Raw genomic sequence first — 144,179 nt, forward strand, 5'->3', positions numbered from 1 at the left:
ATGCTTAGATGGATACTTTGTACTTGCTATATGTATGTGTTTTTATGAGATGATTCCTATATGCATGTTTTTATGATGATTTATTCTTACATGATGTCTATATGCATCTTTGTGTATGAATGAGAGGCTAACATGTGGATGCAGGTTGATATATGTGTTCATGATGTGTTGGTGATGTAATGTCTTATGTATGTAATGCCATGATGGTTATGTGTGCATAATGCAATGATGATTATGATGGTACTTTGGATTTTGATAAGACAATGAGATAATGATATGCAATGATGTTTATGATATAATGCATTAAATGAATGATTAATATATGTAAATGTATCTAGATGGTTTGTTAGATGAATGTAATATGGATAAAAAAATGTAAAGAACAAATGTTTAAATGATGATTTCTAAATAAATGCATATGGATAATGTATGAACCAATGTTAAGGCAAATGATTTTGTTGATGATTATAAATGTCGAAAAATATGATGAAGTGAAATGATAATGCAACTTATGAATAACTGCACCTTAAGGCAATTAAAAGGTAGAATGAATGCATGTTTGTAATGAATTCTAAATGAATTGAATTGAATGAGTATAAAAATATACTAAATGGATAAATGAATTCACTTAACTAATGGATAGATAAATAAATGTATGCAACGATAAATGATGATGACGATGATAAATGATGATTGGTAACTAACACTAAATGAATGCATAATAATGGCTAATATAATCAAGGACAATTTTATCATATGAATAAATCTAAATGTCATGATTATGCAATGATGAAATGATATAATGAGACTAATGTCAATAAATGATAATGAACTATATGTAGTTGTATGCAACTAAATGATATGAAATGCACTTGAGGCAAATGCAACTAAATGTAATGATGATGATATGATCATGATAGATGAATGCAAGGTTGTTTAGACTTTGCATGATGCACTAATGATGTATCAGAGTAATTTGTCGCGATTGTATCCAAGACCAACTCAATTTTCACAGAACTTAACTTCGTTCATACTTGCACACAAAACTATGCATATAAATAATGAATGAGTAGATGGATGGGCGATATGCAACGGAATGCAATGTAAACAGATGAGATGGAATGACGATCCATAGTGCTTTTATTTTCATCATTGAGCTTTTTAAAATGTTGTAAGAAAATACAAGCAACTTGACATAATGATTCAAGATGACCTGAGTATTCCTTACATGGATTTTAATATAGCAAGTTAATATAAGAAACTTAATATAAGGGATCAAGTTGACGTGAGTGTTGCTTGCGGAACAGACAAGGATTATCTCCTGTCATGAATGACTTGGAACGTCCTCCTTGATCTTTTGTCGATCATATCCTAAGACAAGTTCATACCGTAGTCAAAGATAAACCATTATCGAGTTTGGATGAGGCAGTTAGGAACCGAGGGTGGAGCATTGTACCTGTAAGAAAACAACATATATAATGAATAAAAAATATGGATCCTCGATAATGGTTCATGCTCATATGGTCGAGGTATACGTTGTAGTCATCAAGTTGTAGTGATCTATGACTATATGTTGCCTATGATCACGTAGCTTAGTGAACTTCTCAGGTAGACACCATTAGGACATGCCCTAGTACTTCATCGGAATAATTCACAGAAGATATACAAACAATGCTTAGGAACCATCCCAGCTACCCTAATCACTTGTGGATATCCCAGAGTAGCGTAGGAACCTGATATATATAAATGAATGAATAACCTAAAACTCAACCAAGTACTTGATAGCTTAAACAAAATTTTCTTGTCAAAGAAAATGTTATCATGTCTTTGTTTTGGGTAAGGAATGATGCATCCTTGTTAAGACAGTTTGCGTGTGTTGATGTTGATTGTTTGGTTGATCGGATAAGTGGTCATCGTTGGATTATTTCACAATGTTTGTTTGGTATCTGCTTTGAAAAACGTATGTACAAGGCGCTGCCATGTTTTTGATTGAATTTTGATGTTTTTTGATGTTTTTGGATTTTGTGAGATAGTTTCTCAATGTTTTTGGTATTTGGATGATTGTTTTGAATGGTTTTTTTTTTTTTGGAGTTTTGAGAGACAATTTTGAATGAAAACCCAATGAGTCACAAGTAATGCAGAATCCACTTCCATCAAATAGGTTAAGGGTATTGCCCCCAGTTTAGGCATGACTTTGAAAAAGCGGGATGCAAGACGCATGAAGTACTATCCTTGATTGCAGATCAATAACAAGTCATGGTTTGGACGGATGGATGGGTGGATGTAGTGAATGTGATTGCAACAAGTCTGAAAGACAATGGAGCCATAGCCTTTACGAGTGGCCTCTGTTTGCCAGGTTTTCACCATCGCACTTACCCAAGGTGCATGAAGTACTATCCTTGATTACAAATCAATAACAAGTCATGGTTTGGACGGATGGATGGGTGGATGTAGTGAATGTGATCGCAACAAGTCTAAAAGACAATGGAGCCATAGCCTTTACGAGTGGCGCCTGTTTGCCAGGTTTTCACCATCGCACTTACCCAAGGTGCCACCAGAGTGGTTGTTCACCATTTGGATGCATGATTTTTCTTTACCATTTTGATGTTTTTGTATTTTCTTCAGGGCATTTATCTGAATGTTTTTGGTGTTTTGTCGATATGTATGGGAGCCTAATGCTATGTGTAGCTTATGTATAAAATCGTTTGAGGTGCATGTTGTTAATTGGGTCTGCTATGGTTCTCCTTTTGAAGTAGCCAACTGATATGCCCCAGACCCAAATACAACAGTGATAACATATGGACCCAACCAATTTGATTCAAACTTTCCCTGATGTTCTCTATTTGGTTGGTTACGGGGATTCTCTCGAAGAACAAGATCACCTACCTCGAATGTACGAGGTCGAATGATTATAGCTTCTGCTCATGCGCTGCTGATAGGCCTTGAGGTGATTGTATGCAGCTTGTCGCTTCTCATCAAGTAGCTCTAAATCTTGGAGACGGGATACTCTGTATGCTTCATCATCTATGTGATTGTGTAAGGAAACCCGTAGAGATGGTATCTCAACCTCAATAGGTAAGATAGCTTCTGCACCATAGACTATTGAGTAGGGAGTTGCACCTGTAGAGGTTCGAATGCTAGTTTGCTATGCCCATAGTGTTGGATTCAATTGAACATGCCAATCATGGCCGGCATCATTGACTGTCTTCTTAAGGATTCTTAATATGTTCTTGTTTGATGCTTCGGCCTGACCATTTCCTTGTGGGTAATAGGGAGTGGAAAAGCGGTGTTGGATGTGAAACTTCTCACACAGCTCACAGACATCCTGATTTTTGAAAGGAAGACTGTTATCTGTGATGATGGACATGGGTACACCATACCGACAGATGATGTAATTAAGGATGAATGAGGTGATCTGCTTGCCGGTGACTTGGGTAAGTGGAACAACTTCGATCCACTTTGTGAAGTACTCGGTGGTGGTAATAATGAATTTGTGGTCGTTGGATGAAGATGGATGGATTTTACCTACAAGGTCCAGTCCCCATTAACAAAAAGGCCATGGTGTTGTGATTGGTTGCAATTCCTATGCTGGTGCATGTATCAGGTCTCCATGAACTTGGCATTTTTTGCAATTTCTAACAAAGTAGTAGGAGTCTTTTTCCATGGATGGCCAATAGTATCCAGTGCATAGGAGTTTCTTGGCTAGTGACAGACCGCTTGCATGAGTTCCACAAATTCCTTCATGTACCTCTTCCAAGGCCTTTGTTATCTCATCATGTTGTAGACATCGAAGAAGAGTACCATCAAGACTGCGTCAGGATAGGGTTTCAGCAATAATGGTATATCGAGCGGTTTGGCGAATGAAGGTTTTACGTTGGTTATTCGATTGGTTACGAGGAAGTGTGTGATTGTGGAGGTAGATGTAGAGCTTGTTGTACCATGGGGATTCAGAACCGATAAGGTAATATATCATCTCAGAATTGGGGATATCATAAGCGGGAATCCAAAGCTGTTCTACCAAGAACTCGTAGCATGTTAAATTTTGTGGAAGATCTAAGAGAGATGCAATGGTAGCCATAGCGTTAGCAACTCGATTCTGATCTCTGGGTATTTGTTCAAAGGTGATAGTAGTGAATGATGTTTTTAATTTGTCCACCATTTGTTTGTACGGTATGAGTTTGTCATCCTTGGTCTAATATTCATTTGTTGCTTGTCGAATGACCAGTTGGGAGTCGCCATATACTTGTAGTTCTTGTAACTTCCATTGTAGGGCTAGTCTGAGTCCTGTGATCAAGGCCTCACGTTCAGATATCTTGTTTGTACATGGAAATGTAAGCCTGTAAGACTTCGGGATGTTGTCACCTTGAGGTGTGATAAACAAAATGCTTGCCCCCGAGCCATGCCTAGTGTATGAACCATCAAAGTATAATTTCCATGGTTGTGTTGCTGTGATCATGAATATCTCTTCATCTGGAAAATTGGAAATGAGAGGATGATTGCCTATGAGTGGTGCATCGGCCAACTGATCTGCAATAACTTGTCCTTTGATAGCCTTACGGTCCACATACTCAATGTCAAACTCAGTTAGAATCATCACCCATTTGGCCAAGCGGCCTTTCAATGCTGCTTTGCTGAGTAAGTACTTGAGTGGATCAATCTTTGCAATTAGTTGTACTTTATGTGTCAACGGATAGTGCCTCAGTTTAGTAGCTACCAAGATTACTGCTAGGCAAGCTCGCTCAATAGGTGTGTAATTGAGTTCATAGCCAACCAGTGTGCGAGAGATGTAGTAAACAACACACTCTTTCCCTTCTGCATTGTTTTGTGCCAATAGTACACCCAATGTTGTACTTGTTGCTGAGATATAGAGTAATAAAGGTCTAGTTGGATTTGGTGGGATCAACAATGGTGTATTCATGAGATAGTCTTTAAGCATCTGGAATGCTTGCTGACATATGGTATCCCACTGAAAGTAGATGTTTTTGTGTGGCAAGTGTGTAAAGGGGTGACACTTATCTGCCAATTGTGCAATGAATCTTTGGATGGATTGGAGCCGCCCTTGTAATGTCCTTAGCTGACTGATATTCTTTGGAGGTGGCATGTCCATGATTGCTTTGACTTTTGTTGGGTTGACCTCAATGCCTTTGCTTGAGACAATGTATCCTTGAAGCTTCCCATAGGTTACTCCAAAGATACATTTCTTTGGGTTGAGTCGAACATGATATTGTTCCAGTCTGTCAAAGATTTCCTCTAATATGTTCAGATGGTCTTCTCTTCTGAGTGATTTTGCCAGTAAGTCATCAACATAATCTTCCATTATGGTATGCATCATGTCATGGAAGATGGTGGTCATTACTCTTTGATAGGTCACTTCTGCATTCTTTAGACCAAAAGGCATTACATTCTAGCAGTATGTTCCCCATGGACATGTGAAGGTTGTCTTATGTTCATCCTCTGGTGCAATCTTTATCTGATTGTATCCTGAAAAGCCATCCATGAGTGAAAGCATGGCATGTCCTGTTGTTAGGTCCACTATTATGTTGATGTTTGGTAGGGGGAAGTCATCTTTAGGACATGCCTTGTTCAGATCTCTGAAGTCAATACAGATACAGATGCCCCCATTTGGTTTGCCGACAGGCACAATGTTGGATATCCAATCTGCATAATCAATTGGTCGAATGAAACCAACATCCGGGAGTTTCTTAAGTTATGCTTTGACGAGTACTGCAATCTGGGGATGCATCTTACGAAGCTTCTGCTTGAAAGGCTTAGCTCCTTCCGCTACGGCGAGATGATGCATGACTAAATCAAGATCAAGACCAGCCATGTCTGCATAGGACCATGCAAAGTTGATCTGGCATTGTTTTAAGAATTTGACAAACTTAGGTTGTTCCTCTGCAGTTAGAAGAGATGCCAAATATATATGGTGAGGAGTTTTAGGAGTCCCCACGTTGTATTCTTTTGTTTCCTCAATGAGAATTGTCGATCATTCCTGTTGTGCACTAGAAGGGAGGATGTCAAACCTTTCATCCTCAGGCGCCTCAGAGAGGTTTTCACCATTGGATACACTCTTTCTTTTTACTTTTGTGGGATCAAACAGTGCCACAGTGTGGTTTTCACTGGAAGATCCATGTTTTATTGTTATATTTTTGCAGCTAAAAGGTTTGGCATCTGCCCCGAAGTATGCTACGCGGTTAAGTTCTATGGCGAATCCATCTTTGTGATCCACGCTTGGTATGTTATCCTGTAGTTCCAAAAAGTCAATGATCTCCTCATCGGTTTGGAAGTGGTCAAGGCATGGGGGATTAGGTTGGTTCCATTCGATGAGTTCAGGATGGATAATGGGCGTTACTTCATCGATTAGGTTAAGTTCGTTAGATGTATCAATGAGGGTCAAGAAGTTATGGTGAAGGTCGTTGATGGTACTCTCCTTGTCAGAATCAAGTGTAGGATGTGACATAGGGTCTGTGGAAGAAGTTTCCAACTCAGGAACCTAAGAGGTCTTTATCTGTGCTTCTTCGTAAACATGGATGTCTTTGCGAGGTGGAGGTGGTGATGTGTCTTCCTCATCTGAATTATTAAGCTGTATGAAATCAAATTCCCACTCATGTGAGTCAGTTTCTGAGTCACTTTCCAGTAACCGGTTACTGTACCATACTAGGATATCCTTTGAGTTAAACACTGCAGATGTGATCGGTTGATGTACCTTTGTAGATGAAATGATTGGTGCTGCAGGAAGGATTATGGGGATCAACGAATCCGATACGGGGAGTATGGGTAGTGTTGACTCTGCTGCTTCTGCTGGAATTGCCAGTGTTGTTGATACTGCTAGGAATTCTGATATTGTTGCCGCTGCTAAGGGTGTTTTTGATGTTATTGATGTTGTTGATGGGGTTATTGGTTTAATTGGTGGGATGATGGGTGTTGTAGATGGTTTTGCTAGGATTTTTAGCCTCAATGGGGTAGTTACTAGGGTGTTTGACGTTGCTTTTATAATCAAAGGTGACCTCTTTGTAATAGGTTGATATAGTGGTTTGTTGGGTTTTCCTTTGAATCTGAGTTTAGGAAATATCTCCTTTTGAAAGCCTAGGCCAGTGTTATCTTTGGGCTTTAATTCCGGCTGCAGCAATTCATGTTGTCCTTGTATGCAAGGTCCCAAAGCGCTTTGACCATCATAACCTATTCTTTGCATAATGAGAAGGCCTTTTCCATATTGATCTGTGGGAAGCTTAGCCTGGGGAATGTCTGTGGTGATGGGATCTTTAATGTCTATGGTGATGGGATCTTTATAGATCCATTTGGCTAAGTCCTCATCTCTGGTTTCTTCTTCTTGACTCTTTCCAAGGATGAAAGGCGTCAAAGTACATGTTGGCTTGATCAGTGGTTGTTGAAGTAACCGTTGAGGTTTACCGTGAGTTCTAGGAGAAGTAGGCATTTGTCCCACACAAAAGAGTTGGCTCAAATTGTATTCCCCAAGACCTTCCTCTGCTATTTTCATCTTGAGCTTCTCTTGCTTGGGTATAGTGGTGTTTGAACTAGAAAGAGAGGTTGGACTTACGTATGATGTGGAGGAGATGGCTTCTCTATTGTTGGGAATAGTAATCTCTGGTTGATGACTGATATTATGACAATATGCAAAGGGATTTGCATCTCCCAAGATTGTGATTTCTACACCATTATGTGGGAACTTGATACATTGATGGTAGGTGGATGGAACGACTTGCATGGCATGTATCCAAGGTCTTCCTAACAATAAATTGTATGGCAGAGGAAGGTCCAGAACTTGACAAATGATGTGTTTCACCACAGGGCCCACTCGGATTGGTAGCACAACAGCTCCTTTGGATGAACGCTTTGCATCATCATAGGCTTTGATTGTGATCTTCTTGCGGGGATCCACTAATTCAATTGCATATCCCAAAGTTGTGACTAATTGTAGTGTACAGATATTTAGGCCTGCTCCATTATCAATCAAGACTCGCTTGATCCTGTGTTGGTTGATAAACCCTTCAATGTGGAGTGAGGCGTTATGAGGTTGCTGGAAGGATGAGTTGTCACTTTCAGAGAAAGTGAGACAAGGTGATGACCTTAGATTTCCAACCATGGCTTGGAACTGATCTGTATTTATGTTTGCAAGGACTGACGCCTCTTGGAGAGCTTGATCCAAGATTATTTTATGGGATGGAGATAGGCGTAATAGCTCTAAGATAGATATTAGTGCGGGCATTTTGTCCAATTGTTCCACAAGGTTATACTACTTTGGGATAGATGGGGTGCCTTGTGGAGCTGCTTTTATGGTACTCTTGTTGCGACGTGTAACAACATTGCAAGTGGAACTGGGATTTTTTATGGTAATAGTTGCAATTTGTTCATCAGCATTGTATAGGTGAATCACAGTGTAATTATACGCGGCTTGCATATAATCAGTGGTATCTGTGTTTCTCCCTGAAGTGGAAGGACCCCTTTGATCTTGTGATGGAAGTGGATTTTTAAACATGAGATGATCATTGTTTGTTGTCTTTGGGTCATGTCCTTCGATTTTGATTTCACCTCAGTCAATAAGATCCTGAATAAGATCTTTCAATCTGTGACAATTACTTGTCTTATATCCTTTCCTTTGATGGAAATCGCAATGTTCAGTATCCCTCCACCATGAAGGTTTGACTCGAGGTTCATAATTTGATGTTTTGGGTAAGGTAACCAGATTTTGAGAAACCAACTGACGTAACACTGTTTCGATGGGTTCCCTTGAGGGAATGTATGTTCATTTTGGTTTAAAATTTTGTTGACGTTGTCTGGTTCTTCTTGTGATGTATTGTGTCCTTGATTTGGAGGAGCAACTGTAATATTCTTGGGTGGGGGGTTCTGTCCTGCAAATCGAACCACAGGTTGTGCACTTTTGATAGTTCTTGCATCCACAACCCCGTCATTAACGATGTTTTTGTTTTTGTTCCAGAAGTTAGGCTTGTCACTATTGAAGTGTGGGCGAGGGTCATCCTTTGGCTCATTATATATCTTGATAAGCCCTTTTTTTATGAGAGCCCGCTCACATTTTAAGCCTTTTGTGATCATGTCATTGAAAGAGTCCGTGTCTTTGACGTCTAGATGAAATTCCATTTCGTCATTTAAGTTGGAAATAAATATTTCCACTAGTTCTTGTTTAGGTAACTGAAGAGAATGTCTGCTAGACATTTGGCGCCATCGTTGCAAAAAGACTGAAAAATAGCTCACTTGGTTTTTGTTTAGTGTTACATAGATCAGCCATTGTGATATCACGTTCAATGTTGTGTGAGTGATGTGTCAGGAACTTCTGGACTAGCTCTTTGAAGGTCCTAATGCCACCTGGTAATCGGGAAAACCATGATGTGGTTGTTACTCCCAAGCTTTGGGGAAAAAGTCGTATTAGGTATGTATCCTCGCATGCCACTTCGAGGCAAACTTAATGGAATTCTCTAAGATGATCACGAGGATCTCCTTTTCCTCTATACTTTTCAAACTTGGGTGTTTCAAACCCTCGCAGAAAAGGCGTTATATGAAGATTCCTATCAAAGGGATAGGGACAAATGTCATTAAGTGAAAACTGATTGGTTTTTACACCACTATGAAGTTGTTGGGCGAGATTCTCAACTTGTTGCCGCAACATTTCAATTTCATTTGGAGGAGGAGGAGGTGGGGATTACCTTGATGAAGGTTGTATCTGATGTGTACTCGACCTCTTTTATCCTCATTACGACTTTGGTGTTCTGATGCTTGTCTTAGTTGTGCAACATAAAAGTCAGAGGGTAGTTTAGCCCCTTCTTGAGCAAGTCTTAAAAAGTGAGCATCAACATTGCTCCTGAGTATTTCATCAAAAAGTCTATTAAAGAGAGGGTTGTGTTGAGCCCTTTCTATTGCCGTTGGAGTATGAGTGCCTGGATTTTCATCATTTATATTTCCTCTGAGGGCCTTTTGGAACTCATTGATATTTTCTTCCTCTTCCTCTTCAATTTCTTGTCGTCTAGATCTTGATCTGGTATGAGCCATTTCGTTTATAAGTTTTTGTTGAAATTTGATAAAAATGATGATGAGTTGTTGATGGAATGAAAGATTGATGTTTGGTGAAATGCTTTGCATACGGATCCCTAGCACTAAAGGTAGATGCTACCAAAGTTCTTTCTTGAATTGCTTGTTGTATTTGATTGACAAAGTTTGATGTGATAAGGTTTAGAGAGATCTGAGATGTGTTACAGACTCAACTACCTAGTAATGAGAGGATGCACTCATAGACTAGTTTTAACCTGCGTAGAAATGCCTCTTAGGATGAGTTTATCCTAGATGTAGAGACAATCTAAAAGGGATGTGTTTGTGTTTGATTCAAGCAATATTGAAAATAGAACTTAGGACAAAAACCTCTTGATGCTTTGAGAGTGGGAATGAATTAATGATGTGTGAATATGATAATGGATGAAATGTGAACTTCAATAAAAGCTTCGTGTTACATAAGGGACAAACTCTTCTTCTTCTCTCTCGAGAGTTGGTGGTTCTTCCCGAGCTATGTTATATGTGATGCAAATGTCGGGAAAGAAATCAGGATTGATTTTGCCTCCTTTGTTCTTCTGATAACTCAAAGCTCGATATTGCATAAAAGCTCTGCAGTTCAATGACTCTTGATCAAATTCGTTTGATTTCCCTTGAAGATAAAGACGCATGTGACATGAGAAGACTCTATGAGAGACAAAGATTTTTCTATTAAGATAGAATAATTTCCTCCTTTTGATTAAAGCCTTTGAGCTCAATGGTCTTCTCTTCAAGTTGATGTGTTGATGAAGATTCTTCTTTCTCAAGATGTGAAGAATGGTCATATAGTTTGATACCTTTTGTTGTTGCTCTTTGTTTTTGATCTTTTGTGTTTTTGGAAATGTTTTGTGTTGGATGAATACTTTGTTTTGGTTTTTGGATTTATGATGTTTCTTTGACAAGAAAACAAAGCAAGCACACAAACACAAGAATGTTGCCTCAAAAGGCACAAGTAAGTATGGGTCTAAATCAACCCAATTTTTTTGAACTTTTTATGACCCTTTCCTTTAAATGTATTTTAGATGTTTTTCCAAAGCCTGAAGTCGACTCAATTTGCACTGGTCTTGACTCAAAAACACTTCAAACACTTTTTATCCCTAAGGTCAAATGGCCAGTTGTGATGATTTCAGCCCACATCTTGATATTTATTTGACTTTGGTACTACATACCTTATGAATCTCGTCGTGGCAGGTAAGGATGTGATATACTAAGTCTTGCATGAGCATAACAAATAGATGATCCCTATGATGGGGGAGTCATCACTTTCATCAAGCCACAAGTGACTTTTCAAAAAGCTATGTTTCTACTCAAGAAAATATGTATGGTGAGTATCTTGGGAGCAAAACCATCTATGCTCTTGCACTGAATTTATCACAAATATCCTCAATCAATAGAACGGGTGGGCTACTACTTAAAGGTGTTTAGTAATTTTTGATGTTTTTGGACATAAGTTCATTCTCCAGTGACTCACTTAAGAGCCTTGTAACTTGTGGTGGGGCCCATTTGTCCTTTCGGCAAGTTACACTGTAGGAACAGTTATAACCAAGGCTACAGCTTTCGCTCTCACCTAATTTCTATAGCAGCTCGAAGGATTTACCGCGCGAGCTCGTTCCCAAGAGTGATCGATCTCTTGGCAGGCCTCTCTTAAAAAGATAAAACTTGAGTGTTACTAACACTTTTCTCTTGCACCTAGGACCACGAAAGTCAAGGGAGAGGATAGTGTGTGTTAGAAGTAGGACCACTCGACCAACTCTTTTGCACAAGTGTGTCAAACACAAAATACACTTGTTCTTTTTAACTTGTCATTGCAATGATGTTCTATCTAATTGGAGATGTTGCTCCAACAACCATGATGTTGTTTTTAACTTCAAAGGCAAAATGTTGAGTAAACTAGAATTTGAAATCCTAGTCAACTTAATTAAAAACATGTTTGCATGAAGTAAAATCGTTTTTGCAAAATTGAGACAAGTTGATTGTTCTTTTTCCTTGCACAATTAGTTGAAGTGTTGATTGTGAATTTTTTTAGTTTGATGGAAGAAATAAATTTTCCCTTGTTGATTTTTAAGCACCAAAAGAAAAATGAAGCCTAACTTGCAAGAAATAAAGTTTGATTGTTAGATTTTAAAAGCACCAAAATGAAGTTTTGAATCCTAACTTGCAAGAAATAAAATTTATTTATGTTGATTTTAAAAGCACCAAAAGAAGTATTTTTTATTGTTAGTAACAAAAAAAAGGGTTAGTTCAAAACCTGCACACAAAACGAACAGTTAGAAAAATCCGAAAACATGGTGGGCTTCCACAAGCCTAAAAAATAATATTATCAGTTACAAGGCCTTTCTTTTACAACGTTTTGTTACAATAGCGCTACTCTGTGTGAAAACAAAAGCACTACTTAACACAAACGCGCTAAAGTATAGACAAAGGTGCTAAACTACAATATGTAAATAGCAATACAAGAGCGCTAAAAGTATGGACAAAAGCGCTATAATATGGGCAATAGCGCCAAATTTGAGATAATAGCGCCATTGTAAGAACAGTAGCGCTAAAATGTCAAATTGCAATAGCGCTAAAGCGTAGGCAAAAGCGCCAAAGCGCGACCTGTGTGTCAAGCTAAACAGTCAAAAAGTTAGTTTTGTAAAAATAAAAAATGTTGTTGTTTGTTGGATTCACGTCAGGTTCACCAAATGATGCTCTGCTAAATGGACAAGTGTTAGAGTAAAGCCTGTGGTCGTATAACACACAAAAACACAAGAAACCATTAGTGTTAATCAACCAAAAACTAATCTAAGCAGGCATATCAAAAGAGACACTTTATCATGTTTAATTATGGAAGTAAATACAACAAGGCATCTCCAAATGCCTTTTAACATGCTCTTAGCTCCTTCTCCTTTGTTCCTATCCTCTCTAAGTTCCAAATTAGTGTAGCTCTCAGCAACTTTTTGCACTATGGATGCTTATGGAGGTTCAAGATTGATAATGCTTATAACTTATACTATGTAAGTATGAATAAAAGATGAAATAAGAGATTTATCTAATTAACTAATTGATTTTAAACCAAAAGAGTGAATATGATGCTAAATGCTCTCTAGAAATGCCTATAGATTAAATGCATACAAGTTTTCAGGATCTGGATTATGAAGAAATGGGCTCTATTTATAGGGAAAATGGAGCAATGGATGGTTGAGATTGAGTGATCTCAACAAGGGTCAAGATTGAATGATATTCAATCCATGTGAGCACTTTCAACCCAATCCCAGGATGACAAGTGTCAATATGAGATAGGTTGAGAGAAGAGGGAATAAGCATTAAATGCTTGACATGACCTGAAGGTTAACCTGGGAGTTAAGGTCAAGGTTGGGTTGAGTGAATAAATTCTTTATTCAAAGAATAAAGCTTTTATCCAATGGATAAACTCTTGTGCAAAAGGTTAAAGGGATAACCATGGTCAAAGCAATAAATGCTTGAGGAGACACATGAGTCACATGAGAGTTGAGTTAGGGGTTAACCATAAATGGTCATGTAAGAGCCATAAGTGGTTTAGAAGACTTTAGAGGTTAAATTGTTGAACACACAAAACATTAAATGTTTTTCAAAGACTTTGAAGTCTTTGAGAAGTGACTCCAAGTTGCTTAGGAATGTGACAATAATTAGGGGATAGATTAAGTTAATTAGGAAGGGTTTAGAAGAATCTAGAAGGGGGTTGAGGAGTGCAAGTGGATTTGGTGGGTGAGGGAAAATAGGATTTTAATTAAAATAAAATTAATTTATTTCAACTTGTGGTTGCAACTTGCATTTGTAGGAAAATGCAAGTGGGGGGGGGGGATTTATGATTTTAAATAAATATCTTATTTAATTTATTTAAAAGAGGAAAGAAGATTAAATTGAATAAATATAATTTATTCATTTAATTAATTGTGAATTTGATTTAGTGAATTAATTAAAATAAATTGAATAATTTATTTAATTAATAGGAGAATGTTTGAAGATGAATTAATTAAATATTAATTTAATTAACTGATGGCTAGTGGATTTTTAATCAAATAAATACGAAATATTCATTTAATTAAAATGGACAGATTTATGTGACTACAAAGACTACCAAAAAACAAATTGGTTTACGTAATCGAGTTTATTCATTTTTGCATTTTTTAACAATTTACCTTGTTTTCTATTGGTTTAGGCCTAGAATTTTTATATCCTAGTTCAAATTAGTGACCAAAGATTTTAGCCCCCAAAACACCTTAGTGCCACTAGTTGCCAATATATCACCTTAGTGATAGGTGTTGTTAATTTGCTAGTTCAACTTAATGTCTTTATAAAAGTGTGACGCAACTTTGTACGTTTACCCATCCAGTGCCCTAAAATAATGTCTCGTACTTCTTTTTCCTCAAATTTCAATGATTTTGACAATTGATGTTGAGGTTTTTGGGCATTGTAAGAGAAAAATCAAGATTCAATTTGCTCTAAGGTGCACCATTTGAACACAATGACAAATATTTCAAAAAAAATTATAGATCTAATGGTTTGATGCCATGTTTGAATTTATACTAGTGACTAAAGATTTAGCCCCTACCTACACTTCTAAGGGCCTTTTTGGAGCAATTTTTATTAATCCTACATAACTTGGGTATTTAGTGTCCATTTTTTGCAAATGAATAGTCATCAACAAGTTGGTAACAAACTTTATGCAATCATACAATCCTTGATCTTTTTATCAAGTGCCTATTATTTCCATTAGAATTTAGGCTTTTGTTTTTGACTTAATTTTTAAAAATATAATTTTTGGAACAAGGGGGTTTATTTTCTTATATTGTGACGGGTATAATAGTGTTTCTCCTTCTATTTCTATATTTTTTGAACAAAATTCATGGATAGAAGCCACATTTCTCCTCACCTCATACAATTATTATAGGTGGAAAAAAAAAATAGAGATCAAATGAAAAAAATAGGGGTTGTACTGAATGACCATGGGTACATAACTTGAATAAACAATAGTTGCAGAAAAGAGAAAATGGTATGCCAAACATGATGAATCTTGTGGAACATTATGCAACATGACAAGTACTTGATTCTTTCCATCCTTACCAAGATTTCTCTTAATTATTCATTTTTTGTTTCTACATTCTATACTACTAGAGATGGTTTTAGTACTACATGTATGATTCCTTCACTTGATGATTTTGCTTCATCACTCACTAGGGAGTAGACTTGAACTTGGTACATATGGGTAAATTCAAGTCTTTTGAACCATAAGGTCTTATTGCAACTCAAAGCATCGAATATCTATAGGCTCCAAACAAAAAATGAAAGAAATTGGGGGTGGGGGGGGGGAATGATTTCATGTAATGAGAAAGCAAAGGAATCACATCTATACATATGATTCCTTTTCCCTTTCAGAAGGGAATCATCTAAGAATGAGAGATCAAAATGTGCATATTGTAAAAAGTAGAAACATGATTAATATCAACTACAAATGTATGAAAATGTGAGTCACAATAAGGAAATAAATGCAATGCAAGATCTAAACTTACAATCCACGCAATTACAAAATGAAGCATAATATTTATGCATAAATCAAATGATAAATAATAATACCAACATAAAGACCTTAGGAGCCTCCATTGTTGCTTGATAAATACTTGAATGCTTGATGTAGATTTTCTCTTCAGCACAACTTTGATATCATCATGCTAGTATGGAGGCTTGATGCTTGATAATAGATTCGTAAAAGCAATAATGCTAGCTCTTGATAAGATAATGCTTGATAGATACTTGATAATTTGATGATAGTGTAAGTGCTTAAAAGTGTTGGGGGGAAATGAATGAGTGAAGGTCTTATTTATGTCTCACATAACACTTGACCAATGGTGGAGATTAAATGATAGATAGATGGATGAGAAAATTTGAGAGAAGGCAAGACGTGTAATGCACATAGATTGATAAGGTGGAAGGATAAGGAAGAATGCAAAATGCATAGAGGAATTTATTTTGTTTATTTGAGGTGGGAAAATTAAATACATTGTTTGAATTTATTTAATTTTGAAAAGGGGGTGTTATTTAATTGAATAATTTTCAAATAAATTATTTATTTATGGGAGTAAAATTAATAAACTATTTAATTAGTATTAAGATTAAAATAGTAAAATTAATTAAATAAAAATATTTAATTAATTATGGATAAAAAGGCTAATGAAATAATTAAATGATTAAACTCCAGTAATTAATTTAAATGATGTCCAAGTTTTAATGAGAAGATAATAACATTGACAAGATGAAAATGCATTGTCATTTTCAAATGTCTACACTATGCCCCTCTTTAAGACAGTGTTTTTTATAGTGTTGTTTTCAAAGAAAAAGAGGATACTTGTGATGGAAGAATGCCCCCTCGAGAGATTTGCTAGAAAAAAACATTTTAGGTCAAACTCTCAAAGAGATATGTGATGTGTGTGAAAGATATGTGAAAGCAATTAGAGGCAACTATGTGCAAATTAGCCCATTGATCAATATAAGGTGAAGCACATAAATAGGTAATAAAATGAATGAGAGATGTGCAAGATGGATAGGATATGGTAGGACATGCAAAATGGATGGATATGATAGGACATGCAAGATGGATGGATAAATGCCTTCTATTTTTGTTATGCTTTATATCATCATTGACCATCCTATGAAGCAAACAACACACAAGAAAATAATGATTCAAATTAAAGGTCAAAGATCAAAATGAAAGATAAAATGATAAAAAAAAATGGTCATGCCCCATTCCTCACACTCCACAATAATATCAAAATTAAGGCTTCTACAAGCTTCCTCAAAATAGGTAAAAATAAAAAATCCAAAAAGATACGCATAAAAGTAAAGATCATACTTGATTCCTCACTCTCCACAACAATATCAAGATCGAGGCTTCTACAAGAATCTTGGTAATAGATGACAAGAAAATATCAAAGGTCAAGGATCAAGGATCAAACATTAAGATAAAAAGATCAAAGATCACATATTAAGATAAAAATATTAAGGATCAAAGATTAAGATGAAATGATTAAGGATGAACGAAAAAGATATGAAGAATCAAAGAATAAGATAAAATAATTAAAAGACAACAAGATCAAAGCTCCAAGGATCACAATAAAGTGATAAATGTAAAAGATCAAAAGATAAATCAATAAGCAAAAATACCAAATGACAAAGTAAGCCAAACAACCAGCACATCTATTGCCAAAACGATAAGTTCAATATATATAGATAGCAATTGTATAGGAAAGATAGATTTGTTGAGGCATAGATAGCTAGATAAATTTTGATATGGGAAGAATACATCCTATCAACGTAAATATAGCTAGATAAACAATGAATAGACATGTGATAGATTAGGCAAACAAGATATGCAAGAAGCAGGCTTAGATCGACATTAGTCTTTCACTCATGATTTTTCGTGAAAGCTCAAAAGTTCAAGTCTTATGAAGTGAATGTTTTTTATATTTGTTATTTATTTGGTTCAAGTCATAACTGTTTGTTTTTTATATCACTTTTCTCAAGATAAGGATGTAGATCCACTCCCATGACTAGGTCAAGAAGATGACTCCAACTAGGGATGAGGTATGGTGGGTTGGGATAGACAGTTGGAGCTTCATTGTGATATGATCAATTTTTTACTCAATCCTTGTGATTATGAGTTTTGACCTTCTTCTTAGAGCAATGGCAATAATGGTTTTGGTAGGCTTACAAATGCTAGCCAGATATAAAATCTAAGAGATAAATCAAGATCAAAGATGGGATGGGGATACCTAGGTGGATGACGATACTTAGTTACGACAAAGCATATATGATGGAGGATATGGATAGGATAATCAAGATCAAAAAAAGGAAGGTAGAATGGGAGATAGACGGTGGAGGCTTTGGCTTAAGAGTGTGTGAGGGTTTTGGATGAACAAGTTTGGATGTCAATTTAGGTTGTGTTTTGACATGTATTACTTGAATGGGTATGAATAAATCTTGTGGAGGTTTAGGATCATGAAGCCAACTAGAAGGTATGCTAGGATCTTGAGATGGAAATGGAAGGACACTTTGATCTTGACTTGTAATAGGATCATGAGGTGCAGTGTAAAGAATAATTTACTTTTGAGGTGACATGGAGGAGATACTTGGGTCTTGCGATGGAGTGGGCTTGTGAAGGTGAAGAAGGAATATATCTTGATCTTGCGATGGAACAGGTACATTGAAAATGATGCTTTGATATTGATTTAACATCTTATCTTTACATGTTGTTGACTTGTAAGGGATAATTTTATCTTGATTTGGAAGGCGATAATTGGATCTATGGAAGGTATAATTTTCTTTAGACAAGTTATGGTGTAATCGTAAGCCATGGCAGAATAATCAACATTGTTGGGGGAGCTACCCTTGCTAGAGGAATATTATTTTTCATGTTTAGGGAGTGGATCCTTAAATTTATTGAGATCATTATTTATGGTAGGGGGAGTGTCTTCAACAGTAACATCGTCTATAAGATCTTGGATAAGTTGTTTCAATTCCACACAGTTTGAAGTCACATGCCCTTTGATTCTATGATAATCTCAAAACTCATTATCTTTGTACCGTGTTGGTTTTACTATTGGTTATTGATTTTTGACTTTGGGTAATGTAATTATTTTAGCTTGGACAAGTTTTTGCAAGGCACTTTGAAAGGGTTCTCCGAGGGGAGTGAATTTTATTCTTGGAGGTTTTTTTTTTTAAAAGGGTTTATTTTTTTTGGTAAGGGTAATACCTTGAGTGTCTACTAATATATTAAATGGGGTTTGAATAGCTTTTGAGTCCACTACACCATCATTGACAACATTCTTGTTCTTAAACCAAGGGTGAGGTTTATCATTAGATGTTGAGGGATTATCATTGTTGTCCTTATAATTTTCACAAGACTTTTAGCAATATAAGAGCCTTTACAATGTTTATCCCCTTTTTAATGATCTCATCAAATGTATCAACACATTGAACTTGCAAATGAAAGTCCATTTCTTGGTTTAAGTTTTGAACAAATATGTTAACAAGTTGTGTTTCAGAAATGTGATAAGGACACTTTCTTGCTAGATTTATCCATTGTTGTAAGATGGAAGAAAATATTTCTCCATTTATTTGTTTTGTGTTGCATAAATCAATCATAGAAACCTCATGTTCAATGTTGTATGAAAAGTGTGAGAATTTTTTCTACTAACTCATGAAAGGACTTCATGCCATGATGTAAATGTGAAAACCACTCAATATTTATACCTCCCAAGCTTCTTGGAAAGAGGCACATAAGATATGGATCATTGTTAGCTACATCCATGCAAGCTAGATAAAATTCCCTTACATGCACACAAGGATCGTATTTTTCTTTATAGTTGTCAATTTTAGGAACCTCAAAATATTGGGGAAAGGTATCATGGGTATAGATCTATCAAAGGGATAAGGGCATGTATATTCAAGTGTGTAACTCTTATTTAATGTTTCCCATTTTCATATTTTCTATCTTTTGTTACAAGCTCTATATTTGGGATGTCAAGTCACTTAGGGGTATTAATGGGAATGGGTTGAGGTTATAAGTGGAAATGGGTGGCTGATTTTGTGGGATGTAAGTGGAGCCAAAAAAATTATTACGTGGAATGTAAGTGAAGCCAAGAGGTTGAGTAGGTGGAGCATAATTTTGGTAAACATAGGCATGAAATTTCATTGGTTGGGTTATTGGTAGGCATATGCATGAGATGCCATTGGTTGACTTTGTTGGTGGGTGGAAACAATGTGGGATATGACTTCTTGTGCTATGGATGAGAATGGAAGGCAGGATGCTAGTTGGCTCACTTGTGGAAGATTTTGAGGAAAGGACATGCATATGGATGGAGGAATGGAATATGTCATAGGAAAGGATGAATTAGGTGTATGTTGATCCATGATAGTGGAGGTATCAAAGGCTTTAGGTAAATTGGCACCCCTTCGAGCTAGCAACCCAAAATAGTAATTAGGATTTGAATTAAGAATCACTTCCAACACTTTCATACCCTCAGGGTCTTGTTCAAATTCTCTTAATTCTTCTAATGTTGGTTCTTGTTGATCACCTTCTTCAAAAGGAGGATTCCATGAAGTTGTATGCTCAACTTGTGAAGTTGGGATACTATGGGAGTGTTCCAAAGGAGGTGATTGCGAATCTACTTAACTTGTTTCCAAAGGAGGTGTTGTGATCTTGTGGATGTCATGCAATATCTTGAATATGATTTTATACTTTGATATAGATGAAATATTCTTGTTGCTTCAAACTAGATCTCTAAAATGATAAAGATTGAGATAAAAGTTTACTCAAGACAAATGCAATTCAAGATCCAAAATCAAAATCTATACAATCACGAAATGAAGCCTAAAATTTGTGCATAAATCAAATGATAAACAATAATACCAGCACAAAGACCTTAGGCGACTCCATTATTACTCGATAAATACTTGAATGCTTGATGTAGATTTTTTATTAGATTTTGTAGCATAACTTTGTTATCATAATGATAGTTGAAGGCTTGATACTTGATAATGGATGCTTGATAGTGATAGAGCTAGTTCTTGGTAATGATAATGCTTGATAGATACTTAATAATTTGACAATATGGAAATGTAATAGTCATTTTTAGAAGTCTACATCAACGTTATGAAAAATATATTTATAGTTGAAGAACCTTATTAAAAATAATAATATGTAGTTGCCTTCATCTATGACATCATGTGCATCCTCTTTTTCATCATCACATCACCTACATAGTCAAGGTCAACTAAAATGACAAATATAAAATAGACAAGATAAAAGGAAATGCACTTTTTGTATCTACTAGTATTTAGTCTAGATAATGACATTGATTGAAAAGCCTCATATCACATGGCTTCATCATAAGGTATGTTCTCTTCATTTGAGATTTTTACTTTATCACACATATTGATGATAAATGATAGATATATAAGGTTTTGCTAAAAAGGATTTATTAATATTGATAATGACATATTCAATGGTGTACTTTTTCCCCCCTTAATTATTGAAACCAATCTTCTTTCCATCTATCATATTACAGATAGTGGAGCATGGAGGATTGTTGAGTTCACACCAGATACAATACTTTTCAGAGACTTGAATAGTAGAGATATTGTTCTTGTTGGGATGGTTGATAATGCATCTCAACTATATGCCTTTTTAACATTTTTCTCAAGATGATCTTGTACTACCTTTGACTATTATACACTCTTATGCATCTAGAGTGGATCACATTCTTGAAGTGAACTTTGGTCTCTTGAAGTTGTGTGCACTTTCATCCACCTTGGTTCATGAGATTTGTACCAATCTTACATATCCTTCATCTTTTGCTTCTTTAGAGCTTAGTTCAATTGAGTAGGATGTTAATGGGCTTTCAATTGTAGCTTTGTAAGATATAATTTTTTGCTAACACATTGCATATTTATTTGTAGTCACACATTACAAATATTGGGTACACTATTGAGGATATTCACTTCCTCTTTGATGAAAATTACATCATAAATGTTATCACATTGTTATTGTCTTAGGAGATTACTCTTCTCGATTCTTCATAGTGTTTGAATTTGTTTCATCCAATATGGCATCTTTTGATTCAAACATGCCAAGACTTAAGCAATTTTAAAAGGCAAACATAATGATAATTTTTCTCTCCCCTCTTGAAGGATTTTTTGTACATTCCATTAGATTTATAATCTCCTCTTTTCTCTCCAAGGGGGGTCTTGATTGTACTTATGTAATGGAAGCAATAATATTGAGTCCTTCAATATTCCATCACATGTATGTGTTTATTTCTTTTTCTCTATTTTGGAGAGGATTTTTTTCCCATGAAGTTTTCTCATTTTCTTTGGGTATCAAATACATATTTTGTGTACATGGGTAACTCATTAGGACTTGTAGCAAGGACCCATCCATGCATCCATGTATGCATTCATTGTTAGTGTTTTTAGTTTTTCCCTAAGTGGCACTTAAGGGGTTGTTAAGAGTAAAAATGTAATTAGTTGATTAATTAATTATCAGGTCCCTTTTCTCACTAGCTTACTTAAGCTTACTTAAGTCATATACCTTTTTTTTCTCAAATATAAGATTAAGACACATTTCACGATTTAATTTATTCCTCTCATTTGAGATTCAATTAGGAAATGTGAGGATTCAATTAGGATTTATTTATCATTTATTAAAAGTGATTTATTGTTTATTATAATTCATTCATTCTTATTAGATCAATATAATTCTTAGGCTCTCATTACATATCAATTAATTTTTCTATCTTTTGTGATAGTGTTTTGGTTGCAAGTGATTTTCAAGAGCTATATGGTTCAAGTTTCAACTCCAACAAGGTCTCCATTAACAATAGTGACTACAAGATTAAGCTCAAGTCTCTATACATTGAATACAAATACCATTTGATCAACAATCTAACAAAAGTGGAAATTAGTTTCACCATTAATTTTTTTCTCAAATGAAGTGCACATGAGCTTCAATATGCTTTATTTTTTATGTTGATCAACGTTTATGAAAAGATAAATATAAGTTTATTCTCTATACAAAATATAAAAAATACAAATTTGCATAACATAATTGTTTTTCAGCAGATTTTTTGCATTTTTACAGCATTGAGAAGACAGTTTAAGAGAATCCAACTAATAGAAATTGCTTAAAAATCCGTTGCCATTTCAGATTTTGTATTTTTTATCAGATGTTGTTTTATAGGGAGAATAAATGACTCCTTACTAATAGCCATAGCTAATTCAATTTCATTGCTTTAACATATTCTTTAAGGAAAAGAAAAAAAATTGAAAAAGTTTGGTTGTGAAAAACTTAAAACCAGATGTTTATTAATTTAACTCCACACCAAATAATCAAATCACACTTTTTTAAGGATAATCAAATAGGCAATGCATAATTCCGATGGCGGGATATCATTTTCAAAGGATCATGCAGAGAGGCTTGACTGAAGGCGGCGTTACACATTCTGCATACTCTTCTACATATGTTCAACTATGGCAGGTCGGCATTGCAAGGAATGAGTTCTCTAAAAGAAAAGCTTATCAATATGTATGTCAAGTGCGGCGAATTGGCAGATGCTCGTAAAGTCTTTGACGACATGAAAAACCCAAACAGCTTCTCATGGAATGTGATAATTGCAGCTTACCAAATACATGGCTATCCTCACGAAGCATTAACACTATTTAACCAAATGCAAGGATCGGATGCCCAACCCAATCATTTCACCTTTGCCAGCATACTTCCAGCCTGTGCTAAAATAAGAGATTTGGAAAAGGGTATGAAAATCCATCAAAGCATAATGGAAAGGGGATGTTTGTCAGATGTTGTCGTTGCTACTGCGCTGTTAGACATGTATGCAAAATGTGGTAGCATAAACAAGGCACGCGAACTGTTTGAAAAAATGCCTCAAAGAAATATGGTTACATGGAATGCAATGATTACAGGGTACACACAAAATGGTGTTCTCGATGAGGCTTTGAAGCTTTTTAAAGAAATGTCTCAGCAAGATGTCATCTCATGGAATACGATGATTGCAGGATATATGCAAAATGGATTTGATGAAAGGGCTTTGGAGATATTTAAGCAAATGCACTTTGCAGGTCTAAAACCGAACTCCGCAACCTTTGCTAGCGTCCTTCCAGCCTGTGCCAAATTGGGAGCTTTAGAACATGGTGTAAAAATCCATCAAAGCATAATTGAAAGCGGGTCTTCACCCGATGTCGTAGTCGCAAGTGCCTTGGTTGACATGTATGCAAAATGTGGAAGCATACAGAAGGCATATGAACTGTTTGACAAAATTCCTCAACGAAACGTGGTCTCATGGAATACTATGATGACAGGATATGCACAAAATGGGTTTTTTGAAAAGGCATTAGAGACTTTTAGGAAAATGCAATCAGCAGGTTTAACGCCAGATTCCACAACCTTTGCCAGCATCCTTCCAGCCTGTGCCCAATTTGGGACTTTAGAACAGGGAAGGGGTATCCATCGAAGCATAATCGAAAGTGGATTTTTGTCAAATATCGTAGTTGCAAATGCCTTGATAGACATGTATGCAAAATGTGGAGCCGTGCACAAGGCACGTGAAGTTTTTGAAGAAATGCGTCAAAGAAATGTGGTCTCATGGACTGCAATGATTGCAGGATATGCACAAAATGGCTTTAGCAAGGATGCTCTCCAACACTTCGAACTAATGAAGAACTCTGGAACATACCCTGACCGCGTAAGCTTTGCTTGTGTTTTATTTGCATGCAGCCATGCCGGTTTGGTGGATGAGGGCTGTAAATACTTGAATGACATGAGTAACCCTTATTGCTTAACACCTACAATTGATCATTATGTGTGCATGGTCGATCTTCTTGGCCGTGCTGGCTGTCTTGAGGAAACTCTTAACTTCATCATTAAAATGCCAATTAAACCTGAGGTGGTTGTGTGGATGTGTTTGCTCGGTGCATGTAGATCACATAAGAATATAGATTTAGGAATTTTTGCAGCAACTCTACTTTTTGAGCTGGATCCTGGAAACGTCGCGCCTTATGTTCTTCTGTCAAACGTCTATTCAGAAGTGGGCAGGTGGGATGAGGCTAAAAAAATATGGAGTTTGATGAAAGATAGAGGAATAAGAAAGTCACCTGGATGCAGTTGGATCGAAGGTCATAAACTGGTGCATGCTTTTTGTGCATGAGACTTACTACACCCACAAACACCAGAGATATAGGCAAAGTTGGAGAGCTTGCCTTGGAAGATGTAGGCAGCAGGTTAGTTTGCAGATTCAAGATGTCCTGAATAATCATATGGAAGAAGAGGAAGAAGGATGATCACTCTGCCATCATAGTGATAAGTTGGCAATTGATTTTGGATTGTTACACACAATCGGCGCAACTATTGGAGTCGTCAAGAGACTCAGTATTTGAACTGCCACACAAAAACCGAGTTTATCTCCAAGAGCGTGGCAAGAAAAGATGTTGTAATAGATGCGAACAGATTTCCTCATTTCAAAAAAGGACAACGTTCCTGTAGAGATTGTTGGTGATGCTAAGAAAAGCAATCTTTTAATACAGGCTTGCATTAATAAGAAGTTCCATGTCACACCTGTGGGACAAGGTTCTACTTTCTGTTTATAAAAATTGCTTTTTCTGAGGGCTTGGACATCTAAACCGTACTGTTAGCTGCATACATTCAGATATATATATTAATACTGGCAATGTGCATCGATCCTTGTATACACCGATGGGTTTTTGTTAAAGCTCTGTTTTGTGACTACATGGAGGTTTCATGACATTGAACTGTTTTTCAGGAAAGCTGTACATATTTGGAACAAAAAGGTTGAGGAGGTGGAAAATGGGAAAAGGAAGATGCTTGAGCAGCAGGAAATGTGAGAGAAGCGCTAACAAGGAATCTAATGCTTGAAGATTATAGGAACAGCATCTCTTTATTGTTCTTCACTCCAACCTTTGTCAGTTTTAGGGTACCTTTTTGTGGATCAATTGTATTGGCTTGTGCATATTTTAGAATATTAAATCTGGCTTGCTAAACCCAATTTGAGCGACAAGTCGAAGCTGGCTCATTGGGATATTTAATATGTTGTTAAATTTCTAAACTCACATGGACAAGTTGGCCCAAGTAGAAGGGAATAATTTTCCGTCTTAAGAGGTCTATTTACCAAGGCATCTTTGCCGCCTTATTCATTCATTGAGGTTCATTGATTCTAGTGTTCTTTGGTTTCTTAAGACACCTCAAATATCTTTATTTATCTTTATTTGTTGCTCTTTGGATATTGCTTTGCTTTTCTATTTTGAATAGATGTTTTTAGATCAAATGACAAATGTTTGGTGATTGTAATAATGTGTGAGAGGTAAGGCTTTGACCTTTGGTTCAAAGGTTGCTATGTTTTGTCCAAGCTATCACAAATGAAAGATTGCATGACAAAAGAGCATCTTATGATATTGAAGACATGGTTAAAATGAGTTGTTTTAAAAGGATTAGATCGAGGAAGACTTTGAAGAAGACTAGGACAATTTTGTTGTCTAGATGAAGGGTTTAGATTGCACAAGGAGAGGAGCTTTACTAAGGAAATACACTGTAGGCGAATTAGTGTCACAAAACAGATCTTTAACAAAATCTAACAATTCTAGAGGTGGATGTTTTTCACTTGCTTTCAAAGAACTAACTACTAGCAATTAGAGTTTGGCGAATTGCCACATGTGAGCAAATTGTACGAAGAAGGGTTTGCCTACACAATCCCTAATTGGGACCAACTCTTGAACTTGGGCACAAGGGATGAAGTTTTCCTCGATGATAGAAGGTCTATGGAGAACTGTTCAATGTTCCAGCATACATCAACTTGAAGGAAAAGTGTGGGTGATGATTATAATAAATGTGGTAATTGGGCTTTGATCCTTGGTGATGACTAGGAATGTCCAAAATAAATATGCAATGTGTTGGAGAAGATCTTCAATTTATCCAATGATAGTTTGTTTGTTTTCGGTCAAAGCCTAATGATAGTTGTTTTGTTTTTTGTTTTTTTGTGTGTACTTTTGTTCGTTTTATAATTTGAATTTCAATTATAGTTTGATTGGTTTGATGTTATACTACAAATTGCTCACATTTCTTATTTAAAAATGTGTGATTATTAAATCAAGTTCTTTTTTTAATTAATGGTCAATCATAGTTGCAAAAGTCATGTCCCTTTTTTTTTTTTTGGATAGGTTCAAACTCAAGTTAACATTTTGAAGAAACAATAATTTTTTTTGTCATTTTGTTGAGTTTAAAATAGTGGTTGGGTTTGTTGTGACAACTAGGGCACAATACAACTAAGGTTTGAAATGAGCTAAGGTTTCTAAAAATGGTGACCAGGTTTTCACTCTCTATTTAAAGAATTTCAATTTTTTGTAAACTTCAGGCTAAGGTTTAGCTTGAAGCGGTGGCTATAATTTGTAACAAGGTTTTGAAATTTTGATTTTTTGTGCTGATTTTTTAATTTTTTAATTCGAGAGTTTGTTTATCAAAAATTTATTTCCAATGGAATCACCTACTCTTTGTTTCAAGGATACGTTAAAGGCATCTTAAATTTACTGCCTTGGAAAGTCGTGGTGGCTTTATTACCCGAGTAAAATGATTTCTAGGAAATCGTCCAGGATCAGGTGGCTTTGCCTTCAGATCTACAAAACTTAGCAATTAATAAAAAGAAAGAAATAAAGGCCAAGTAGGTGATCCCAGATGTAGTAAAGGATCAGTTAATTCCTCACATGTCAAAGAAGGAAATAGACAAGGAGATGTTTGGCACTCTGGTTAGTCTTTTCCAAAGTGGGCATTAACAGTAAAATGATATTAACGGAACCGGATCCATTGAGATGTCTAATATGGATGCTATTACTAGTTACCTGATGAAGGTTACTCAGCTTTGTGAGCGACTTGCAACAGTTGGGGAGAAGGTTTAAGATGCAAAGCTAGTGAACTTAGCTTTGAATGGGCTCTCATCTTCATGGCGTGCATTTATTTAGGGCATTTGTGCCAAGGAAAAACTTCCTTCATTTGGAAGGGATGATTTTATCTAGGAGTTAAAAGCTAGCAAAAGGGCGTTGATGAAAGTTTAGTTCACAATGATAGACAAATGGATATAAATGGGAAGGGAATAGCAAGGGGAAGGCAAAGGATGAAGATTCATCCTCATAGACGAGGAAGAAAGACTAAGTGCTTTGCTTTTCATAATTTTGGTTATTATGTATCACAATGTTTAGACAAGAAAACAGGCAAAGAGAAGAATCAGTGATAGAAGGAAGTGGCATCTTCTACAAATACTCAAATGGACTAGTTTGCTACCAAGTTTGTGAAAGAGTTAAATGTTTCTTGTCTTTTTATCAGCATAAATTAAAAGGATGTTTGGTATGTGGAAAGTGGGGCCTTTCGACATACGCCATTAGACCTTTACATTTTACCAACTTAAGAGAACATGACTTTGGAGTTCAGATTGAGCTTGGTAATGATGGCAATCCAATAGCAGTAGTTGGTATAGTTAGTTTTTATTACAATTAGGTAACTCTTCAAATTTTGATGATATTTTGTATGTTCTTGGTTTGAGGAAAAAATTTCTTTCAATTTATGTCGTGGAGGATAAGGGTTTTGCAATAGAAATCAAGGATCAACAAGTCCTTATCAAACCAAAGAAATTTTGCCTACAACCTTATAGACGTTACAAGGCGAACCAATTTTATCTCTAGTTTATAACAATGACAATTTATGTGAGTTATGGAACACAAGGATGGGGCATCTAAATCATGCAATGTTGCCTATTATGAGGGAGTTTGTCACAAGACTCCCAAAGTTCAACATTGAACAACAAGGAGTTTGTAGAGGATGCAAACTTGGCAAGCATGCCAAGATTACTTTCCCAAGAAACGAGCATAGGTCTAAGGAGATCCTAGGCTTAGTGCATTCATATGTGTGTGGACTAATGTCAATAGAATCAATTATAGGAAGCATGTGCTATGTTTCCTTCATTGATGATTTCTCTCACAAGACATGGATCTACTTCTTAAAGACTAAGGATGAGGTTTATGGCAAGTCTCTAGAGTTCAAATCATTAGTTATGAATCAAATGAAGAAGAATATCAAGGTCTTGAGATTGGACAATGGGGGTGAATATACCTCCAAGCAATTCAAGGGTTTCTACAACGCAATAGGGATAAAGAGGTAATTAATAGTTTCATAAAACCCACAACAAAATGGGATTGCAAGGTGAAAGCAATCTATCATAAGGGCTACTAAGGTCATGATTCATGACTTAAACTTCCAATGTTTCTTTTAGCATAAGCATGTCTTACAACAATTTACATCAAGAATTGGTATCCTCCCAAGATCTAGGAGAAAGAGATGCTAGAGGATGCATTCAATGGTGGTGAGATTCTTTTGCATCATTGATTGTTTAGTAAATATCCATATACCTATAGAGAAGAGGACAATATTGGAACCTTCTAGGAGGAAGGGTTTATTTGTAGATTAAGTGAGACTTCAAAAGCCTACATGCTCTACATTTTAAAGCTAAGGAAATTTGTAATTGGTAGGAATATAAATTTTGAGGACTTTGCACACAAAAAGCCTTAGGAAATTAGTAATAAAAGATGAGGAGCATGAAGCTTTAAAGGTTGAATCTCCAAAGATCCAAATCATTTTCAATTCAAGACAACAACCTTCAAGTGAGGAGGTAGGAACTTTAGCCCACTCTTCTGTTAGGAGAACTTAATGGTTTTAATAAACATTAAGGGATGCTCTAGAGGTTGTTGAGCCTCCTAAGAACACATTTAGGGAGAGTAGACCTCTGAAGAAGTTTCCTAACTATATGGTATTGCTTAGTAACATCATTGCATCTTACATGTCTTGGAAGTAGTGTATCAATAGTTAGTTGATATTCTAACGAAGCCCTTAGCAAAAAGAAAAGTTTGAAGCGTGCAAAGGCCAATATTTCTTGCAAAAAAATTTCCTAGCTAAGAGGGAGAGTTGATTTCTTTTTAGCCCAATTCAGAACTTCTATACATGTTCAATGTGGGTACAAATAGTTTATTTTTTTAGTATATGGGTAAAGAAAGTTTTGAAGGGCCCTATAGCCCTTTTTAAGCAAATATCCACTAGCACAAAAGTTATCCCAAAAAAAGACTACAACAAAGTTGCAAACCCACAAAAAAAAAAAACCTAATAGGTTTTGAAAGGACCTAACACATTAAACACATTATACCCAACTTGTCAACACAAATATGGTTTTGAAGGGACCATGAATCCTATATAATTAGGTTGTAGCTTAGCTACAAAAACAAGCATACCTCAAAGGCCACCTACACAACGCCAAGCCTTGACTTACCATTTTGAGCATCCATGACCTAGGTGTGGGAAATACAAGCATGTTTAGGAAGACCATTCTTCTTTCTTTGAACAATCTTCCACAAAACATCATCCTCCAAAGACTCAAAAAAGTGGGAGAGGAGATGCTAAAGACCCAAAATGAGCCCTCACAAGTGTAAAAAGAGGCACTTAATGTGCATTGAAACCTCTAGTAGAGTAGGATTAGTAGAATTAACACTCAACACCGAGAGATCCAAAGGTGAAGCAACCAATATTGGACCTTGAGAAGATGGCCCATCAAGAGAAATCTTTAAGGTCTCAACAACGATAGGCGAAACTAATTCTATAACAAGAACCACTGGGGACTCCTCGTCCTTGATATTAGAAGCAACTATAGTCAAACGATCATGAAGGTCATTCCTCCACTCAATCACCTCACCCTTCTTGGGGTGAGAGCAATGGTATTCCAAAACAAGGTATCCAATAGAAAGGCACCTCCTACAATGAAAGGGAAGACCCTTAATCGAATGTTTGAGTCCATAATCTATCCCCAACAAACAACAACATACCCTTGAGCAGATCTTTAGAGGCGTCAATGCTCACGAGAATGCAAAACCTAGGTAATATGGCCAAAAAATTTCAATATATATTTTCTTGTAAAAAGTGACCACAAACATTGTAGATTCAAAAAATGAAACACCCCAAAATTGGTGAGGAAGATTGGGAAGTCTAATAAAAATAGGTACAATATCTAAGGATTATATTAAAGGGTTGAAAGAGGGAAATTATGGTTTGACTGAGGGAGTGTTGTCCCCACATCAAAATCTCATCCTCCAACATCTGCTTCATATCATCTTCCATTTGGAAAAATGCAATAAATAGAAAGGAAGTTAAGGTAGTGAAACAACTTCCTACACAAATCTTGAGAGGGGAGTACTACAAAATAAAATTAGATCTTTACAACAATTACAGAAACCTAAAAAATAAATAAACATAAATAGCATGCATACCACAACACAATGACTTATGTGGTGAAAACCCTTTTGAGAGAAAAATATCACACTCTAAAAGTCACCCAATAAATTATTAAGAAATCAACAATAGAATACAATATACGTGTTGAGAAAGATTCTCATAGGAGTATCAAAAGTATCACACTCTAAAATCTACCCAATATATTATTTTGAAATTTGTTGGGATTAAAGTGTCTCAACCTTTGCAAATCCTAACATTGGTTTTTCTATATCTATTTATTATTTTAATTACTTAATTGCCTACAAATGTCTAGTCATCTAGTGGGACCCAAAGGTTGGGTGGCATCCTACTTGGTGGTGACTGTATGACACATATGTTGCACATGTGGATGTGACATCCCATTTTGAGGATCTTGACAAGTGTCATGCTATGACAGATTCTATGGAAAAATGGACAAGTGGCAAGAGATACCTTTTGCATGGAGAAGGTGGGTGCCTAAATTGGGTTATGATGAGATGTAAGAGAATAAGCTAATAATAGTCATTTATGACAGATTCTCTTACAACTATAAGCGTTGTAAGTTATGACAACCATAAGATGCGTAAGAGCATCAGTTATACCTCCAAATAGTAAATTTTGGGTGCCCAACTTAGGAGGTTTGAATGGGAAGTCATTTGGAGGTGTACTTGTGTCATTTGCATTCTTTTTGGTGGCCAAGGAATAGGGCCAATTTTTTTTGCATGACCCCACCTTCTTGCTTCATCTAGAAGATTCCTTTGTTGTTCTATTTCTCTATAAAAGGTAGCTTTGGAGAGTATTAGTCATGTTGTGTTTGTAGGTGAAGTGTTATGCTGCCAAAATTAATTTAAATTGTGGGTTGTCAGTTGTTGGTTCTTGTTGAAGATGCGTGTTGATATTGTATTGTAACTGTTAATTTACTGGAATATAAAGTACTATGCTTTTGGAGTGTGGGGTTTTTCACCTGAAAGGGTTTTCACATGATATATGTGTTCATTGTGTTTATCCTAATGCATGTTTATTATCTACTTGTAAATGTGTTTCTGATTTTGTAATAGAAGATTTGTAAAGAAAATTTATACTATATTCCCCACTAGATTATAGTGTCAGGAAGCATTTTCCGCACCTTAGCTTCCTTTCAGTTGGTATCAGAGCCTAGCTAGTTTTGGTCTCATTCTTGGGTAGCAGGTTTTTTGTGCTAATCTCAGTTTGAGTGGGAGCTTTTGCAAAGTATTTTCAAAATCTTGTTGTAGGAAGAAGATGGCAAGTACATCCACAAAAATTGATATGGAGAAGCTTAATAGCAGCAACTTTGAACTTTGGAAGTTGAAAATGGAAGATATGCTCATGGATGGAGATATGTGGGTTGCAATATTTGGAAAAAAACCTCACACCAGAGCGCAAGATGTTTGGGATATGATGGATCAAAAAGCTAAGGGGCACATAAGGCTCTGTTTAGCAAACTCCATTATGTTGAATGTCCATGAAGAGGATTGTGAAAGATCTTTAGAAGAAGCTTGGAGATGTTTATCAATCTAAATCCCTGGTAAACAAGCTTTTTTGACAAAGAAAATTGTATTCCTTGATGATGGTAGATTGAGGATCTATTGTTGATCATCTCAATGCATTCAATATAATATTTTTTCAGTTGGGCTCTATTGGTGACAAGATTGAGGAGGAGGATCATTGTATGATTTTGTTGTGTTCTTTGCCTAACTCATGGGACCACCTTGTTATGGCTATTGGTAGTACAACCACCACGTTCAAATGGATGAGGTGGTAGTATTGTTACTTTCTAAAGAGATGCAAAGAAAGACTTATGATACAACTAAGGAGGCTCTTGCAGTTCGTGGTAGGTCAAAAGAGAAAGGCTAGGACAAGAAAGATGAAAGAGGCAGATCCAAATCCCGTGGGAAATCCAAATCTCGAGGGAAGGCCAAGGAAAAATTTGGGAATTGTGGCAAAACCGGTCACTTCTGTAAATATTGTGAAGAGAAAAGGAAGAAGAGACTCTCCGATTCGAATTCAGACAAATCCTCTCAAGATAATGGTGAAGCATTTGTCATAGCCTTGGCAACACATGCATCGAAAGATGTGTGTTTGATAGATTCGAGTAGATCTTTTCACATGACCTCACATCAGGGTTGGTTTTCAAAGTATGAAGTATATGATGGTGGGAAGGTGGATCTTATATGACTTTTATCTAAAAGTTGTTGATTGTGGAAGAGTCAAGATTAGATTCCCTAATGGCAGAGTGAAGGGGATCGATGGTGTAATGCATATCCCAAGTTTGGCACAGAATCTACTCTTTGTAAGTAAGTTGTGTGATGTGGATGTGCGAGTTGTTTTCTCACAAGGTGGATGCAAGATGACTAGAGGTTTTATGGTACTTGCTAAGGGTGTTTGGGTAGGCACCTTGTATAAACTAGATGCATGCACTATACAGTACAATACTGCTTATGTGGAGTCAAAGAAGAGGGCTCTAGATTCTTCATCCCCACCATTAGATTGAGCTATGAAGAGGATTGTTGCTTCTACACCTGATGGTTGTGCTTTCTAGGTACCGTAGGGTTCCAATGCTTTGGATATGAAACTTCCAACATAGAAGACAATATTATGGAACCAAAGGATTGGTCATATTGGTGAGAAGGGTCTCAAAACCTTGAAAAATAAATGTCTCATTGAGTGGCTTGATTATTGAAATTTTGAGTTTGATTTATGTGAACACTACATCGTGACTATATCTATGGTAAAAAAAAATCATGTTTAGTTTTACTCTAGTTCTACAAATCTTTTGGGTTGTTCGACTTGATACATCCTGATGTTTTTGGTCCTATTAATGTTCCTTCGATTTCAAAATCTATGTATTTTGTTTCATTCATTAATGATGACTATAGTAGAAGGACATTTGTTTATTTTCTTATAAGTAAACTTGAAGTCTTTAGTCAGTTTAAGAAGATTAAGGCTCTTGTTGAGAGTCTGACTAGTAAAAATATTGAGTATTGAGGATTGACAATGGTGGGAGTTTTGCTTGACATATTTCGATAGGTTTTGTAAGGACCATGGGATTGATAGGTATAAGACAACTCCATACACCCCTCAGAAGAATGGAGTTGCGGAGAGGATGAACAAGACATTGATGGAAAGGGCTAGGAGTATGCTTAGTGGTGTTGGCCTCAAACAAATTTTTGGGTTGAAACTAAAGGCAATGCCTACTATTTGGTAAACAGATCTCCTACATCAACACTTGTTGATAAGACACCTAAGGAGATGTGATCAAGAAAGAATCCCTCAACGAGACATCTCAAAGTATTTGGTTGTGAAGCTTATGTTCAAGTTTCGACTAAAAAGAGATCTAAGTTGGAGAATGAGGTAGTGAAGTGTATCTTTATTAGCTATGGTGTCGATGTAAAAGTGTACAAGCTTTGGGATCTAGTGACAGAGAAGGTTATCTATAGAAAAAATGTTATTTTTAGAGAGAAGAAACCTTCCACTATTGAGCTACAACCAGTGAAAGAGGAGAAACAAAATAAGGAGGTAGTTTAGATTCCTTCTACCCCTAAGAAAGAAGAACTACAAACTCCTAGCGGACTTGATGATGAGGAGAGCTCTAGCAAATCTAAAAGTTCAGAAGAAGATGAAGAACCTCAACCTCAGCTTTTGAGGAGGTCTACACGTGATAGGCGACAACTATGGGTATTCACCAGAAAGGTTTGGCTATTCATTGTTAGATTCCAATTGTATTTTTGTTTTAATTGCTAACATTTATGAGCCTAGGACTGTTAGAGAGGCTATGTGTATGAGTGATGTAGATTCTTGGATGGAAACCATGAATGATGAGATGGAATCTTTGAAGAAGAAGAATACTTGGGATCTAGTACCTTTTCCTAAAGGGCGTAAGCCTGTGGCATGCAAATGGGTGTTCAAGAAAAATTTGGGTCATGATGGCAGTGTTGAGAAGCATAAAGGACAATTGGTCGCAAAGGGGTATTCTCAAGTTGAGGGAATAGATTATGGTGAGATTTTCTCTCTCATTGCAAAGTTGATATCCATTTGGTTCTTATTGTTAGACAACTTAGATAACCGGTGAACAACTGAGAGAGGGGGGTGAATCAGTTGTTAACAGATTATAGAACTTTAAGTATTAAAACCTTATTACAGGAATACATAAACCAAATACCGGAATAACAGATATAACAGTTAAGCATAAATATAAACCACAGAATATTTACCAACCATCCTCAAAAGATAATACCAAGATTTGTACGTGGAAAACCCAGTAAAGGGGAAAACCACGGTGGGAAGCCTACCCATAGTCAGATAATACTTCTGCAGTAAGTATGTGATTACATAATGAGGGGCCTGCACGTGCAAGAAGGCCAACAGCCTAGAGCGCACTGCTCATCATAAAAGGAGCCTCATTGACTACAAAATAAATCTAGACTACAATCCGGAAAGAAGAGTGAACTACAAGAATAGCATCTCCTATGCCTGAATACAGTTTCGGTTAAGCTCATTACTTAGGGTCTTAAACCTCTTTCACCAACCAATTCGATCACCTATGATCGATCAAAACCTATACATATGAATACAACCTTATTCACACATAGATAATCCCATAACCTTAATCCTATGAATATGCCCATGATCTACAAAGAAATCTTACATCATATTGATACCAACCCGGGACCTAAACAATTAGGTCGACCACCTAAAAGATAATACAATAAATTCATAACATGAACCCACAATCCAATGATCAACCAAGTCATCCTTAGACTGAAACAACATAATCCAATCAATAGATCCAATCGGAAACACATCAGGATCATCCACCAACACGTTACATAAACCGGTCCATAACCTAGCCAAATAAGATAGCATTAGGTCCGGACCCAAATCCAACACCATCGATCAACATGAACACGAACAAGATAACCATCGGCATCCCAAAAGCCATCTAGAAGTCGCGCCAACACCACTTATCACATGCATCAAAAGATCTTCAACAAAGCTCTGCCGATAGAACCCTTACTAGTGACCAAAAGGCTTACTAGAACAAATGATAGCTCCCGAGTCATCAAATCCCGAACCAACTGATCGTGATACACATCTGAATAGCATGTATGACAGATCCAAACCAATTCCACAAATCAAATCATACCGGATCAATATCATAATCCACCCGCTCTAACGGAACCTACCAAAAACCGGTAAACAACAAAAACAGTCGGTGTTGCCATCAATGACAAAACATCAATGCAACACATAATCAATTCCTCCAATTTGCCAACAATCTCCCCCTTTGGCATTGATGGCAACACTAGATGTGAAAAACATCCAAGTGCCAAGAAATGTCAAACAAGTCTCCCCCAAAGGAAGACAGCCAACAATCTCCCATAAGATGATATTACAATGAAGTTATCGTTATTAACCTTTGTTTTTCACATATATCTCTCCCCCTTTGACATCAATGCCAAAAATCTGACATAAACATCAAAGAAAATCCATAAATCCACTGAACCACACAGTTGACTACTCCCCCAGAGTAGTAGCACCAACACATCAATTCAGAATGAATAGTATCTATGTAAATGCATACTAGATTGATGTCAATCAGCATCACTCATGTCTCTATCGGAGGGGCAGAAACCCCCAATCTGTCTCTGAAGTACTCAAATGATTCCTTAAGCAAAGGTTTAGTGAAGATATCTGCAAGCTGCTCTTTAGTGTTCACATAAACCAGTTTGACTTCATTTGCTTCCACCTTCTCCTTCAAAAAGTTATACTTGATAGATATGTGTTTTGTCTTAGAATGAAATACCATATTCTTTGATATGTCAATAGCAGTAGAGTTATCACAGTGAATAACTACCAATTCATTACAATCCACCCTTATATCCTTCAATATTTGTTTCATCCATAGAGCTTGTGTATAGTTAGTAGCAACAACAACATACTTAGCTTCGGCATTAGATAAAGAGGTACATAACTGCTTCTTGCTAATCCATGAAACAAGTTTCTTTCCAAGAAAAAAAGCTCCACCAGATGTGCTCTTTCGGTCATCGACATCTCTAGCCCAATCTACATGTGTATGCACATAATGTAAAATCATCATTTTTAGGATACCACAAACCATATTCAATTGTTCCTTGCAAATACCTAAAAAATCATTTTCACCACACTCATGATTCTCTCGAGGATCACTCTGATATCTTGATACAATACAAACTGCATTCATTATATCCGGTCTATTTTGAATCAAATATAACAAACCTTCAATCATAGAGTTGTACCTTGTAGGATTTACCCGTGCTGATGCATCTATCTTAGTCAATTTCTCACTTGTAACCATAGCTGTACCAACCGGTTTAGAATTTTCCATACCAAATTTCTTCAATAACTCCTTAGCATACTTAGTTTGACAGATGAAAATACCTTTATCAGTCTGATTAATCTGCAAACCTAAGAAAAAATTCATCTCCCCAATCATAGACATCTCAAATTAATTATTAATATTATCAAATAATTTCATACATAACTTATCCTCACCTCCAAAAATGATATCATCAACAAAGACTTCAACAATCAATATGTCATCGTCAGTGATCTTATAATATAAATTATTGTTAGCATTACCTTTAGTGAAACCAAGCTTCAAAAGATATTTATCCAATCCTGCATACCAAGCTCTAGGGGCTTGTTTCAATCCATATAAAGCTTTCCTTAACCTGCAAACCGTGTTTTTGTCATCTGAAAGTGAAAATCCATTATGCTGCTCAATGTAAACTTTCTCTTCAAGATCTCTATTCAGAAATGCACACTTAACATCCATCTAATAAACCTTGTAGCTCTTATGGGTAGCATAAGCAAGAAATAATCTCACAACTTCAATCCTAGCTACCGGAGCAAAAGTATCATCATGATCAATTCCTTCCTTCTGAGAATATCCTTTACAAACCAATCTAGCCTTTTTCCTCACAACTTGTCCATCTTCATTTAATTTATTCCTAAAAACTCATTTAGTCCCAATAACATTCTTATATTTAGGTCGGGGAACTAAAGTCCATGTATTATTCTTTTCTATATGATCTAATTCCTCTTCCATGGCTTTTATCCAACATTCATCTTTACATGCTTCAATTATTGATGTTGGTTCAATTTGCTAAATTAAACATACCTCAACAGCTGCCAACCTTCTTCTTGTCATCACTCATTTATTCTTGTCTCCAATGATCCGATCTTCTGAATGATTTAACCCAACATACTTAGGAGTCTTATGATTTTTTGTTCCTTTGCTCTAATCGTCAGTTAACTGGTTCAACATTTTGTTCTGGTGTAGGTGCTACCGGTTCAGTTATGATCATTTCCACTGCCAGTTCTCTCTCATAAGTTGTGATTTGATTTCTATTCATCTCATCCACCTTGACATTAGTGCTCTCCATAATTCTTTGCAATCTTTTGTTATAATATCTATATGCTTTGCTTTTGTTAGAATAACCAAGAAATATCCCTTCATCACATCTAGGATCAAACTTTCCAATGGAACCATCTCTTTTGATATAGCATTTACTACCAAAGATTCTGAAATATTTAACTGTAGGTGTATGATCAAACCATAACTCATAAGGTGTCTTACCGGTGTCTCCTTTGATATGAACTCTGTTGAATGTATATATCGTCGTGCTCACAGCTTCTCTCCAATAGATATGAGGCAGATTAGCTTCCATCATCATAGTTCTAGTCGCATCCAAGATAGTTTTGTTCTTCCTTTCCACAACTCCATTTTGTTGAGGTGTCTGGAGTGTAGATAATTGTCTCGTTATCCTATTCTTTTCACAATAACTATTAAATTCACTGGATGTGAATTCTCCACCCTGATCAGACCCTGAGCATTTAATCTTCAATCTTGTCTTTGTCTCAACTTTAGCTTTAAAGATTTTAAACTTTTCAAATGCTTTAGATTTCTCCCTTAGAAAAGTAACCCACATCATTCTAGAATAGTCATCAATGATTAGCATAAAATATCTATCACCCTGAAAATTATTGATTCTAGCAGGACCACACAAATCAGTATGAATAAGATCAAGGACATCATTAGATTTGTCTTGTATACTCTTAAAATAAGTTTTGACTTGCTTTCCCAATCGACATTCCTTACATACCGGATTATAGGGCTTCACAATCTTAGGTATATCTCTAACTACCTTAGTAGAACTAATCTTTACAATGCAATCAAAATTCACATGACACAACCTCTTATGTCATAGCCAACTCTCGTCAATCTGTGCAATCAAACATGTATTCTCATTGGAGTTCAAATGAAAGATGTTACCTTTAGTCTGAGTACCGGTCGCAATCTCCAATCCAAATCTATTGATAATCTTGCATTTTCCATCCTTGAAGTGTAACTGAAATCCCTTATCCACGAACTGTCCTACACTCAAAATATTATGCCTTAAACCTTCAACATGATAAACATTATCAGTATCATGCTTACCATCCAATGATATAGTTCATCATCCCTTGACCATGCATGCTTTCTCATCTCCAAATCTAACCAAACCGCCATCAAATTCTTGCAAAAATAGAAATTTCCTTTTATCTCCAGTCATATGATGTGAACATCCACTATCTATCACCCATTCATCCTTGTCTCCAACTTTACCAGCAAGGGCCTTTTCTTCAGGTACCAAATCATCTTCCTTGATAGCCAAGAATACCCTTTCATTTCCATTGCCAAATCCACTAGCTGAATCTTGTGTTAGTTCGTCACACCTTCCTCATCTGCATAGTATCATGATTTGTCTGTGTTCCTCTTGTACTTATGCTTGTTCTGATAATCATGGTTAGGCATAAAAGATCTTCTAGCTCTTTCCTCAAATCTTGAATTCCTTTCAGGACATCTAGATGCAAAATGACCTATCTTATTACATGTGAAACATTTAAAATGTGATTTTCCTTCGTACTTACTTCATGTCGGACCTTTAGGTACTCTTCTAGCAAATAGGGCTTCAAGTTGCTCAAGCTCTTCATCTTCTTTCTTCATTTCCTCTTGTTCCTTAGCATATAAGGCTTTCCAATCACTCTTGCCAGGTAGATGATGTAAATGCATGAAAAGCAGGTTCAAATTTTGCAACTCCAAAAGGACCAAATTCCTCAAGCTCAAAAGCAAATAACTTCCCAACCAAGGTATCCCTATTAACAGAAGTGATTGCCGTTGTTCTCAACTCATTAATTGCAGTAGCCTTCATCTTATAAGCCGGTGGCAAAATTCTCAATACTTAAGAAACTATTTCATCTTCGCTTAGAGATCCACCACAACACTGAATTCCCAAAACAATTTCATTAACTCTCTCCATAAAAGAAGTAATCCTTTGATATTCTTCCATCTTCAGGTTCTCATATCTCACCCGGTAACCATAAAGTTTAGCAATTTTAACAGTAGGGTCACCTTCATTCAGAGTCTCCAATTTATCCCATATAGCCTTTGCAGTTGATTTGTCGGTTAGTCTCATAACTTGTTGATCAGAAAGTGCACACAAAAGGACCTCTCTATCTCAACACTGAATTTCGGAGAGAGAGACCTACAAGACCTCCTAATTGTGAATCTACACCTTTCTATTTGCATAGACGCCCTCAAACTAGGGCACCTAGCACACTAATATGACACTTTTAAACTCAACTTGCTATTACAAGTTCTTTTTTATGTCCTCTTTCCAGATCTAATCTACTGTGTTGGTTTTCTATTATGTAATTCATTGTTATTGCTCAAAGTTATCATTTTCCTAGCATTAAACCTAGATCTCACATTCATATCAATTCCATTACATAGTCCAAAAACGGAACTTAGATCCAAGTGTTCAACTCTCCTATTAGGACTATAGTTGAACCTATTTATGTTCCCTAATGATTTGAGTGGACAATTGGGTTCATGATTTGCATTCATAGGCTAGGGCCCCAAATTTACCCTTTTAGCACTATATAAGGAACCATCCACCATCCTTCACCTTTTCTTTAGAGTTTAGTCAAAAGTTAGAGAAAGGGCAAAACACACTTAGCACCCACATCTAACACCACCAAGAGGTATTCTCTAGACTTAGGAAGAACTTGGCAATGACACAAAACAAAATGAGGCAACAAGTTGATCAACATTGTAATGAAAGACATTTTGAAGTAAGAGATTTAAGTCTTTGTATGATTACAATCATACACAAATGTCATTGAAACAACAAAATAAGGATAAAAAGCTCTCAGCCAAGTATTGCAACCCTTACTATGTTTTGCAAAGATTTGGCAATATAACATACAAATTGAGATCAACCACATCAACAAAAATAAATCTAGCCTTCCATGTTTCGTAATTTAAGGTTATTTGACAAAGAATTGCAAACTAGATTGAGTTACCAAAGTTTGATAAAAGCAAATATTTTGGAAATTGAGGAAATCTTTCAAACACACTAGAAGACAAAATGAGAACAATTACAAAGTATCCAATTAATTGGAAGTACCTAGATAATTAAGATGCAACATGAGAAAATGAAATATACTTGCACAAGCATCCAAGGAATGACAATATTGAGGTCAATATCGAAAAGTATAGCATGCTACACCCTTAACCTTCAGCATGCATGTTGATAGCCAACTTGTGACTACAATTACCTTTAATTAAATTATATAAACATTTCTATAGTTTAATATAGGTAGTTAAATTGGCCCACATGAGGTGTCCAAAACGTTAGTATGTTTTTGTTTAAGGGGTAAATATCAAATTTTAAAAGGGCTTAGAACCTTGAGTGGGCAATGCAACAGCTAGCAAAAAGAGTCATCCAACAATACAACTGCATCCAAACTGCCATTGCAAAACTACCGACACCAATGTAAATGCTTGACCCCTTCCTTGCAATCTACACACCCTCAATTGAAGGAAAGGATTTTGAATATATTTAGAACATTCTATCTTCCTTCTTTGTACAATTGTTCTCGACACTATATTTAAATCCTATGATCATGAAGGGAGGAAAGAGTCCTCAACCGATACACCAACCAAAGACCTCGTATAATGAGAAAGAATGTCTAAGTGGTGTTCTTAACTAAGAATGACAAAATCCCCCAAGTCAAACCAATATTAATATGTTAATATCATATTGAAATTATATTTTTGTTGAAGATCATGGGAATTCTCCACTCAAGGTAGCTTATTTTTATGCCAAGAGGTGTAACTACAATGGCAACAAGGGGTGAAATGTGAGTGTGTTAACAAAAAATACTAAAGAACCAACATGAAAATTAATCAAAACCACAAAATATCTATTAAACGAATAAAATTAAATAAAACAACTTAGAAATAATATACTGAATATAAAATAACTCTTAAAGTAAATAAAACAACTCTTCAATAAAATACAAAATAAATAATGTGGCAAAAAAAAACCTTATTTAAAGTTTAAGATAATAATAATTTCATAAATATTACTTACCAATTTATATTTTTATTTACTTATATACTATTTTACTTACATAATATGTAATGTCCCCCAAATAAATAAATAAACCATGAAAATAAATATGACATAATATTGTCCCCGGGGTTGAGCTTAATTGGTTAAAACATTGGGTTCTCACTGTGGAGACCCAAATTCAACTCCCAATATGGACATCTAAAATGAATTCTAAGTTGTGACTCTTGGCCTTCCATAAAAATGGGGAAGGTCTAGGGTCAATCTAATCAAACATAATAAAAATAATAATAATAATTCAAAATTACTGCGACTTCGGTCTATTATCGATCAAAAAAAAAAATGACATAATATTAATTAATTTTTATATTAATATTCTAATTTGAGAATTAATATAAATAATTAATAGTGTTATGAATAAAGGGAGTTCATAAAACTACTTTGACAGTGAATAAAATGGCATGGCGTAAGCTTTTGAGGTATGCCTGGAAGAAGAATTATATCCCTGTGTGACAGGATTCGAACTAGAATAATTCCCCTTTCATCAATAAGAACTGGCCTATTGGTGGAGTCGTGGTTGCGTAAGCAGTGGGGTGGAGTCGTGGCTGGTGTACGTCATGGAGTACTGCATTGGCGTGAGACCCAGAATGTTGCATATACCCTATGTTCGTGGTGGGGTGTTATTTCCAAACGCAATATCGAGTGTTATTTCTAAACGCAATGTCGGGTATGATTTCCAAACGTAGTGCGGGTGTGGTTTCCAAACGCCGAGGAGATGACACAAACTAACTTGTAACCCATGGCTAAGAGTCCCGATATCGGGAGATGATATTGATCACGTGAGTTGCACAGATTACACTCAATGATCGTGACGGGAATACAGACCAATATTTGTTAACTATTCCATAAAGGATAAGCGGACTTGTAGTGCGAGAGGAAGCAGCGTAATGTTGGCATCTTTCAATTTGCCTACCAATGTGCAAACGATAACGCTTCCGGAGGACCACTGCGACAAGTTTGGCACTGCATTACTGCGAACTACAGGTGCACCATGAAAGTATTTAATCATACAATATTGAATGTGTATAATGACTGCTAAATCAATGCTATGTTGATCAATAAGCATGAAAGTTAATTTTGGAATGCATGGATTTTACTGTTGAATGGAATTCATAGGCACTACAATAATCAACCAGTTAAATTAAATAATACCTCTCTGCAAAATCTGGACATACACATTTACTTACAATCAGTCCTAGTAAGGAATTTTACATATGTATTTTTATTATAATAGTAAAAATAACTTTCAATAAGAATAAAATAAAGAAAGAAAGAACAATATAAATAAGTAAAAATAGTTCCCTCCACAATGATATCTCTCAACGTGTTTTACATAGATTTCTCTCACATAGGTATACTAATTATCTAGTATTATAAAGTCTTTGCAAAACATTCACCCTATATTCTTCTATATCTCATTACACAATAAGATAAGTGGATAAAATATATCTAATCTAGCGCATGCCCCCATTTTCCCTTTATTTTATTTTCAATATTTCCACCATTTTCCTTACTTTAATTTCAATATTTTCTCTATTTTCACAGCTGGATAGATATTGCTGGGACATAAGGAACCGAACTATGAAGACCCACAAAACTTTCCATGTGACCATGAACTCTGTATATAAAAGGGTAAGCTTACAATTGAAGATACTAGTTTTCCACGATCCATAATAATGCTTCTTGTTGCTTCTGGTTCAATTGTGTATGTTTGCATCAACGTTTCGAATCACTCTATGATCCATCATCAGGATGGTATAATAGCTCATGGAATAGAAAATTGATTACAAACTACTTTGATCAAATAATTTTATTTGACAATGATTTTTGCCATATCTAGTACGACTAAAGATTAAAATTCTCCTGAAACCTGATCTACATGTTTTTTGAATCATGTACACTTATTTGCCATGAAAAAACTATTAGAGAAAGAATCTAGTCATCTATGAGAATAAAAATCATATCAAGATCTATTGCCAACTAAAATCCTTAATAACTCCTTATTGATTTCCTTAAGATAGATCTCCAAAAGGAAGACCCAAACGTCAACCTTAAGATAGATCTGGAAGGCCAATCTAAGTAACCCAATCAGCTCCCACTAGTCCAAAATATCTATTTAGAAAAGCTACGACAGCTCAAAGAAATTTTGCATTTGTTACTTGGAACAATGCGAGTCCCTTAATAGCCCCCCAGCAATGGAATGCAATTCCAGCTCTAAATGTTCTACCTTACTTTTACGGAGAGAATACTACAACCCCTATCGATCACAATTCAAATTTCTCCTTAGTCTGAGATTCAAAACCTCTACTCTAAATGTTCTACCTTGCAATCATGCACTCAATAGATATGTTAGTCATTAAAAATAAATTTCAAAACAACAATAAGTGAAAAACAAAGGAATTGAAATTGAACATGGATATAAAAGCTTATTCACTAACACAAGTAATTATAAAGCACAATTAAGACCATCTATACAACACCTTGAACGAAAAACAAAATGAAAACAAGCCCAGACAATCATTTGTCAATCACAAAGACTGTTACAGTGGAAATGAGCACCATTCTGCAGTATTCATATGCCTCCATTCAGAAATTTAAAAGACCTTACTACCTTGCATATCATTTGCCATTCCCTGCGTTCATTAACTGAGAACAAACACCCATGCATGGGCAGTATTAATCGGATGTTGAAGGGTATTGCATGCACATCTATTGATTCCAAATACTGATGAATGTGACTAGCAAAAACCAGTTTTAGGAATGTGACTAGCAAAAAACAGTTTTAGGTGAATTACAAACTAAAACCTTTGGAATCTCTTTCAAAAATCAGTTAATACAACATATAAGCTAAACAAGAAGGTTTGCCACCCCAACATGCATAAGTCCAAAATTGCTATGCTAATGTAATGTCAAAAGGGTATCAATTGAACCATGACTTCATAAGTTAAATAGAAGACAATGCAAACCATGTTCATAAAAAAAATGGAAGGTGCAGATAATTCATTTTCTGCTTGCCCCCCAAACAATAGAATACCCTCAATGTTGTGTCAACATTACAACATGAATAAAAATTCTAATAACCAAAAAAGAAATCATCGAATATTGGAGCTTCATGCTAACTGATCAGGTAAATGAAAGAGTTTGGTTCCAAAACTCAGCAGTTCAGAAATCCATGAAAAGTACTTTGACAGTCAAGTTACGCCAATTGTTTGTAATCTTAAATAAACAATTAGTCAGGAGTTGGGCTTCCTTGATTAAGCTCAGCAAACCTCAGACTGACCCTCATAGAATGTTTCAAATATTTCTCTGCACACCGCTGAACACATGTTTCTTCCTGTTTGTCCAAAGTCTTGCGTCGAAAACTATCAACACAATTATTGAAGCACCTTTCCACCAACGAATTATACATCCTCAAACTGTAAAAAAGTAAACAAGAGACTAAGCATTAGCAAAGACAGGTCATACAGCAAATTATTGAGATTTGGTTTCTTACACAGAATTTACAATCTCCAAATTAGTGTGTATGCAACAGTCTAATTTTCTGCAAAAACAGAGAAAAGCTTTCTACAAATACATCTTTCAGAAAACCAAAGACCAACTGGTGATGGCAATGCCCTGTGGACTGTGGTTGAGGTAAGATGGGCCACTTGTCACAACAATGACCTCTGTTCAAAACCCAGTAGCCATGTCTCCCACATTGAGTGGCCCTCCGTGTTAGCTACAGTTTGGCTTGGCAGAGGAGTTGCCTTCTAACCTCCTTTGATATAAAGGTAGGATGATAAGGTGGCTGGTATCTCAGATGATGAGATATCCTGTACCATGAGGAAAGTATTAAAGAGTTAGGGTAGGGCTGCATCCAGATAATGAACAGGCCAGTATGCCAATCATAGAAAACTAGCTTACAAGCATGAACTTGTGTTCGTACATCTTTCTCCACAATGAGAGACACCATTTCACAAACTTTATAGCACAGCTAACTCAATCCAGACAATATTTCTGTCCCATTCAACTACAGAAAACTCGGTACTTATCCTGACTTCTAGATTTGATGCAGCTGAGTCTTGTGATACTGAGTAATTCCATGTCCTCTTCAGTGAATGTCAATACAATATATTTACAAACTTACAATTATGACAAATATTCACCATAATGATCATACACAGCAATCGTCCAAAACCTTAAATAAGTCATTTAAACTTCAGGGGTAACATAGGAATTGAGGCAAAAAATGGCATTATCACAGGCGTAGGTCTTGTCACCTTAGATTCTTGGAAGAAGATGGGAAACATCATCTCCGTACATTTCTAGGGCATTGACCTTTATGTACATGTCACTACAAGTGATCTTCATCTGTATTATCTATAGGGAGTCTGTGGGATGAAATAAAACAAATAACCATATACATAGTCAATCAAAAGTAGAATGTCACATTATCAACTTCATTATTGCAAAATAAACATCAGTCAATAAGAATTATGTCAAATTATGAATAAAACGATCAGCACTTCTACAACTACTCAAACTAAAATCAAATATCAAGCATATGTACTATAAACTAGATACTACAAATTAGATAGACGTATTATATTACTCCTATAACGCTTGATTATTCTCCATTAATAATGTTGATGGAATGGTGAGGCCAGAATATCATGATGTGTTATTAGCTTTGAACTGCCATGAGATGCTTGGTAATGATCAAGTTCTGTTGTTTCTCTTAGACAGATCAGACAGATGTTATGTATAGGTGCAGGGAGAAGGATACCATTTCAAATCAGGGCCCAGAAACACATGAATAAAGGTGTGGCTCTACTCTAGATAAATATAGTCATGAGAAGATGTGAATACCAGGTCAGGACAGGCTCCTTGTCCCTATAATGGCATTTCTAGGTGACTATCAATATTTTGAAGAATACATAGTAGTTCTTGATGTTCAACTTGCACGCCTAGCATGCTGGCACGGTGGCACCAACCAATCATTATAATTAATGAGCCCTTTATGCACCAAGCCTATATTATCAAAATGTTCAAACTTGCATGCAACCATTTCAGCACCAGATTGCCTGTTTGTTTTCTTATTTACATTACCAGGTTTTTAAGTTTTCGCCCCCATCATTGTACTAGATGGGATCGATCCTGGTCCAGGCTGGGTCTAGCCTGGGTTTGCCCAGGGCAGGGCCCTGCCATCCAGGGTACCCTGCAGGTACATCCCAGGCTCCTTGTTCCTTATTGGCATTTCTTGGGGCTATTAATCTTTTGAAAACTGCATAGCAGTTCTCGATGGTCAACTTGCATGCCTAGTATGCTGGCAACGACAACAAAGCATATTGTTAACGAGTTTTATGTAGCAAGCCTATATTATCAATATGTTCTAGTTTTGAATGCAACCATTTCAGCACCAGTTTGCCAATTTGCTTTTTGTTTTTCAATGATCAGCTTCTTTAGTATGGCCCTTGTCACTGTAGTCAACAGGAAAGGTTCCAGTCCAACTGTGGATCCAGCTTAGTTTCACCCAGGGAATGGCTCAGCCAACCTGAGTACCCTATGAGTGTCCCAGTCTGAGCATGAATCTGACTTGGGTTCACCCAGGTCACAGCCCTGCTATCCTAGGTACCCTGCAGGTACATCTTAAGTTTCCTCGTAATTATGTGTTATTCTAGTTTTGAAGTCATGCCTTACTAAGCATACATCCTAAGACAAACCTGCAGGGTGCCCAAGATGACAGGGTCATGCCTTGGGCAAACCCAGATCAAACTAGTCACTTAGCAATTTCTGTTGACAGTAATAATGCTGCACCTATGGTTCAGGGCCATCTGCACAACAAGACAGTGGGCCATGTTCTTCTCAAGTAGGGCACTAACATTTACAGCTGTTGTGCAAAGCTGGACCATGCTCTTAGCAGGAACTATTGGGGCATGGGCATTGTCACAGAAGTTATGTCACTGTACAGGTCGGGTTCTCCAATCTTCCAAGACTCAAGACACACATAGAAGCCATGGTGCCACCTAAGAATCTCCCTTCGCAGAGAGTGTTCAACAAGGCTAGCTTTACTAAGGAATGCCTGATCTGACATTAAATTAAAAATTCATTGCAACATCCAAGACTATATTCTTTATAGTCATATTTTACCCCGTCTCCTTAATTATATGTGATACCTGCACTCTATGAATGTATTAATAGGATACTAAATAACATGATGCGCCTGAACTTTGATTAACCATTCAGATATGCTTTCCCTGCACTTTTAATGGAACCTGATGAGACAAGGAAATCTAGAAGGATCCAATTCAAGATCCACAAATAAGATGCATGACCTTTAATGGAAGCAAGTTTTCAACAACCAACTCTAGCAAAACCTTAGGTAGCTTCAAAAATCAGTTAAACATGCACTCATCATTCTTCAGACATTCTACTACAATGGAAACGTAAGGGCACAATGTATAAACCATATGGATAGAGGCAGCTTGCAACAATTTGATCAACAGTCTCTCTAGCACCATTTTTAAATGCCCTCTTTAATGGTCACTTTGTTCTTTTCACATTAGCAGGCTCTTCTACATTCCTACCCAAAAATGGGTGGGTCTCTACTACAACATCAAGGACAATGCTATTAATATGAGATAGAAGCATGTGGCCTTCATGAGCTCTTCCTCTTGTAGTGCCCCTCCCTGATTCATCATTCCTTTTTATGCATCGTTAGACTATATTGGCATAGCTTAGACCATTTTGTGATGTTTTGATCAGATGCTTATGGATTTGTTCTATGATATAGATTCTTTATTATGGATATTGGACATAATATACTGTGCTTTACATCATGATTACTTGAGATGATAACATTCCTAGATTATGGTGATGATGGATTACTCTTTGATGATCGAGATGTACTTGTGCTATATGTGTGTTTCATGTTTACTTAGGTTGATTTGATGGCATTCTATTATGTACTGACCCTATCTTATGATGAGGATGACTATGATATTGCTTGATGTTTGCAAGTGTCTTCTACTGCGTTCGTGATAAGGAACGATGTCATACCACTCATTCTAGGCATGATATGATGTTGCAATTTCCTTTCACTTGTCTGTTTATTTTACAAAATATTATTGCATATGTTGTTGTATATGTACTGGTGGTGACAGATTTGCATGTACTAGACATCAACTCCACCTGCCTTCATAGGTCTAAGCGTGTCTTATCCCAATGGCAAGTTGATCGGAGATGACATGAAAACCCACTCTATACTCTAGGTTTAAGGTGATTGCCTTGTCAGTTTAGAGTCTTGGTGCGAGTTGTTGTTTACCGTCTCGTGATTCCTTGGGTTAATTTGTGGTGTAGAGTTGTGTTTATTGTTTGGTTTAATTATTATTAATTAACCGATTAATTGATTTATATAGTTAAATAACGTTAAATTAATTAATGAATTAATATAGTTCAAAATAATAAATTAAATAAATAGTTGATATAAATATTTAAATATTAATGTGAGATTATTATTTGGGAATTATTATTATTTTATCCTTAGGTATTATATTTAGAATTATCAAGGATTAATTAATTAATTACTATTAATTTGATTATTGAGGTTAATTATTTGTATTTTTTTTATTATTTAATTAATGGGCTTTATTTAGTTAATTGTGCCCATGGTTTTATTTATATTGGATAATCATATTGTTTTAATTCCTATTTATACTCTTGGTTATTTAATTTTAATATTTGTCCTACTCACCCTGTTTTACCATTGGTCGGTAGCTTGGTAAGTTAGATGAATACTATTTTATATTATTTATGCATAGATTTTTGGGTTGGTAGGTATATTATATGGTTTCCTTGAATTTTCTGATTGGCCGAGAGTTTCCTATGGTTGAAGTTTAATTTTTATTTATTTGGCTTTCTAAGAATGTTGTCGGGTTGCCAGAATTCTGGGATTTGATTTCAAATTGCTTGGAGATTGGATTGAGGATTTTGATTGCTTGGATTGCTGGTTGTTTTCTCTTGCTCTTCATTAGATTTCCTATTGATTTGGAGTGCGATTTCCAGGTTGGAGCTTTTATTCACTTCTCTGTAAATTTCATTTTCGAAAGCTTGTATACTTCGTGCCTGATTAAAAGATTGTTTTGGGTTTTAGAATAGTTTTTAGAGACTGAATTTGTAATTGGAAAATATTTGGGAAGAAAGGGATTTTGAAAAGAGCATTTGCAGATCCTTGTTTTTAGCTTGAAATACTGCTTGTTGGGAGTGCATTTTTTGTCTTTTTCACTATGAATGGTAATTAATCCTCTTTGTGATTGAGATGTGATGATAAGCTTTGAATTTGTTATGATATTTCTTTGTGTGATGTACTATTTGAGTCTCCCTTGTCTCAATATGCTTTTTAGGTGATTTTGGGCTTCCTGAAGCTTGTTGGGAGCCATTTTGGTTCCCAGTGATATGCATTTTGTGGGGACCGACCTTGAAAAGTGAAAAGGATCTGTGATTGTATTTGAACTTCATTTAGCTTGTTTGAGGTCTCCTTGAGGTTCTTGGGTTATTAGTGCTTCTCTTTCCCTGAGTCTGCAACCTTGTAATTTTGTATTCCCTGTCTGATTTTTGGAGTTTCCAAACCTACTGGGTTGGTTTTGAGTGTCGTTTTTGGCCCCTTAGCTGATCTGGGCAAGTACCTTGGCCTTAGGTCTGCATTTTGCTTGATTTGTGGCTTCTTTACTAAAAGCACTATAGAAACTACCAAAAACGCCACCATATGGACCAGGAGCGCCACCATATGGACCAGGGGCGCTACCATATGACCCAAGAACGTCATTATGCATCCCAAGGGCATTGGGGAATGTGCCAAGAGAGCTGAAGTCTTGAAACTGAGATATTGAGTAAAACACCCAAAACTCTACCAAATGCACCCAAAACGCGATCATATGGTCCCAAAATGTTGTGGAACATACCATAAACACCATAGTACATACCAAAAGTGCTGCACTGCATTCCAAGGGCATTCAGTTGCATTCCGGGAGAGCAAGACTGCTCGGGAGGTCCTAGAAAGTCAGTTTTGAACTATGTGTGTGATTGTTTGGGTTTTGTGCATTCTTCAGAGGCATGGGTAGTTTGTGTTGAGCTTCTAAAGTAGTCTTTGATGTACTTTGATCTTTTATGATGTCTTTTGTGCTCCGGTAAGAGGGTTTGTGCCTTACCGATGAGGTGTTTCTTATGCATTGAGTTGCTCTGGCAAGAGGGAGAATTCCTTGTTGTTGAGGATAGTTCTTATGACTCCAATGGGATGTGTTTTGCCTCGCTGTTGAGAATTTGGAAAGGATTTGGATTCATCTTTGATTCATGTTCATGATTGGCTCTTTGATTGTTATGCATTGGTGAAGGCTATTGTCATGTATGAGGTCTTATGTATTGTTTTTTGTGCAATATGTTCTTTATGATGTTATGAGCACTTTTATATCTCTTGTAAGCCTTCATTATTGTGGTTATGATGTTATTTTGATGTATATTCCACCCTAAGGTCTAGGTGCATGCTAGGGGGAGTGGGCTTCCAAGTGAGTGATTGGGATCGCAAGGGGGTAGACAGCCAAGTTACCCAGGGTCTAGATTGTCGGATATCTCATTGGGAGTTTGACTTTGTAATCAAGTGATAACTTAATGTAATTGAGAGCCATGCTCCTCATTGTGCAAGGCTATTGCATTCATGTAAATAGTAGATAGCATTTTAGGAGAATAAATGATGTAACATGTGATATCAGTTTATTAATGGAAATGGATTTACGAATATGCATATAGTCTCATGCAATGTTGGAAATGTGATAGATTATCTTGAGATTAGTTTATCCTAAAAGGGGTTGGTTAATGTAAGTTTAGTAGATGGATATAATCATGTTATAGAATAGTGATTGATCATGTATGCATGGAAAGAATAAATCATGTTAGAGATAGCATGCAAGTGTGTTATCGTGCATATGATGAGGTAATGGCATTGAGATACCCTAGGGAATGCTTAAATGTAATGTGTTTATTTCCGTTTGCGTTATGTGTTTTCGTGATTATGTTAAGATGGTTAAATGTTATTTGATCAATGGACGTTTATTGCAAATGAGTAGTTAATTGTATGGTTGCATTAGTAGATGTTTAAAAAAAAAAATTATATCTTTTCACATGTTAGTGTATTTCTCTAGGGTATTTTGGCGGGCATTACACCTCTCCTCAAAGGATGCCTTGATCTATTTACAACTCTTGTGTCTGCTTCCTCCTACTCTTTGATATTTTCTACAATTCTATAAGGTGGCACAAGTACACCATTCTCTGTTGGACAAGCTTTGATTCCCACCCTAGGAATGGCATAGAAATGGGCTTTAACTTGACTATGAACTTGTCTAATACTGAGCACACCCATTGCATGTCTAGACATGTCCCACCAATCTATTGTACCATTAGCTACCACTGTAACAACGTGATAATAATCCCTACATGCAATGGTCCTACAACAACCAATTTGAAAAACTAACATTGAATCTGAACGATATGTTCTAAAATTGAAACACATGAAACTCAAACAATATTAATCTTGCCTATGAATCTAAACTCTTATTATCCAAACTTTCAAGTTTTAGATTTTATTTCACCTATACTTTGATTTTAAATATTATTTCATCCTATAGTTTTCATCTAATGAAATAAATTATAAAATTGAACTTTTAGGATTATAGTTTTGATTCAAGTTCATAGTTCATGATTCATCCTATAGCTAATTTTAAATTTTATTTAATATTCATCATTCAAGCAACAAACAAACAGTATTGTTGGTGTCTGTTTTATCATCTACCAAACATTAGGATAGGATACACGAAGGCATTCTATCCTCTCCTGAAAAATCACTACTGATTCCAAGGTCTATATGTGCGAACAAGCGACTTTAGTGGAATAGCTTCTTGGGTAGTGTACGCTGAAAATCTCAAGGGGGACTTACGTTGACAAGTATCCTGAACTGCTCAACTTAGATGGATTTGGCAATTTTAGGCTCTTCTTTTTTGGGGGATTTTCAAGGATTTAGACTTTCAAAAGAAAGGAGAAAAGAGATAGGGTTGAGAAGGCTAATCTAATCCTACGAATTCCGGAGACGGTGTCAACTGTGAGCTCTCAAGAAACCAACCTTCACTTCGCCACACTAGGGACAACTACACAAAGCTGGTGCAATCTTCAGTGGGTTGTGCTTATGATCGAGATATTGGGATGCACATGGGATGAGCTCAGACTAACTTTGCACGGTAGAATGGAAATCATCCATTTACCAAAAGTATGAGCGGAGATGCACAATCAATTGATACTTATCAGATCCTTCACTCAAATTAACAACAATGTAAGCAAATCTATATTAACTTTAACTAGGTGTTGAGGAAATTGAAACCATGCAAATCATTCAAATAATAGTGATTACAAAGCAGCGCACATGCAATATATTATCTGGAAATGACCTTAAGCAACAATCTATCAAAAACCTCACACTCTCCAAATGAGAGGACGCAATCTTATATAGTTTTTTCGAAAATCAATGAATGGCCAAGATCGAACAATGATCAAGGGCCATGATTGATAGTCACAAACCCTAATTAGGGTTTCCCTAAATACTACAAGTTCAAATGAATAAGAGGGCGACAAGTGGCGAAGCTGCTAATCTGACTGTGGTGAGTGTCCACTTTCCTCTTTTAGAGATTCAACGTATCTAGACACAATGAGCTTGACCTCCTCCGTGGCGACACTTGGCGAGCTGCTAATTTGGAAGTCGATGATATCCACATCATCGATACAAGTGGCGAGGATGTTCTCCCACTCAATGGCTTGGGCGAGGAAATTTTCATCAATGAAGAGAAAATTTGCAATTCTTGAGAAATCGCTTTTGTCCATCATCCTTGAATCCTTGAAGAAGCTAAGACTGGATTCTGGCTCTTAGATTTTCTGCTTGCAAATGCTTCTCCCTTATGCTTTCCTTCTTCCAGATCTCTAACGCCACATGTAATACCTTGGCCAGGATCTCTCTAACACTTCCCTCTCTTTCTGAGCACTTGGTTTCGGATTTCTTTAGAACTTCAATCCGAGTGACCAAGGCATAGTACCATGTGCTAAAGTCGTACCTGTCTCCGATCTGTATGATACCTGCTTCCACTAGGCTTCTCTTTGACAAGCCTCGGATAACCTTTAGGTGTGGAAGCACTTCATCTTGAATTTCAGTCACATCCTCCCAATTGATGGCTAGATCTTGGATGCGGCTGATTAATGAAGTAGCAGATTCATGAGCTGATACCAAATTCTCTACTAATGTGTTAGCTCGTACTGAAACATCTGACATCCATTCCCTTGCTTGAATGTATGAGCCCTTCATATCATCATAATCTCTCATTGATTCCTGTTGAAGAGGCTGTGGAGGGGTGATGGGGACCTCACGATTGAGCGGCCTAGTAAGGTGCTGGACATACTTCTTCCACTGTTGATTCTCTTCTTCAACCTTCTTCCTCTATTCCTTTTCATGGGCTAGACTTGCCTTCAGAATACTGCAAGAGTCATCAAAGTACTAGACCTCTTGCTCCTGGGTAGGCTTACCCAGCTCTATGGTAGTAACCTTGTAGTCCTCTGCAGCGACATTGTCTCTAGTCTTTCCCTCATTGGGTACTGCTATCTGGACTGTTCTGAAGCTTGTACTGTCTCTCTGGATCAAGGAGAACTTCCTAGCTGGCTTGGGTGGTTTGATCATGACTGGTTCATTCACCCTCTCCAGAAATGCTGTAGTGACCTCTTCGGAACAGGCCTCCTTGGGGACCTTAGTCTTTATTCTTTCCCTTAGCCAATCTGGGACAGTTGATTGCTCGACTGTGTTATGGTCAAATTCATCATTTGCCTCTCCTGGGTTTGTTGGTATGCCATCCAAGAAGACTGTAGGTGTTTCCACTCGCTCCCTGTCTGGACTTTGGATAGCTTCTTTCATTACTTCTTCAACTGAAGGAGAAGGCATTCTCCATTCATCATCAACTACATAGATGTCCAGCTCCCGTTCCTTAGCTGCATTATGATCAGGCCTGATAGAAGAGGCACTTAGAATGGATTGGCCTTCGCTGGACTCCCTTCTTTCTCCTATGATCTTCTTCCCAGCGACTTTCACCGAGCTCCCCGCTAACTCCTTCCTCTTCCGAGATCCAACACTTTCTAGATTTCGGGCATCACTTGTAGAGGTACAAGGATCAATGGATAGCATATCATCTACTCCCATTGATTCATAGGTCAAGGTCACACCTTTGGCTTTCAACTGCTTTGTCTTTTCAGACGTCCACCACCTTGAATACTCAACCAACCTCATGAGGTCTACCAAATCTGATTTCTCCCCTTTTGTCCAATCTATCAAAACTAAGGGTTCGCTTTTCATCTTTTCGAAGCCCGGTTGATGAAGCTCTAAGCTTTCTTCCACTTGATCAGCAACTTTGAATACTTATGTTGCTCTCACCATGCTCAAAGGAATTCTTGACCAGAATCTCTTCCTGATCTCGAAGCTATCGGTTGCGTTAGCCCAGTAGTCCTCTAGGTTTGGTTTGTGCTCAAACGTTGTTCCTTCGATCTTCTTTATCCTGTGGAATGGATCAAAATTCCTCCTTGTCTTGTATTGATAGAGAGGATACTAGGCTAGCTCCTTCTCAGCGGTCGCAGAGGCTTGGGATGCCGGACATGTTTCCAGCCCATTGCCTATTGTAAGTGAGGACGTCCCTGCCTTCTTCTGCCTATCCCTTTGGATTACTATATACTCTTCCAATTGTCTCACAACCTCGAGCAACACCACTCGGTTGGTAGGGTAAGCTGGAAGCTTGTATGGAGGTCCGGAGAATCCCTGGATTCGGAGGTAAGTGAACTTTGGGTATTGGATGTACCAACATCCAAACCGACTGATGAAGTCCATAGACTCTTGAGAGAGTCTCTGGTGCAGCCCGCTTTGCAATGTCCGAGTGATGTGCATAAGGAAAGTATCATTCACTCTCTTGTAATGGAATTTCTCTTCCATGTGGAGCTAAGGGTAGCAATCATATACTGGAAACTGATTCTCCTTGCTCCCTACTTCCCCTCTAGAAGTGAGACCTTTGTACCTGTAAGTCCTGGCCAAGGAATAGAACAAGTAAGAACTCACGAAGAAAGTTCTATTTGCCTCTAGGTTCCTTAGCTGGCTATCTAGGTTCTCGCTGAATTCTGGCCCAGTCTATCATCTTTACTCCATTGATTATTTCATTAATGAAATAATACATCCAGGGTTCAAATGGGGCTCCCTGAGGGCTTCCCATTATTCTGTTGAGCAAGACGATCATATCTCCGATGTCTTCCTTGAAGTACGCCCGCACTAGGCTCTTCCTCTGAAGTTTGGAGGCGCCCTTCCTTGGCTTGTCTAGCCAGGAATGGTTGACTATGGTGTCATATTCTTCCAGGTGGTCTTGATACAGATTGTCTGCTTCGTCCTTAGCCTTATACACTGTGTTGTGATATTCCGGGATCCTGAAGGCCTCTCTGATGGCCTCATCACTGATGTTCGCCAGTATCCTCCCATCAGGTGCAACAATGTCCTTGTTGATGGGGTTGTAATGCTTGGCACACTCAACTACTAGTTCATTACACTGCATGGTGGGAAGGAAGCCAGTAGCATGTACAATACCGCTCTTCATCATCTTTCGCGCAATGATGGTAGGCACAAGGTTGTCCAGACCAAACATTCACTTCTTGAACTCCCTCAAATTGATGTGTCTGAGGTTGGTGTCGCCGACGTTCGTCCATTTTGAAGTCATCCTTGACTCTGGGGGAGCATCTTTATCCACCTGGAATTTCATGGTGTCTAAGACCTGCAGATGAACGATGAAAATTTTAAGTTAGAAAATTTCTGCAAAATTTCGAAAAAAAAATAACAGGGCCACGAAATGGCGAAGTGTTGGAAAATTTTCCATTTTTCACTCTCATGCTTAGCCATAAAAATAGAATTTTCACCTCAAAACCCTCAAGTCTTGAGGTTGGTTGAAGTCGCCATCAAGTGTTAAAACTTTCAAAAAAATTCACACTTAACCAAAAAAAAAAAAAAAAAATTTCAAAAAATTTGAAAAAATAATTCTCAAGTTCTTGAAAATATTCAGAAAAATCCATAAATCTGCATTATAAATCTGATTTCACCTTCGAATGTGCAGAAACAGGGCTAGAAATCCTCTAGAAAATATTCAGAAAAATTCAGCAAAGGTTAAATAATCTTCTCATGCTTTGATTGCCCTCCAAAAATCTGCGAAAAATCTGGTCTAAAGTGATTATCCAACTTCCAGAAATGTCAAAATCCTTGTCCAGATGATCTTCGAACTGAACACTATTTACCAAGCTTTCCTTAGTAATTTCGAAATCATTGATGTAATAATGAAGTTAATAATGAAGTATTTGTAGGCAAGGTTAAATTCTCAAGTAGAAACCTTTAAGATCTTCCAAATCATACTTCTAATTTCATCTTCAGTCCTTTTGGAAAGTTTTTTGTCATGTTTCCAAGTTTGAAAAATATCTTCCAAAAGTTTCTATTTTGGTTTATAAGTTCGAAATATCTATTAATCTTCCAATATTCTTCTTTGGAAAACTTTCTATTTTGGTTAAGGTTCGAAAATATCTGTTAATCCTTGAATTTTCCTTTTAGAAACTTTCCATTTTGGCTTTCAAGTTCGAAATCTGTGTTAATCTTCCAATATTCTCTTTTGAAAAAACTTTCTATTTTGGTCTTCAAATTCGAAATTTTGGATGAGTTTTATGACATCATGCTGATTGTGTTTGACTTTTCAATGCGTTGGTGGATTTTTTTTTTGAATTTTGAATTTCCATTTTTCAAATTTTGGCGCACTTTGCCTACCTCTCCAAGTTATGGCAGACTTTGGCTAAGGCACCTATGTGGCCTCTCTCCTTCAAGGTCTCTTCAAAGGCATGGCGGACTTGGGACTTGGCACCCATGTGACCCCCGAAAGGCATGGCGGACTTGGGACTTGGCACCCATGTGACCCCCCAAAGGCATGGTGGACTTTGGAGTGAGCACCCACATGACCTCCCCAAACATGGCGGACTTTGGAGTGAGCACCCACATGGCCTCCCAAGGTATGGCGGAGTTGGAAGGGTCTTCAACACATGGTCTCCCGCATCGTGGTGGGGTTTGAACCTACAAAAATACTTCAAAACCCTTGTTAGCCAGACTTAGAAGATTTTTCAGAAAAATTTCAAAATTTCACAGTTTAATCTAATTTAACTGGATTAACTTGAAATTTGAAATCCATGCTTAGGTGGATCATCTGAGGCATCACGCCCCCTAAAATCTAGGGATTTGGCTTTTTAGGTCAAAACTTGGAATTTTTGAGTTCTGGTCAAAGCTGGTCAGTGGTGCTAGTGTGAACCCTAGGTTTGCATCCCGAAAAAGCAAAAAGCCTAAAATCTAGGGATTTAGCTCTTTGAGGTCAAAACTTGGATTTTTGGATCCCGGTCGAGGCAGGTCAACGGCAGCAGTGCAGACCCTGAGTACCCATTCTGAAAAAGTCAAAAGGCGGACTTTCTAAAAATAGACATATCGAGGATTGGGCCAGAAATGCCAAAAACGAAACTTCCTAAAAAATAGGAAAAAGCAAAAAAGCAAACTTTCTAAAAATAGAAAGTTGTTCAAATTCATCCAGATCGATTGCGATCTTCGTTCTTTGGCGTCCCTAAGCACTTTGAAGGTGTTTGTACTCTGGAATCACATGATTTTCAAAAACTAACTTTCAACCGTAAGGGCTTGAACTGTTCAAAACTGAGCAAGGCTTGGTAGAATTAAAGCAAAAGGTCACGGGCGCTAACAAAAACCCTAGAAAGCAGAAAAAGAGAGGGTCCCCATTTGCAATGGGGCGATGTGTGAAAAAGGTCACAACAAGTATGAACTTGCATCTCTATTCAATTAGGTTTTCATGACTATCATGTATTCATATGCCTTTTAGGATTAGAGTTTTGACTTCAAGTTCATAGTTCATGATTCATCCTATAGTTAATTTTAAATTTTATTTAATGTTCATCATTCAAGCAAGAAACAAACAATATGAACTTGCATCTCTATTCAATTAAGTTTTCACGACTATCATGTGTTCATATGCCTTTTCATATTGTAATGTCTCTTAAAGCAAGTTAAATTAGTGTACTAAAGCAATGAAATGAAGGATGCATCATCATTTAGGGTTTCTCGCAAGTGAAACATCAACAAAAGATCTACTTGATGCCTAGAAACACAACAAAATTGATCTAGAAGCACCATGTCAAAATCAAAATCACATGAGTTCCAAAACTTTTTCGCAAAAACATTTCAACATCAAAAATGTCAAACCCTAGACAAATTCGCAAAAGATTTTGCACAGATATGATTTCAAGACGTTTCATAAATAGAATCAACATGTAGTCTTATCCATTCAACAACTTAGCTTGTTTGCACTACTACAAGGGCAATTGTAACTTATTCTAGTTTTGATCCTTCAAGTCTTCCCACAAGCTTGATGGATCCTTCTGTAAAGTTTTAATCAGATTTTAGACAGTAAAATTTTATATCAAGTTCATAAGTGTTTTTAAAAAACTGAGTATAGATTTTATAACCACACGATAATATTAAAATGGACCCCATATTAATATGCAAAATATTTCTAATGATCGATACCCAATTAAGTGAGCGCTAAACCTTAAAATTATCGAGGGTATTGCACCTAGCAATCACATTATGTGTGATGCGGTGCGTCTAGCTTAAAGGCGCCGAAAGGAGTTTCGGGTGGGCCAGGGAGCGGTGACTCCAACAGTCACCCCGCTCACTCCTCCCTCAGCAGTCACGACCCCTGGCTGGGTCCGCCTCAACCCCCCGCTGGTATTAAAAGCATAACTCGTGGGCAAGAGGTAGCAGAAAAGGCACGCAGAAGATAAGATAGGGGAAGGAGAACGTCAAGAGCAGAAGGGACACAGGTAAGTCACTCCACCGCCAATATCAATTCTGCAATAAGTTTATTTATAAATCAGTAGGGTTACATACCCCAGGGTAGATGTTCATTAAAATCATCAATACATAAATGTATGTAGTTTAATTAATTCAGTACATAGCATATACATAGATGTGGTTGGAATACAAATGTATAGAGACTAATATAATGAAAATCAATAATATATATTAACATATAATATATACATATATATATATATATATATATATATATATATATATATATGGGTATACAATGTGAATAAATCTCCATGGACTAAATTAACTAATAAATAGATTACAACTACAATTTGAGAAATAAACAACATTATTCAATTAAGGACTAGTAGGAATGAATTAAGATATTACCATGTTAATGAATGAGGCAAATTGCATATCCAAACCTAATGAGATTAATTAAGAATAGAGTAATAAGGATAGCAGGAACTAGGCCTCTGTCAGGTAGGCCACCCACTGCGGATGACTAAAGGTCTACCGACGGTTGGGCCAAGGGGGAGTGTACCGCCCTTGGGCCTGATAAGCGCTACGGGCATCCTATTGCAGCTAGACCTCTTGATCTCATTAGGAACAAAATATGGGAATTGACTTATTGATAACAAGTGACCTTAAGTGAATTGGCTAATTACACTCTAGGTAAATCATTCATACCAAAATCAATTGTTGAAATGCATTGTTTATATGTTTTTTTTTAGATTGCGGATTTAGGGGACATTACATTGCACTACTACAAGGGCAATTGTAACTTATTCTAGTTTTGATCCTTCAAGTCTTCCCACAAGCTTGATGGATCCTTCTGTAAAGTTTTAATCAGATTTTAGACAGTAAAATTTTATATCAAATTCATAAGTGTTTTTAAAAAACTGAGTATAGATCACAATTACTTTCAGAATCAAATATATATATTTACAAATTATTGTAATAATCTGAAATATTCTTCAGAACATGTCATATATCTCAGAGCTTATAATGTATCTATATATATATTTCAGATTGATATAATATATTTTCAGATTGTTGTATCTATATGTTTGTATTACAAAACTAACTTCTATATATGAACCGTTGTAGATGATTTACACAAACTACCGAAGATGGTTTACGGTGGGTATATTCCTTTCAATGTGTATTGCTCTTCATATATCCCTTAATCAAATTGTAGATAATATAAATCTCTTCGAACTTAACCTTTCTGACTTTATTATTTCTGTTTCTATATCATGATCAAAATCACCATTATCTGTTTGGCAAGCGTATTATAAATACGCCATCTTGGAGTCTCCAAAAGTCGTGACTTGTCAGCCCCAAGTTTTCACGTCTACGTAGGAAGGAAGCACCGATTCATTTAATGAATCGATATAACAAAAACAATCGGTTAATTATAACCAACTTACCCCCAATAGTCATTGGTATGATTCGTTTGACTAAAGCAACCTACGATTAATATAAGAGATAGACAGTTTTCAATTTAGTTCGAAATTAGTAATTAGAAGTAATGAAAATATATATAACATAAATAATAATTTATTAATTACTGACAGATCTAAAGTAGAATTAGATAAACAAATAAAATAAGTATTAATAAGTATTAATGACAGATCTAAAGTAGAATTTGATATTTGAATATAATTTATCTACATTAGATAAATTAAGGACTTAACACTCCCTCTTTATCTATGTAGATAGCAATTGTTCATGGTTTACCATGGAATCACTCAACATGGTAAAATTAAAGGTAGACAGAGATTCATCATGGACTCACTCAACATGATGTTCATCATGGAATCACTCAAAATGATGTTAAGCACAAGTGCTCAATTGCGGAATCTCTCAACGCAATGAGTTAGCCAAGGAATCTCTCAACATGGCTTGTCATGGACTCTCTCAACATGACTTTCACAACCACGTTTGTCATGGACTCTCCCAACATGACAAGTCATGGACTCTCTCAACATGACTTTTGTAACCAGGGTTGCCATGGACTCTCTCAACATGACAAAGATAACACTAGCAATATGTTCATACCTCAAGGACTTACTGATGTGAGAACTCCCTCTCAACAAGGGCTCCATTCTCCACAATTCCAAGCTTGTCTCGAAAGTAGACAAATTTTGTTCTGGCAAGAGGCTTGGTGAGGATGTCAGCTGTTAGCTCATCAGTTCTAATGTACTTGAGTTGAATAGCATTCCTTTGAACCATGTCTCTTATGTAGTGATACTGGATTTCAACATGTTTTGTCCTATCATGAAACACGGGATTTATAGAGAACTTTACACAGCTTCGATTGTCACAGTGAATAATTGTCGGAGTCACACGTTCACCAAATAATCCAGCTAGTAGCTTTCTTAGCCATACTGCTTCTCGAGCTGCCATACATGCTGCAATATATTCTACTTTTGTTGTACTAAGTGCTACGGAGGATTGTTTCCTACTACACCGGGAGACAACAGTAGATCCTAAATTGAAGCAACAACCGGAAGTGCTTTTCTAATCAGTTACACTTCCAGCCCAATTTGAGTCAGAGAAACCTTGTATATTTAGATCCACATTACATGAATACTTCAATCCATAACCAATTGCACCTCATAGATATCTTAAGATGTGTTTGGCTGCAACTAGGTGTATATGTCTTGGTTCATTCATGAATTGACTGAGTGCACTTACAGCATAACAAATGTCAGTCCTAGTGTTTACAAGATACATCAGAGATCCAATTAATGGCCTGTACAAAGTAGGGTCTACAAGATCTGAATTAGCTGCTCATTCTCTTAAGTGCCTTAGATTGGTCTCCATGGGAGTTGACATAGATTTGCAATCTAGCATGCCAAATCTTTTCAAGATGTCAATAGTGTATTTTCCTTGACTGAGAAGGATTTCATTAGACTTTTACCATATCTCCAATCCTAGAAAGTAATGCATGGCACCTAGATCCTTCATTTTGAATTCTGATGCTAATTCTTTCTTACATTTGATGATAAGATGCTCTTCACCGGTAAGGAATAAATCATCCACATAGAGAACTAGAATCAGAGCTTCACCATTAACTATTTTAAGATATAGATTTGAATCAGCATCACTTTTACTAAATCCTAAGCTTAATAGATAACGATCAATTCTTTCATACCAAAATCGAGGAGCTTGATTAAGGCCATAGAGAGCTTTCTTTAACCTACATACATGAGTATCCTTTTCATGAACTATAAAACCTTCAGGTTGTTCAACATAAACTTCTTCTTCAATCATTCCATTTAAGAATGCAGTTTTCACATCCATTTGATGTAACTTCCATTTCTTAGCTGCAGCAATTGCAATAATGGTTCTAATAGATGTATAATGGGCTACAGGTGCAATGTTTCCTCATAATCAATCCCTTCCTTTTGTGAGAAGGCTCTGGCTACAAATTTGGCTTTGTATTTTTTAATGCTGCCCCCTGCTGCATGTTTGATTTTGAATAACCATTTTGAAGAGACAACTGATTTCTCTTTGGATCTTGGTACAATGTCCCAAACATCATTTTTCATGATGGATTGATATTCTTCAATCATTGCATCTTTCCATACTTGTTTTTCTGCTTCTTCAACTGAAGTAGGTTCTGAATCAATAATGTTGCTCATTAATGCCACATAGTTAGAGAATTTGTGTGGTCTTTTGCTTTCTCTAAAGGTACCTTTGGGAGCAGCAAATTTTTCCACTTCTTGCATTGTTTTTCTGGCCCATAGTGGTCTCTTTCGGTTCACTATAATATCTCTAGGACCATTGGTGGGGTCCAATGGTTCAGTTGGTTCATTGTCTTCTTGTATCTCAATAATCTCCCTCTGTGACTCAGGGGAGGGATCAACTTCCATGTCTTGAGGAGGTTCTGATACTTCATCTTCAACTTCCATATGATATCCTTTTGATCTTTTGAAGCCAAAATCCTCTTCAAAGATTACATCTCTACTAACCTCAATCTGCTTTTGTCTGGGAATGTAGATTCTATAGGCTTTGGATGACTCACTATAACCTACAAAAATTACTCTTTTGCCTGAGGGTTCAAGTTTAGTTCTTTTCTCTTTGGGTATATTGATGTAGACAATGCATCCAAATATCCTAAGGTGACTTACTTCAGGTTTTACGCCCGTGAAGGCTTCTTCAAGAGTCATGTTTTGTAGGATATGATGTGGGCTTCTATTTTGAACATGAACAGCAGTTTTGGAGGCTTCTGCCCATAGGGAGATTTGAAGGTTTTGATCATGCAACATAGCTTTTTCTGCTTCTACAATGGTTCTATTTTTTCTTTCTGCCACCCCGTTTTGTTGAGGGTTGTAAGGGACACTAAATTCCCTTTTGATTCCTTCTTCCATACAAAAATTGTGAAAGTTCTTAGAGGTATGATATTCTCCCCCATTGTCAAATCTTAGTATCTTAATTCTTTTTCCAATAGTATTCTCTACTAAGGATTTAAATTCTTTAAACCTGATTACGACTCTTTAGACTTTAGGAAGTAGATCCAAGTCTTCCTAGAGTAATCATCAATAAAGGTTACATAGTACAAAAATTCACTTAGGGATGGCATAGACATAGGTCCACATAAATCAGAATGTACAATATTTATTATTTCTTTAGATCTATTTTCACTACTAGGGAAAGGACGTTTTATATTCTTCCCTAAAGCACAACCTTTGCAAGTACCTTATTTTTCATTGTTGAGATGAGGAATGCCTTTGACCATCTTTTCCATGTAGGGTAGTGCCTTATAGTGCAAATGGGCAAGTCTTATGTGCCATAGTTCATTTGGATTTGGAGATTCCATCATCAAAGCTTGAGTGATAATAGTGGAAAGTTTGTACAAGCTTTCATATCTAAGTCCGATTTCACGTGCCTTCTTGATATAAGAATTCTTAGGCCAAGCAAGTACTTTTCCTTTGGAAAATGCAACTTCATAGCCTTTGTCTTCTAATGCTGAAACTGATACAAGATTCCTTTTAATCCCAGGTACATATAATACATCACTCAATTGAAGTGACATGCCTGATTCTAATTGCAGGTGGGCAATGCCTGAACCTTTTACTGGATAACTGGCATCATCTCCAATAGTTACTTCAAGATTGGTTGGTCTTTCAATCAATTTGGAGAGATTGCTTCTAAATCCTGTGATATGTCTAGAGGCTTCACTATCAATTAACCAGGTGGTGTTGTTGTTCAAGGTATTGCTTGATAATGCAGAAATAAATAGAAACTCTTTATCTTCAGGTGTTTCATCATGAACATCAGCGGTAGAAGCTTGTTGCTTGAATTTGGATCTGCAGTCCCTGGCATAATGTCCTAGTTTTGCACATCTAAAACATTTGATTTTAGATAGATCTGTCTTCTCATAAGATTTAGAATTTGAGTCTGTCCTTTGGTCTCTCTTTCTTTTGAAGTTTCTTCTTCTACCAAATCTTCCCTTTCTTCTTGAGGTTTTGGAAGCTAGTACTTGATTTTCCTCATTGTAAGAGTTTGGTTCAATACCTCTAGCAGTCGATCTATATTCTTCTTGTAAGCAATCTGTTCTTAATCTATCAAATTTTGGTAGTTTGGATCTTGCGCTGACTCCTTGAATAAATGATTCCCATGAGGAGGGAAGTCCATTTAGGGCTAACATAGTTAATTCCTTACTATCAATGACATATCCAATAGTTGATAGTTGATCTCTTAATTCAGTGATCTTTAAGAAGTATGATGTAATGGATTTTTCCTTTGTCATCTTGATGTGATGAAGTTTTTGTTTCAAGGCTAGTGCCCGGCTGGTATTATTGATTTCATACATTTGCTCCAATGTTTTGTACATTTCCTTTGCTGTTGACAATCTGGAAATAATGGGAACAATGTGATCTTTTACTGAATCTACTAGGAGTTTCTTTGCTTTAACGTTGTCTTTCTTCCATTGAGATAATATATCAGCATCATTGGTTTCAGGTGGATCATTCTTTATGAAGTCTGCTAATTCATTTTCTTCTAATGCAAGCAATACTCTAAATTTCCATGAGGTAAAATTTGATGCTCCATCAAACTTGTCCTCTACTTTCAATCTGATCACCATATTGATGTTTTTTTAATCTGATAATTTACTGATTTAAAATCTGATTTTAGGATCTTTAATTTAGGCTAGCTCTGATACCATGTAAAGTTTTAATCAGATTTTAGACAGTAAAATTTTATATCAAATTTATAAGTGTTTTTAAAAAACTGAGTATAGATCACAAAAAAAACTGAGTATAGATCACAATTACCTTCGGAATCAAATATATATATTTACAAATTATTGTAATAATCTGAAATATTCTTCAGAACGTGTCATATATCTCAGAGCTTATAATGTATCTATATATATTTCAGATTCATATAATATATTTTCAGATTGTTGTATCTATCTGTTTGAATTACAAAACTAACTTCTATATATGAACCGCTGTAGATGATTTACACAAACTACTGAAGATGGTTTACGGTGGGTATATTCCTTTGTATTGCTCTTCATATATCCCTTAATCCAACTGTAGATAATATAAATCTCTTCGAACTTAACCTTTCTGACTTTATTATTTCCGTTTCTATATCATGATCAAAATCACCATTATCTGTTTGGCAAGCGTATTATAAATACGCCATCTTGGAGTCTCCAAAAGTCGTGACTTGTCAGCCCGAAGTTTTCACGTCTACGTAGGAAGGAAGCTCCGATTCATTTAATGAATCGATATAACAAAAATAATCGGTTAATTATAACCGACTTACACCCAATAGTCATTGATATGATTCGTTTGACTAATGCAACCTGCGATTAATATAAGAGATAGACAGTTTTCAATTTTATTCGAAATTAGTAATTAGAAGTAACGAAAATATATATAACATAAATAATAATTTAATAATTACTGACAGATCTAAAGTAGAATTAGATAAACAAATAAAATAAGTATTAATAATATTCAAATGTCAAAGGCCAATAGGCCAATTTGATATTTGAATATAATTTATCTACATTAGATAATTTAAGGAATTAACACCTTCAACAAATTTACACACAACAATGTAATGAAATTCTCTGCAAAACAAATCAACCTTAACAAACTCGCAAATTATAAATGTGATATATCTCAAACTGGGAGTCTCTTTTCATCATATTTCTAGGACATAGACTTTAAAATTCTAACAACCTAGAATTGCTTCTTTTTGTGCATCATGTTTCACTTTGTTTGCAAGAATCTTTGGAATATATAGTAAATCTCGACTTATTTGATTTTTTATTAACTTTCCCTCCTCTTATTTCTTACTTTTCTTCTCACTAGATCATGACCATGTGAAGATTATTCAAGAATCCATTAAATCAAAGTAAAACTACTAATCTTGTAAAATTAGATATTGGTGTTTGCATGCTCTATCCTGCCTCATCCTCTATTCTAAGTAGTTCCTCAACCAAGTACATAAAGGAGCAACTTCATTGATTGTTGGTGTTATATTTCTTTGCACCTCTTTTATTAAGTTTTACTTCGGTAAATAGGTTTTTGTGTGCTTCCTTGATTAAAGGTACTTAAATGTCACCTCTTCATCATCATGTGCCATCGTTGCTTCTACTTGTTGAGTAAGCTTCTCTATTCATTGGGGTTGATTCAACTCCTTTTGGACATTTGTCACCATTACTCATGTATCTAAGAAGCTATATATAAGTGTATTTTCTTTTAAATGAAAATGCCAATTTCTATTCACATGTATTGTCAACTTCTATTTTTCATGCATATAAAATTCTGCTAGAAATTAGACTAATTGTCAAACGTCTTGAGTAAAGGTTTTAGGATTACTTCTATAATTCCTAATGCTTCAGGTAAAGTCTTGTATTCTTGTCCCTAATCTATCCTTGATAGTTAGAAATCCCATTCCTTAAGGACATCAACAACCCCCAAACACTCGTGTCCAATTTCAAATTTGAAATTGAAAACATGAAAATCATTGGAACACTATTTCTTATTTTCAATGGGTCTTTTCTCAATATCACTCCATATATTTAGCATCACCTCATTTTGAATGTTCCACTCACTCACTCTTACTCCATTTTACTTATAGCTTCTTACACGTTAAAGCGTATGTTTTGATCTTCCCAAAAATTAGAGGTGCTAAATAGAATCTTCAACATTAGTGTGCTTTGGACCTCTCCTTTGGCCTTTCACCCACCTCCACAGCTAAGTGTTTCCCCCATCTCCCCAATCTTGTTCTCCCTCATTCCCATTGTCCTCTCCTTACCATTCCCAATCTAGGTTGACCTCCCATTGATGCCATAAAATCCTTCTTTCATAAATTATTTTCCTCATATGCCCCTATTTCAGATCTAAACCTTTGGCTCCATATTTAGCATTTCTCATTACATATTAATGTATCACGATAATATTTTCATCTCCCAATCTCTCGTCCATATCACTTGCAAACACCACTCTAGTTTAGGTTCCAACCTAGGGGTTTTTGTTAAAAAGTCCAAAACCTTGCACACGTCACCTAAACCTATGCCACCAATCTTCCTGCAAACTAGCTGAAACTAGGTCATTCGAACTAGATCTAAAATCCGGTTTAATCTGCTTGCAAATATAGGCAAGATGCAACTAAATGGGGTTGGGTTTGTCTAAAACAGACTTAGGCAAAACCCAAGGAAACTCTATCCAATCTCCCATGTTTAAAACAAACAAAGAAATTGCTATTTTTTTATTTTTTCACTATTGACTTTGCCTTTTAAAAAATTATGAAAAAGGTGTGCCCCATGAACATTTGTGTGTTTTGAAGGTCTTCACCTGCGCTTGGTGATGGGGGCTTTGTCCCTTGAGTTAGCATTGTATTACAACCAGAAACGCATCAGGGACATTACCCTCAAACCTTGCAAGGGGTGCCACCCCTCAACCCCACTGGAGGGAACTGCTTGACCCTATTAGGGGTAATGCCCCTAGACCCCTACAAAGTTGAGGGATATGGAGCTAGAGTATATTGATTTGGATGCTTCCACTTTCCAACATGTTGCACTTGAGGAGTTTGAAAGCATGCATGCTTTTAGTGTCAGTGGCAGTGGCACTGCTTGTGGTTCTTCAAATGTTCCCATATAATCTAATGTCAATGATGACAACAATGATTTACAAAATCCATATGATGTTGAAAATTGACTGTTGAACTTGATATTATTATATTAATGTTAAGTTAAAGTTTGAACAAAAAATATTTATAATAATTATCATTTATGTTTCAAATGACATTAGAATTTATGATGGTTTTATGGATTATATTATTGTATCTGGGATTCTAAACTCAAATCCTACTTTTAAGTTGGCAAATATATATATGAACTTTACATGTTTTGTGTATATATAAACCTAAAACAAACTCAACCCAAAAAGAAAAAAGTCGGCTGGATCTACAAACCTAAACCAAGATCCATACCAAAACCAATAACTTAGACCAAAACACCACACGTAGTGATACACACACTCCCAATCTTTCATGTATCACTATTGAGGCTAAAATATACCAGTGTGGATTGACTGAGATAGTTTTCCTAGGTACTTACCAACTTTTTTCTGCTGAAAGTTCTATCAACTTTTTCATGGTGCTAGAGATAAACATTAGAGATTTTCATAGATAGGAAAACTTAAAAAAAAAAGGTGAGCAAATCATGAAAAATGCATATCCCTTGGAGTTGATGACACAAGTGTTTGTGGAGGACATGAGCACCCATAACCGAACATGAGCACCCTGTTAAGTTTTAATTAAATTCTGTGATCAAGAGGCTAGAACAGATGAAAGGTATAGTCTGGAATTTACTTCGAACTGCAATAGTGCGAATGAAGGAAGCAAAACACTTATTAATTTCTGTATTGTCCTCCTCCCCATTGGATGCATGTTATATATCTAAGTGAATGAGAGGGTACGTAGAGAAGAGATATGTCTTCCCACATGGGAAGACACATCTCTTCCTACGTACCACTCATAATATCACCGCACATTAACAAAACAAATTATTTGCTTGGCTGATCGCGATTTATGATAAATCATTTGATCTCAGCCCAATGACAAGAAGAGGTGTGACGGTGGCAAACACCCTAATCCGATATTTATTTATAGTTTATTGTTAACATATATACTACTATGTTAACATATAATTAATTTATGTATTGGAAATGGTACGACCGACGTTACAAGAATTAACACTCCCTCTTAACTAGGGAGGACACAGTTCATGTTAGAGAAAAATCACAATTCATCCATTGATTGTGAAGGGAAGAGATATCACACCATAGTGATATCCAGAGATATGGTTCAATAACGAATATCAAGTCTCATGATACTCACCATAACTCATAGTTATCAAGTAAGGTATGTGCACCGGCATCAAGTCGCATGACGCCTACCATACTGCTAATGATTCATGGCATGTCCACGAATATTATGTCCATAATATTCACCATGAAGATCTCTATCATAATTATGGTTTATTTAATGATACCAACCAACTGATATCTACCATAATGTCTCTGAGATATATACTATCATGACATGTCCACAAATATCAAGTCACATGATATCCATCAAGATAGATAAATTGATAATTGTAAAATCGTCACCTTACAATATCAATTTGAAACAAGTGTTCATTATTGAAAAGTCGTCACCCTTCAATAATGTTCACAGGAGGGCCCATGAAGTCATGGAGTCACACACATAACAAATAAAAGAGTTTACACATTAAACATCTTAAATATATTAGTATATCAGAATAAATGAGATTCTATCTCAAAATTAAATAACATTTTCAACCATACCAAGTTTATCTCTAAAGTGTTCAATCTTGATCCTGGAGAGAGGCTTGGTAAGAATGTCTACAATCTGATCACCTGTACTAACATAATTCAGTCGGATCACATTCCTTTCCACCATATCTCGAACATGGTGATAAGGAATCTCAATGTGTTTAGACCTATCATGAAATACTGGATTCATTGAAAGCTTGATGCAACTCTGATTGTCACAATAGATGACAGTAGGATTTAAGGGCTGACCAAACAGTCCTACAAGCAGTTTTTGGAGCCATACTGCTTCTCTTGCTCCCATGGAAGCTTCAATGTATTCAACTTTTGTAGAACTCTAAGCAACTGAAGATTGTTTTCTACATATCCATGAGATCATTCCTGATCCTAAATTGAAGCAACGTCCTGATGTGCTTTTCCTGTCAACTATGCTTCCAACCCAATCAGAATCAGTGAATCCATGTAGGTCAAGGTCTACATGTTTATATCTCAAACCAAAACCAATAGTTCCTCGAAGATATCTGAGAATATGTTTTTGCAACAACAAGATGTATTCCCCTAGGTTCACACATGAACTGCCTTAGTGTATTAACAACATAACATATATCAGGTCTTGTGTTTACTAAATACATCAGAGATCCAATAATTTGTCTGTAGAGGGTAGGATCTGCAAACTCTGATTCTGCAGCTGCTTCCTTTAACTTGTGCAGATTTGTCTCCATAGGTGTGATCATGGATCTCCAATCCATCATTCCAAATATCTTGAGTATATCAATAGTGTATTTTCCTTGATTAAGGATTATACCATCTGCCTGCTGCCAAACTTCCAATCCAAGGAAGTAGAGAAGAATTCCTAAATCCTTCATATCAAACTCAGAGGCTAATTCTTTCTTACATCGAGAAATACGATTATCCTCTCCTGTAATTAGTAGATCATCAACATAAAGAATAAGAATTAATAATTCACCATTGATTACTTTGTAGTAGAGATTTGGATCTGCTTCATTCTTGGAAAACCCTAATTCCAAGAGACAATGATCAATTATTTCATACCATGCTCTGGGGGCCTGTTTCAGTCCATATAGGGCTTTCTTTAATCTGCAGACATGTGATTCAGCCTTATGAATCACAAAACCTTCAGGTTGCTCCAAATAAACTTCTTCTTCAATCTTACCATTCAGAAAAGCAGTCTTAACATCCATTTGATGGACTTTCCATCCTTTAGATGCTGCAATAGCCAAAACTGCTCGGACAGAAGTGTATCTAGCAACAGGAGCGAATGTCTCTTCATAGTTCATAGTCAATACCTTCTTTCTGTCAGAAACCTATGGCAACAAACCTTGCTTTGTGCTTCTCAATGCTGCCATCTGCTGCATGTTTGATTTTGAAGAGTCATTTAAAAAAGATACCACAGATTTGCCTTTAGGCCTAAGCACAATATCCCAGACATCATTTTTCAGAATTGACTAATACTCTTCTAACATTGCATCTTTCCAAACTTGATGCTTGAGAGCATCTCCAACAGAGGAAGGTTTTGCATCAATGGTCTCACTCATCAAGGCAGCATAACTGGAAAATAGGTTAGGTCTCTTATTTTCTCTGAAGGTCCCCTTTGGAGCGGCATAATTTTCAGCTTCTTGAAGCATCTTTTTAGCCCAAAGTGGTCTCTTCCTAGTTTCAGGATAATGTTCTTCTAAAGGTAAGTCTTGAACTTCATGCTCAGCGTTTTCAGGGGTCTCCCTCTGAATCTCAGGGGTGGGATCCTCATCCATGCTTGTAGGAGGATCTTGGTGTTCTAATTCATTAGAGCTTTTGGACCTCCTGAATGCTATGTCTTCTTCAAAGATGACATCTCTGCTTAGTTCAATTTGCCTTTGTCCGGGTATGTATACTCTGCAAGCCTTAGAGGTTTCATTGTACCCAACAAATACCCCTTTCTTTCCAGAAGGTTCTAATTTTGAACTCTTCTCTTTGGGAACATGAATATAGACTGGACACCCAAAGATTCGGAGATGACTTATGTCAGGTTTGTCACCAGTAAAGGCTTCTTCAGGGGTTTTATTATCAAGAAGAGAATGAGGACATCTATTTTGAATGTACACGGCTATCCTAGATGCTTCAGCCCAAAATGAGGTTTCTATATTTTGGTCAAACAACATAGCCCTAGCAGCTTCTACTATAGTCCTATTCTTTCTTTCATCTACCCCATTTTGTTGTGGGTTATAAGGTACAGTTAACTCCCTCTTAATCCCAACATTTATACAATAATCTTTAAACATATCAGAAGTGTATTTCCCCCCCATTGTCTGTTCTTAAGGTTATGATTTTCTTACCTATCATGTTTTCTGCAAGAGCTTTGAATTCCTTAAATTTAGAAAGAATTTCTTCAGACTCTTTGTACCTCAGAAAATATATCCAGGTCTTCCTAGAATAATCATCTACAAATATTACATAATATAAAAAATCCTCCTAAGGAGGGTACAGACATGGGTCCACAAAGATCAGAATGAACTAATTCTAATACATTTTTGGATTTACTGTTGTTAGAATTGAAAGACCCTTTAGTATTCTTTCCCAAGGCACACCCCTTGCATGCTCCTTCAGAACTGTGACTTAGCTTGGGTAAGCCAATCACCATCTTCTCTATTTTAGGTAGGGCATGGAAATGAAGGTGCCCTAATCTTTTGTGCCAAAGTTCATTCGAATCTGGAGTCTCATGAATCAAGGCTTGAGGTGGAGTGGTGCAAAGTCTGCAGAGGCTCCCTTGTCTTACTCCAATGGTGTGGGCTTTCTTGATGGTGGAGTTCTTTGGCCAAGCAAGTACCTTTCCTTCCATAAAGGTTAATCTGTAACCCTTATCTTCAAGTGCAGAAACTGAGACAAGGTTTCTCTTTATACCAAGTACAAATAGAACTCCAGTCAGTTGTAGGGATATGCCTGACTTTAGGTTGATATTGCAGGTTCATATTCCCATAACTGGATAATTTGAGTCATCACCAATTGTCACTTCTTCATTTGAATTTTCCACAAGTGTATCTAGGTGCTCACGAAATCCAGTGATGTGTCGAGATGCTCCGTTGTCAATCACCCATGTGTTGGAACAGGAGGTGACTTGACTAGAGAGGGCTGAGTAGAAGACTAGTCTCTCGGAATCACTCCCTTTCTTAACTTCTACCATTGAAGCCTGTTGCTTGATCCTGTCTAGACACTTCATTGCATAGTGCCCATATTGGTCACATCTGAAACATTGTACTTCAGAATTGTCTCTCTTCTTCTTTGAAGACCTCTTTCCATTTGAGTCGTTGTCCCTTTTTCTCTTAAAGTTCTTCTTCTTTCCTTTCTTGTGGGAATTTGAGTTTAGAACTTGAATGTCCTCGTTGCCATTGTTTTGTTTTATTCCTCTTGTGACAAGCCGAGACTCCTCTTGAATGCAATCGGTTTTCAATCTATCAAACTTCAGAAATTTAGAACGAGCACTAATTCCTTGAATAAACGATTCCCATGAGGTAGGAAGTCCATTTAGGGCCATCATAGCAAGTTCTTTGTTGTCTACTAGATGTCCAATAGTGGATAGTCGATCCCTAAGCTCAGTGATCCTCAAGAAATAGGATGTAACTGTCTCTCCTTTATTCATCTTTATATGGTGTAGTTGATTCTTCAAGGTGAGAGCCCTGCTAGTGTTGTTGATTTCATAAATGTCAGCTAGGGCTTTGAACATCTAAAAGGCCGTCTCATATTTAGAAATAACTGGCACAATGTGGTCTCTCGCTGAATCCACAATTATCTTAAGAGCCTTCTCGCTGTCCTTGCTCCACTGAATTTTCTCTGTATAATCAGAGGGCTTAGGAATTTCACTTTTGACATGGGAGTCAATTTTATTTTCTTTCAAAACAAGTATGATCCTGAATTTCCAAGATACAAAATTTGATGCTCCATCTAGTCGATCTTCAAACCTAACTCCGGTTGCCATTAGGATTATAGGAATGTGATCTACTAAGAGTCAGGTGAATGTCTATATGATCGTTACAGAATTTAATTTGATCTTCCTTAACTTAGCTCTGATACCATGTTAAGTTTTAATTAAATTCTGTGATCAAGAGGCACAACACTTATTAATTTCTGTATTGTCCTCCTCCCCATTGGATGCGTGTTATATATCTAAGTGAATGAGAGGGTACGTAGAGAAGAGATATGTCTTCCCACATGGGAAGACACATCTCTTCCTACGTACCACTCATAATATCACCACACATTAACAAAACAAATTATTTGCTTGGCTGATCACGATTTATGATAAATCGTTTGATCTCAGCCCGATAACAAGAAGAGGTGTGACCGGTGGCAAACACCCTAATCCGATATTTATTTATAGTTTATTGTTAACGTATATACTACTATGTTAACATATAATTAATTCATGTATCGGAAATGGTACGACCGACGTTACAAGAATTAACACACCCAACACTAAGAAATGAATTTAAACAATAATTGAAATGGTCAAAAACTCACCAAAAACCCATAGAGTTAATCCTACAGTCTTCCTGAGCCTATTTCCAGCATCAGATTTTGTCCAAACATATTTTTCTAACTCTCTCCTCAGTTGCTTTCCATAGGATGGTTCATTTCAATTATCATTCCGATATCTTGTACTTTACTATATTGGATGATATCTAAGATTCTGAACGTTTATTATTTTAATATTTTCTGAATATTATCTGAAACCTGTTTTATTTGATATGGTAAACACTCATTGAATGCAAATTTACGATTAAAAACATACCTTATAGGGGTAAGATCTTATCTTTCAATCATGCAACATAGAGAAAATAAAGTAGTAGTCTCGGTTGCCAATCTATGTGTGCGCTTGCATCGGGCAACGGTGCCTCCAATAAAATCTATCTTGACCCTTCCAATGAAGAATTGATGTATTTCTCTATTAACAATTGTAAATTGTAATGCCCCCTCCACAAAATTGAACTCCGATTAAATATTCAGAAAATATAATTGAAGACGACAAAACCAAATAAGACATAATCAAAATCAGCCTACCATAAGACAGCAAAAAGTATTAAAAAAGTAATTGCAGACCTTTGTCTTAGAAAACAAGAAAGACACCAAATAGAAAACTTGAAAAGTAAAGGGCAGCACTTAATTAACTAATATTACAAATCATTATTGAAGCTTATTTTATCAAAAGTCAAGGAGCATTATAAAAAGTTAGGTGTATGAGAAAAAAGTATATAAGAGAAATCAAAAGGGAGAAGGAAACATCATATTGAATACATTTTATATATCTAATAATTACTCCTTGTGGAGCGTGGACTGTGGTTCAAAAACCTAAAGATGAAACCCCTCAAGGTCTGAAACCACCCTAATTTCCATTGCTGAGTTAGTGGACAAAAACCCCCTGATTCAGGCAGATTTAGAGACAATTTAAAGACATTTTTAGTGAAGAAAGATCACTGCAGTTGGGGAAAATTAATGGGAAATACAAAAAATAAGTTCCTTTTTTCTAAAATATACTCTAAATATTAAATCTGAATTAAAATAAACAGTAAAAAGTGCCGTTTCTGAAATTGATATCATATTTATAATTAATTGTGCTGCTATAATTGAACTTGTGACCTCTATTTCAAGAGCACAAATTCTCCACCACTAGGCCAACTAGGCCAACTCAGGTTGTACAATTGTAAGTTAGATTTTATTATTTAAAGAAAAATAAGAAAATTTAAAAGGGACACTACATAAATATGGTGGAAATTCTTAAGACGGGTATTGTTGGGTAATTTGGAGCAAAAGGAATTGTTAATAGTTACTGATGTAGGTAGTGTCAGATGTATCTTCCTCCTTCCACTTGAACTCTGGGAAATGTACCCATTGTAAGCAGAAGGACATTCATGGTTGGAATTGGGGTTCTATTTCCAATTCATATCCTCTTATTGGCAAGCTCTGGTTATACAACAGTAACAGATATCCAGAATCAAGAGAGCGCTTCTAGCAGCGAGTGCGAGACTAAAACATTCAGTTGTACAGGTAAAATTGTATATATCTATTATTTCATGTATGGATTTCAATGAAAATTGGAGGTCTATTCCTGTTTCTAGTCAGCTTCCTAGCTTGAGGCCTGTTTTTACATTAAACAAACCTGCTGTGATTTTTAGTGGAAATTATAGACCATTATCTTTTCTTTTCGGCTTGTTAACTCGATCCCTGTTCTTAAGACAGAACTCTAAAATGACTACGACGTAATGACCTTTTATATTCTCACAATCCGGTAACTCTTACTGCTCCATTGAAGAGTTTCTCTGCAAACATCTAGTCGATTTGAGGTCTATTCACGATATCGATGTTGCCTGCAGCAAAACCAAATTTTTGTATTAAAATTACTTGCTTTCTAAATAGTCGAGAGTTGTTTTTTAGTTCTCAGCATCCATTTTCCTAGTGTCGGGATGCGTCATTTTGTCAAAGAATTGCCAGAATCAGAATTCTCGAAGTATTTTAATCTCAATTACTATTTATCAAAAACAAATACGTGGGAGAGAGAAGTATTTGCAAAAAACCAACAGAACCAAACACAAATATCAAAGCCGAAAACTTAAAAAATGAAAAAACAATAGAGATGCATCCTTCCATAACCAATTTGAAAGACAAGATCCGTCAAAATTTTAAAAATATCCAAGCATAGCCCGTTACAAAAATAGATTACAACCCATTTCTGTACAATAGGAAAAATATGAAACCCAAAAATGCGAATTAAAATAGAAGCGCAATAGTAGTAAAAGAAAATGTAACCTGTCTCTAATTTGAAGCTGATCAATCATGTTGGACATTCTCTGTTGATCTTCCTCTGGCATGTTGGCCAAATCTCCAAGCATGCTCTTGTCCATTTCTACAATTTGCAAATCAATGACTTCTCGTTTCCTTTTGAAGATCGCGTTCCTCTTTTTTTCTGCGCTACAATAATCCCTGCAAATCAATACTTATCGTTCTCTTTTCAGATCGCATTTCTCCTCTTTTCTGTGTTACGAAAACCCTTTCTAGGGTTTATTCTCTTTTTCAATTCGTTCACTATAATTGAAATGTTTCTGATTTTTTATCCTAGTGAAAATTTGTCCCACTTAATTAGTTTATTAGCGTTTATCTTCTTTGAATGTGGTTGGAAGTTAGGATTAAAAAACTAGCTAAATTAGGGGAAAGGAGTCACTAGTGACATAGTACAGTTTGTGTTGGTCTAGTGGTGGAGAACTTGTGCTCTTGAAAGAGAGGTCACAAGTACAAGTTCAAATCTTACAAGGTGGTAAGGTATGTGTCTCATTTGTAGTGCAGTTAGGTACCTCTCGTAGACCCATACACAGATGGTTGGCATCGTGGACTATAAAAGCTCCTTTCCTTTCCTTTCTTTTTGTCAACTTCACCCCCCGTTAGTAGACATAGTAGAAGCCAAAAAGATGGTAATGGAAGGTCCATTAATAAATATCACATGTACCAATAGTGGTGCATTTTTTAGCTTGTTTAACCATAATTAGCTCATTACTGGGACATTTGTGCACCGCTATTGGAGCATTTGTCCACTGCTATTGGGGCGTTTGTCCACACTACTACTGGCTATTTTGAGTTATCTACTATTGGCGCAAAGGTGATCATGTATTAGACCACACTTTGAAATGTGTACTTTTTGACCTTTGTGCACATAACGAATTCCACCGCATGCATCGTTACTACCCACAAGCCAAAACAATAGCTTTAAGTTAAGTCACATACGGAGAGAACCAAAAAAAAATCGTTGAAATCTCATGAACCATTTAGGAGCTTAAGATGTGTGAAGTTAGCTATGGCGACTACTGGCTCCTTTCCCCTAGTTCTTGTATCTGAAGGAGGTATAAGGGTTACATCTATAGAAATTATATAAATTAATATATTATAAAGTATGGTTTTATACATATATAGCAGATACATTAAGTTAATTTAAGATATCTTTTATATAAAATAGTGTATTTTGTGTATAGAATTTTGAAATACAATCTAACTTTAGGTTGATGATTTGTGTAACTAGGAAATTTGGAATATATCAAAGCATATAATTAGGCCACCACAAAACCTAATCAAGCAATGAAATCAAATCCTAATTCAATCAACAAAGGAACGAAAGACAAGACATTCAAATTAAAATGCAAACCATCACAAATGTCTCCCTTCATTGACCTCCTTCAAATTTGATCTTGATCTCACCTACAAATGCAAGTGTATTTGAAAGCAAAATAATAAGATGATAAAATGATTTAGACAGCATAAGATACTCAAAATGTGGTGGTTAAAAATGAGTAATGAGAGCTCAATTTATAGAAAATTAGGATTGATTGAATGGCTAAGATTGACTTGGGACTGAAAATAATCAATGGATGATATTAAATGCACAACAGAATTGTCATTCGGGGAAGGATGAAGATAGAAGAAAGCAAATGAGAAGATATTATGAAAATAAATAATAATATCTTTAATTATCTTCTCATAAATACCAAATTAGCAGGTTGAAGAGATAAGGGAGATAAAAATTAGAAAGTGGAAGAGATAAGTGGGGTTATAAATAAATAAATAAAATTTATTTATTTCACCAGCACGTGACGATTAAATAAATCAAAAAAAAATTAGTTTGATAATTGGAGAAAGGGGATTAAATAATTAAAATAATTATTAATCATGGAAGAATAATTAGCTTACAATAAAGGGATTAAATAATTAAATGAATTATTTAATCAAAGAGGAATAGTTAGGATTAGTCGATTAAGATGAAGATAAATTTATTAGAAAGAGATAATGATGAGTATTAATTAAATAATGAAGATTATTTAATTAATAGTTTAGAATAACAATAATTAAAATAATAAAGAATTATTTAGTTATAGGAAATTAGAAGAAGCATATTAGTACTAATTAAATAGTTAAAATTATTTAATCAGCTTAGACGAAAAAGGTTAGTGAAAAGTGTTGTCGAAGACTTAGGACAATTTTCAATGTCTACAATTTGTATTCAAGTTTTATTTCTCTATATAAAGTTTACACCAAATTTGTATTGGAGGTGTAGAGAAGCATTTTAAGCATTAGATTTGTCTATTATTTGTCATTATTATATATTATTTTGGGGTATCAACCATGCGAAGTATTTAGAACTTATGTCATTTCTTCTATGACCTATCTCATATGAGTAGTCACTATTTTTTTAGCCCATCTCTCATTAATTTGAATACTCCACTCTACACTCATTCTCAATTAGGATTAAAAGTAGCAAAATGGATCACGGCATAACATCAATAGAGATTGGTGTTAGATAGAGGGTCTTATGTAAGTGTATGATGGTATTAGAGACACAAACCTTACTAACTCGAAATTAAGAAAACAACAAACAAACAAACAAACCAAATGGATCAGCTTAAGACTCACCAATTTTAGATATAAAGCACATTTACAAATTATCAATTTGTTTATCTTCTATATCTTTTGTCATAAAACCAATAGTGTTTGACTTTAGCTCTCCTTTACATGTTTTCTCCTAGAAGACTATGCCTAGATTGTAGACATAAATTTACTTGGATATCAGGGTCCCAAATGACTCCTTGAATAGACTACAAAATTCCTAGTATTATCATGAAAATTAGTACTACAAAATTTGATAGACTAACGCTTGTAAACCACTATTGTTGAGTTGAATCATACAGTAAGTTGGGATAAATTGTAGATAATCAATTGAGTCCAAACAAATGAAACAAAACAACATATATAAGAGAGAATTAAAATCCCTAACCTCAAACACTTATAATTTTTATAATAGATTGACACACTTTATAATACAAAACTTCAAATAACTAGCAAAAATAAATAAAAAAATATTTTTTTTCTATTTTAAATATTAAATAATCAAAGAAGATAATTGTTCTCCAACATATTTGTAGGTCATCCAACCTCTAATTTGATCCCTTAAATTCTTGTAGCTAGGTTTATCAACTTATAACTCACATGATACTATATATGTGTCTCTAAATGCTCTAACATAGTATAACTTGATAAAAATACTTTGAAGTTTTTTTCTATTGAAAATGTATCTATTATATTGTAACTATGTCTCAAAGAATAAAAATGGCTTTACAAATCATAAAGAGTGAAATACCAAGCTATAATAGAATCATCATAAATAGTTTTGAGCTTATAATCTAAAATTTTGAAAAAATGCCTTTATTAGTAACTCGTTTAATTTAATATAAATGTTCAATATGTCAAAATGGTTCTAACCTCTAACAAGAGTGATGCATTTGTTTAAAGAGTTTAATCAAAGATAAATAAAATATGCTCACATGAGGAAAGAGTACAAAGCAACATTATTATTTATCTAAAAACCATTCTTCCTTTCTAAATTAATTTCAGATGTGTGTTATTCAAGTGACACAACAAAATTCTATCGTACTGTCAATCCTTATGTTAATATTCTTTGTAAGAGAAAAATTGTCACAACTTTGAATAGGTAATATACTTTTTTTTAAATACTTCTTTATAAGAATTGACCATATTTGAATGAAATGTGCCTAGCCAAACCAGATGATGTATTTATTAGAACATTATGTTATTAAGAGTCATACCTTTATAACATTTATATATAATGTTATAATATAAAGCTATAAAACCTTATATATTATATGCTTTATAGGCGTATCTCATTTGAAAAAATTATAATCTAATAAAGGTATTTAGATTATTAATTATTTATGAATGAGGGTTATTGAAAAAGGTGTGACTAGTGAAGTCACCCTTCCTCCTATGTTTAAGGAGGTTCTCTCTCATTTGAGAGGTGTGGGAATTTAGAGATTTATAGTGAGGTGTATTACTATGCATAAGAGGTATTATTCATCATGTGAGTATTGGAGGAGTCTTCCCAAGTTCTAGTCTATTTTATGATAGACTACATTTGTAAGTGTTTTAATAAAATGATGTTTTATGAGTTTTTTTGCCCGAAAGGATTTTCCCCGTGTATACCTTATGTAATGTGTATGTTTATGCATGAATGATTCTCAGTTTATTTATTTTATATCTTGTTTATAATTATTATTATCATAAGTTCCTAATTTCTAACATGGTGTCAGAGCCTATTAGGCTATAATAATCATTTTTACGGATTATACTAGAAGATGTGAGGAACTTGATGGGAAACATGTTTATGCTTGAGAGAAACATATGCAAGGTGATACCTAAAAGAATTATTCATGTTTTGTTTCTTAACATACTTCAATGAAATTCTCTTTAATGCATTCTTGTGTTAATATTTTCAATATCATTTTGACTTGTGACATTAAAGATATATTGATAGATAGGTAGGGCGACAATAAAGAGTATAAAATAAATTCACTTTTTGCCCATCTCACTTTCATAAAAAGTTTCAACATCTTATATCACTAGAAAATATGTGAAACTTGTTGGAAAACTTCTTTGTCCTCAATCTACTCATAGGTAAAATTATTCTAGAATGTATCTAATGGTTCCTTTCATTTATTTTAAAATCATTTCATTTTATATATGAAACTTTTTTTAAAAATAATTTGAATTTTTATTTTTATTAAATTTCAAATGATTTTTATTTATAATTTATATATATTCGTTTTAAATACTAACTACTCTACAAATAATATTTGTGTACATATCCTTCTCCTATACTCTCTAAATGCTTCACAAGGTATTCCATAAAGCCTTGTTGGTGATGACCTCACCATATACCTATAGTCATTAGTTCTTTTCATCGAGTATTACCTTAGTAAGGTGTGTGCTTTCATGTTTGGGACCAAGCCTTATTTTTAAATATTTGTGTCCTATATTGAAAAGATGTATGGTTTGGTTGCGAATTTCTTAAAAAAATTATGTGTGAAGGTCAAATACTTATTAGGGATTTTTTGGTCACAAGCCTATTGTATTACTTGAGATTCCATCATATGCTTATTATTACTATGACTTCATGAATTGATCATAAAAGACAAATTTAGGGAAATCAACTTGCAATTATTTGTCGAAAGCGTCTATGCAACAACTTAAAACACATGGGCATGCAAAGGGAACTTAGAATTTTTTTAACACTTTCCCTATACATCATGCAATTTAGGTCCCTGGATAACCACGGGTTTACTTGTCAACCACATATTCAACTGGAAACTTATTGTGTGTGCAAGATTGACCTCTTTTGGCTTCCTTTACAAATGATATACTATGGGCGGGTTCATCATAGTTATAATTGCAACTAATTACTACTTTATACTATAGTTATGCAAGCGTTCATGGCACTTGTCTACTATGTGTCATGGACTGATGATCACACCTCACATTTTTGAGGTGCCAAATGATAGCCATTTATTTTTTGATACCCTTATTCCATTATATACAATTCCTATGCACCATAATACCATCTATTCAATTTCTATCAATTTTTTGGAATTATTTGCAGCGATTTTTAATTATCTTTTGGTTAAGAGATGTCTCAACCTCAACTATTCACAATAAAAACTTTTGGAAATTAGAAGTGATAAGAATGGTAGCCCTCAATTGGGATCTGCCATGGATTTCCAACAAAAAATTCTTCTTTTTCCATGCCACCACCATGATTTGGTTGGAAATGGAGAAATCGACTTTCTTAATTCTTCTGTTTTTTGTAATTTATACCATTTTCTTAAAATTTGCTTGGAAATCAAAATATTTAAGCAAATCAACCTACCTTAGGCATCCTGCAATTTTTTTTATTTTCTATCATTGACCTACAAATACTTAGTTTTTTGGCATATCATAGGTGTCGACTTGCAAATACTGTAGCATCTTGACTTTTGTAATTTAATCAACCTATTATTCAGCCTCCCAATTGACCACTTGTTTGACCTAAAAAAGGTATTGACTTACATTATTTGTAAGGTTGGTGACTTATGGATCATATTGGTTCCTCATACTATAAGTGTCTTTGCATAATGTAAATGAAAAGAGCTCATGTATCATAAAGGTTTTATGTAAATCTAGGTTGTCGTTGATTGATTATAAAAATCTCTTCAAGTTGTATGATAACATGAATCTTATAAAACCTTATATAGCATGAGTGCAAAACTTACTTTCTCTTACTAGTCCTTTAGAGGATAAATTTTTTTGTAGGTAATCTTTATATTAATCTAAGAAGTTTCATATTTCCCTCAGAGTATTCTTATTATCATTCTCAAATAAAAATGGTCCAAGTTCATACAATGGTGATAATTACATATGGAATAACTCTAATAATAATTTAACAATGATAGTTCTTTAAAATAAGAATTATTATCATCATCATCTAGATGTTGTTCATACTAGATGTCTATTCACCCAATTTAGAAAGTGTTAACGCCTCTTCGGGATAACCTTGCTTTTGTTAATCTATAATGACCATTTCCCATATGAAGTAATCTCATTGTGGATAGATTTGAAAAGAACATATTCAAGTTAATTGAGGATTTGAATTTGGGATTTTATAATTTTAATTATATCATACAATTCAATCGAATCTCTAAACAAGTATGAGATATTCTCATTCTAATCAAATTAAGAGTTTTGGAAAAAGTGTGTGCTATAAGTTAAGGCAATACCTATGAATATTTCACATAAAATTTGAATCCTTCTTTTCCCCCTTCTATGATTAACATGTTATGATTGACTCTATCGTTGGCATGTCATGTGCTTCTAGGAAAGCATTTATCATCTAAATCCATAATGGGAGCCTATTTCTCTCAAGGAGGAAATTATTTCTCTCAAAGAATTATCATTCTTGATCATGAAAATATCAAATTCATTCCCTTTTGCTAAAGTCACAAGAATGACAAAATGAATCAAAAGGAAACAAAAAGTTTCAAAGCATCATCTGTATTTTCTTGTCTATCTTTAGTATTACTTTAGCTAACATTTTTTTTATGAGCTTTAGGCATACTCTAAATTTATTGGGTGTAGTGCATATTATTATAATGGGTGGCTATCCCCACAATAAACCATCTAGGGAGCAAACTTGGAAAGGATAGCTCACTTGTTGCTTAAATTTTATGGATTATTACTATATGTAGTAGTATGTCTACTTTTCTTTTAAACAAGACAACTAATTATCTGTGCTTATACTTATGAAAATACATGTTGATTTCCTTGCTACTATATTTGGACTATATTCTAAATATATGAGGAATATTATATGATCTATGGGAAATTAAAAATGCATTAAAAATAAATAAAAAATAAAAAATAATTTATGCACTGAGAATCAAATTTAATTGATTACTATGTTATTAACTATATTGGTGCTTATTTGGCAAGATTATGCCCTCAAAACATATGGTGTAGGTGTTATTACATGGTTGGTGCAATACCTATGTAGGCATTAGTAAGTCATTTAAGCCTATAGGTAGCCATTAATAAGTCCTTAAAGCTCGAAGGTAGGCAATTTGTAATTCCTTTGTTTTAAGTCCTATGACACATTATCGTGTCCTACGAGTGGATGTTTTTAGTTCTATGAGAACCTTGTATTAATAACTACAAGCACATTATATTAAGTACTACGGGCATATTATAAATTCTTCTTCTTGTAAATCTTCCAATTGTAAAAGCATTATATTAAGACCTACGGGCACTATGTAATGAAACTGGGGAGAAGCCAATTTGAGGAGACTGCAACTCCAATATAGTTTTGTATAAAACCTCATAGCATCATTTTTGAAACACTGCATTACAAATTATGACAAGATGAATTTTATGTAGTCTAGAATGCGCGATCTTCATGTTGCCATATATTTGTATCCATGTTTATCATTGTCAAAGAAGACTTGCCTTAGTGGGGTACTTCATTTTTTCTTTTATGAAAATTGTCATGTGATGTCCCATATTAACATCAAGGGGGTCAGAACATAATGTTATTAGGGGTCATACCCTTATAACATTTATATATAATGTTCTAGTATTTAAGGTTATAAAACCTAATATTATATGCTTTATAAGCATATCCCATTTAAAATAATTATAATATAATAACTATTAGATTATTAATTATTTATGAATGGGGGTTATTGAAAAGGTGTGACTAGTGAAGTCACCCTTCCTCCTATATTTAAGGAGGTCCTCTATCAATTGAGAGGTGTGGGAAATTGGAGATTTATAGTGAGGTGTATCACTATGCACAAAAGGTATTATTCATCGTGTGGAAGTATTAGAGGAGTGTCCCAGGTTCTAGTCTATTTTATGATAGACTACATTTGTATGTGTTTTAATAAAATGATGCTTTATGGGCTTTTTTACCCGAAAGGGTTTTCTCCATATATCTTATGTAATATGTACATTTATGCATGTATGATTCTCATTTCATTTATTTTATATATTATTTATAATGATTAGTATCCTAAGACTGTAATTTATAATAGTGTCCATCTTATAACCAAACATTCACCATTAAACAAAAAAAAAAGAGATGGGAGAAAAGCTCCAAAATTTAGATTAACTCATCTACTTCACAAGTTAAATCAATGCTCATCTAAAAGACTCCTTGCCAAGGTTATGTCCCTTGACTTCTTTAGAAACCACACTTCCTTTTTAATTAATGCCATGTATTTTGCAACATCTTTATAAATTATGAAAAACATGAAAAGGCATGTTACTCAATCTTGGAATTGTGAAGTTAAAAATGCAAGGAATTCATGTATATCAAATGCAAATGCGTGAGCTTGTTTGTTAAAAAACATTTAATCACTCATCATATAGCATATACAAAGGGGAAAATACATGTTTATTCTTCAAACACCATTAGACTTTATTAAGATGGTCCTAGAATTCATTGCTAAACAAGTCAAAGACATCATTAGAGATTTCTAATAAAATGTGATGACAAATGTAAGGCTAGACCAAACATTTTTTTCTAGCATTCGTTGTGATAGAAGCAATTGAATGTCTTGGACAAATAAGGCACAAGTTTCCAACTCTACAGTTATTGTCGTTTGTTATTTCGCTAAATTGGCTTGTATTCCAAATTATATTTCTCTGTTTCCAAACATGTGTATGATTACTTCAGTTTTTAGTTACTTTTTCATTAGCTTTGCATACAACTTACCACGTATGCAAACAATATTTGGATAGGTGATGTGTGGATAGACATCGCTAGAGAAAGTTGGCATGTTTAATCCAGGGTTGGATTCTACACTTGCTATAATGTGATTCATTTCATTTGGAAGTAGGTACTCTTATATCATGGAAGCAATCATGATTACTCACTTATGGAGCTCAAAATTTTAGAGCCCATTGTCAATTGTGGTTGCATCATTGATTTATCAAAACCCATGTTAATGGTAGAACTTTCAATCCTTTCTAGTTGTAGCTATTCAAAAAATAGAACATCTAAAAAAGAATTATCCTACTACAAGCATTCGGAAATATGTTGAGAATGTGTGTCTCAAACTTACTAGTTGAAATCTTGATCAGATGGCATTTGGTTTCTGTAGTAAGTAGTTCGGTGTGGAAAACTTTTGTGTTGTTGACCAGCTCCAAAGGTGGTTGAATACCTTCCGTGGTTTACACACAACTGCAGATGCAACGAGTTCAAGTAGACTTGAATAAGTCTGGAAGATATTGGGTGTAGAAGGTTTTTTCGAAGAACCTTAGAGTTTGATACGTCACTTTTCTCTCCTATGAGATCTTTCTGATAAGACCGTTCAACGTTGGGAAAAAGTGCTATCGATAGAACTTGAGTTTTTGGAAAAGCCATTTTAATGCCGACTTCTGATTCTATGTCGATAAGCGATAGAGTTGATGGTGACCACAACTATTGATAGAACTTGAGTTTTTAAAAAAGCTATTTTAATGTCGATTTTCAGTTCTATGTCAATAAGTGATAGTCATGATGGGGACCACAGCTGACTTAGTGTTATCAGTAAAACTTGCATTTTTGGAACACTATCGGGGATCAGAGGTCAGGTGGAATAGAGCTTGATAAGAATGAGTTACACTTCCATCGAGTAGCGATAAGCCAATAAGCTTTGAGATGGTCTTGGAGGGGACCACGACTGACTTGGTTTCATCTACTGAGTTGGAAGCTCGTGGTTGGTCAGGATTGGAACATTTGTCAATAGCCTTTGAGACTTAGTGGGGACCACGTGTGACTAGGTTTGACCTGTTGGGTTCGATGTCGATAATTGGTCCGAGTTGGAGTCTGTGGAGTGTAGCTGGAATTCGATGTAGATTGCATACAGTGTTTTTGACAACTAAAGAAGTTCAACAGTTGAGTTGTGAGGAAACTGAAATGAATTGTTTTTCTTGACAAATATACAAATCATCTGAAGAAACAGTTGCAGGAGTGTTAGAGGTTGGAGGTGGATCAATCAGTTGCAGAACTTGATATGTTGGTTGGTTAATGGTTTTGTTGATTGCCAAATTGCATAATGTTGTGCTCGTAATATGTGTGGATCTAATTCGATCTAGAATGTGTATGTTGTCTAAACAAAGACTGATTTAGAGCGATTAATTTGTAACTTGTACATGTAAATTTGATTTATCGTAATACGAGTGATTACTGCTTTGGTGTGTGGGTTTTTCACCTGTAAGGGTTTTCCCACATGTAAATCTAGTGTTAACTTTGTGTTTGTGAATTTTATTCTATTTTGCTATGTTATTCTGGAAATGTGCATCTTAATGACTGTAATCTAAAATTAAAAGAGACCCTTGGTTTTCTCCTCTTTGAATTTAATATTATGGAAGGTGTTTTCATGCTTTTATTTCCTTACAAGTGGTATCAAAGCCTGGCTAGTTGTGTTATCCTCGTGGGTAGGATGTCTTTTTGTGTTAGTTTTGTTGTGGGAGCTTTGTAGAGTATTGGTAATCGAGATTGCAGATTGAAGATGGAGAGAACATCGGGGAGAGTAGACATTGAGAAATTCAATGCTGGCAATTATGAGTTATGGAAACTCAATATGGAAGACCTGTTGGTGGACAAAGACCTTTGGGTTGCAGTGTCTAAAACTAAACCTAAAGGCATGAAACAAGAGGATTGGGATCTCATGGATAGGAAATCTAAAGGGTTGATTAGATCCTATCTTGCAGATTCTGTTGTGTTGAATATTCATGAGGAGAAGACAACAACTACTTTGTGGAAGAAGCTTGGTGACATTTATCAGGGAAAGCCTCTGGTAAATAATTTATTCACGAGGAAAAAGTTGTACTCCTTAAATATGAATGAAGGTAAATCTATAGAAGACCATCTAAATACTTTCAACATGATTGTTGCACAGTTGACTTATGTGGGTGTAACAATCAATGATGGTGATTTCTATATGATTTTGTTATCCTCTTTGCCTATCACATGGGATCTCATCTAGTGATGGTCATTGGAAGTACAACAACCACTTTCAAAATGGAAGATGTGGCTGCTTCACTGTTGTTAGAGGATGCAAGGAGGAGGTCTTCTAAGATGTTCAAGGATGCTTTGGTTGTGCTAGGCAGATCAAAGGAAAAAGGCAAGTAGAAGGACAAGAAGTCCAAATCCAAGTCACCGGGGAGATCAAAGTCTCCAGGAAAGAAGTCAAAGGCAAGATGCTGGAATTGTGGGCACACTAGCCATATCCGAAAGGATTATGAGGAGAAGGAGAAGAATAACGCTTCTGACATTGAGTCTTCCCAAAGCGATACTAGTGTCTGCAGTGCTACCTTGGCAACATGAAATCTCAATAGAGGTGAGTCTTGGTATTTAGTACTTTGGTCATTTGCTTGGAGAGCTTCATGATGGTGCAATGTTGCATTTTAGAGCTTAGCATGGAGGTGAGATGATTTATGTTCACGAGGATGATGATGGTGATTAGTCACTCAACATTTCTATGTTGGTGCTTGATGGATTCCTAGACTATGGTGCTCGATGTGGACATGATTGGCAAATTAGATTTGTGCTTGATCTGGTGCTTAAGTCATGTTGTCTGTATGAATATTCTCTTTGAGATCTAATTTTTCATGTAGCTAATGTGATAGTAAGTTTGCATGTAGTTGATTGGATCTACGAGTTATACAATTATGTGGTCTAATCACCTATTCAGTTGTAGTGGGATGACTCAGATGTGGATTGTCTATATCCACAAGGTTTGATTCAATGTTTATACAAACTTGTTAGCTGGTCTTGTCTGTGGTCACTTGTGCATTGATGTGGTTTCTTTGAGATAAGAGTGTAGACACCTAAAAATGTCTCATTGATCGTGTACTAATTATTCCTCTAATTGATTAAATAATCTTTATTATTTAATTAATTTAATTAATCTATTTCTTCTAATTTCATATTTCCTCATCATCTTATTAATTATTCTATTTTCCTATTCTATCATCATTTAATCATTTTCTAAATGTTAATTAAATATTTGTTATTTAATTAATTATGATTAAATCCCCAATTTAAATAATCTTTATTATTTAAATAAATTAATTCTCAATTTCTATCTCTATTCATCTAATCATTTAACCCTTTTTCTAAATATTAATTAAATATTTATTATTTAATTAATTGTCATTTAATCATTTAAATTAAATAATCTTTATTATTTAATTAAATTCCATTTCTAAATAATTAAATAGTTTCTTTAAATTATTTAATTAACTAATTAATTCTTCCATTTCCAAATCCCCAAATTCTAATTTCATATTCTTCCAAATTCAATTACATGTGCATGATTTCAAAAACCAAATTGAAAATCAAAGTCAAGTTCTAAATATATTCAAAGGCTAAATTGACTTATTAAATTCAATTATTTGAATAATATCTCATGCAAAGATTAAATTAAAAATCTAAATCTAAATGCAAGCACATGCTAAATTAATTAATTAATTAAATCATTTATCTCTCCAACTTCTATTTCCATCTTTCAGTTAGCTTTTTCTAAATTAAGTTCTCTATGTCATCTTCTTTATTTCCACCAATCATTTTTTTTCTTCGTTCAGTCAGCTCTTTCATCAATCAGTTAACTCAATTAATCTATTCAATCTATTGAGTTTCACTCCTACAATCAGCAGTTCAACTATCAACTTGCATTTGAGCTCACCTGAGTTCACACCTCTTGATCATTCTGTTCCACCTTTCAATCGATCTTCTCCAATTATCTATAAATTGAGCATCCAATCTCCATTTTCAATAATCACGAACTTTGAATCTTTGTGTCACTTGCAGGTTACCAGCACAATATCTGAGAGTCATCACACCATGAAGAGGAGAAGAGCAATGGAAGCAATATGCAAATCTTGGAATAGGGAGTTTTATTTGAATTGATTTATAATTCCTATTTTATTTGATCTTGCATTATTTCATTGTATTGTTTGTTAAATTTTGATTAGGTAAGGGACTTGTGATTTCCCTTGTTTCTAATTAATTACTTTACTTTGCTTTGATAAAGAGTTGAATGAATTTTGCATGCCACATTTTGGTGAACTCGACGTGAACTAACAACAATTTAACCTTTTTTTGTGTTCTATGTGATTTTTGCAGATTGTATGGATTGTTCTTTTTTTTTTTCAGGCTGCACAAATTTCGAGAAAATATTTTCCGTCATGTAATCGAGCTTACATCGTCACGCAATCACATAGACAGAATTACACATTTGACCCTTTGGGGTCACGCATTCGCTCTGACAGGGTCACACAATCGCCCTGTCCAGATCACGCAATCGCCCTTTCTGCGTCACGCATTCGCCGGGTTAATTGTTGTTTTATTTTTGTTCTGTCTGTTATCGCTTCTGTATAATTCTATCTTAAATTTGGTCGATCTGGGATCAAAATTACTTTTTAACTTCATGATTTGATTAACACAGTTTATGGCAAGGAAAGTTCAGTTCAAGATTTCAGGTGCAAGAAGGACGAAACTACAAAGGAGGGAAGCCAAACGATATCAAAAAGTTCTCCAGGCAGAAAAATTGATACAGGATTTGGAAGAACAACTGGCCTTAGACAGATATAATAGCCTAGTTCTTTCTTATCAAGTTAAATATGATCTAATCAATATTGAATGGATGATGAGGGATTTGGCTAGGGCTTCACAATTGGTGGTGCAGATTCCTGACAGAGTTTAATTTTCTATTTTTTTAGTTTTGAACTTTTTTTGTTGTCTGCCTTCTATCACACAATCGACTTGTTAGTTCTACGCAATCGAGCAGATAACGTCACGCATTCGCTCTGTCAGATTTATAGATTCGCTCTATCAGATTTACGCATTTGTTCAGTAAGTATCACGCAATCGCTCAGGTATTACTACGTAGTCGTCTTTGTCAAGTTCTGAGTTTCTATTTTTTGTTGGTTTATTTTGCTACTAATCTTCTGTTTGCAGCTTGTGGCGGATTTGCATAGATGATTAGATTAGTAATTTTGCATGCACATCTCACAACAGTTAAAATGGACATGCATGGATAAACCTCACACTTCAATTTTTAGTGCTTAAAATCAACAATAGTTAAAAAGGACATGCATGGATAATCTCACACTTCAATTTTTAGTGCTTAAAATCAACAATAGTTAAAAACGACATGCATGGATAATCTCACACTTCGTTGTTGGTGTTTAAAATGAACATGGGCTAAAATTGACATGTGTGTATCTCACACTTGGTTTTGGGTGCTTAAAATTAAAATTGACATGTATGCCTTCATTCTTGGATTTGGTGTTTAAAATTGACATGCACATGTGGATCTAACACCTAAATTTGGGCTATAAAACGAACGTAAATCAGGCTGCATTAGATTAAATCATTTTTCATTTTCTTAAGGGAAAAGAACTTTTCATTGTGTCTGGGGTGGACCTACTGTTGCACTAACTAACTTTCTACCTGCCATTGGGCCCATGGCAGAAAGAAGGAAGGTGACAACGACATCCAAATTTTCTTTTTGTTCTACGTAGTGAGGGGTATCTTTGACTGGGGATTTCATCACCCCATAGAGGTACTTCGAATTGGGATGCATTGGGGATATCATCTCTCCCAGCGTACTCTCGAGCGGGTTTTTTGAGCCGCTATATAAATATACTGGTCAGGCAGCTAGAGTGTTGAGTGAATTCGACGTATGTGGGGGCCTTCCCTGCACCGATAAGCTCAACTAAAGCCTCAAGTGGCTTGCTCTGAGAATCCGTCGTTGGATCGGGATCCTTCAAAACCTAATACTAAGAACCAAATTAGTTGCCAAAAATCCTACATTCAGTGGTTCCGGGAGTGCGGATTTTACCTCATAGATACCCTTCGTGTACCTTACACTATGATACAAGAATCCCTCAGCTAAAAAGATCTTCGGATCTTCGGGGTAAGAGAGACTAGCATGCCCAAGAAGTGTGTGCCGTGGAGTGGAGCCAGTGCTGCCAGAATCTCTATCTGTTCATTTTGTTTCGGTATTTTATTGTAAGGGCCTCACTGAATGGTGTCCAATATCCAACCTAAGATTGTATTCCATGCTTTTTTATGTATCGTTGTGATAGACCAGTATTGAGTCAGTCCCTTGGGCTATTTCAAGCCCTATCCCACGTATCTCCGAATTTTTCGCGATTGTTTGAAAATTGAGTCAGTCAACTATACATACCTACCAACCATTGTTCTCAGATTTGGAAAACTACAAAACATTGTCCTACACACGAAGTTACCAAAAACAAAGTCCATTTTGAAACTGATTCTCAAAACGTCCTTACATACTTGTGACCATAGGCAGTCCCATTTACGTCCTCATTATCGTCCATAGTCTTTTGTATAGTCCCATTTACATCCTCATTATCATCCATAGTCTTTTGCATAATCCCATTTACGTCCTCATTATCGTCCATAGTCTTTTGCATAATCCCACTTATGTCCTCATTATCATCCTAAGTCTTTTGCATTATCATCCATATTAGTTTCATAGTCCATCGTTTATCATATACGTCTTCACCTAGACCTCATATATGTCTAAGTCCATTATCAGTTATAGGTTCATAGCATGTGCCTTCATGGGTCTCCTAGGTGATGGTTTGCTCCCCTTCAAGCAACCTAATCTAGTTCCAAACGGCGGTCAACGAGAAATCATTGATGGTCTAGCTAACTTAGCTTGGGATTTAAGAAGAAGTGCACCCCAGTATATGGGAGTTATATACGAGATAGATATTGAGTCTAGGATTGCCCGTATGATTGATAGAGAGATTGAGGCCAAACAACTTCGTCAACAAATGGAAAGACTTGCATTAGAGAAAGCTAGAAAAGGCTAAAAAGGTCTCACATCAAAATCCTCAATAGAGAGTCTAGTATAGTATTGCATACCTCATATTTACGTCTATTGTCTAGTGTTAGGTCATTGTCTTGCATAGAACCATCATCATATAGGCAATTTTAGATGCCCGTCACAAGGTCCCAGAAAGCAAAAGGAATAATGGACCCAAACAACACACAGTCTATAAACCCTACTTGGAACATGGACATGTCAACAAGTCAACACTCAGGTACACAGACAATGTCCACCTTAAACGAATTACAACAACATCTGACAAAGGAAGGAATTGAGTCTGTACAACAAGACCTGCATGTCCTCATGATCCTAGATGCACTTATACATAGCGATAGGGACAGGTATCTTTTGTTGTTAATACAAAACGGGGCAAAATTACATGAGGATTTTGATGTCACAAAGATTTTACCACCAGGAAAAACTTTAGGTCAAGATAACAGTCAAACACCACCCTTGACACAAATACAAGTTGTTAGGGTTTCAAGCAGATTCGAAGCAAATATGAACTAACAATTATATGCAGATTTAAATACAAAAGATAAAGGAATAAAACAGGACACAGATAACACAGAGATTTAACGTGGTTCACCCAGAATGGGTTACGTCCACCATACACAGCCGTCCAATCTTTCTTATTATCCAGCAAAAAAAAAGTACATCAACCTTACAATGCCTTAAGCATCCCAGCCACTTATAACATGCGTTTTTAGGGCAAAAACAAAGTCGTCCTTTTTAGGGTTTTTATTACAATGTTAGTTTTCATAAAAAAAAATACCCAAATTTTTTTTTCTCGGGGGCTCCCACCCCCGAACCCTCGCTTTTCTCGGGGGCTGCCACCCCCGAACCCCTACCCGGCCCGGCCCTGGACCCTAATGAGGATACATGCTGAGTGTACAATACTTTGCTGATTAGTCGCCACATTTCAACACAAGCAACAACCTCTAGTCTTCCTCAAAACGTACCTCTCCCAACAAATGTCAACACAAATGCAAACTTTCAAACAAGCATGTCATCTTCAACGATCAATGCTAGTATACCATCACAGAGCATACCGATAATGTCAAGTGTCTCAGCACCTATTCAAACGCAATCAATGAGTGTAACCCAACCTCCAGTTTCCTATTCTATGGGATCCACATATGGTTATCAAAATGCAAATACAATAGGTACAAGTCAACCAAACATGGGTTCACATATCGCCTATTTCACAGTACCTACTGGAACACACAACACACAAGGTTATAATCTTGGTACCTTCCAACAACCTCCTAGCTATGCAACCATGAATCCTTTTGTGGGACATACCCACACACAAGGTATACCTTTGACATCAACAGATATTCTGACACAACAAATACAAAATTTGCAACAACAGATGACGACCATGCAAACTAGTAATGATAAAAAGAGCTACACAATGCAAGACTTATGTCCTTATCCATTTGATCACACATTATACATGCCACCTTTCCCACAACATTTTGAAACACCCAAATTTGATAGATATCAAGGGAAGGGTGATCCTAGAGATCATATCAGAGAATTTTTTACGGCATGTATAGAAGTTGCCTCGGAAGATACTTATCTTATGAGACTATTCCCTAAAAGTCTGGGAGGTCCGGCTTTAGAGTGGTTTTCACATCTACCACCAACCATCACGTCATTGGGGGAATTAGCTGAATAATTTATTGCAAACTTCTCGCACAACATTGACACCCTGGTTACTTTGATGGACTTATGTGCTGCTAAGCAATACGAGAATGAAACATTTGCATCCTTCATACAATGATGGAGGGCTCTCTACAAGAGATGCAAGACAATTATCCCAGAAACAGAGCAAGTGGATATGTTTACAAAAAATTTGATTCCTAAGATAAAATACCCGATACAAATGCAGTGTCTTACCACATTCAAACAAATCACATAAAAGGCTCTCAAGTGTGAGAAGGGCTTGGTAGATGCCAGAACGATAAACAGAACTCAACCCATTCTATCATTGGGAATGAGTCAGTCAACAAATTCACATACCGGGAATAACACAACCTCTACCAATGTAAATGCTACGCAAAATACAAACACAAGATACCCCAGAGCAAACACTCCAAGAAGAAATCACACACTTCTAGGAGAACCTATTGAGTCGGCGCTCAAAAAGTTAATACAGACAAACATGATCACTCTACCTAAAGTAAGAGTATATGAACCAGGTCCTTTCAAACCCACATGGTGGAATGACAATGATTTCTGCGATTATCATAGGACTAAAGGTCACAAAATGACAAGTTGCTACAAATTGAAAAACTTGGTCCAAGATATGATAGACCAAGGGGACATCACAATTGATACAGATAAGACCTCAACAAACACAAATCATACGATTTTTAAGGATCCTTTTGTTAAGCATGACAAGGGAAAAGCTACCACACCAGGTACCCAAGACAATACGACTAACTACACGAAATTGTCATACGACTACACTATTCATGCCATTAGTTCAGGAGATACAACAAACAAAGATTCACAAGAAATACCTGATCAGGAGGACCAATATCAAGACACTCATAAAGATGACAACCAAATTTACATGATATCCAAAGCACCAAAGAATGATTATGATACGAATATTTGTCTCCGAGACTAGGGGCAGGATCAACCATCTCACTCAAATTGGTTTGAAGATGAACTCATTAAACATATTATGAATGTCAAACATACACATTGGGACTATGAAGAAGGATTTAATGTAAATCTAGATAAAACAACCTACGATACAAATGATACAATTGCTATAATCACAATTACTCCCAGTGACAGAGACTGTGCAGTGGTTACTCGCAGGTCAAAGGTAACCTTACAAGGGATACCACAAAATCAACCACCAGCAGTAGGGACTTACAATGTAGTTGAGCAACTTAAGAAAACTCCGACATAGATATCCTTATTCGAACTACTACATATTTCACCCAATCATAGAGCTATACTAGACAAAGCGCTTCAAGATTCAGTAGTGGATAGAGATATAGATGAACGTGCCTTCCAGTCTATGGTAGGAAATCTGACACAAGGTACACATATTGCATTTACAGAGCACGATATTCCTAGTGATAAATTGATTCATAATGACCCACTACATCTGGAAGCTTACATTCACAAGAAAAGAATCAGAAGAGTACTTATAGATGGGGGTGCCAGTCTGAACATTTGTACTTTAAAGTTGGTCAAAGCACTGGGATATTTTGAACTTCACATTGATTCTTCCAAAAGGATAAACATCAAGGCTTACGATGATGAAGAACGTCCATTTAAAGGCATTGTAACATTACCTATACAAGTAGGACCAATAATGATAGAGGTCGCTTTTCAAGTCTTGGACAAAGAGCTGGGATATAACATGTTATTGGGTCGCTCATGGATCCACACCATGCAAGCAGTACCATCCACATTTCATCAGTGTGTCAAATTCCCATACAATGGTATTGAAATCACCATAAAGCGTAATCCAAATCTGTTCCAACATTGTAATTATCTAAAAGACAGTGTCGATAATCAGGTACCTATCAATCAGGATGCACCTCTCACTACACAGTTGGAAACATTAAAGATCACAAAAACACAAAAAGATATGCCTACGACACCCTCCTTACAAATAAAAGATATGGGTTGTGGGGAGTACTCTATTGCAAATACTTTAAATGGGAAACACTTATCTCTTTCTCCTAAGTCCTTTGGGAAACCTCACACTATAGTACAAAAGAAAGACAAAGGAAAAGAAATTATCAGATACTCAGACTCATGCTCTTTCATTAGATGGGGAGACTTAGAAGAAGAATCCTTGAACGAAGATGTTAACCATTGGATATATAGAGAAGAAGACCATATGACAAGAAGGAAGACTAGAACCTGTTGTTCCTAATGACAATCCAGGAAATCAAGGATTGGGATACAAGCATGTACAACATATCACACAAGCCAGACATCGTACCCTTGATATACTAAATCAACCAAGCAAACCATCAGATTACATATCACAAAGGAATTTGTCAACACAAGCTCTTCCATCTTCATCTCAAACAAGTAATCAGGTACCTACATCACCAAGCGCATAATTAGATGGGGAAGACATGAGACAACTCTTGCAAGAACCTACCGCGGAGTTACAAAATGATGCAGTTATTGACACAACAATATAGGCTAATGTGGCAATAGATGCAGGATTACCCCCACCACCTAAATCCCACCCATGGTTATTGTCACTACTTCTACCACGAGAAGCAACTCAGGCTCAACCTAACGAAACAGATGAAGAAAGATTACAAAGGCCTATACCTGGCTTAAGAAGAGTCGGTAATGTACAAAGAAGACTAGTCAATCTACAACGGAATCAGGGACAGGAACAAAAGAAATAAGTGATGATAGCCCATATGATGAAACATATATTGACAGTGAGACAGATTCTCATGACTACGAATTCTTATCACTCCATGATTCTACCCCACCAGAAAGTGTAATATCAAGCAATCAAGTCTTCATGTTATCAGACTCTACTACAGAAGGGAATAATGATTTACCCCTAGTACATTCACACTTGATTGATTGGGGGCAAGAAGGAAAACCAACGCTGGATTGGTTTGAAAACGATGAAGCAATTTCAGAATTTATAGGAGTCAAAGAAGGATTTCCGCAAGGTGATCATAAAGTAGGGTTTGCTATAGACCTAAATACAACGACATACTTTGGAGAAGAAAGTACTTCTCAAATAGAAGATAAGGATCAAACTACCCATAATGATAAAAGTGACTTAGGTAATCTTCCTATGGAAAGAGAAAGTTCAGCATTGCTTACAGAGGAAACATAAGAAGTAAATATAGCAGAAGGGGAAGTTGTACATAACATCCATCTAGCAAAATCATTGAGCAAAGAAGAAAAAGACAGATTCATTCATTTTTTTAAACAAAGACCTATCAACTTTGCTTGGTCCTATTCAGACATGCCATGCTTAGATTCTGAAATAGTGTTGCATCACTTACCATTGATACTAGGAGTTAAACCTTACAAGCAAAAATTGAGAAAAATGCATCCAAGTATCGCATTACTGGTTAAAATAGAATTACAAAAGTTGTTGGATGCAGGTTTTATCAGACCTATTGACTACGCGGAATGGATATCAAACCTAGTACCTGTGACTAAGCCCACGAGAGGTATCAAAATCTATATCGATTTTTGAGATCTAAATAAAGCTTGCCCTAAGGATGACTTCCCGCTACCTAATATCGACATGATAGTTGACCTAATAGCTGGAAATGAGATGCTATCCTTAATGGATGGTTTTTCAGGATACAACCAGATTAAAATTGCACCAGAAGGTCAACATAAAACGACCTTTACATGCCCATGGGGAACGTACTGCTGGAATGTGATGCCATTTGGTCTTAAAAATGTCGGGGCAACATACCAAAGAGCCATGACAACATTATTTCATGACATGATCCATAACATAATGGAAGATTACGTGGATGACATATTGGCTAAATCACAAACCAGAGAAAGTCACCTTGCAATTCTAACACAAATATTTGATCGGTTGGAACAGTATGATGTCATATTAAATCTGAAGAAATGTGTGTTTGGCGTAACAATAGGTAAACTATTAGGGTTTATAATATCAAACAGAGGAATTGAAATAGACCCTACCAAGATCAAGGCAATCATTGATATGCAACCTCCATCAACACTTAAACAACTCAAAGGGTTACAAGGAAGATTGCAATCCATAAGGAGATTCATAGCACAGTTGGCAGATAAGTGTCACCCATTCCAACATTTACTCAGGAAAGGAGTTACTTTTAAATGGATGGAACAATGTCAGGAAGCTTTCCAAGCTCTAAAAGATTATCTTTTGAACACACCAGTGTTAATATCTCCTACTCCAGGACAACCTCTATTATTATACATATTAGCAACGAACTCAGCCCTGGGAGCTCTATTGGCACAACATGACAAAAATGGAAAAGAAAGAGCCATTTATTATATAAGTAGGACTCTAATCGGATATGAGCTTAATTACACCCCCATAGAGAGAGCATGCTTAGCAGTAATCTTTGCATCCCAAAAGCTCAGACACTACACGTTGAGTCATAAGGTACAACTCATTGCACGGTTTGACCCACTCAAATACCTATTGAGCAAAGCAACATTGACCGGATGATTGGCTAAGTGGGTTATGATCTTGAGCGAGTTTGATATAGAATACATAGACATAAAAGCTATCAAAGGACAAATCATAGCAGATCAATTAGTAGAGGCTCCTATACAAGACAATCACCCATTGTTGATAGACTTTCTAAACGAATCCGTGTTTACACTAACTGCCTCAGTAATGTGAAAGTTATACTTTGATGGTTCATATACAAATCACGGATCTGGAGTAGGTATTCTCTTCATTACTCCTCAAGGGGATTTTATACCTAAGTCATTTAGGATCAATTTCCCATGCACCAACAATATGGCAGAATATGAAGCTCTGCTCATAGGGCTTCGTACAACTCTGCAATAGAAAATACAAGAGTTACAGGTCTATGGTGATTCGCAGTTGATTGTAAACTAGGTCAATGATGATTACAATACGAAGGATGACAAACCCATGCCTTATAAGAAGTTGGTCGGAGATTACAAGGAGCACTTTAGCAAAATTACCTTCGAACAAATCCCCAAAATACAAAACAAGGCAGCAGATGCAATGACAACCATAGGATCTCTTCTGAATATGCCTGCTAATGAAACTCAGTTTGAGTTTATCATAGAACAGTTAATGCTACCTGCATATGAGACCCCCCTATCAAACTATTTATGTGCAATTATGGCTCCAAAATCACCTTGGTACAATGAAATATATACATATTTGCATACCCAATACATGTCATTAGATCTGTCCAGAAATCAAAAGAAGACCTTTATTCATCAGACATCTAGATACACCATTATAGCTGATACTCTGTATAGAAAGGGTTTTGATGGAACTCTTCTCTGATGTCTGGATGAGAATGAAGCACACCTTGCTTTAAAAGAAGTCCATGATGGAATCTGTGGGGCTCACCAAAGCAGTCCGCCATTGTCAAAGAAACTGCTGAGAATCGGGTATTACTGGCCACCCATGGAAAAAGATGCTTACAAGTATGTACAGAAGTGTAAACAATGCCAAATGCATGGAGAACTTATTCATGCAGCAGCACAAGATCTTCAACCCATCACATCACCATGGCCATTTTCACAATGGGGATTAGATCTAGTAGGTAAAATCAACCCTACTTCGTCCAACGGGCACAAGTTTATCTTGATAGCCACCAAATACTTTACCAAATGGGTTGAGGCAATTCCTTTAACATACACTACTGGAAAGTAGATATCAAAATTCATGCTCAACTACATTATATGTAGGTACGGAGTTCCAATGTGCTTTGTTACAGATAACGGGCGTCCATTTAAAAACCAGGAAGTGAAATAATTGTGTGACAAATTTCACATACAACAGAGATTTGCCACGCCATATTATCCACAAAGTAATGGACAAGCAGAGGCTACAAATAAAACAATATTGAAAATTCTTAAGAAAGTAGTCACTGACACAGGATGGGACTAGTATCTCCAGTTAAATCCTGCTCTCTGGGCTTACAGAACAAGAGTGCGCACACCTACAGGAGCAACACCATATTCCTTGGTCTATGGTACAAAAGCGATACTCCCCATTGAAATAGAAATACCGTCTCTAAGAGTATCATTATAGAACATTATATCAGAAGAAGACTACAGGGTAGCAAGGTTGCAAGAACTAGAGACCTTTGATGAAAAACGACAAACATCATTCAATCATTTGCAAGGATATCAAAACAGACAGAGACAAAGTTATAATAAAAGGGTCTTCCCATGAACCTTTCAAGTGGGAGATCTAGTACTTAAAGAGAATCAAAGGAACTTAGCAGAATGAGAAAGGCCAGGGAAATTCGAACCTAATTGGCTAGGTCCTTTCATTATAACAGGGGTCATAGGCAATGGAGCCTATCATTTGGCTACCATGGAGGGATATCCAATCTCTGACCCTATGAACAACATGCACCGTAAGCGATATTATACCTAAGGGCTGTGTAGTTTAGGTTTTACTTTTTGCATTGCATATCATATCATTTAAAACACTACATTACATGTAGTTTCCTTTTTAGACACATCACATTCTTAAAGTTCTGCATTCTTATATAGAAGCATCAAATGAAACAAGGCAACTGTTCGAGTTTATCATTCGTTTGCATCCTGAGAAAAAAAAGGGTCATTTCCTTTCTTAGATATTCAGACATGAAGTCTTTGGGGTTCTAAAGTCATTCATTCTCAATATTACCCTGTGACAACGCTTTACTTATGGTTGGGTAGCAATTTCACTATTTGAGACTTGTTAACCCACAATCTATCAATTGCTATATCACACATATTAAGAAGATCTCTAATTCATTCTAGACACCTAGTTGATCATATGACTAGTGAAAAATCTAAAATTCTACTTCTGCGTGGTTGTAATTATCACACCCAAGTAGGTTTCATTACTTACAAGTCAAGGCAAGAAAATAAAAATAAAAATAGCTATGCCAAAGGCAAACAGAGCAATGATATACAACTAAAATATCATGTATACAAATGCGATAAAAAAGCTTGACTATGGGAACATGCAAGTAACTCCATCAGGGCTATGAACACCTATTGGAAATGGAGCAATATTTGAGAAATTACAATCTATAACCTCGTCGGAGCTCTCAAGGCTTGCTGGCAGCAAGGCTCTATTCGGGATGCTTTTGAAGTTAGAATAATCCATGTAGCTAGTCGTATAGGATGCTAAGGATCTTTAGTGAACACAAGAGCGAGAATTAACTCATCTGCACACACATGGGCAAAAGAAGATCAAAGTTTCAAGAACCAATGGGGAAGTTTTCCGCGTCTCCATTTGTAAATCCTAGTCACTAAGTGTGTTGAGATGAATGTTCCAAAGGGCCTTAAAGATCAATTGACCGCTTATCTATGAAATGTTTTGCACCTTCATTTTCAATTGGTGTATTACAAATGCTAAAAACAAAGATAGTCAACCTTGTTCGAATAGGAAGTGCCTCTTCATCCTGCATATTGCATTCACATAGGTCATGTCAAAAAGTCTTTGTCTCCACACGCATTCTACAGATCATCATGTCATACAGGTCTGCACACTGGGGGCATAACTAAAGAAATCCAAAAAATGAGATAAAGTCCTGAAAAAATCCAAAAAATGAGATAAAGTCCTGAAAAAATCCAAAAAATCAGATAAAGTCCTAAAAAAATCCAAAAAATCAGATAAAGTCCTGAAAAAATCCAAAAAATCAGATAAACAATCTTGAAAAAATACCAAAAACATCCATATAATGTGTTGAAAAAAATCAAAATACCAAAAACATTCAAATACAAACTTGAAAAGATCAACCAAAAACATCCATATACGATCCTGAAAAAATCAAACAAAAACATTAAAAAATCTACCTACATAATCCGAAAACATCGAAAAAGCTCTTGGAAAAAAACTAAAAATCAGAAAATCATTCAATCAAAAAACTTGCAATAAAATGTCTTGCAAGAAACAAATACCCTAGCAGATATCCAACAAACACTTCGCACGAAGTTAATAAAGGATACGACTATCCAGTCAAACATCTGCAATCAACTGATCAAACTGTCTTATCAATCGTATCATATCCATATCAACGTGATCATTATCTTGTCTTAAACAAAAGAGAATACACTTGAAATCAGACAAGTCAGTCTTAAACGGGGTCCACAACTTTCTGAGATCAGACATTATCAAACATCACATCAAATAATTGAGAACGAAGGCACAAGGTCAGTATAGCTGCTGAATTTTGTCTGGGTCAGACTTTATCTATTTATCATTTGGTGACAGATATTGTTTCTATGCTACTCAAGGATGTCCACAAGTGACTAGAGGAGCTATGATGAGCATTATCTTTTTCTTTGTTTGTTGTTTGTGGTGTGAACCGATGAAATTCTAGGGAAATTTCTCTAGTGGGTGTCTGTGATAAGAGCCTTCACATCAAGGTGAAATCGCCACACATGCCTTGACCCCTAACGTAATTCCCAGAATGGAGGGTTCACTCCTTGTCTACTACGTGTTTGTTTCTACAATGAGATATCTTTGCATTTTGGTTCCTTATACCTTGATGTGCTAAGCTTTATTGCTCAATAATAAGGCTCAGTGATGAATATATATTGACGCAATAAAATATGTGACACAGGTTCATGATTCATTCAATTTCATTCTCATCTTCATCTCATTTTCTTATTGATAGTTTGTTGGTTTCTCATTTTATGTCTAAAGTCACATTCTTTCTAACATGTTTTCAATCATCAGTTTTTCTCTCTACCATCTAACTAACATTTCTTCAAGGTGTATCTGAGTTAAATTTGATTCAACCATTTTCATACAAAAAAGCATTCATTATAGAGTTCATTTGCATTCATTATAGAGTTCATTTGCATTTCCTTATAGAGTTCATTTGCATTCATTTTAGATTTCATTACATCATTACTACATACATGTATTACCATTGCATTTAGAATCATATAGAATTCAAGTAGATATGCATCATACAGCTCATAACATCATATAAATCATACATGGAAAGCAAAAATAATATACATCGATCATTTCCAAAAACCTGCATGCCATATATATATAACTCAAAAATGATAATGTGTGTGAATACAATAAATAAGCCCGAAGGCTCAGATAACATGATCAACCAACAATGCCTCTATCAGCAGGTGGATCCTGTCCACTAGATCCTACCCCAAGATGTCGAGGTGGTCCCATAACACCACCACTACTAGTTCATCATGAAGTAGATCTACTCGATCTCCTCCCCATGAATGCACTGAAGCTAGGCTCTCTCTGACCCCCGGGGATGGCTCTCTCATATGCCTGTCTATAATAAATAGCCTCCTGCGCAGTAGTGAAATATCTCTCTCCTTGGTCACGTGCATCTGTACCTTCTCTAAAAAGCTGATCAAAGGCATCCATAGTGATCTGACATCGTCGCACCACCTCATCTCTCTCCCGCTGAAGACAAACTCGCTCCGCCTCAAGGGCACCATAATCCGCACGGTAGGTCTCTCGCTCGATATCTCGTCTAGCGACCTCATCCTCCAACCTCTGAACCTGCACTCTAAGAGTATGCAACTCATCCCCATCACCAACCTCTCCTATCCCACCCTCTGTGACAGGAACATCCTCCAACTCTGGCATATCATCATCATCATCATCATCATCCCCACCCTCGCTACTCGATGACTCCGAAGAATCATCGTTGTCCTCACTACTAATAGACTCAGTGTCTCTACCAATGTCTATATCCTCATCTCCCTCTCCTCCATCACCTTCTCCCTCTCCTCCACCGCCTCCTCCCCCATCTCCACCATCTCCTTCGGCTCTCTCCCCTGCGTCTATCCTCAACCGTTGTCTAGGATGGTGAATCTGTTGTGTTGTAATCGGAATAGCAGGATCAGTCAAAGGCACTGGCCTGTGCCTAACAAACCACGCATCATACTCCGCCATCGTCCCTGGATCTGCTCCACCTCTACCCCAACCCCATAGTAATGGCTGCAAAGAATTGAACTCAGCAGAAGCAACATGTGGCTGAATACACACACCCCAATCAGATACCTCTCGTGATACACGAGCAAAATATGTAGTAACCACAGGTGTCACCTATACCTCACCAAAATGTCTGAGAACGCACCCAAGAAGATACATCCCTATGATCCGCTAAGTCTCAAAGGTCCTCCCAATAAGATATCTTTGTTGTCGGCAGAAAGACAAGTGCACTACATCATCAGGCCAACCGGGGCAATCTAAGTAAGGTCTCCAAATGAAATGTTGCAATATATCCAGTTGATGTCTCCAGTACAAGGTGTTCCCTGAACCCCTGTGTCTGATACCTGTTGTATACCTGAAAGCATAAGGCTCACCAGGCTGCAAATCTACATGAACGACAAGCCTAGAAATAGAAATGTGCTCCCATGCCCATGTCTGCAGCAAAGTAACACCACAACTGATAGAATGGTATCCCAGATACACAATACCATGCATCTGATAGTATAACATGGCAAGTAGACAAGGACCCCAAGCATACAGTCGACAATGCACAATCATATCATGGAGCACTCTGCCCCATCCAACTGGAAACCCATGACCTCGTCGATCAGGTATCAATAAACCACCGACAATACCGCATAATACAATGGTCAAGTCATCATAGTCTAATTGGGCCCAAGGGATCTCATAACGACCACTGATCTGTAAATCCTGAATCTTGCACTCAAAAAGTGCACATAATCCAACAATGCCATCATCATGGTCATATATCACTCTCTCACCATGAATGGGAATACACAGTATACGCCATACATCCTCTAAGGTAATGGATGCCTCACCAGTCAGAAGATGAAACGAACATGTCTCTGAGTGCCACCGCTCTATCAAAGTTGTAATCATGGCCCTGTTGGCCGTAACCTCTGGCAAATGCAATACATGGTAAAGACCAAGCTGACGAATATGCTCAATCTCATCATCCGGTAGATTAGCTTGAAGATCAAGTCCGCTAGGTCTGCTTTGTTGACAGTATAACACTCCAATGTTCTCCTGCAACGAGAAAATGATCAAAATATCAGATGTCGGATCCAGATAAACTTAAAATATTTTCAAACACATGATAAAAACTTACATATACAACGAATGCGTAACAGTTATGACTTATGCGGTACAAATATGACTCTTGCGTAATGATTAAAGCTAATGCGTAATGAAATGGGCACATGCGTGACAAAAAACACTTATGCGTAATGATATACATGAATGCGACATGTTAAAGCTAATGCATGACACTTACAACACATGTGTAGCATTTACAGCGTTTGTGATACACTTAACACTAATGCGTGAAAGTCAACAAGCGATTGCGTAACACAGAGCGAAAAATGATCATCGAATTTTTTTGAAAAACAGGCAAAAATCAGGAAAAACCAATGAAAAATACCATGCCGCCAGTCCCAGGAGGTCTCTGAAATGAACGTACTCGGTCCGACAAGTGCAATCGAGCTCTATAACCAGCCATGATTATCAAATACTCAAAAACAGGCACATAAATTGCAAAGAAACCAAGGAACTACCAAATCACAAATGAGCAAATGAAAACCTAGAATTCTCTATTTATAGCTCAAAATTAGGGTTTTAAGACACCTTGACACCCGTGGTCCCTGCCAGCTTCAAACAACTTGTAGCCTATTCAAATGATCTCGAAATGACACGAAATTTCATACGCTTGCTCTTTACACTGGTATCGAAAACATGGTCTCAATTTTTGAATTTTCCGACCACCTTTTCTGAGGGGGCATATTTACACTATACATCAATACCAAGGCATATTGGGGCAGAATTTTTTGTTTTCTTTGAAACAATATCATTCCGACTTTGTCTCAAAGAGGGGCAAATGTAGACACCTAAAAATGTCTCATTGATCATGTACTAATTATTCCTCTAATTGATTAAATAATCTTTATTATTTAATTAATTTAATTAATCTATTTCTTCTAATTTCATATTTCCTCATCATCTTATTAATTATTCTATTTTCCTATTCAATCATCATTTAATTATTTTAATCATTTTCTAAATGTTAATTAAATATTTGTTATTTAATTAATTATGATTAAATCCCCAATTTAAATAATCTTTATTATTTAAATAAATTAATTCTCAATTTCTGTCTTTAATCATCTAATCATTTAACCCTTTTCTAAATATTAATTAAATATTTATTATTTAATTAATTGTCATTTAATCCTTTAAATTAAATAATCTTTATTATTTAATTAAATTCCATTTCTAAATAATTAAATAGTTTCTTTAAATTATTTAATTAACTAATTAATTCTTCCATTTCCAAATCCCCAAATTCTAATTTCATTTAATTTCATATTCTTCCAAATTCAATTGCATGTGCATGATTTCAAAAACCAAATTGAAAATCAAAGTCAAGTTCTAAATATATTCAAAGGCTAAATTGAATTATTAAATTCAATTATTTGAATAATATCTCATGCAAAGATTAAATTAAAAATCTAAATCTAAATGCAAGCAAATGCTAAATTAATTAATTAATTAAATCATTTATCTCTCCAACTTCTATTTCCATCTTTCAGTTAGCTTTTTCTAAATTAAGCTCTCTATGTCATCTTCTTTATTTCCACCAATCATTCTTTTTCTTCCTTCAGTCAACTCTTTCATCAATCTGTTAACTCAATTAATCTATTCAATCTAATGAGTTTCACTCCTACAAACAACAGTTCAACTATCAACTTGCATTTGAGCTCACCTGAGTTCACACCTCTTGATCATTCTGTTCCACCTTTCAATCAATCTTCTCCAATTATCTATAAATTGAGCATCCAATCTCCATTTTCAATAATCACGAACTTTGAATCTTTATGTCACTTGCAGGTTGCCAGCGCAATATTTGGAGCCATCATACCACGAAGAGGAGAAGAGCAATGGAAGCAATATGCAAATCTTGGAATAGGGAGTTTTATTTGAATTGATTTATAATTCCTATTTTATTTGATCTTGCATTATTTCATTGTATTGTTTGTTAAATTCTGATTAGGAAAGGGACTCGTGATTTCCCTTGTTTCTAATTAATTACTTTACTTTGCTTTGATAAAGAGTTGAATGAATTTTGCATGCCACAAAGAGGATGGATGATAAGTGAGTACTTGGATAGTCGGTTATGGGGTCCTGTAGCATGGTGTATTTCCTTGGATTGGAGATCTTGGTTTCACTTGGCGTGACTAACAGTACATCTGTGTGTGTGGAACTGGAAGGATTTTCATATTTGGGAGGTGGCGTGTCATGATACTCGGAGAGCTCGGTACCATGGATCAGTGGGAGCTTTAGCAATAACTGTGTATTCACCATTGGATGGTGGATGATCTTCTTAGTGTGCAAATATTTGGAGAATGCCTTAGATCCTATTGTTGCATAAGGGTCTTTCACATTTGCGGGTACACTTGTAGGAGATGATGATCTTCATGATAGGTTGACATCTTGAGGGCTCAAGCAACCCTTCATTGATGTGTTGGGTATACTTGACAAGTGATGTTGGTTTAGAGTATGTTGGTTTTATGTCATGGTACACTTTTGATACTAGTTTAGAGTTTGACATGATACATTGCTCTTGATACCATAATATGTTCACTTGGAGCATGTGATCTCCTAAGAGGGGGTGGCAAGATCATGATGTCATGATGGGTTCTTGATTCTGCAAATTGGAGCTTTGACAATGGTCTGGTGTGCTACATTTGTATTGGGTGTGTTAGTCATATGCCTGAGAACTTCGTGGGAATGCAGAGATGCATTTGGAGTTTGGCATGGATTGATCAATTTATGGTACTCATGGATATTTAGAGACTTAGATGAGGCTATAGTTCTCTTGAGATGAGAGATGTATGTTGAGATGGTTACTCTTGATGAGATTTTAGCTGGAAGTCCAAGGAACCTACATCTTAGTTGGATGTGAATTTAACAGAGACCTATGAGGAGATTTTTCTTGGATGAGTCATGATGACTTGGAAATCTTGAAGGGGCATTCTCGTTCCCCACTCTTGGTCTACTCGGCAATATCACTTGAGAGATATTCCCCATTGTTTCTCAGATACTTTATGTTTTTCTTGCATACTCATGGATCTTGAGCTAAAGTTAAATAGTTCTGGAGGATTCATTGTGAGAGATGGATAGCATGTTTATCTCCTTACCATAGGGGATGGTAGTGGGTTAATTTCCTGAAATAGGAAATGGAATAGTTTGATCTTCTCTTGGGGTTGTAAAGGAGATCTTACTTGTCATGATTGACACTTAGAGGTGTATGTAGAAGGACACGCTACATGTTTATGGTTTGTATCTTTCTCTCTTTGGCTTTTTAGTGATCTTCTTGGATGTTTAGATTCACTTGGCATTGGATGTGAGGTTCTATATGGAGCTGCAGTGCTCACTAGTTTGTGGTCATATGTTATTGCTTGGGTGATGACACAGAGACTCTTCTATCTCTTTCTTCTGTCAAATGCGGAGAACTTGGAAGAGTTATGTGAGACTTGTTGAGAGAGATGTTTCTTGCGGCAGTGTTGTTTGCAAGATGTGCTTATCCTTGTGGATGGTCCTTGGTACTGCATGGTTATGTGTTGTGATTGGTAGATTATATGTTTTTTATTCTTTTTAGATTCAACATTACCCATGTAGTGGGAGTTTCTAGATGTGTTTGGTCTTCATTGACTAGTTTGCACATGGAGCTTGTGGTTGAGGATTATAGGTTGGTTATACTGGTGGCATGAGTTTATTGATGGTGGATACCTCAATGGTATGTGAGATTGGATGGTTGGCACTTGTTGTGGGTGCTATTTTTCAATCTTGTGGGTTTATTAGCTAGATGAGAGTAGTCATTTTGGTTGTCGATATAGCTAATGTTTAATCTTGAATATTTTGGAGATATCAATAAGTTCTTTGTCAAGTGGGAGAACATTGAAAATGGGTATCTCAAACTTACTGGCTGAAATTTTGATTAGATGGCATTTGGTTTCTATAGTAAGCAGTTCGGTGTGGAAAACTTTTGTGTTATTGACTAGCTCCAAAGGCAGTTGAATACCTTTTGTGGTTTACACACAACAAGATATGCAGTGAGGTCGAGTAGACTTGAATAAATCTGAGCGATATCGGGTGTAGAAGGTTTTTTCGAAGTAACCTTAGAGTTCAATAAGTCACTTTTCTCTCCGATGAGATCTTTTCGATAAGACTGTTCAGTATCAGGAAAAAGTGCTATCAATAGAACTTGAGTTTTTGGAAAAGCCATTTTAATGCCAACTTTCGATTCTACGTCGACAAGCAACAGACTTGGTGGGGTCCATGACTATAGGTAGAACTTGAGTTTTTGGAAAAGCTATTTTAATGTTGATTTTTGATTCTATGTCGATAAGCAACAGTCTTGGTGGGGACCATGACTAACTTAGTGTTATTAGTAGAACTTGTGTTTTCAGAACATTATTGGGGATCAGAGATCGGGTAGAACAAAGCTTGATGAGAATGAGTTACACTTCCATCGGGTAGTGATAAGTTGATAAGCTTTGAGACGGTCTTGGTGGGGACCGCTACTGACTTGTTTTCATCTACTAAGTTGAATGTTGGTGGTTGGTCCATGTTGGAACATTTGTTGATAGCCTTTGAGAATTAGTGGGGACCATGTGTGACTCGGTTTTACCTACTGGGTTGGATGCCGATAATTGGTCCTAGCTGGAGTCTATGGAGTGCAGTTGGAATTTGGTGTAGATTACACACTGTGTTTTTGACAACTGAAGAAGTTAGACAGTTGAGTCATGAGGAAATTGAAATAAACCGTTCGTCTTGATAGAGATATAAATCATCTAAAGAAACAATTGCAGTTGTGTTAGAGGTTGGAGCTGGATCAATTAGTTGTAGAAGTTGGTATGTTGTCTAGTTGATGGTTCTGTTGATTGTCGAATTGCAGAACGTTGTGCCTGTAATCTATGTGGATCTAATTCGATCTGGAACGTGTATGTTGCCTGAACAGAAACTGATTCAGAGTGATTAATATATAACTTGTATGTAAATTTGATTTATTGTAATACAAGTGATATATGCTTTAGTGTGTGGGTTTTTCACCTGCAAGGGTTTTCCCACGTGAAAATCTAGTGTTAACTGTGTTTGTGAATCTTGTTTTGTTTTGCTCCGTTATTCTAGAAATGTGCATCTTAATGACTGTAATTTGAAATTAAAAGATACCCCTGGTTTTCTCCTCTTTGAATTTAACAATATGGAAGACATTTCTATGCTTTGCTTTCCTTAATAAATAGGATTGGATTTCACATCTTCAAACCAAAACTATAATTGCCTTGTTAAGAAATTCGAATGAAATGACATTGTAAGTTTCACGAGAATTCCAAATGTTTGTTGAGCTTCTTCTTCAAATCAGTTTGCAGGAAGTATAAATTTTTTGGACAAAATAAATTGAAATTTTAAGTTAATATTGAAAGAAATATGTAATATAATTGAAATATGGGTATAAAGTAAGATGGAGATAATCATTTTCTCTTGTTGGGAGAAAGCCCCTCATTTAAGGTCATGCCTCAAGTATTTGATCCATCAAGGCCTCCAATTTTTTTGATTAAAAAGGGCATAAAAATAGAGGTAAAGAAACATTTCAATTGGAAGCACAAAATTGATTTGGCGTGTATGCTTTTTTTTTTTTTTTAAATGATTTTTATTGTTAATGGAATGTGTTCTTCTAAACTATTTGAAATGATATAAACTGTTGAATCAAAGATTTTAGGAATAATTCTTTGTCAAATATTAAATGGTGTCTATTCATATTGTTTTTAAAATAGGTTATCTATGACATATTAATATATCATTAGTGTGTTTCATGGCTATTCTTCCACAGTTTTGTATTAGCAAACTTATGAGACCCAAGTGACATATTAGACCTTCCAATAAATACTAAATAAACGTATTGTCAAATCTCTATAGACACTAAGAAACTTGAAGAAGCCATTGTAGAAAATAAAATGCCATCAATTCTATAAAAAATTTACCAGTGCAACCAAAAAGACACCAAAAATTTTACACAACCATCAAAAATTGTAGTATTATAAAAGCTAGTGACTAAGGGCTTATGTAGAGGAGAAACATGACCATACCAAAAGTTAGCTTAAATAATTCAGGCGGTCATGTGATCCCTAAGTTGGAGCATTTCCCACACTAATATTCCAATAAAAACGGAGCCAATTCCTTTGAGCATGAAGGGCATGTATTATGAATGATATAATAGTCCTTCTAGCTTCCACAAGGATTCTTGCAACTACAATAGAGTGCATAAATGCATTTGTTGTTTCTTTAAAATTTTCATTCCATTTATAGACATATTGGGAAATGATTTACAATAAATGCATTTTCTAGTTGCACAAGGAAAATCATATGTTCGATAAAATAAAATCTGATCAAAAATCATATGTTCGATAAAATAAAATCTGATCTCAAATCATATCTTTGATGACTAGACTTGTTTACCAAGAGATCATAAATTGTTTATTGAGAAGATGAGAGTTGTTTCTCGGCATCAGACAATTTTCCAACTAAAACCTCACACTATATGTAGCCTATTGGGTAATTATATTAGCTATCTAATATAGATATAACAAATATATATTGATTTTTTTTTGGTTGATTGTCAAAAACTAATAGTATTTATTCTACCAAAGTCATTAAGGACACAATCCCAGCCTCATCTCTTATGATGTCAAGGCCTTGCACTCAACAAGACTCTTTCAGTTCATTCAAACCATTCAATTTCACCAATAGACCATAGATCCATTGACCTTTTTTTATATGATTGGGTTGGGATTAATCTTCATGTGTATATTTTAAGTTTGTTAAGACAAATTTTGTATTTTGAAAGATAGGTTGAAAATTTGAATTCTATGAGAGAAATAGTATGTGTCTTATATTTAAGCATGATTAATTGCCTCCTATACGGTGGAGTACATGATAGTCTCATATTGTTGGATATTGTTGGTCATTGTTGCTGCTAGGATATGTTGTTGTCCATGATGTCAACATATTCCTGTGCATTGCTCTGGTGATTGCGAATTGGGATAATCTGGTTTTGCAGTATTGTTTTGTTGATCACTGGTTTGCAGAGTTTCGGTATATCCTCCAGTATATTTCGGTGTGATCAGATCTTGTGCTGAGACTTTGGGATATTGTTTGGGATGGGCTTGTGTATCTTCATTTTAGATGGTTTGTGATTTGGTGTTCCGCAAGTTATCTTTCTTCGTGACAATTGTCGATTGGTTGTGTTCTTGGGCTTTCAGACTTTGACCGATGAAGATTTGAAAAGTGGTGGTGGTGCACCTATTTCTGATGATTATAACGTGCTTGCTAGTGTTTCCTAGTCATGTCCTATTTTTTTTGGTGATCTGCATTGATCATTGTGCTATTTTTTGGTGGTTTGCATCAATCGGGGATGATTTTCATGGTATGCGGTTTTCCTCGTGGTGTAGTGTGTTGTGGTTGATCTTGGCATGATTTCCGGTGGAGTTGTGCATTTAGGAATTTTATTTAGGTCCATGCTATGCTATGTAAATTATCATATTGGTCCAGTGGTCAATCTTTGTATCGTGTGATGTAATTTTGTAATCATGAGTTGAGGGTTAGGGTTTAGCCGACCTTGTTATCAAGGTTGATGAATTCTATATATAGGTGACATATTCATGTAGTTTGGGTGTTGATGTTGTGTATGCATTATCAGAGAGAGTTGTATGTATGAACAAGTGATTTATCCTTTGGTTTTGAGATTAAAGTGAGATTGGTGTTGTTGAGTAGACAACTGTGGTGTTTATGTTATTTAGAGTTCATACATTGTAACTCATCATTGTAACTATCTTGTAAGTCAGTGAGACTTCTCTAAGGGTTGTAGCCTTCCGAGATATTATCTTTTGAGCAGTGAGATCTAGGCAGTGTGCCTGAATGCATGTGCATTCCCCATTGTAATATTTTTACATACTATTGCAGAGTATCATCTTACTCTGGGTAGGTTCCCACCATTGTTTTTCCCTTAACTGGGGTTTCCACGTCAAAAATCTTGGTGTTGTGTGTTGTGCTTTCAATTTTCTTATCTACATCTATTTTTGGTGGTTAAGTTTGTTATTCCAGTGAAGACTGATTCATCCCCCTCTTAGTCTTCCTTCTTGATTGCTACTAACAATTGGTATCAAAGCTAGATCCTCCGGTAGAAGCTTAATCACTTGAGGAGATCTGGGATGGCAGTTCAAGGTGTTATCTTTAAGAAGGACAGTCTGAGGTTTGATGGAAGTAACTATACTATATGGAAGAACCAGATGGAAGTGCACTTGAAATATCTTGGAGAAGATTACAAAGAATGCCTACACTATTCCTCCAAATGGACTAACTACTCCTGATGAGATCAAGGAAGTTGAACACAATATTAGAGTGAAGGAAGCTTTTCTTAGTGCTTTGATTGATTCTGAGATGACAAATGTAATGGGACTTCAGACCGTACATTAGATCTAGGCGAAGCTTGAGATCCTGTTTGAGGGAGATAAATAGGTGAAAGTTGCTAACTTGCAGAGTTTGAAAAGAAAATATGAGACATTGAAAATGGGAGATGATGAGAACATACACTCTTTTATGGCTAAGGTGAATGACTTTTCCTAGGTATCAAATGTGTCGATGGAGCCATTGAGGAAGATGAAATTTTTGCTAAGGTATTGAGATCTTTGCCTCCTGGTTACAAACATAAAGTTGCTACTATTGATGAGATCCAGAGTGTGACTACAGTGATAAGAGATGTGTTGGTTGGAAAGCTTGCTGCATTTGAGTTGAGTGAATTTGGAGAATCACATGGAAAGTCTGAGACAACATTTAGAGCATCTATATCCAGCAAGAAAAAGTATGATCCTGATGAATCTGGGATATCCATATATGAAAGAGAGAGAAGCGAGATGGAAGAGCAAGAAAGAGAGCTAGATGAGCTTGAAGCATTGATTTCCTGAAGATTGCCTAAAGGAGCTGGTAAGTATGATGAAAAGTTGCCTTTGAAATGTTTCTCTTCTAATAAGATAGGACATTTTGCTTCTAGATGCCTGGAGAGAATGGCTAAGTATGACATGCATGATAAGTTTGATAAGCATGATAGGAATGATAGATATGAAAAGCATGAGAAGTATGATAAGCGTTACAAGTCAAACTAAAATTTTAGGAATCAAAAGAACTATTATTATGCTATTGATGAAGGTGTTACAAATGAAGAATCAGAAGGAGATGAAGTTGTGTTTATTATCATTAAAGAAGATAGACCTTTACCTATTCATTCCACTTGCTGCACTATTAAGGAGAAGGCTTTAGCTGCTAAAGTTGAAGAGAAAGATGAATGGGTTAATGATAGCGGTTGTTCACATCATATGACTGGTGATAAAAGCAAATTTGTGAGCATGGAAAGGTATGATGGTGGAATAGTTAGTGTAGACATATAAAAATGCCCATATTCCTAAATGAATATTTAATGTTCATTTTATTCTCATTCCTCTATTTAGTTAAATCTAATTTAATTAAATCATCCACATTCTTCTATTTAATTAAATAAATTATTCAATTTATTTATTTAAATTCACTTAAGTCCTTTATATCATTTAATTGAATAAATTATTTTATTTAATTAAATCCTATTATCCCTCATCCACTTGACTTGCATTTTCCTACATCTCCCACTTGCCTCTTAACCCTCTTCCTAAATTCTTCTAGAACCCATCTAATCCTAATCAATTAACCTAAACCCATCAATTATCCCCTTTCCCTAAAATTGAGGAGGTCACTTCTCAAATTTGGAGTAAAGTCTTCCAAAGGTATTAAAGCCTTTATGCATTCAACAAGCTAGTACCCCTAAATTTGGAAGCACTCTTACAAATTTGTCCCCAAAGTCTTCCAAATCATTAATGGTTAACTAACCCTTAGTGGCATGGTTAGAGACTTTTTGCCTAACTCAACCCTCTTCTAACCCAGGGGTCTCATCAAGCATTCATTGCTTTGACCATGGTTATCCCTTTAACCTTTGCATAAGAGTTTACCCCTTGGGTAAAAGATTTATCCATTGGATAACCCTAACTTAACCTCAACCCTTACCTTCTAAGGTAACCATGAGGTATTCTCAAGCATTTAATGCTTCTTACCTCTCCTCTCAAGCAGTCTTATGTTGACAATTCTCACCATTTCATTGGTGGAAATTGTAAACATGGATTGATAACTTTCAATCCTGACCCTTGATTAGATCCTTCAATCCTGACCATCCATTGCCCTATTTCTTCTATAAATAGAGCCCTCATTCCTCCATTTCAACATCATCCAAGTTTTTAGCATCACACTTATACTCAATTTTAGCATGCATCTAGCCTCTCTTTGTAATAGATATTGATCTAATAAGCATTTTAGAGCATTTCTATTATCATTAGCTTAAATCATATAACTAGTATATCATGTTAGGATAGTATTATTACTAATCTTGTCATCTTATAATTAGTTTAACTCATTTGATAGAATCATGCATAAATAGGATGCATTCATGTTAAAATTAATCTAAAGCATCCCTTATTCTTGCATTCGTCATCCCTAAGTCACTTTGCTCAGTGATCTGAGAGCAAAGACATTGGCTTGAGGGACCTTGTGAGATAGAGAACCATGGAACCCACCTTGGGAAGTTGACTCATTCTATAGCACTTACAGTGCATTCTGTAGTGCATCACAGACAGAGAACAAAAAATAATTTATAACCAAAATCAAAATTAGATTTGTGGAAGTCCACGAAACCATCCTCTTGCTAACTAATTGACTGGTTTTTTTGCAGGTTACTAACAATTTGATTATAGGTTTGGAGTCTATTCTATGTAGGCTAGAATTAAAGTAGTTTAAATTTTACTAACTTTTCTAAGTTAGTTAAGATTCAAATTCCTTGCATTTCTTGTTTAAATAAAATTGAACTCGCACCTTATTTTGGGCAACTAAAAAGAACAACAAAGAAATCTTTCTTGCTTTCTTAGGAGAAAATTTTTCATTTTTGGGCTCTAAAAAGAACCATCAAATTTCATTTCTGCAGGGGGCTTTTAAAAGGAACCTCACCATCCTTTGGTGTTTAAAAGGATCAACTTTTAAATTTTTGCAAGGTAAAAGAACTTCACTTGTCCAAATTCATTCAAAGTTAAAGAGGGAAGATCTTCTCCTTTAGTCGATTTCTTTTGTTGACCAAACATCGAAGTGTTGCTTTGTTGACCAGGTTCTTTTCCTAGATCAGATAGTCATTGATTTGAAGAAGTAAAATAAACACCATGTTTTTTTGGAGCAATATCTCCATATAGATTTTACCAAATCATTGCAATAAAAGGTTAAAAAGAAAACTTGTTTGCTTTGCTGCGAAAGTGGAAGCAATATGCTCTCCCCTTAACAGGGTGATCAAAAGGCTAGACCACTTTTACGCTTTCAGTGTTTATTGCATTAAATCCTTTAGCAGGCTTGCCCTCCCGAGGAGTTGAACAAATCTTAAAGCCATTCTTTGGCTGGTGTGAGGGGAATGACCTAAGTGGGGAACGACTTTGACGCCAAGTGTTCCAACCCACTATAATCAAAAGTAGAAAGTGACGAAAGTCCTTTTCAACGGTTGCGCGCAACAATTAGCCTTCCCTCAGTATCTTTACGATACGTAAAGCCCTTGTTCTAAAGGTTTGGGATCCTTTTGAGGGAGTTTATCACTGACGGTTGAATGAGAAGCCTGATTACGAACTTTAGCATAGAAACTTTGAGCCGAGTCAGTATCTAAACATTTGTAATATCATAGTGCAAGGGTGGGGAAGAATCTAGCCCCAAGATCGCTCACCATGTATCTCCCAAGATAACTACTCAATTGTGAAGCAATTCACTTTGGGTTAATGTCTGGCAAAAGGAAAAAAAACGGGCACCCCCTAGGGGGTGACAAGGCTGTTTGAGCTGACGGAGTATCGAGACTAGTGGGCTATGGTATTACTTATGACCCTTGAATAAAGAGTCTGACTGAATTGTATTTTGTTGTATCTAAAATATGTTAAAACACTGGGGATTTGAACACATCCTCGCAGAACATACACTCATTGTTTAGACTAAGCAAAATGGTTACCTCTTTTGTGCCGTACTTTCATTTATTACTTTAGAAAATCATCCATCATCGTTAAAAATAAAGTTCAAAAATTGCAGAAGACCACCAAGTCAAACTACCAAGACAGTTTAGTGCCTGAGAACAACATCTTAGCACTTGAAAACCATATTTTAGCACTCAAAAGCTTCAACTTAGCGCATTTATTCTGAACTTTAGTGCATAATCAGTCCAAAAATCAGCAGTTCAAAAACTTAGCATTTTCTGAAAACAGTCTAGCAGGTTGAAGCAACAGCTTAGTGCTTCTAGATCAAGAACTAGCGCTTTGGAGTCAACAGTTAGTGCTCTAGAAGCCCATATTAGCGCATAAACTTTTTACAATAAAACAAACTCAAACAATCATGTTAGCATGTCAAAAGGGCAGCTTAGCACGTGGAGTTTATTCTCTAGTGTGTTGCAAAAATTTAGTAGCGCATTGGGTTTCTGGCTTAGCGCATAGTGGAAATTGAGAAAACAGAGGGAAAAACAAAAGCTATTTTTGAAAAATCTAAAGACAGTTTAGGAAGCCTTCTTTCCTCAGCTTGAACTTCCTCAAACAGAGAATCAAATCAAAGTATCAAAACTACTCCAAAAGCAAGTTTTCCGTAAAACAAAGTTGTCCAAATCCAAAAACTAGTCAACAGATAAAACACATCTCTCCTATCAAAATCAGGAAACATCATCACACGTATCAAAAGGTCCTTCAATCAAGCAAATTTTTATCCAAAAACATACTTGTTTTAAACTCCAAGTTGTCAAATCGAGTTTCCATATCGGGAAAGCTCGTATTCCATATCATTTCACACACTTTGTTGTGAGGGGGCATCTACACCTTCATTTGATAAAGTAAAACTTAAAGTTTCAAAACAAGATAACTAAATCCAAAACAAAGCAAAGGAAACCATTGATCTCTTGTGCATGACTAATCCTCATATTCTGAGAAGAAAGAGTATTTATCATAACACTAAGTTGAGGAAACAACAACCTAGTTCTCTGAAACTTGCGAAATGGAATAAATTTTTATACATCACTCGCCAACTCTTCAAATCTCATTGAACATTCATCCGTCATATGCACTTGTATCTTCAAGACAAAACAGACGAATTTGACAAGGAACCATTGAGGAGTAGAGCATTCTATCAAAAATTAGCATTTAGTCAATGCCTAAATCAGGGAGGAAAGATCAATCCAACTTTCTTCCCCGAAGTGTGCATCACTTACAATATACCGCGATTTGCACCACCAACCCCTGAGCAAAACATCGAAGAGGAGTTTGTTCCCTTTGTCATAGAAAGTTTCTACTAGATGCCCGTTGTTACTTGCTCTCAATGAAACAAATAAAGCGAAACACAACCAGAGTCCAGCATGGATCGAAGATTATCAAACCCTTTCGAATGTCCAAATCTAGAAGACACCGAAATTTATGAGGAACTCCTCCAAGAGTGTCAAGAAAGTGCTTCATTTCAAAAACTTGTGGAAAAACTTATGGAAAACGACAAAGAAAAATACCTACTCATGCTCACAAGCAAAGGAGTTAAACTCCCTAAAGACTTCAATACTGGCATATTTAGAGCAAGGTCTCGACATTATGATTATCAAGAATAAAAAAGAGAGGAGGAAGCACGTGACCCTGAATAAAACATACCTGAGAAAAATCTACCAGAATAAAATTTACCTGAGCAAAACATCCCTGAACAAAACATACCCCAACACACGCCATTCCAGCTTAGAAACAATGTGAGGGAAGAACTTCCCTCGAAAAACAAATGCACCTTTGATGGCTCTCACTCAACAAATGCAAATGTTGCAAAGCCAAATGCAAGACATGCAACAAGGGACAATAGTACGTTATTCCTTGAATGAAATTTTTCCTTATCCTTTTGACAAACGATTAAACATGGTACCTTTTCCCCCAAACTCAAATATTCCCAAATTTGACAAATATGTTGGGAAAAGCGATCCTCGTGATCATGTTTGGGAATTTTGTACCATGAGTCTTGAATTTGCCCATGATGATACCTATTTGATGAGGTTATTCCCAAGAAGCTTGGGAGGACAAATAATGGAATGGTTATCCAAAATCACACCTCCTGTCAGATCATTTGATGAATTAGTCAACAAATTCATAACTCAATATTCCTACAACATTCAACATGCTATCACTATGCTAGATGTCTATAACACCAAGCAAAAAAACAATGAAACATTCATGGTATTCCTTCAACGTTGGCGACATATGGTTTTGAGATGTCCTCGAGATGTGCCCGAAAAGGAAAAGATGGAAATTTTCATCGACAACTTGAATAGTGAGATGAGTTACATACTCAAACTTCAATGCATACCATTTTTTGCCAAATTGATTGAAAATGGCATCCAAGTAGAGGAGGCATGTGTCACAAAAGGAACATTGAAATTCTTCAAAGAAAGAATAAATTCATCCAACTATAACAACCAAAACAACAACTTAGACAAATCCAGATTCTGGACCAGAAACAAAAACATTGGCAATGAAGGAGGAAACAAATCAAATGATGTAAAATCCAAACAACCAGTGTTGGCTTTATCAGGAAATCCTCAAGCTACAAAGAATCCAAAAGGTGCTAACTAAGGTACTAACACTTATGCACCAACTACCAATCAAGATCATCTCAACACAAATAACACCAACAATACCCAAAGCAATAACACCAATCGAGGACCTAATACAAACTCACAAGGTAACACGAACAAATTTCCAAAACGTGTCTACACACCACTAGGGCAATCATTGGAGTCAGCATTCAGAGAAATCCTGGCAAACAAAATTATCTCCTTACCAACAATCAACAACTTTGAACCACAAATCAAACCACCCTGGTGGAATGACTCACACTTTTGTGATTTTCATAGAAACAAAGGTCATCAAACAAATGATTGCATGAGACTGAAAAACATTGTTCAAGACATGATTGATAGAGGCGATTTAACAGTCGATGGTCTCAAGACAAATGGTGACCATGGAGCCTTTAAGAATCCTCTTCCCAACTACAACAAGGATGGAGCTTCAACCTCAAATGATACACATGGAGCTTGTATCAATCACATATACAATAAAACCATCAATCATATATCAGCTGAGGACAATCAAGTAAACGTCATTATGATCAAAGACAAGTGTGAACATGAATCCATCAATGTAACCACCAGAGCTCAAAAGTATGTCTTGAAAGGAGATACGTCAACAACAAACATCATACCCAAAATTCAATATGATCTAGTCAGTCAACTGCGTAAAACTCCTGCTCAAATATCTATATTGGAGTTGCTGAAACTTTCACCAAAACAAAAAGACATATTGGAACAAGCCCTATTGGAAACAAATGTACCTCAAGATCTAGATGCTGAAAAATTCCAAGCCATGGTGGCTCACATGACAGGGCCTCATAACCTTACCTTTTCTGAGCATGATAATATCTCATTAAGCCATCCTCACAATACTCCACTCCACATCGAAGTCTTGGTCTACAAACATTGAGTCAAAAGAGTATTGATAGATGTAGGAGCTGGACTCAATATCTATACCTTGAAACTTATCCGTGCATTAGGTTTCTCGGAGCAATCTATTGATCCATGCAAAAATATCACTATCAAAGCATATGATGATGAAGAAAGATCATCCAAAGGAACAGTAATGTTGCCAATTCAAGTAGGACCAATACAAAAGGACACTATGTGCCAAGTTTTAGACATAGACCTCACATATAATATCTTATTGGGTTGACCTTGGATACATGAAATGCAAGCTGTACCTTCTACTTATCACCAGTGTGTCAAGTTCCCCTACAATGGATAGGAGATTTCTATATCAGCAGATCATAACCCATTTCAACATTGTAATGCTATGGGGGCAGCCCAAGACAACTTGGTTCCACATAATAGAGAAAAACAAAGTTCCTCAGCACCAAATCTTCAGCATGAAAAGTCTAAATCACTATCTATGGATTTCAAGCAGAAAATAAAAATAAAAAAGAAAGGCATGGGAGAATACTCTTTGGAACCCTTGTGTTTAGCCAACTTAACAACATCACCTAAATCTCATGGATTACCTACAACATCAACACATCAAGCAACGCAACCCATCACCAAGTTTGATGGAAAATTTATCCAACTTGGCACACTAGCACATGAATCAGAGGAAAAAGACATCCTTTGTTGGCTATACAAGGATGAGGAAGAAGACAGAGCGACTACTATGGAAGTAGCTATACCAGCACACCTGTATGGAAAAGGCTACTTGATCATGCAACAAATGGGATACAATGGCAAAGGACCTATTGGCAAATGTCAGGAAGGCATCACAGAACCATTAGATCCTCCTTCACAATTTTGTAAAGACAAAACAGATTGGGCTATGAACACACTCTACCACCAAAGAAGACACCAAGCAAATACCAAAAACCTCAGTGGAAGGCAAAGAAGAAATACAAGGAGGACTCATGGCAGGAGGCACTATTTGAATCAACAAAGACAATAAGAAAGGAATGTGAATACCAAGAAAGAAAGCAACATCAAGAGAAGTCAATCAATCAAAAGAAGGAAGCACCTACTGTGGAAGTACATCATGTTCAAGAAATAGTGTCAAACAAAGAAGAATCACCTCCTGATAACATCGTCCCTCCCCGAGGAGAGACAATACATGAGCAAATGCAAAGAGTGGAAGCAGGATCTGATATAGAATCAGAGAAAACTATCAGACTCATATCAATCATCAAAGACTCGTTTTCACCCTACAACATACCAGTCCACAACATTGCCAGAATCTGGGATAATACCTCTGAGACTGATTCAAATGAATATGAATGGGGCAGCTATTCCAATGTTACTGAAGATATTGCTGCAAATGACAGTCATACACCCATTTCTCAAGAAGAACAAAGCACAGAACCTAGACTACTTTAATTTGATCCACAAAATATCTATGACGCCAAGGAAAACGAGCAACGACATTACGAGCAAATCTACACAGAAGATGATACCATCAAAGACCTCGATAAATCATTAACTTATTTAAAATCCTAACCAACCACGATGATACCTCCATCCCAACACTTACAACAACACCCAATGATTCTTTACCACTTATCTTTCCTGACCTCATAGACTGGGATGAACCTAAAAATCATGACATACAAATTTTCCCAAACGATGATTCCATTATACATTACTTATGTACTGTCAACCCAGAAATAGACTCTACCAGTGAACAAAGTAACGACATCTGCAATCAGGGGAGTGCCAAGTCTCTCAGTCGCAAAAATGAACAAAACAAAGGATCTACTATTGAAAACTAGTCAATGGCAGCACTAGATCACAAAAAAGTAAAAATAAAGGACACATCCGTGGGTGAAAACCTTTTTAAGGTACCTAAAGATGGGAGACTTGACACTCTTCCTAAACATTACCAGGAGCGATCACCCATATTATTTGAGCCCACTCAATCAATCAACATTGGCACAAAAGAAGCAGCCAAAAACATACACCTTGCAAAATCTTTGACAAAGGAAGAAAGATCGGAGTTTGTCCAATTTTTCCAAGAAAAGTAAATCAATTTTGCTTGGTCATATGCAGATATGCCTGGGATTGATCCACATCTAATCATGCATCACTTGTCCATTGCTCCAGGAGCTAAGCTAGTCAAGAAAAAAATCGAGAAAGATGAATCCACATGTAGCACTCATGGTCAAAGCTGAGCTAAAGAAAACTATTAGACGTCGAATTTATTCGACCTATCGACTATGCTGAATGGATTTCCAACATCATGCCAGTTTCCAAACCAAATGGCAGTATCAGAATATGCACCAATTTTAGAGATGTTAACAAAGCCTGTCCAAAGGATGACTTTCCTTTGCCCAGTATCGACATAATTGTAGACCTCACAGCAGGCCATGCAATGCTATCACTAATGGATGATTTTTCTGGCTATAATCAACTCAAGATAGCTCCAGAGGATAAAGATAGAACAATGTTTACCTGTCCTTGGGGAACATATTATTGGAATGTCATGTCTTTTGGCTTAAAGAATGCTGGGGCAACTTATCAACGGGCAATGACAACAATCTTTCATGACATGAGGCATACCTTCATGGAGGACTATGTGGATGACTTACTAGCTAAATCATTTACCCGAGCATAACATCTAAGCATCTTAGAAAAGATTTTTGATAGATTGGAAAAATTTCAAGTCAGGCTCAACCCTAAGAAGTGTGTCTTCAGGGTTACATCAGACAAATTATTAGGCTACATAGTCTCAGACAAGGGCATTGAAGTGGATCCAGCAAAGGTACAAGCCATAATGGAGATGCCACCACCAAATAATATCAGCCAACTCCAATCATTACAAGGACGACTCCAGTCAATCAGGTGATTCATTGCCCAACTAGTAGATAAAATTCTACCATTCAACCATTTGCTACATAAAAATGTACCTTTCAGATGGGACGCCAAATGTGTCGAATCATTCTATCAAATCAAGCAATATCTAATGAACCCACCAGTTCTAGTACCACTAATAGCAGGGAAGCCACTTATTCTCTACATATCAACAACAAATATATCACTAGGGGCATTATTAGCACAAGAAGATCAACAAGGTAAGGAATGAGCTATCTATTATATCAGTAGGACATTAAACAGATATGAGCTCAACTATACATTCATTGAGAAGGCTTGTCTAACAGTGGTATTTGCTTCTCAAAAGTTTCGACATTACATGCTAGCTCACACAATTAAGCTAGTAGCAAAATTGATCCTCTCAAATATTTGCTCAGTAAAGTAGCTCTTACAGGCAGATTGGCTAAATGGATCATGATTCTCAATGAATTTGATATCCACTACATAGAGCGACGAGCTATCAAAGGACAAGTAATTGTAGATCAACTAGCTGAAGCACCGCTACCTGGAAAACAACCAATGGAGATCAAATTTCCGGACAGGGATGTTCTTGCTATTTCCACCAAACAATGGACCCTATACTTTGATGGATCATATACTCAACACGGCTCGGGTGCTGGCATTCTGTTCATCACTCCTGACGGGCACACCATACCAAGATCATATAGACTAATGTTTCCATGCACAAATAACATCACTGAATATGAGGCACTAGTTACAAGCATCAAAATGGCCATAGAATGGAAAATCACAGAATTAAAAGTCTACGGAGATTCACAACTAGTCATCAATCAGATCAACAATGACTATCAAACAAAGGACGACAAGCTGCTAGCATACAAACGAATGGTGGATGATTTCAAACAATATTTTGTACACATCACCTTCGAGCAAATACCAAGGTTGGACAACAGAGAAGCCGATGCAATGGCTACTATCGCTTCACTACTACAAATTCCAGAGCAACAGAGTCGTTACGAGTTTCTAGTAGAGCAACTGTTCTCCCCAGCCTATGACCATTCTGAATCCCATGTTATCTATGCCTTGATCGATTCTGACTCTCCATTATACGGACCAATATACGACTATCTTAAAAACAATATCCTACCCATTGACCTATCTCGAAACCAAAAATGTAACTTTATTCGGCAAGCCGCCCGTTATACTCTCACTGCTGACACTCTGTACCGTCGAGGTCTAGATGGTACTCTTCTTCGTTGCCTTGATCGTAATGAATCTGACTCTACTTTACAAGAGCTTCATGAAGGTATCTATGGCACACATTCAAGTGGTCCTACTCTTGCTAAAAAACTACTACGAATGGAATATTATTGGCTGACAATGGAAAAAGATTCTTACCATTTTGCAAAGAAATGTCCTAAATGCCAAATCCATGGCAATCTTATACATGCACTAGCACAGGAACTACAACCATTCACAACATCCTGGCCCTTTTGTCAGTGGGGACTAGACTTAGTCGGCAAAATACATCCTTCATCTTCAAATGGATACAAGTTCATTATTACTACAATAGAATATTTTACCAAATGGATTGAAGCGGTCCCCATAACCACAGTGTCTGGGAAGCAAATTGCCTCTTTTATTCTTAATTATCTAATCTACAGATATGGCATTCCAAGTTCCATCATCACAAATAATGGATGACCTTTCAAGAACCAAGATGTGCGGGAACTATGTGACAGATTCAAGGTCCAACATCGTTTCTCTACACCTTACTACCCATAGGGGAATGGTCAAGCTGAAGCATCCAACAAAACAATATTAAAAATCCTAAAGAAAATAGTGAATGATGCAGGCAAAGATTGGCACGTGCAACTCAATCCATCACTTTGGGCATACAGAACTAGCATCCGCACACCTACGGGAGCTACACCATATTCGTTGGTGTATGGATCAGAGGCAATTTTACCCTTGGTGGTAGAAATCTCATCTCTTTGAGTATCTTTGAAAGGCCTCATTCCAGATGAAGAGTATTGAGTAAACCGACTGCAAGAGCTATAACTTCTAGATGAAAAGCGCCAACATGCCTATACTCACCTCAAAGCATATCAGCAATGCATGTGAAAAAGCTACAACCACAAGGTCATTCCCAGAATTTTTAAAATTGGTGATCTAGTACTCAAGGAAAATCCTAGAAATCAGTTGGATCGGGAAAAGAAAGGGAAATTTGAACCTAACTGGTTAGGTCCCTATGTTATCATATCAGCCTATGGATCAGGCGCTTATCAGTTAACAACTTCAAAAGGAGATGTGCTTGATGAACCAACTAACAACATCCATTTGAAGAAATACTACACTTGAGTAGTCTAATGCACAGACAAGTCGAAAAATAAAAAATATAAAAAAAAATCAAAAATCAAGAAAAAACAAATAAAAAGGTACAATAAAAGCAACTGGTGAAAACCTGGTAACAGGCACTATTGTGAGAGGACAACTCCTCTATCTATCTTTACTCATGAACTTTTATATCCACAATCAAGCATTATCGACCATCGCCTGACATTTTATAGCATTATCCAGGACATACTTAGAGTAGTCACTGTCCTTACCTATCCACATATCCTTTCATCGTATCACACCATGGCTTGGTAATCACTGTACATATCCACATTAAGAGGAAAACTCGGCTAGGGGTAGCATTGATCAAAATTTTGTCTTCAATCAAAACTTGCAGCAAACTCAGAACACCATATCCAGCAAACAAATCAACAATCACAAAAACAAACATTGATCACTTAAAAGGATTCATAACACATGATGGATGTTTTTTTGAAGTATCAAATGTTGGCATCTCTAACAAAGAGGATAGGCCACACCTCTCAATGATATCCTTGTCTTCCTGTGTCAATCGTGATATCAACGATCACGGTCTCAGAAATCGCTCTCACGATTGAACCACCCCAGGTCGCTCCTGTCATAAACAAAACATGTCCAATATCAATTTCCTTATCATATCAATTCATATCAAAATCAAATTCATATCAACTTGAAACATTGAAAATCTAATCAAGTTCTACATCATATCAAATCCATATACACATCAGATCAATATCAACTTGTAACACAACTCAAGTTTCACATTCATATCAACTTGTAACACAACTCAAGTTCCACACTCATATCAACTTGTAAAACAACTCAAGTTCCAAAACCATATCAACTTGTAAAACAACTCAAGTTCCACATTTATATCAACTTGAAACAATGCATATCAAATAGAGTTCATATCAAAAATTCATATCAAAATCCACATCATATCATATCAATATATCAACATCAACTTGAAACATTGCAAATAAAATCAAGTTATCTCCAAGATCCATATCAAACAAACCATATCAGAACTCATATTGGACAAATTATCAAAACAAACGACAGCAGACATGCAGCCTACCTATCACACCCATCCTGGCAAAATTGGCAAACACCTACACATCTTTCTTCATCTCATAATCCTCACCAAAATCCTACTTTCCCCAAATTTTTTTGCCCACGCGCTAAACAATTTTATCTACGTGCTAAGCTGCTAGCTATGCGCTATCCAACCTTCTGCATGCGCTACACCATTAACCCTAAGCACTAGCTTGCAACTATGTGCTACTCTCCTTTCCAAATGCGCCACCTAAAAACACCTAAGCGCTAACCCTTGGCCATGCGCTATCCTACCCTAGCCTTGCGATGTAGGCTTACCCCGTTGCGCTAGGTCACACCTATGTGCTACCTTACCCTACCCATACGACACCCGGCTAACCCTACGCGCTAGCTCTAAGCGATGTGCTACCCGCTTCCCCCTACGCGCTACCCTATGCACCCGATGCGCTAAAATATGTCAATGCACTACCCTAACCCACCCCTGCGCTATCCTAACCTACCCAGATGCTACCCTAGTTCCTAGGACGCTACACGCTATGCTACTTATCGTATGTGCTGTGGTTTTTACCCGACACGCTAAACCGTTAAATCCGTGTGCAAAAAATGAAAAACTTGACTAAAAACAACAAAACAAAAATAAAAAGGGGTCAAAAATGATGAGTTACCGGTGGTCCATACATGGAGGGTCTCCGATACCTCCGAACGCGCTCGAATCGATGAGAAGCAAAGGGAATCAACATTTTGTCTTTTTCTCCAAGTGTCACTTTCTCCAAAAGTCAACAAGCACAAATGAGACAAAATAAATCACTTTTTACCTTTTTATAGGGCAAATGAAAATTAGGGTTACGAGGTGGAACATGAAAATTGCTCATGGTCTCATTTCTAACCCTAACAAACATCATTATCGGGAGATGAATCAATTTATCGCATTCAACATCAACAAAATTTAAAATGGATTCAAATTTATCAACTCAAATCAAAATTTCAAATTTTTGATTCATCTCCTGAGGGGGCATTATCAACATCATTTTTCAAATCTGGGGCATGACATGAACATCTTGACACAACATCACACCGATCATAACCAAATCATGACGACACATCATTTTTCTTTGAATTAACATGTGCACACACGTCACTTCAAAGAGGGGCAAAATGTAGACATATAAAAATGACCATATTCCTAAATGAATATTTAATGTTCATTTTATTCTCATTCCTCTATTTAGTTAAATATAATTTTATTAAATCATCCACATTCTTCTATTTAATTAAATAAATTATTCAATTTATTTATTTAAATTCACTTAAGTCCTTTATATCATTTAATTGAACAATTTATTTTATTTAATTAAATCCCTTCTCTCTACTTTTTAATTAAATTTACATTTAATTAAATAGTTTACCTAAATTAAATAAATCTAATTTATTTAAATCCCCAACTTGCAACCAAATTGAAATAAAGCAATTTATTTTAATTAAATCCTATTATCCCTCATCCACTTGCATTTTCCTACATCTCCCACTTGCCTCCTAACCCTCTTCCTAAATTCTTCTAGAACCCATCTAATCCTAATCAATTAACCTAAACCCATCAATTATCCCCTTTTCCTAAAATTGAGGAGGTCACTTCTCAAATTTGGAGTAAAGTCTTCCAAAGGCATTAAAGCCTTTACGCCTTTAACAAGTTAACTTGTTGAATACCCCCCAAATTTGGACAAACTCTTACAAATTTGTCCCCAAAGTCTTCCAAACCATTAATGGTTAACTAACCCTTAGTGGCATGGTTACAGACTTTTTGCCTAACTCAACCCTCTTCTAACCCAGGGGTCTCATCAAGCATTCATTACTTTGACCATGGTTATCCCTTTAACCTTTGCATAAGAGTTTACCCCTTGGGTAAAAGCTTTATCCATTGGATAACCCTAACCCAACCTTAACCCTTACCTTCTAAGGTAACCATGAGGTATTCTCAAGCATTTAATGCTTCTTACCTCTCCTCTCAAGTAGTCTTATGTTGACAATTCTCACCATTTCATTGGTGGAAATTGTAAACATGGATTGATAACTTTCAATCCTGACCCTTGATTAGATCCTTCAATCCTGACCATCCATTGCCCTGTTTCTTCTATAAATAGAGCCCTCATTCCTCCATTTCAACATCATACAAGTTTTTAGCATCACACTTATACTCAATTTTAGCATGCATCTAGCCTCTCTTTGTAATAGGAATTGATCTAATAAGCATTTTAGAGCATTTCTATTATCATTAGCTTAAATCGTATAACTAGTATATCATATTAGGATAGTATTATTACTAATCTCATCATCTTATAATCTAGTTTAACTCATTTGATAGAATCATGCATAAATAGGATGCATTCATGTTAAAATTAATCTAAAGCATCCCTCGTTCTTGCATTCGTCATCCCTAAGTCACTTTGCTCAGTGATCTGAGAGCAAAGGCATTGGCTTGAGGGACCTTGTGAGATAGAGAACTATGGAACCCACCTTGGGAAGTTGAGTCATTCCTCATGACTCCATAACTTGCACCAAGAGTCCCATGGGTGTGTAGACAAGTCCTTTGAATATTTTCACATATTGAGTTTCATTGAACCACTTTTCCCGCATATAGTTAGATTTGGAGATGAAGAAGCCAGTGTAATCCGTGGGAGAGGGTCTATTTCTTTTGATGGTAAGCATAACATCAATGATGTTTTGTATGTTGAAGGTGTGAAGCAAAATCTTTTAAGTGTTGGACAGATGGTTGATAAAGGTTATGATTTGCAATTCAAGGATGGAAAATGCAAGATCTTAAATGCCTCCGGTATAGAGATTGCATCTGGAACTAAGACCGAAGGTAACTTTTTTCATTTTTATGCTCCTGAGAAAAGTTATTTGATTTCTCAGATAGATGAGAGTTGGTTGTGGCATAGGAGAATGTGTCATGTCAATTTTGATTCAATGTTTAAGATTTATTCTACACATGTTGTTAGAGATCTGCCTAAGATTATTAAGCCTACTAATCCAGTATGTAATGAATGTTAGTTGGGTAAGAAAGCAAGGATTTATTTCAAGAGAAAACAATATACATCTGATGGACTACTAGATCTTGTGCATATTGACCTATGTGGACCTACAAATGTTAGAAGTGTGCAAGGTGATAGATGTTTTATGTTGCTAATTGATGATTATTCTAGGATGATGTGGGTTGTCTTTTTGAAGGAGAAATCAGAAGCATTGGACAAATTCAAGATATTCAAAGCTAAATTTGAGACAAATTTTGAATTAAAAGTTAAGTGTTTGAGATCTGACAGAGGTGGAGAATTTTGTTCCAGTGAATTCAATTCATTCAGTGAGATGCATGGAATTAGAAGACAATAATCTGCTTTTAGAACCCCTCAACAGAAAGGAGTTGTTGAAAGGAAGAGCATAACTATTTTGGATGTTGCAAGGACTATGTTGATTGAAGGAAATGTTCTAAAGATCTACTAGAGAGAAGCCATTAGCACTGTTGTTTACACATTCAACAGAGTTCACATCAAAGGTGATACCGGTAAGACCCCTTATTAGCTTTGGTTTGGTCATGTTCCTACTGTGAGATATTTCAATGTATTTGGTAGCAAATGTTATATCAAGAGAGATGAGGATATAGGAAAGTTTGATGTGAAAAGTGATGAAAGAATTTTCTTGGGATATTCTACAAAGAGCAAAGCCTATCGATGCTAAAATAAGAGATTTAGAAAGATAGTGCTGAGTGCAAATGTGAAGGTGGATGAGAACCTTGGGAAAGAGATCAGAGCATGTGGTTATGATGATGGTCAACATGTTGTTTTAGCCCCTATTTAGACTGAATAGCCTAAGCAGAATGATCCGGTAGAAATTGTTAATCTGGATATTGCTACTGCCTGTGATGGAGTACAAGAACCTGAGAATCAGAACAATCAGAAGACACCAAGGTATGTAAGACTAAATTATTTTGAAAATCAATTTTTTGGTGATAAGAACAAAGGTGTGATGACTAGAAGAAGGTTAGATGCTGAAGAAGTATGTTTGATTTCTAAAGTGGAACCTAAAGATGTTATTGAAGCTTGTAAAGATGAAAGTTGGATGAGAGCTATGGAAGAAGAACTAGACTAGATTGAAAAGAATAATACATGGGAACTTGTGCCTAGATCTAAGAATAAGAATGTTATTGGTACTAAATGGGTATTCAGAAACAAACTAAATAAAGTCGATGAAGTTGTCAGAAATAAAGCAAGACTGGTTTGCAAAGGATATTTACAACAAGAAGGAATTGATCGTGATGAGACTTTTTCTCCGATTTCCAGACTTGGAGTTGTTAAACTGTTGCTTACTTATGCTTCTTATAAATATTTCAAGGTATATCAAATGGATGTCAAATCTGCCTTTTTGAATGGTGATCTTGAGGAAGAAGTTTGCATTGAACAACCTGATGGATGTTCATTGTCACATGCTGGAAACATGGTATGTAAATTGAAGAAAGATCTTTATGGATTGAAACAAGCTCCTAGAGCCTGGTATGCTAGATTAGATAAATACTTGTTGAAATTGGGTTTTACTAAAGGTGTTGCTGATAGTAATCTATATTTCAAGATTGAGAATGATAACATCCTAATTGTTGAAGTCTTTGTTGATGATATTATATTTGGAGGTGATGATGCCTTGAGCATGAAGTTTTTCAGTGATATGCAGAAAGAATTTGAGATGTCTATCATTGGTGAGATGAAATTTTTCTTAGGTTTGTAGATTGCACAGACTAGAAAAGGTACATTCGTATCTCAAACTAAGTATGTGAAGGAATTGTTGAAGAAGTTTGGATTAGATGACTCCAAACCAGTTGGAACTCCTATGGTGACTGGTTGTAAACTGTCTAAGAATGATGAATCTCTGAAAGCTAATCAGAGTTTATACAGATCTATGGTTGATGGATTGCTATATCTTACTCAGACTAGGTCGAACATTATGCATGTTGTGTGTATCGCTTCTAGATATCATGTTGATCTGAAGGAGAGTCATGTCACTATTGTTAAGAGGATATTCAGGTACTTGAAGGGAGCTGTGGACTATGGTCTATGGTATCCGAGGAATGATGATTTCATGCTATGTGCCTACACTGATGCTAATTGGGCTGGTGATGTTGATGACCAAAAAATCACTACTCGTGGAGCATTATTTTTGGGGAAGAAATTGGTTTCATGGGCTAGCAAGAAACAAGATTTACTGTCCTTATCTACTGTTGAAGCTGAGTACATTGCCGCTGCTAGTAATTGCACTTAGGTAGTTTGGATGAAGCAAATGTTGAAAGATATCAGAGTTATTTATGATGAGCCTACCGTTATTTATTGTGATAATTCTTGTGCTATCAACATGTCAAAGAATTTTGTGCAACATTCAAAGACTAAGCATGTGTCAATCAAATATCATTACTTAAGAGAGCAAGTCAGTGAAGAGAGGGTGAAGCTGGAATATGTATCTATAAAGGAACAAATTGTTGATATTTTCACTAAGCCTTTGCCTGCAGATACATTTGTCTATTTGAGAGAAAAGTTAGGGTATCCACCCCTCTTGATGATAACTAGATGCATTGAGTTGCATCAATTCGGTGGATTTCAGAGTTTTATCTTTTTATCCAGATCGATGAGTTGGTGTTGATCTTAGGGGGGAGTTTTCTGGAGATATCTTCTTTCTTTGAATTGATTGTTTTCACATTCATATGTTTCCATCAATGCCAAAGGGGGAGATTGTTGGATATTGTTGTTCATTTCTACTACTAGGATGTGTTTTTGTCATTGATGTCAACATATTCGTGTGAACTGATCTGGTGATTACAAATTGGGAAGATCTTATGATTTGGTTTTGTGGTATTGTTTTGTAGAGTTCGGTATATTCTGGTGTGATTAGATCTTTTTCTAAAACTTTGGGATATTGTTTGGGATGGTCTTGTGTATCTTTATTTCAGATGGTTCATGATTTGGTGCTCCACAAGTTATCTTTCTTCGTGATAGTTGTTGATTGATTGTGTTCTTGGGATTTCAGACGTTTACCGATGAAGATTTGAAAAGTGGTGTTGGTGCAGTTGTTTTTTATGATTCTAAAATTCTTGTTGGTGTTTACTAGTCATGTCCTATTTGTCTTGGTGATCCGTATTGATCGTTGTGTGATTTTTTGGTGGTTTGCATCAACCAGTGATGATTTTCATGTTATGTGGTTTTCCTAGTGGTGTAGTGTGTTGCAGTTGATCTTGGCATGATTTCCGGTGGAGTTGTGCATTTGGGAATTTGGTTTAGGTCCATGATATGCTATGTAAATCAGAATTTGGTCCAGTGGTCGATCTTTGTATTGTGTGATGTAATTTTTTAATTATGAGTTGAGGATTCTGGTTTAGCCGACCTTGTTATCAAGGTTGATGAATTGTATATATAGGTGATATATTCATGTAGTTTGGGTGTTGATATTGTGTCTACATTATTAGAGAGAGGTGTATGTGTGAATGAGTGATTTATCCTTTGGTGTTGAGATTGAAGTAATATTGGTGTTGCTGAGCAGATAATTATGCTCAATTGGAACTCATCTAGGCATAGTAGATGTTATTTAGAGTTAATACATTGTAACAATCTTGTAAGTTAGTGAGACTTCCCTAAGGTTTGTAGCCTTTCGAGCCATTATCTTTTGAGCAGTGAGCTCTAGGCAATGTGCCTGATTGCATGTGCATTCCCCATTGTAATATTTTCACATGTACCATTGCAGAGTATCATCTTACTATGGGTAGGTTCCCATTGTGTTTTTTCCCTTAACTGGGTTTCCATGTCAAAAATCTTGGTGTTGTGTGTTGTTCTTTCAATTTACTTATCTAGATCTATTTTTTGTGGTTAAGTTTGTTATTCCGGTGAAGATTGACTTACCCCCCCCCCCCCCGCCCCCGCCCCCCCCCGCACCCCCTCTCAGTCTTCCTTCTTGATTGCTGCTAACACATAATATATGATACATATAAATTAGGTCACCTAGAATTGTGGGCAATAAATAATCTTTCCTTTTCTTCCTTTTTCTTGTGAATTTAACTAAATAGATAATTATTTTGTATCCCATTTTTTAACAAACAAGAGTTGTATTCTATTGAGTTTTTGCATCAAGTTCCTCAATTTTTTAAGCATGTAATATGCATTTGGACTAGAGATGTGAAATGAAAATAGTAGCAGAAGAATAAGAGAAAAGAATGATAATTTAAAACCCAATTTAAAGTAAATCTTTTTTGTAATTTTAATAATGAAACGAGAATAGAAATTGTATGTAGGACAACACATTTTTCTTTATTAAATAGTTTTAATGGTAAATGTTAATTTTTTGTTTACAATTCATCAGGCATGATTATCCAACATGAAGATTCCTAGCAAATAGAACTCACATAAAGCTAAAGACTCTTTTTAATTTAGCATAGAAAGTAATCTTTTCATTTAATATTTTGGAATTTAGGAAACAAGTGTTAGAAGATGTTTTTTCAACAAAACAACGTAATATTCTCTTATTTTGAGTTGTGATACATTTGAATTCATGGGAGCAAGTGTAGTAACCTCTTTATTGTATTTAAAATTGATTTATGATGGGTCATATCTTCAAATTTCTGGTAGTCACTTTAAATCATCAAAACTATTAGCAATGACATAGTTACGAGGTTCAAAAAAATTATTTGATTTGGGAGGCCAAATTTTTAATTTTTTTTAGATATTTAAAATAATAATAATATTCCTATGGTAACCCCCCCATTCATGTGGATAGAAAGGTTGATCTTCATGCCATCCTGAGAGGGGGGGGGGGGGGTGTGTGAAATTAAATACCCCGAACATAAGATGGGTCAAGATTAACTTCAATGAAGTTGCAAAAGGAAACCTCAGGCTGAGTAGTGTTGGTTGCACAGTTAGAGATTGTAATGGGAGAGTGATAAAAAATAAATAAAAAAGATTGGGGGTGGGAACAAATAATGGGGAACTTTTTGGAGTTTCCCTCCTCAGAATGACATGTGACATGGAACTAAAAGCTAGGTATATACACCTCAAAGGGGGACTCATTAATCATAGTTAGTATCATTCAAAAAGTCTGGATACCTAATTGGAAATTAAGGAAATGGCTACCCCTAATATGAAATTTCAATAATAATTTTAAAGGATTTAAAATTTCCCATGTCTGTTAGGAGGGGAATGACTTAGATGGCTAAGGTGATGGAAGAAGTAATGATGATAAGACATGTGGGAGGAGGACTAATCGAATTTGAGAATTAGCCCATGATAACAAAACTATCATTTTTTAGATATTTGCAATAAGAAAAGATTGGTTCCAGATGAGCAAGGACTTAACCATTACTTCTATTAAGATAATAGTGTGTGATGTAAAAAATGGATGAAGCGAGGAGTTTATATCCAGGTAACGTGATGATTATTTATTCATTATGATAACAACATTGTAGTAGTCATGGATACTCCTTTGAAGGCTACCTATCGACATTGACAAATGGCCTTGTTAACATTCATTGAATAGTCATTATCACCTTGAGTTATTCCACAGTTATTCATGAACTTATGGAAAGATAAATCGAAGGTGGAATTTTGGGAAGGCATTATTCACTAGAATATTTTATTAAACTAATAATACTCTCAAAAGGGGAATAGCTAATAACCATAGGGGAATTTATTAATAAGTCATATCTTTTGGGATTAAGTTTTCACTTCTATGCCAATAAAAAATGGTAATAAGCTTATATATGTTCTTAATTTCTTATCTAAGCTTTTGTATGCTTAACATGCTTGTATAAGCCTTTTTGCTCTCTCTTGTAAATGTTTAGAACTTTATGAAGTTGATTTTGATGAATACTAAGAGGGGGGGGGTGAATTAGTATGCCAATAATCTCTACACGTAAACACTTTGCAAGACTAATAGTAAACCGGTAAAACAATTTAGTAGACAAACCGGTTAACACACATGCAAACCAAATAGCTAATAATGCATTCACCCATAGGAGCAAAAACACCATAACACAAGAGATTTTGACATGAAAACCCAAATGGGAAAAACCACAGTGAGATGGAACTCACAAGTAACTATCTACAGAATAGGAACCAAACCGGTTAAGGTCTTACAATGTTCTTTACCAGAATAGATCCTATTAGGAATCTTAATCTCTGTTAGGAGATAAGTCCGATTAAAGACTACCTTGCTAGAGGATTTTAGATCCACAGATGTGAACCACCTTGTTAGAGGATTTACAAAAGGCTTTTGGGCCTACCCGGTTAAGGGCTACAGACTTGTCAAAGATGTGAGTAATCAACAAGTGTTTGATCTAGCTAGTAGCACATACTGCTCGGTTAGATCCTTGATAGCTTGTTCCTAATGCACTCCAACATTTCTTCAGTCTTCTACACATTCATATTCTCTCCAACTCCTCAACCACCTTAAACCCTAGCAACAACATAAACTTTTGCTACAACCACATCAACAACCTAAAACCCTAGACATGATGTCCTTATAAAGGAATCTGATTTCATGTCGGTCCAATAGGATTACATAGCCATTTCCTAGGTTCAATGAACCTAGACATACTTGGTACCATGACACAAAAAGTATCGTTTAGGTGTCGGCACCGTCAAACAATCGGTGGATGGTAACTCATCACAAAATGCCGATTGGTAACTCATCACAGAGTATTACCAGTTCATATAAAATGTCGGTTGCCGGTTTGACAAAAATGAAGACTGGTAAAAATGTGTTACGCTGCTTTAATCCCTCATACCGCTTGGGATCCATGAACTGCTTGGGGTCAACATGCCTCTTCAGACCGGGAAACACATTCTGCAAAACACTAATAGTCTAAAGACTATAATACAACATACCAGTTGGAACAAATACTAGTTGTGCTCTAACTCATACATATAAAGGAGATCTCAATGCAAGTGTGTGTCCATCAATGACAATCACAACATAAACATAAAAAATGCCAACAATCTCCCCCTTTGGCATTGATGGCAACACTTAGGAAAATAAAATTTTGACATCTAAGTGTTTTACAACAAAGTTATGCCATTAGCAAAATTGCTCCCCCTAAGCATCTACACTATCCCTTTAACAATACAATGTATAACACTTTTGCATATAGAGCATAAATATTGAGATATTCAGAGCATATATCAAAATTTTGATTACCAGATACTTCTCCCAAATAGAATTCTTCTCCCCCTTTGCCAACAATGACAAAGTACAACTGAACAACCCTGTTTTCATTTGATATTAAAATATTAAAGTTTATGACAATAAGGAATAATACTTGTCAAAAACAGATTTAAAGTCCTGCAAGAATTGTTTCATCGACAAAGACCGAGACTCAAGTAGGGAGGTGGCTACTTCTTTTTCTGTCTGCATCTGGGAGACCTGTTCTTCCATGGCATCAATTGTGCTCATCTCCTGTGTAGCTGTTAAGGCATCCAGGTTCAGATAGCACTTTTGAAGAATTTGCAATCGTGGGAGTAGAACCAGTTGTAGCTCCTGCAAATCTCTAGACTGGGTGTTGATCTCTTGCTCCATTTTTGCTGACTGGATGTGAAACTTGTGAACGGTTTGCCCATAAGTTGTAAAGGAATCATAAGGTGGCTTGAATGTGCTCATGTAGGACTGCAAGTCTGTTTGAAGCTTTTGCTTCTGAGCTAGCACATCATCATAGAATAGATGGGGTTGGCAGATCTTGCTGAGTAGCAAATTCCCCTCATCTAGAGCGTCCCTTATATCCTTTTGTTCTTTCTTCAGTTCAGATCGGAGCTCATTCAACTTCTTCACCAGAGCTATGTTAAGAGCTTTTTGATGCTCCTTCTTGACATTTGCCTCTGCTGCCTCTTCTAGGCTCTGCACCTGATCATCCACTACTATGCATAGGAGCTTAAGTTTAACAAGTGATGAACTGGTAAGAGTGTCCACAGCCACTTGAATTACATCCCGCTCCTTCTTTCTTCGAATAATTTCAAGGCACTCTTGAGCAACCTTGATGCTTTGCATTAGCTCCGTTTCACTTGTAGACTGGAGATCGATAGGACTGGTGAGATCAGCTGGTTTGGCTTGACTCCTGGTTGCCTTTGAAGTCTCCATCTGGGTGCTTGTTTCTGCTTCTCCTGCCTTATCCTCTTCCGCTTTCTTCTTCTCTGCTTCTCTCCTCTTCTCCACTTCCTTATCCTCCTCTGCTTTTTCCTTCTCAGCTTCTTTCCTTTTGTCCTCTTCTCTGTCTTCCTCTTCTTTCTTTTTCTTTTCATCTTCTTGCTTCTTTTTCTCTTCTTCATCCTTCTTCTTCTTATATTCTTCATCCTTTTTCTTCTTCTCTTCTTCATCCTTTTTCTTCTTCTCTTCTTCATCCTTTTCCTCTGCTCGACCTGTTTATTTGCCGCTTCCTATCTGTCCTCGACTTTCTTATCAACTTGTTTAGTCTGTTGCTCCTGTCCTATTGCCTCAGATGGTGTTTCCTGAGTAACATCTTCTATGTCCAGGGCATCAACATCAATAGTGTCGATCGGTTCATCAATTGAGTTTCCTTCATCATCAAATGCTTCATTTGGTTTTGTTATAACGGGTTCTTTCTTAGCTTGCCAGTTGGCTTCAGCCACTCGATGCATCTTCAGAGCTTGTAGAGCACGAGTGTGTGTATCCTTGAGCACTTCCTTAGCATTCCCTTCCAGTAACAAGAGTCTTCTTCTTCTCATAAAGAAAAGACCTTTGTATTTGTTCATGACATCGAACAGTTCTGAATTTGATACATCAGGAAAATGTTCAGCAAAAACTTTTTCTCTCATTTCCTGTTCCTGCTCTATGGCAATGTGCCATTTATTGTCTAAGGACTTATACAAATAATTCGGTGTTTTAGATCTAATTTCTGAAGGTGACCGGTCGTTAACACATAAATACTGAATTATTTCCTTTTCAACCGCTTCCTTTTCATCATAATTAAAGTCATCAAAATACTTAATTAAATCATGTAGCAATTTTCTCCTAATATTCTTTATTGTTCTTTGACAATGTGTCAAAGGTTTATAGGAGGAGATATCAATATTTACCAGTGTAGATAATGCCGGTTTATTCTTTGTCTTCTTTCTTGTCTATCTCGCCTTCTTGGGCTGCTCCTCAGACATAGTTTCCTCTAAGTCCGGTGTATTGCTTTTTGTCTTCCTTTTCCTTTCGAAGACTTTAGCCGGTGCTACTTCCGGTTTCTTCTTGGTTGGTGACCGTTTGGTCACTTTTGGAGTTGTAGTAGTAACCGGTGCTGATGTTGCAGGCACTGCCTTTGCCTTCTTCACTGCAGGTTCTTTTCCTTTCTTTGCAGAGGGTTCCTCAATCGGTGCAACCCTTTCCAGATAGGTTCTAGTCCTCTTTGCCTTAGGATCAAGAGGTGAGGCAATAAGGGTAGAGGCATACCCTTCCAACATATCATACATCACCTCATAGCCCATTGGCTCCACTTCTTCCTGTCTAGGCTCAACGGCCTCCATTATGCATTTATCCACTTGAATGGTGAAACAGATATCATCTTCATATTTCTTGACGATGTCACCTGATATCCTCATTCTTTGGCTCATTTTTCATCTAAACTCATCGAAATACTTGTTCAAAACATCAGGGTAACCGGTTCCAATTGCTTGAATGCTTTCCTTGATTTGCTTGGTCACCAGTTGGTCAGCAGACCACTGGACATCTCCTACTCCTGGAAAGTAGCCTTGGAAATAGAAGAAGAACCCAACCAATAGTTGTCCAAACTTGAAACTTTGTGCATTATCCTGTTTGATCGACTTCAGATTCAACAGGAGTTGTCTCTGCATATCGGTGCACAGGTCAAATGATGCATCCTCTTTTATCATCCGGTAAGTGACATTTACCACTGCAACAGATACAGAGTTAATTCTGCTGGTAGAGAATGTCCAGTAGCCTATCACCATGGAGGCATACTTAACCAGATCATCCTTGATAGAATTGACTGTCATGCCACGTGAGTTGCTCACTGAACTGGTGAGCATGAACATTTCAGTTTTGCTTACCGTCCTTAGGGCTGGCACTTCCCCTATGTTGTAGAATCCGGTGACTGCATGAATTGCCTGCGAAATGATATCATGTGTTCTCTCCAGGTACATCTTGTCACCATGGACTCTGCTCAGAATGATCCTTATATGATCCTTTGTGAAATCCTCCAGGAAGTAAACAACATTGTGGAGCTTCTTCTTCTCCAAAATATTATACTCCAGTTTGATCTTCTTATCTTTTTCACAAAATAAACCTAACTAGGAGTGGATAGCTAGAGACCCTAGGTCTTCAATCTTGCAATCTATGTAGTCATAAATTCCCTCTTCTACTATCACACCAGTCGGAACTTGTGATAGGGCATTATACTTAGACTTTCATTGAATAAAACTTGCAGACTTGACAGATGCACTAGAACTGTTATGAGATGCGGAAGCCATGATAGAAATTTTAAGAACTCGAGAAATACCTTTTGAAACACGTGAATTTAGGGCTTGTAGATTCTCCTTCACTTCACACTCCGTCGGTTGCTGAATCACCGCTTTGTGTTCTACACTTGACCGTTTGCAGTTTGGATTTGAATCTTCTTCGCAGTTTCTCAATTTCTCAAAATCTCAGCTCAAATCGCCTTTTCGTCGCTCTACTCTTTGAAAAACTTTTCTTTGCTTAAAAATTGATAGTGAGAAATGATTTGAAAAATGCTTTTAAACATATTCCTCACCTACCATCATTAATGCTCCTCCATTAGGGCGTAAACCCTAATTTTCCTTTTTTACCATTTCCGGTCTTCTGCCAAACGACAGGTATCACATACCGGTTAAGGTCTTTTACTGGTGTAAACCAGGGGTTCAAAACATTTCGCCGTTTGCTCCCCCTAAGCTTTTCTGAAGCTTAGTTTGCCGGTTCCATGATTTCCACACTAGGTGCAGAAACTGGTTCCTCTTGTAACACCGCTGGTTTCTTCTTCTAGGTTTTGTTCATGTCTGCTTGAACAGTGTCAACATCAATGTTTCCTTCCGGAGTGACCAATATATCATCAGATATGTTCTTCCTTGATCTACATAATCTGGCAATGTGACCCAGTTTGTTGCAGTGATAGCAAACCAATCCAGGTGCTCTCCAAGGTCCATTGTTCATGTTTCCATTCTTCCTTCTGCATGTTGCAGCAGTATGACCATGACCATGACAGACCATACAGTTTTCTCTCCATCTGGTTGCCGCTTGATAGCCACCGCTTCTTTGCTGATGATTGAAAGCATTAAACCGGTTGTGATTCTGGTTCACAAAAGGTTCAAGACCAACTCCTTGGGTCCTTTGAGGATATCTATCAATGTTGTTCATAACTGACCTGCATTCAGATGCTCTATGCCCATACTTGTTGCATACATAACAATTACCATTGAATCTATAGGATCTAGGCTTATCATTTAGGAAATAAGGAAAATTGTTGTAAGTCTTACTCCTACACACATTTGCAGTATGTCCTTCTTTAAGACAGTTGAAGCAAACAGGTTTAAACTTTTGCTTACCTTTATCCTTTGATGCCGGTTGTTTCTTTGACGTTCCAGCATTTGTACCAGAGGTCTCACCTTCCTCATGACTGGAATAACCAAGTCCATTGGTATTCTTGACCGGTTTGGCAGATTCAAGCTTTTTCTCTAGCTTGATAGTACTCTTGTTGAATTTAGCAAGTATTTCCTTTGACTGAGAGAGTTCTTTGGAAATAGCAGCATTTGTTTCCAACAAGTTTTCATTCTCAGAGATGGCAATGTTCAGTTCTCCTTGCATGTCTTCCTTTTCCACTTTGCTTGTATGGAGTTGAGCAGTTAGGGCACTGATCTCTTGTTTCAGCTTGGAGATCTCATGATCTCTTTCTTTCCCCAGATCTTTAGCTTTC

The 144,179-nt window shown here is 36.2% G+C and overlaps 2 protein-coding genes across 2 annotated transcripts; one reads left to right on the top strand and one right to left on the bottom strand.

Annotated features, from left to right (window-relative positions):
• The first annotated feature begins 23,123 nt into the window (after window positions 1–23,123).
• Window positions 23,124–25,485, top strand: LOC131072738 (pentatricopeptide repeat-containing protein At2g13600). The gene is made up of 4 exons (XM_059220434.1): window positions 23,124–23,838; window positions 23,947–24,087; window positions 24,250–24,679; window positions 25,404–25,485. Exons 1-4 carry the CDS (start codon window positions 23,124–23,126, stop codon window positions 25,483–25,485), a joined length of 1,368 nt encoding a protein of 455 aa, XP_059076417.1.
• A 19,872-nt stretch (window positions 25,486–45,357) lies between these two features.
• On the bottom strand, window positions 45,358–78,358 carry LOC131072700 (mitochondrial import inner membrane translocase subunit Tim9). Its single transcript, XM_058008939.2, has 2 exons — window positions 78,070–78,358; window positions 45,358–45,869 (listed from the first exon to the last, which is right to left on the bottom strand). The coding sequence occupies exons 1-2, from the start codon at window positions 78,162–78,164 to the stop codon at window positions 45,683–45,685; spliced, it is 282 nt and encodes a 93-aa protein (XP_057864922.1). The 5' UTR covers window positions 78,165–78,358; the 3' UTR covers window positions 45,358–45,682.
• Window positions 78,359–144,179: the final 65,821 nt, after the last annotated feature.

This window comes from Cryptomeria japonica, chromosome 5 (assembly GCF_030272615.1).
Source record: "Cryptomeria japonica chromosome 5, Sugi_1.0, whole genome shotgun sequence".
In the NCBI taxonomy this organism is placed as follows: Eukaryota; Viridiplantae; Streptophyta; class Pinopsida; order Cupressales; family Cupressaceae; genus Cryptomeria; species Cryptomeria japonica.

Coding starts and splice junctions, on each gene's coding strand:
- LOC131072700 (XM_058008939.2), bottom strand. CDS start 78,164: ATGGACAAGAGCATGCTTGGAGATTTGGCCAACATGCCAGAGGAAGAT. Junction 45,870..78,069: donor CAGCTTCAAATTAGAGACAG/GTTACATTTTCT, acceptor ACTTTTTTACAG/TTTGAGGATGTATAATTCGT.
- LOC131072738 (XM_059220434.1), top strand. CDS start 23,124: ATGAGTTCTCTAAAAGAAAAGCTTATCAATATGTATGTCAAGTGCGGC. Junction 23,839..23,946: donor ACCCGATGTCGTAGTCGCAA/GTGCCTTGGTTG, acceptor CTATGATGACAG/GATATGCACAAAATGGGTTT. Junction 24,680..25,403: donor GTCTATTCAGAAGTGGGCAG/GTGGGATGAGGC, acceptor ACTGTTTTTCAG/GAAAGCTGTACATATTTGGA.